Below are 144179 nucleotides of genomic sequence, written 5' to 3' on the forward strand. Positions count from 1 at the left end.
TTTCTTCCTTGCCCTCTTTTGGTCCACCTGGACAGTTTCTCCATAACACCTCTGGGAAGAAGGCTGATCTCCCCTGACTTCCCCGACTCGTCCTTGTACTGGAAATTTGATTTTTTGATGGTAAGTGGAGGTCACAGCTCGCATCTCATTCATAGCTGGCCTTCCAAGGATAATGTTGTATGAAGATGGGGCATCCACCACTGTAAAGACTGTCATGACCGTCTTTCGCAAATCTCCAGATCCCAGAGTTAATGGTAATGTTATTTCCCCTTCTGGATATACAGCGTGACCCGCGAAGCCAAACAAGGCAGTCTCAACTGCCTCCAAATGGTACTCATGTAAATCCATTTGCACCAAAGCTTATCTGAAGATGACATTAACAGAGCTGTAATTATCAACAAAAACTCTTAATACATCATAATTGGCAACTCGGGCTTGAATGACAAGAGCATCATTATGGGGTAGACTGACTTCCCTGAGGTCTACCGAGCCAAAACTTATGATCGGCTCATTCCTTCCCCTCCCATCAATTTCCAAACACTCTCTTCTACTTCTTGCCTTCCGAGCCCGGTTGGAGTCACCATCTGTGGACCCTCCCGAAATCTTTTTTATTATTCCTCGAATTGGGGATGAATCTTTCTTTTCTGGTTGTTTATTTCTCTTCTTCTGGGATCCTCCTTCATCTCTCCTGCTACCACTCGGGACATCTACCGATCTTCCAGAGTTGTTAGGCCCGGGACGCCGGGCTAACCAGGGTGGTTGCCTTGGTTCATTGTATGTATGAGGTACTGGCATAGAACGCCGATGAGACTATTTCTTCAAAGTTTGACACTCATTAGTGTCATGGGAACATTCTTTATGGAGGGTATAAAACCCTTCCTTTTCTGTCCTCGGCAATCGTGCCATTGAACTCGAGTGCTGAGCCAAGTCTGAGCTGCATTCTTGAACTTCCCGATCTCGGGCGATTTTCAAGGGGATATGAGAAAAATGTCCTGGACCACCCTTCTTAGGAGCTCTCTCCTCGGGCATATTAACCCGATCTCCCCGGGCTCTCTTCAAGGCTTCTCTTTTTTGGTTCTGGGCTTCTTCCCTATTGATATATTTTTCCGCCCGGGATAAGAGATCTTCAAAATCTCCAAGCAACTTCTTTGTTAAAGATCGAAAGAAATCTCCTTCCCACAACCCCTACATAAAGGCATTAGTTTTTGTCTCGGGGCATGGGCAGGGACATCCAGAGCTACTCGGTTGAACCTTTTGATGTACGCTCTTAAAGTTTCATCCTGGCCCTGTTTTACTTCAAACAGACTAAAAGCAGTCTTCTTATATTTTTTGCTGCTGCTAAACTGGTGCAAGAATATTTTTTGGAAATCTTCAAAAGATTGGATACTTTGAGGCGTCAATCCTTCGAACCATCTCCGGGCCGAGTCGATTAGGGTGGTTAGGAACACTTTACATTTAATATGGTCCCCATAACAATGTAGCATGACCATGTTCTCAAATATGACGAGATGTTCTTCAGGGTCAGAACTCTCGTCGTAGTCTTTAATCCTGGCTGATTTGAAGTGCCCGAGAAGTGGTTCCCGGACGATGACATCAGAGAATGGGCAACCCTTGACGGCAACTCGAGCACTGCTCCTAGAGCCGACTTGCCCCTCCAACAATTTCACCTTCTTCCTCAATTCTTCTAGTTCTTCTGCCATAGTAGGAGATTTAGAACCAGCACTCGACTCCTTCTCTTCTTCCTTTACCTCTTCCTCTTGATCATCCGCAACTGCTCGCGCTCCTGCTCTGGATGGGTAGAATGATGAGTATGGGTTTTCTTTGCCATGGCTGCCTTCACAGCATCAGTTACAATCTTGGTCAACTCTTCAGGTGTTAAATTGATAGTAGGCTGGGGATCATTAGGTGGCGGACCACCTGCACCAGAGAAATGTGTGTTATTATCTCCCTGGATCCGAGAGGTTTCTTGATTCGTTCTCATAGTAGGAGCCATATCGACGCCTTATAACTCTACTTTCCCACAGACGACGCCAATGATGCAATCCGGGTGAAAAGGGTGAGCCGGGTCGGGTGCTCCACCGGATCTACTATCGATATGATGAGAGAAATAAGAGCAAGATGTCTGAATAAAGAGCTTATATCCTTGGACAGCCGGAAAGATCTGCAAATAAGAAGATAACCACGTGAATGGACGCCGGAGGGGTGTCCGGCGTGACCACTCCGATGCTTAAGTAAGTGAAGGGCTCAAGCAAGAAACCAATGTAACCAGATGATGGTTGTGAAATTGATGTTAATGTGGGCAGTAAATGAGCAATAAATATGTGTATTCAATATCTGAATAGAGAGTAAATGCAAAGAGAAAACTTGGTATTTATAGTAGGGTATGTAATGATGACCTCGTTCTTTGTGTTGTTCATTAATTATAGTAGAGTGACTGATTATACCTTATTATTTTGACATGTCAAATCTTCATATTAGTCACATCCAGCCTACCTGATTTTGTCAACCACTTGGATTGGTGTCAGAGATAGGTCGGTCACCCACACCTTACTTTGCTGGTATACTTGAGTGCGGCACTCATATCGAAGTGGCCTGTGAAGAAAACTTCTTGGGAATTTGTACGAGAGTCCGGGCATCAATAGCTCGGGGAGAAGATGTCCCGGGTGTTCAATGACCCGGCTTTCTGATGAACTTTTTCCATGTATTCTTCCTGGCGAGCTATCCACCCAGCGTCCCGGGCCATCCGGGATCCGAGGTTCTTTGCAGACATTCCTTCTTGCTCCGGATCATCCATGACCCGGGAACAATCCATATCCCTGACCTGGGCATTATCATGGGCCGGGACATCCCGGGTATCAATCGGATTCAAACTCAAATCAATAACTTAATTTTCCTCTTGTTATACGATACAAATTGATTGAAAAATATGTAAAACAATCTTTAAAAAAAATTCAAACTAATTTTTTTTATATATTAAATCAAGCGACGACTTCTAAAAATCGGGACAGTGATCGACTGTTCAACACCTAAACGCCACATAGGCAGTCCTAGACGATATAGTTTAGAACACTATTTAATATGATAAAATAATAGATCTGTTCTTTGTGTTTTAATTGTGGTGATGACATTATTATACATCTACTTTGTCAACCAAAGACAGATTATATAAGGTCTTAGACATTATTAAATTAAATAATATAAAAGTATATAAGATATTAAAGATAAAATTTGAACAATTTATATATCTTTTTTGTATAATTACTACTATATGATTATTGTGATGCATTTGCATTTGAAAATAAAACATTTGCTCCAAATTTTGAAAGCATTGATAAAAACATTGAAGGGAAGAAAATGTTACTCACTCGGAGCAAAATATATTTAGTAATAAAATACATATTTTCCGTAACAAGCGCACAATGGAAAAGGCAGCTATACATCGCTATAATGCGCCGCTTCTGCGTGACAAAAATATCGCAACATCGAGTTCCCATTCCCAGAATCCCCGTAACCACCCATCATCCAACAAGGTAACAGAAATGGGAAGCACTGGAATCCTCATATCCAATCCACACCTGACCAACAAATTCATTTGTTTCCAATGCTTAAATTCCAGCACCCCATCAAAAAATATATTGCCCATAAAAAAAAGAAGACCCAGAGTTCTGGGCTTTTCATGTAAGAATCATTTCAAGAAATTCGAAAAAATAGTTTGCTCTGCTGTTGAAGATGTTGCTGAGCAGCAGCGAGAAAGTGGCAGTGACAGTGTTAATGGAGCTGGCTCAGCCGTTGAAGATAGACCTGGTATATTGAATCCTCTTGTTAATGTTTATGTTCGATAAAACAAAAAGGTTTCATTTTTTTAGTTTTTTTTTGGTGAATTTCTTGATTTGGGTATTTTATGATTGCCTTTTTTATATATGTGGATTGGTTTTTAATTGCGGATAGCTAAATAGTTCACTGGTGAAATTGCTAGTGTGCTGCTAGTTTTGAATATGCCGTATTCCTTACTGCCTGTGGTTTAAAGTTAAAGCTAGTGACCGTCTCTAAGAAATGGAACTTGTGTTCAATTCAAATTTAGTAAACTATACACCTGTGGTTTTTAGGAACTGCCATCTTTATCTGATTGCTAGATTGATTCAATTTCCTGCTTTACATGGCATGATTTTATGAGCGTGATGTGTATTCTGTTGCTCCAACTCAGTGGATTTAATATCTCAGAACTTTAAAAGTCCTCGATGGTCATACTCCCTTAATTCTGAGAAAGATTTCGTCCTCATGATTGTTGAGCATAGAATTTAGTCACTGTCTCATGGGGAATAAATAGAAAGACTATGGGCCACTTTGTTTTGGAATCATCTAAACTGGTCTGAAGTTAATGTCGATTATCTTAATAACATGTATGTTGAACTTATTGTTTTTTCACTTTTATGAGTAGGGCTCACCGTTACCTTTTGTGTGCACTGGGGAGGGGTTGGGTGTTTTAATTTGAATGCCCGTCTGTATACATCTTAAATGTACTGTATTTGAAAGCATTTGCTGCTATACAAATGTAGTGTTTTATTTGCTGATTGGAATAATAAGTTTTATTCTTTCCTTTGTTTTTTGTTGTTGTCTTATTGTTGTTGATGATGTAGCTTTATTAAACACTTGTTATTGGAATTTGTATATCTGTGCTCTTCCCATCATGTGATTAATTGCTCATCTTTACCCTAATTATGTTTCTCATCCCTCTAGCATTATTATGATTATAATTTTTTTAATTAGATGTCATGTATGAAGTTGACGTGCAGGATGTTTTCACATTCTCTTTGATTCTGATTCGTAAATGTAATCTAAGTCAGGGTAAAAGAATATAAGTGAAGATTATATGAAATATCTTTTGCCACCATTGCAGATTCTATTGACGAAGCTAGTGATAATCCTTTTCTGAACAACAAGTCAGATGATGAAGGAAATTCTATTTACAATTTTCTTTATCCTAATAAAGAGCTACTCCCTGATGATAAAGAAATGAGCATATATGACCATTTAGACGAACTTAGACAGAGAGTCTTTACGTCAGTTTTGGCTGTTGGAGCTGCTATTGTCGGTTGTTTCACAGTTTCAAAGGATCTCATTATGTTTCTCGAAGCTCCAGTTAAATCACAAGGTGTTCGTTTTTTACAATTGGCACCGGGAGAATTTTTCTTCACATCTCTGAAGGTTATGGCCCATCTTTTTTTCCCCATTCCTTGTTTTAGTTCTTGGATCAGCACTTACTTCTTTTTACACCTCTAACGGATACTAGTTGACGTTTTTATTTATTTAGTGAAGTTCGTTTAAATTCCTATCAAATGAAACTTCTGCTAATGTGTGGGTGTGTATTTTCTATAATAGGAATCTCGTGTTCGTTGAATTTGTACTTAAAGCTCCATTTTATTTCACTGATTTTGTTAATCAAAATTTCTACACTTAAAGAAACCTTAGTTTCTAGCCATCCTCCGAAATAGGTTTATCTGTGGGTATTGCGATGTAGGACTAAATGTAATACTCTTAGATAATACTGACATGTAGGATTTTGTTTGCAAGTTTTTGATAACTGAATCTTGACTTGGGTGCAATTTAATTGTCCTCTGGCATGTTTTAATATCCAACACTGCTACCCGGCTAACCTCGGCCATAGTTGATAGTGATTAGATATTCATCCATTCCGAATTGTATTTTTTTGTTTTCCTTTTGTGACACACACTTCCTTATGGTCTGTTGGGTTATATTGCTGTTAAAGTGTGTATGATAGCCTGTAAAGTCAAAGTATTGATGACTGAATCACATACCATTTGGCCACACCTGCATGAGATTTTTAAGCTCCAAACTTTGAAATAACTGACCATTCTTGAAAGTGGAAAAGAAGTAGAGATTTTCTCGTGTAAAAGGAAGTTATATTATATCGCATTTTGACATTTATGTATGTTTATTTTAAGATGCTAAATGATGTCCAAAGTGGATGTTTAGGAACCAGCTATTTCTCTTAGAATGAGTTTTATTGTCTGGGTTTATTCCAGCGAAAACAATTTTCTAATCTAAAATTGTCCTTTCCTATCTGAGCCTGGTTTGGACAAAGTGTTCACCTTTCTAGTGCTAATCGGGGTGCAGTTGCCCATTGCTCATCCACTGCATTTGTTCATCTACATAATAGATATACAGTGATGGTCACGTGTAATATTTCGAGGACTAAAAGTGGTATAATCGTTTATGCAGGTATCCGGATATTGCGGCCTTTTGTTAGGAAGCCCAGTAATTATCTATGAGATCATAGCTTTTGTTGTTCCTGGTTTAACAAGGGCAGAAAGAAGATTTTTGGGGCCAATTGTTCTAGGGTCCTCAATACTTTTCTATTCGGGCATTGTCTTCTCTTACTATGTTCTTACCCCAGCAGCATTAACATTCTTTGTTAATTATGCCGAAGGAGTGGTTGAATCATTATGGTCCATTGATCAGTACTTCGAGTTTATCCTGGTGCTTATGTTTAGCACTGGATTGTCTTTCCAGGTAAATTCTTTTTTAATAGTAATCTTTTTTTTAATGGCCATGGAAACACTTGAATTTCTCATTTTTTCAATGTTTCTGTTAGTCGAGATGTCTCGCGAACACCTCACTTTTGTCAAGAAGCTCCAGTCTACGTATTATTATTCACTGTGCGTAATATGGTGTCTATCGGCTTACATTTAGGACATCTCCAAATGATTTTCCATTTTCTAAAATAAAATCTCTATCCAAAACACGGGCTTAAAATGTGACTCCCCTAATTGACAACTGATTTCAAAAGTAAAAGGATAAACACTAAACACTCATAAATATTTCACCTTTTTGACTTTCTTCAGTGAAGCAATAAATATAACAAGGGATGAAGAAATTATTACTTTTGGTTTCGCTAATCGATGATATTGTATGCTGATTCTAAAGACACCGAGATTGCCAGGTCGTTAAATTTTTTCAATTCTTTCAAGTCCTGAGGTTTCTTAATGGATCTGAGTTAACTTATGGAGGAAAAGAAAAGGATGGTCAGTTCGGTATTTGTTTTGCTGATATTGGCTTCTGAATTGACTGACGCCTGCCCTGTACTGGTGATTATGTAACATGGATGTTCTAAAAGTTATCACATGTGGAAACCATTGTCAATGCTGATTGTTGTATTTATGTTTTCCGCCAAAAGAATAAAATAAAATAGTGAAGGCTCCATAGGATTGGTTGCATAATGGATTTGAAGTTTAAGGAATCTTGCCTCTTAGCTGATGTTTCCAGAAGGAATTTGAGATGCCAAAGGTTTTGCACAGAGACCTAAAGATGTTTGTGCCTCTACCATTTTTTTTATTTTATTAATTTCATTCTAAATCTTATAGTTCTCAACTGTCGTGTTTTTATTTCAGTGATGGATTTCTTGGTTGATTGGTCGACATTTTCTTATATCAGGTTCCAGTTATACAACTGCTTCTTGGACAACTTGGCTTGGTTTCATCAGAACAAATGCTGTCGATTTGGAGATACGTGGTAGTAGGTTCAGTAATTGCAGCCGCTATACTCACACCATCCACTGATCCTCTGACACAAATGCTGTTGGCTGGACCACTTATGGGTCTTTATTTAGGTGGTGCATCTCTGGTTAAGCTTCTTGGCCGATGATTATATCTTACTGGTTATACAGCAGCAATTTACCCTGATCACACAGTATGCTGGTTGCTGGAGGCATGGTGTTAGATGCCTAATTACTCTTGTATGATCTTGTACACTTGCGAATCGCTAGAAAATTAGATGGTTTTCCTGGGCTGTTCTGTACGAGGAACTGTGTTGTTGTTCTTACTTCTTATGTGAGTGTTTTTGGTGCAAATGAGGCTATACTGATCTGTCAAAGAAATGTCTGAGCAATAAGTTATAGCGTCATGATCTTCTACTGAAGACCCTCATAAGCTGTCAAGTTTGAACTTCGGAAATTTTAGGAGTTCGACTGCCCACGTCTCTGTTATGGTGAAAGTATCATGTTGTATTTACTCCCAAGCGTAACTTTATGATGGATTACAATTATAAACTGAAAATATGTTCAACACGTTATACCAAATCCAAATATTTTGTTACACTTGTGTGTTTTTCTTACCTTATTTTCTCTCGGACACCAAAAATGGCACACAGCATGCGGCATCAAACAATATGAGATATTGTGTGACTGCATATTTTCGTTTTTCGTATATTCTTCTTAAATAATTACAATGACGTAGGAAATAGAAAAAATACTTGTCAGCCTTCTCAATAAATCAGCCACGAAAGATAAATGAAAGACTTGAGACCTCGAGCTAGGATTCATGTGCCACCACCCTGACTGCGTAGTGGAACAAATAAACCTCTTCTGATAGGGGGAGATGTGGGTGTCCGTAGTAAAAATGAAAAAATCCCAACGTAATAACAATTTTTTTGAAAAAAGAAGCTAAGTTTCATGTTAAAATTGTTCAAAATTTATTGAAGTGGAATACTTTAATACAAGTCGAGGATCAGAGGGTTGTGTATGGCACGATTACCTATAGCCGCATCAGTACAGATTCATGAATCAGAAACAAAACTTTCCACGCTATTAAAAGTAAAGTAGTTCTCTTATTACATACAACAAGATTCTCCATTTCTTGCACGATATTGTGTGTACCTACACAACCTAGTAAAATTTCCAATTCCCTCAATGGACCCCTCAAACCAGCGCAGGCTTTACCAAAATCTTCTGAAGAACCTTCAAGATTTCGAAGCTCAATCTCTATTTCATTAGTGATACTGGATATCTTTCCCAAAGCCGTTTTAACTGCCGAAATTTTTGTGGTGGTAAAGAAATGCTCCAAGATCATCAACTTGAACTCCAATTGCTTGGGAGAGTCTCAAAAGTTTCTCCAAAGAATCTACTGATATAGCACCACCATTCGAATTTTCTTTCTTAAGCATGCCAGTGATGGATCAAATTAGTTCTTTAATAACAAGAAGTGTTTCAGACACACAGTTTTTAACTGCACGATTTTCATCTCTTCCCGAGACAGATCATTGCCTAAATCTTCATCAGAATCATCGTCGTTGTTGGATTTGTCATCTGTGTATGCATGTTCAGGTATGGAAGACTCATCTGCTGTCTCAAGTTCTTTCATTTCGTGAAGGACGTCCATCATGGAAACTGCGACTAGTGTCAATGCTCGGCCAATAGTTGTTATGTTAGTGGCAGGAGTCTTCTTAAGGGCAGAACAGGCATCCCAAACTGTACCTGCCAGTTGTGGGATCGAGAGTTTTTCAACATTACTCGTTGATCATGCTACATAAATTTAAAAACAAACTCACCATCTCAATTGATAAATACTAGTCAATAGAGAGAATATGGGATGACCATGGATGTGTTACTGTTGGATCTCGGTTTTTTTGTGCCCAAACGCAGCAGAAGTTTTAAAATTTTTTAGATCTTGACATTCAAGATATATTTGTTTGAGCAATCGTATGATTCTAATAATTAAACATACATAGAATTACCTTTGCTGAAAAATTCACTAGGCTCCAACTATCTATTCCAGAATTAGCGGAGATAGTTTTTAATGTATTAAAAAGTAAAAGCGAATATAGAATAATTTTAATCTTAAAATATCTTATAAATTTAGACATTATAAAAATTACAAGTTAAATACTAGTGTATATAATAGGTATTTTGTATAAACATAATATAAATTAATTGAATATTATAATTATTAATCTCTAATTTTAATATATGTTTTGGATTGAGAAACAAAAGCTACTTTGATCTTGACGATAAAAAAACTTATTATTTTATTTTTAACGTAATTTTTCAAGTGTAAAATTGCTATATGAAGTTAGAAGTTGAAACTCAAAATCAACTAAACTGAAAATATGGCGAATAGCAGTGTTTCGATGATATCTCACAGAGAGAGGATTCAAATGACAAGACACCAAATCAAGTGAATAGAAAACTCAATTTTACACGGCATTCAAGAATTGTTGTTATACGAGGAGATGCGTCTAAAGTAGTGAGTTTAGCCGACAGCTCAACTTGTACTATCTTGGCAACAACTCATTTGGAATAGCTCATATCAAGCCACCGACTCCAGCTCATAATAGACTAGATCAGACCATCATATCAGCACAGTTTGATCAACTCGATCTGATAACAGCTTAATTTCAGAAAATGACCAGAAACGCAAATTTGACAGTTGCAATTTCAGATTTTGTACACAACATTCTCAAACGGTCATATCCTTGTGTTTAACGTATATATCACTCTTGAAGGCCATAAATAGAACATATTGAAGATCAAATACGAGCTTTAGAAGATGATTCAAAGCATGTGTAGCCTACATGAAGAAATTACCTAAAATGAGAGCAAACACAAGTATAATGATACATTTGATATATAGATACACCGTAAAAATACTCATCCATAATCTGTCACGTACAATCACTCATGCATATACATAAGAGTTGAACTTGAAAGTTTAGTTCAACGAGTCTTCACACGAAGACATTAAATATCGTGTTTGTAGTCTTGACATAAGAGACGTTAAACATTATACGGATTTTGAGGTTGCAGCCTACATCCGAGTGTGTTAGGATTTTCAATTAGACAATAGATAAGTAAATAAGTTTGTACAAGTAGTTGTATAAATCAAATCTTCCAATGGATACTTTATAGAAGAAGGAGTGACGTATGAGTTGTTAATATTTGAATATTTATAAACAAATTCGTGTCTATTTTTTTACTGTATTTAATTATTGTTACTGTTTTTAAGATTAATTTTTGAAGCATTTTATGCATTCTTAAAATACCCAAAATATTGCACATCGAGTGTTTGATATAATGCTTCAGCCAAAAACGTTTTTACACATTCAACTTGCACATTTAAATGCTTTCCAAAATGTTTAATACGATATATTATATTAATTGTTTTCGTTTGGTTTGAAAACCAAACTCGATTTAATTTTTCGGTGTTCAAAATTTCAAGAGCCTAGCTATTGTAACTCAATGCTAGTCACCCCAAACGATCATATCAATATGTTTTAACAAAATTTTGGTTAGATCAGAATTTTGTACAACCCGATTTGTTGGGTTTCGAAAATACTAGAAATCTTGATTTGATGATAACAAAAATTGTATTGTGTTTCTAATATATTACTCCAGTATGTAGTTGCTAGCTCAAGTTGAAAGCTAGAACTCAAATTTTGTCAAGCTTAAAATTTGGCAAGCTGAAGTGTTTCGATGATAAATTATAGCTCGGTGATAAAAATGACAAGCAACCAAAACCGCTGAACAAAAAATTCAAATTTATACAAGTCATATTTTTGTTCCGTTAGGCTAACTCGCATGTGATCTATGCAAACTGGATGTCTCAAGATCAAGATAAATATTATCCGAGTAGGAATCAACTTGAAATGAGCAGTTGCAGTATTTTGGTTATATTTCTCAACTCGATTATCGAAATGTAATGATTTATTATGCGTTACAAAGTTAAGAAGATGATATACAAATCACCTTCAAAAATCGAAGTCTAAACCTGAGCTTAACTAGTAGAACAACCATGACAAATTTGCTGGTTTTGCACATGATAAAATTATCAAAGCTGAATTCAGCAGACCTCAAATAAGCAAGACTCATATCAGTAGACCTCAAATCAGTAAACTTCATATCAGTAAACCTATTTCAGCAGAGCTCAAATCAACATACCTCATATCAGCAGACCTAATTCAGCGGAGGTCAAAATCAGCTTAAGTCAAGAAAAATGGTCAGCAAAGCGAATATGACCGTTTCAATGTCAGAAACCGTACAGAACATTAATCATATTCTTGTATCAAGTGATATAACTCTGAAGGTTATAAGTACAACATCTTGAAGATCAAATTAAAAAACTTTTGAAGGGGATTCAAAGCATTATCAACTTAACTGAAGAAAAATAGCAAAATGAGAGCAAACCCAAAGTGTGATATATTTGAGAGATAAATACATTGTAAAGAATTAAATCATCATACATAAATCACTCACACAAAAGTGAGTTGAGCTTCAATGAATAATTGAGTGATAATCTTTATACAAATATGTGAAATATTGTATTTGTAGTCTTGACATAAGAGGAGTTAAATATTTTGCGGATTATGAGGTTACAACCTACAATCGAGAGTGTGCTAAGAGTTTTGATTAAGAAATGTATAAGTCATAAGTCAAATGAGTTTGTACAATGTGTTGTATAAATCAAAGCCTTCTAGCAGATACTTTATTAATTGAAATAATGAATGACATGTGAGCTGTTAATATCTGAATGTTTATAAACAAATTTGTGCATATTTACTTTATTGAATTTAATTATTGTTGCGGTTTTTAAATCCATTGTTGAAGTATTTTATGTGTCTTTCAGATACCAAAATATTACATACAAAGTTTTTGATAAAATACTTCAATCAAATTCTTTTTTATACAAAATGTTTAAATCAATTTTAGATGAATTATTTTGAGTTATTCTCACTTGATTTGAAAACCAAACTAGATTTAATTTCTTGGTGTTTAATATTTTAATAACCGAGTTATTGTAGTTCAATGCTTGTTCCCCATCTATCCTAACACAATTTGTAAGGACCGTGTATCATATTATCGTAAATCCTATGTGATTATCGATAATTCATGAATTTGATATGTGATTATGTATTTGATGTATATCATGACAATGAAATTGAGAAAATGAATATTGGATATGAATTGACGTTGTAAGAGCTCGAATGGAGAAGTCGGACGCCAATATAGTGCAAAAATAAATATTTGTAGAGAATGTGTAGCGCCCGGGCGGTAGAAAATGACCGCCCGAGCGCCAGGGTATGTTAAATGAGTATGTGGGCAGAACATGCCGCGCTCGAGCGGTAGTTTGTGACCGCCCGAGCGCGGTACTAGTGAAAGCCGGGGGCAGAATGTCTCGCGCTCGGGCGCGAGAATTCTACCGCCCGAGCTCCGAAGCGGTGATGATAAGAATGAGTTTTCTTCTTCTTTTCTTACATTCTAACCGTAGGTTCGAGAGAGAGAAACGAGAGAACTCGATTTTCTTCCGTCTGAATCGACTTCGAGACGCTGTCTAAACGCGAAACAAATTATATATTTGTGATCTTCGCGTCGAGGGCTTCTGATTGAGGTAATTTTCTTCTAGTTCCAGCAGCTCTAAATATCAAAGTGCTGGAATAACATGTATTTGAAGTTGAATTTCTGATATGTAGTAGAATAACCGACAAGAAACTTGTATTCGAAGTCGGAATTGAATTATGATATGATTTGGATTTGATATGAATTTTTGAAGTTTCAAATAATATTTGAAACTCGTATTAATGATTTTGGAGTATGTTATTGATTGGAATGAGTATGTTATTGATGTAGATAAAGTGTAATATCAATATCTTCAGGCTACATCAACTGGAAACGAAGAACTGAGGTATGTTGCGACCGGGTAAAAGAAATACGACAGGTATCTGTATTATATGATATATGTCGGATTGAGTTGATTGATTGGAATGAGATTATGTGTCTATATGCCTTATTTGTTGATTGATGTGGCGTACATGACATTGAGATTGAAATATCGATGTATAAGATAAATGTTTTGTTAACACACATCATTTTATGCATACATCGATACATGACATGCATGTTGAGCTATGATCCTTGGATACCTTGATATGATTGGATTGGATTCCGGGGTTTGTGAACACAATCGCTATGCCGGTATTATATGACCCGTAAAGCATAGACAATTGTGGCCCCATATGATTGGATATGAGATTTGGGATTTGATGGCGCTTTGCCGACGCTATCATACGAGTATCCCATATTGGCCGGTGTGCCAGCTCGAGCATTGATTTGATAGCGATTCGATTGATTCTGACATGTGCTCAGTGGATGGGCATTTGACCCGATACCTCCACGACATACATGCATTGCATACCATATATCATTGTTTAGATATCTGTGGTATATATGATTGGTTGCTTCCATACAGAGCTTTGCTCACCCCCAAGGGGGGCTGTTGTTGTCTTTGTGTGTGGACAATGGCAGGTACTCCAGGATATCAGGAGACCGGAGAGGGTACTTCTGGAGGGAGCCACAGCTTGGGCTGAGGTTTTATGTTTTTGTCTTATTCCCAGTATATATGTATATGTATCTATATACCGGGACATGTCCCGAGGATACGAATTGTTTGTATATGATTGATTTTGATTTCGTGTGGGCATGTTTATGACGTGAGATTAAATACTATTTTTAGTATTCAAATAAAATGATTTGGGCTCATTGTAAAGAAAATTTAAACTTGTTTTCCGCTGTAATTAGTTAACCCTAATCAGATTGCATTGTAATAACGATTAGGAGCTAAGGACCCCACATAATTTTTCTAAAATCTTTGGATAAAATATAAAACCATAAGAATAAAATATCACTTGATTGGAAAATTATGAAATGAAAAAATTAACATGAGATAAATTAACAAGTATTTTAATTTGTATTTTTTATTTTATTTTATATATATGTTCATATTGAAGGATATTTATAAAATTAATTGTAACATTTTGAATATTTTTAATAACTAAAGTTCTTTATGACTTATTAGGAAGAAGACTGCTGATAAATTTACAAAAAAAGCAATTAAATATTGTTATATATACACTTGTATGCAAATTATACTTATACAGTTGAATAATTATAGAAACATAATTATTTTTTTTCCAAATTAATTTTTTTTCATTTTTAAATTAAGTTAATATAATAATGAAAAAAATTACAAATATAGATAATTATATGATTATTTTTGATAATATAGATAAAAATAAAATTGAAATATTTAAAAAGAAGAGCTATTTTAGGAAAATAAAACTTCAATCAATAAAGTTATATAACGAGTTTATAATTGTAATTTTAAATAAATTCATCAAATTAATTAAAAGCTAGTTAGTATATGACATCAACTTTAATTAATAACGTATAATAAATATTTAATTATATTAAAGACAAGGGTAACTATTTTAGTGTAATATGATGTTTTTTATAAACCAGCACTTTTTTCTCAAATTAAAAAATATTATATTTTTATTTAATAAAAAATTTCATTAAATATATTGTAGTATAGAGTATCTTTTATCTATATCTACATTTCCTAATAATTTTATTTATTTATTTGTATCTATATTTTTGAATTTTTAAATTAAATAATCATATCAATCCTGATATTAAAAAAAAAGTTATTTTGAAAAACACTTTTGAAGTTTTAAATTTTAGGCAAAAACTTATGTGAGACGGTCTCACGGGTCGTATTTTGTGAGACGCGTCTCTTATTTGGGTTATCCATGAAAAAATATTACTTTTTATGCTAAGAATATTATTTTTTATTGTGAATATCGGTAGGATTGACCCGCCTCACAAATAAATATTTGTGAGACATTCTCACAAGAGACATACTCTAAATTTTAATATAATATGTCGAATTTTAAAAAAAAAAATTATTTAACACCAAACAATTTTAATATGCATGGACGTATAGCATGAGAAGAGACACTATTATATATTGACAGCTTGTATATTATGTAGTGCAATCACGTGGAATAATCATCTAAAAACTTGACTAGATTTTTATTCTATCTTGTTTTTAGACAGTTTTGGATTTTAGTGTTCTTTCCACGGTTTTAAAAATCATATAATAAAGAAAAATATATAAATTTACAATAAAGCTTATTTAACTTTAAGAACAAGGGAAAATTCTGGCTATACACTTCAGTTTACATAAATTAGAAAGTAATCTTAAATCCAATTACATCTATTTTATTTATTTTTTGGCAAAAACTTGTGTGAGACGGTCTTACTGGTCGTATTTTGTGAGAAATATCTATTATTTGGGTTATCCTATGAAAAAATATTATTTTTTATGTTAATAGTATTATTTTTTATTGTGAATATCGGTAGGGTTGACCTATCTCAAAAATAAAGATTCGTGAGACCGCCTCACAAAATACCTACTATTATTTTTTTATCTGTTATTTTTGAAAAAAAAAATGGTCATCTTGAGCACGACTCTTAATTTTGGTCCATATGATTTATTTCACCTAGCTACATGCACTTCACAACACCATAGTAAAATGTGACTCGACAAATTGGTAAAAGAAATGTAATCATACAAAGTATTACTATTCAAAAGATGTTATTTTCTAAAAAAATTGTTACGATTAGACCGTTTGACATCCTATCTATCATTTTTTCGATTACTAAAAATATTTGTTACAATTAAATCTCGAATTTTTTTAACAAATTTGTCTCGAATTTGATAGAGACTTTGTCATTGTCATTATTATGACAAATTAAATCTCATTTTGACCCAATGAAAGTAATGGACAACCATAACTGAATTAATGTCGTGATCCACAATGACTAATGGAATGATATTTTGGGTTTTCTTTCATCTTTTTTTCTTCTTCCTTTGCAACAAATTTTGTAAAAAATTTGTATGAGACGGTCTCACAGGTCGTATTTTGTGAGACAGATCTTTATTTAGGTCATCCATGAAAATTATTATTTTTTATTCTGATAGTATTATTTTTTATTTTGAATATGACCCGTCTCACGCAGTCTTACGGATAAAGATTCGTGAGACTGTCTCACGAGAGACATACTCACAAATCTTATAAATTCATTCTAACATACAAAAGAATGAATAAATATTTTTTTAGATAAATTCATTCATATTTTATTTTTGCCATTTTGCTGACGTGTCATGCGCATTAAAATTAAATATCGACTACTATTCCAACGTAGCTATATAAAAGAACATATCTTTATCAACAATATACTTCAATTCAATAAGATTTAAGCTAATAAATGATCGAATCTCTCTATCCAAATCAATCAATCAATCTAAACATAATTTTGCTAAATTCAATAAAATTTTGAATGGAGCAAGTGTAACTGAAAAATTATTTATTTTATTATGATTATAGCTAAAATAAATTGATGAGAATAAATCAATGGCATGATACATTATCTAGAAGTAAAATTATATAATTTAATTAATAGTATAAAATGGTTTAGAAGTTATTTATTAATATATATATAAATAATATATATATAATAATAATAATAATAATAATAAATGGTGATTCAAAGAATCAATATGGTAAGTTAATAATTTCAGGGACTACACGGATATTTATCATAGTTGACGGCACCAACCGAATTAATTAAAGTATATATATAAACCGAAGCGCCAGAGTCTCACAGGTTTCTGTTTTTTTACTCGGTCAGTCAAGCTCTACAGCTGAATATTCTCGATCGCCTGACAAAGGAAATATTCAAAGAAAACCAGGAAAAAAAACAGACACACTGAGATTTCACAAACTTCAGTATCTGCAGAAATGGAGGAGGGTTTGTTGCTGTTAGATGGAAAAGAAGAGACGAGGGAAAGATCAAGAAGTGATGCAAGTTTTGGTGGGGTGCTAATAGAGGAGATGAAGAAGTTGGGTTATTTGGCGGGGCCAATGGTGGCGGTGACTCTGTCACAGTATTTGCTGCAAGTTGTATCGATTATGATGGCTGGCCATTTAGGGGAACTCTCTCTTTCCAGCACAGCTATGGCCTTCTCGCTTGCCGGTGTCACTGGTTTTAGTTTAATGGTATGCCTGTCTCTTTCAATCTAGCATTTTTTTTTCGTTTTCTTTTCTGGGTTCTTGTATCGTTATGGTATACTTCAAGTTTATAGATCAGGAGTAAAATTCGAAGAATTTTTTCTCTGTCCAATGGTTTTCTCTGATTTAATGATATTTATCACTCACTATGTTGTGGTTCCTGAAGTATTTTCTTGAAATGCTGAGTTACAGCAAGATGCTTGCCATGTTGGTGGTTTTTCTGTAGCCACTGCCCTTCGTATGTGGTGGACAGAAATTTAACAGCACGTGTTGAAATTGAAATTGAACTTACTTTGATACGAGTTGTTGGAAATCTTGGACACGAAAAAAAATCTTTAGGAAGAGGAGAGAATATCAAGAGAACACTTTATCCTTTAATTCTTGGTATTTCAAAGTCACCTTGTTTGGATGAAGAGTATGACTAGCCTTATACATGCATTACAAATTATGAATCCAATATATTCATGTAATAAGTATTAAACGCATACATGTTCCCTAACTTGATTCATTCATGAATTTACCTATGTTATTCATGTTCCTAATTAATTCACATGCTCATGTACCACTGAGGTAAGATACATACAATAAAAATACCAAGAGATATTCATGAATCATGTTTATATTCCAACATGATTTTGGCATTCAAAATGTATTCAGATTTATCTTTTACCTTTTCTTGCTTTTTAATGTCGGAATGTTGACCATGGTAAGACTGCAGCCGTGAGCTTCATTTGACAGCATGCCGACCCACCCACAAGCACGAATGCACGATCAGTCATTGTTTGTAGCCTAAGTAAGTGATCAAATCCGTTGGGTCTGTGCGAGTTTGCTTGTATGACACAACAATTTCCACTGCATCAATGTTAATTCTTGGCGATAGGATACTTGCTCGATTGTAGAGAATCATGGCAAAGGAACTGCTATGGTCATTTAGTCACCAGCTTATCCCATCCAGTCAATTCGGTAGTTTTAATATTTTGTAGAAATGTAGTTCTTGTTTGTTAGTCTACGGTTTTAGGTTGCTCTGTGGTTTGAGTATCTAAATTAGAAGAGGTAAAGCAAATATAATTTGATATCTATCTATGAGGAATCAGAAAATTATAGATAACTCTTTTCACCGTTGGACATTAAATTTTCTTGGTATCTCTAAGCAAGTATTTTGTTAGCTACATTGTCTGAGGAGAATCTTTTGTCACTTGTTATTCCTGTGCACTATCCACAGGCTTCAAATCAAAGTTTATTATGTCAGACAAAAAATTCCTGAAAAATGACGTACACGATGAAAATCATTTGATTTTTGATGATACAAAGTTTTCTACCCCCTCTTCCAATCAAGATAATATGGAAGGTTCTGAGAACTGACAAAGTCGTGAGTCCACTCAGTCTTTATTTTATGTAACACTCATTTACTAGTGTTACACCTCGTGATAAAATCGATTATTATTCATATGCATAGGAGTTGTGTTTATGTAGTGCAAGGATAGTCACGATTCAATAGTGGCTCAAAACATTGAAATGATATCTGGAAACTTATTCGAAAGATTGAAAATTTTTCTTAGAGACAGTAAGTTGCTTATTACTTTTGGCTGCGCTCAACTTTTTAAGTCAACTTAATGGCCAAGGAGAAAAAATGGTACAAATTATTTTGCTACAGAATTGTTGATTAGCATACCATTACAGTGATTTTGTTAATATTTCCTCTAACCAACTCTAAGATCTGTGAAACAGTTAGGCATGGCCTGCGCCCTGGAAACGCTAGGCGGGCAAGCTTTTGGTGCTCAGCAATACGAAAAACTTGGAACTCAAACTTACACCGCTATCTGTTCCCTCATTGTTGTTTGTATTCCCCTTTCTATTTTGTGGATATACATGGGAAATGTACTCATATTCTTTGGTCAAGATCCTCAAATTTCACATGAAGCTGGAAAATTTATTACGTGGCTTATTCCTGCTCTCTTTGGCTATGCAACTTTTCAACCGATGGTTCGGTATTATCTGATGCAAAGTTTGATATTTCCTATGCTAATAAGCTCATGCATTACTCTCTGTTTCCATATACCTCTATGTTGGGCTTTAGTTTATAAGTCTGGATTAGAGAATCTTGGTGCTGCAGTTGCTATGGATATTTCAGAGTGGTTGAACGTGAGTATCCTCGGTTTGTACATGAAGTACTCTTCTGTCTGTGCGAAAACTCGTGCACAGATTTCAATGAAGATATTTGATGGCGTGAAAGATTTTTTTCGCTTTGCTATTCCTTCTGCTGTAATGGTTTGGTAATTTCTTTCTCTATGGCACTTGAGGACATAACTTTTTTTCTTTTTCTTTTTTTTTTTCATTTTAAATGTTCTAATGTTTCAATTAATTGGAATTTTTGTATGATTGTAGTCTTGAATGGTGGTCGTTTGAGCTGCTGATCTTGCTCTCCGGGATTTTACCAAATCCTCAGCTTGAAACCTCAGTGCTGTCTGTATGGTAGGTTGTACACGAGCTTTTGGCGTATAAATTTTTCTAAAATATATTTTGCGAAATATACTAGATCATAACTATTATAAGTGCTAGACGTTCTAAGGTACACAGATATCATAAGGTCTGGGTGGAAGGCAAAAACCAAAGCACACATCTTATTGAATGGGGGCACCGTATGGGAAATTATGTTATATTTATTAAAGCGTGAACCACACATGTGCCTGGAGCCTAGGCTCAAGGCTCAAGTCAATTTTTGCACCTTATCAAAGTGAAGCATACCATTGAATATTGTTATTAAATTTATATTTGCCAAGGAAATTATATCACGTAGCATATAATATGTAATATTCAAATACACATTAGACTAGTAGTTAATATGCTATTGCTCGACTACAATCTTGTTAGTATTGATTCTGTAATGTCTTGTGAACAGCCTGAACACCATTGCCACACTTTACGCTATACCATATGGATTGGCTTCAGGTGCAAGGTGGTATACCCATAGCTTGGTTCTGTGTAGTATGATTGAGCTTAGATGTATGCGGTCTCTCTAACTAATTCAAATTTTCATATGAATTTGATTGTTCAGCACACGAATTTCAAATGAGTTAGGAGCTGGAAATCCTCAGGGGGCACGCTGTATCTGTTATTGCTCTAATGATTCTTGCAGTCACGGAGGCAATAATTGTAAGCGCAAGCCTCTTTGCTAGCAGGAACGTTTTTGGCTACGTTTTCAGTAACGAGAAAGAAGTCGTGGGTTATGTAACAAATATGGCTCCTCTTGTTTGTTTATCAGTTATAATCGACAGTATGCAAGGGACCCTTTCAGGTTATTCTTTCTTTCTCCTAAGTCGTCTCTGTTTAAAAAATGCAGAGCTTTATCATTACATATTTGTTGGGACTTTCTACTTGGCTTATGCTCTTGGTCTTACAATACTTAATTTTGACTCTTTTTTATATCGCCAGGAGTTGCTAGAGGCTGTGGATGGCAGCATATAGGAGCTTACGTCAATCTTGCAGCGTTTTACGCTTTTGGCATTCCGATAGCAGCTTCATTGGGGTTCTGGCTAAATTTGAGAGGAAAAGGTCTATGGATTGGTGTACTTTGTGGTGCTACATTGCAGACGATCTTGCTTGTCGTGATCACGAGTTTTACAAACTGGGAAAAACAGGTTTTCTTAATTTTTTTGTGTTTTTTCTTGTTCTAGGATTTAGATGATTAAGGGAGGTCATTCAATGCACTTGGTAAATTTGAAAATTTTTCCCTTTTAAGTTGTTTTCAGCATCCCTCGAGGAGCCAAATAGAGTTGCTTTCATTATTATTTTTCTCTAATTTCATGAAAGTGTATTAATTTCTAATGGATTTCACTGCAGGCAGCTATGGCCAGGGAGAGGTTGTTTGAGGAGAAGCATTCATCTGATGATAGGCTTGCTTGAAAATTCATTGGTTGTAGCTCAATAAGAATTGACGTTGTGTGACAGTGTCATACAACATCCAAAATCTCGATATCATTCCAATTTTTGACATCTCAGATTTTTATTTTATGCTAATTTTTGTGTATTGCAATCTAGAGATGCTTATTGTACCTTGGATCAATCCGGAACCGGTCTGATACACTCGACTTCATTCCGGAACCAGTCAACTCGATTTCGGATTGTTTAAATTCTACATATATCAATGTTAGATCTGTTTGGGTCGCTTGAAAACTCGGAACTATTTTAATTTGGTCTGGTTGGATGCGGTCCAAGAATATGCTTAACATTTAATATATTATATCATAAATAATTTTTTAGGTGCTCAAAGGTTAAAAGAAAGGATTTGATTTCAAGTCGTTCCTATCCGGACCAATTAGGACTTCGGTCTTGGATTGAGTTACAAAATTCAATCTGATATATTTATTTCTTTTGGAAAATGGAAATATGGTATCAAAAATTATTAAAACAAACTAAATAAATTTGAAGTAGAGATTTGAAAATCAGATCCATCGAATTTTATCATCCAAACACACCTTCGCATGATTTTAATATGCAATGTTTTATAATCTTATTGCAATGCATGAAACTCAGTGACAATCTTCCACAGAACAGAATATTTCAAATTGACAAGTACTTTTGCATTAGTGGGAGCCACTTTCTTGAATTACTTGATCCACTGTCGCTGGCAGACGCCTTCTACAAGCTAAGCTTGATAGATACTTTCTAATTGAATAATGCATATCATTGATGATCAAACAAATATAATATTTACTAAATTTTTTGGTAAGATGAATTTTGATCCCTTTTCACCTCACATTTTTCTTTATCAAGCAAAGGATTAAAACTAGCTAAAAACCAGACCAAGAAAAGTAAAATGATGGGTGAAGTAGAATCAAACCCTTTACTTGTTTCAAACGAAGAAATCACAAGTACCACTCATGGAGTCCAGAGAGAGCCCATTAATGTTAGTGAATTTGTTGATGAAGGAAAGAAGCAGCTGGGATTGGCTGCTCCTCTAATAGCAGCGAACATATTGCAGTACTGTTTGCAAGTGATTTCAGTGATGTTTGTGGGACACCTTGGTGAACTGCCACTGTCCAGTGCTTCAATGGCCACTTCTTTTGCCTCTGTCACTGGATACAGTGTGTTGGTACGTGTATTGTGTCTATCTTCTGGTAAATTTCTAAAATTATAATTTTGTTTTGTACAATATAAGTAGTATCTTATTGAAATTCTTGAGTTAACGAGCCAAAGTTGAAGAAAAAAATGTGGTACTATGCATTAATCCACTTCAAAGATGAGTTACATTGTTGCCATATGGTCTTCGGTACAGACACCTGTTATGATCACACTATTGAGAATGGTCCAATTATCTTTTCCTGCCAACAAAAATGCAGATATAATTTAGTGCTTTGGAAACCAATGTAGAAACATACCATATTTAGGGCCCTTCACGCTTAATATAACTAGTTAGCAATTTTGGCCGGTGGCTTTAACTATCACTCCTTGTTTATTTTTGGTTGGTTATCTGTCACTGGATTTGGCTTTCTATTTAGAATCCCTTGATGAGTCTGCTTTATATGTCAATTCAAGGTCATTGGGATTAGTTGGTATCAATTTATAGTTCTTTAACAAATGTCTCTATTCTTTTCTGACTCAAGATAAGTAACACATCCTCTTTCAAAGAACATATTTATGCAAAAAAAGGGGCACCAAGCGTTATTGGCTTGAGAAAAGTTTTATGCTGGATTGTTTGGAAAAAAAGAAAGCACTCATTTTGTAAGAGCTGCATAAAACTATATTTGTTCTAAAAGATACGACTTATCAGCATTACAACAATTCAAATTTGTGTATCATATAAAAGCCTAAGCGTCATATCTTCACCTGTGACTAGGCGATAGATGCTTTGTACTACATTCTATACTATACCACTCACACAATACACATTCACAAATTCCGAAGCTAGGAATGGCAAGTGCTTTGGAAACACTGTGTGGACAAGCCTATGGAGCCAAACAGTTTCACATGCTAGGCATTTACACGCAGAGAGCAATCTTGATCCTCTTAACCTTAAGTATTGTCCCTATCACTTATCTGGTTCAACACTGGCTTGATTCTTGCAACTCTTGGCCAAGATAAGGAAATTTCATCTGGGGCAGGAGAGTTCATTCGTTGGATGATCCCGGGACTCTTTGCCTATGGTGTCCTCCAATGTCTCATGCGTTTTCTGCAGACGCAAAACATTGTGGTTCCCATGATGATAAGCTCTGGACTAACGGCGTTGTTTCATATCTTAATGTGTTGGGTTCTCTTGTTCAAATTCGAGCTTGGAAGTAAAGGGGCTGCTTTAGCAAATGCCATATCGTATTGGGTAAATGTTCTTTTGTTGGCCTTGTATATCAAGTTCTCTAAATCTTTCTCGAAAAGTTTCACAGGTTTTTCTGCAGAAGCCATCCACGATCTTCTCGGTTTTTTAAGGCTTTCCATTCCTTCGGCTATAATGATATGGTATATAGCTGTTTTTTCCCTCTCACTAGTGCTATATAGTGCACACTGACTAAATATCTGCACCTGTATTTATTTGCTGATATTTTCTTTCTTTCTTCTCTAACTATATGTATGTTTCTAATCATTGTTTGAACTTGCAGCCTTGAGTATTGGTCATTTGAGATGGTTGTTCTTTTATCAGGTTTACTCCCAAATCCGAAATTAGAGACATCTGTATTATCTATAAGGTTTGCAATTTTCATTTGATTTTCTAGTTTATAACTGGAACAACAATTTATGTGCAATTACTGATTCATATCGTTGAGTTTATTTCCATAGCCTTAATACATGCTGGATGGTTTATACAATCTCGGTTGGCCTTGGTGGTGCCGTGAGGTCAGTTACACTGTACTGTACAACTTCTTAACTTCTCAAGATTTTAAGATCCAAAATGAACACGAAAATGTGATCAATTTATAAGTTTAGCTAATCAGGTATTTAGTTTTTATCCGTGATAAAGTTAGCTAAATTGCCATATGCACTTGATGTTTATTTTTTAAAAAAAATTCATTCCAACTCGCTCATTGGCTGGGGAGCATGAGAAGATATTAAGGCAAATCTTGGGAGTACCATTGACTCTAATGTGTAGCGAGGGCTTGCTGAAGAAAAGTTACAATTTGGCTTTTTGTTTCCCCATGTATATCTCTTAATGTGACTCTGTTTTTGCATGTGATGATTATGAATCTTAGCACAAGAGTTTCTAATGAATTTGGCGCCAAGCAGCCACAACGTGCACGACTTGCAGTTTGCGTCGCTGCATTGATTGCCACTTCAGAGGGTGTCATTGTTGGAATGATTACAATTTTGGTGAGAGATGTTTGGGGAAAACTATACAGCAATGAAACAGAAGTGATCACATATGTTTCAAGAATCATGCCAATTTTGGCTTTGTCAAATTTCATAGATGGTTTTCAATGTGTGCTATCAGGTAAAAATTCCAGTGATAGTTATGCAGATTTTCTTTGAAACTTTAAGCCTAGGCCTTTCAGTATTTTTCGAACAATTTCCATCTTCCCTCTTATCAAATCTTCTATGGTTGTGATACTATAGTCTTGAAAATCGATTAATTGATACATACAACTGAATTCAGGAGCTGCTAGAGGATGTGGATGGCAGAATTTATGCGCGTTCATAAATCTCGGAGCTTATTATGTTGTTGGGATACCTTGTGCTGTGCTCTTCGCGTTCATCTTTCACATTGGAGGCATAGTAAGTTTCAATCTCTATTTGTTGAGCTTCTGATGGGGTTGATACACAGCAAGAAACGTGCATTGTCTATACTTGAAAAAAATCTTCAACTACAATCTCTTAATTTTTCACCTAAGAGATGTATTTTCAAAATACTTTAAATCACGAGTGGCACCAAGATTTCTGCAATCTGCGTGTGTGGAAGTTCGAGTTTGCACGGGGACAGAGCCAAAGCCAAAGCCAGGGGTGTTCATACTTCGGATAAAACCGAAAAAACCGAAAATCCAAACCGAAAAAACCGAACACCGGACCGAACCGAAATCCGAATTTTGTTATTCGGATATAAATATTAAAACCGAAGTTTATTTGGTTCGATTTCGGATTATATATATCAAAACCGAAAAAACGAAAAAAACCGAAATTTCATTAAATTAATAATTTTTTATATTATATTTATATTATATATTTTGATACGATATTTAGTGAATAAAAAACCATTTTTAACAATTTTTAGTTGTTTATTATTTGTTTAATTAATTTAGACATTATGTTTAAATATTCTACTAAAGAAAAGTTAACTTATTATATTTTACAATATATTTATATTATTAATTTAAATAAGTATACCAAAACCGAATAACCGACCGAAATAACCGAACCGTTTTGGTAGAAAACCGAACCGAACCGAAGAAAAATGATTCGGATATCGGATTATATATTTTCAAAACCGAAAACCGAAAAAATTAACAAAAAACCGAACAGAACCGACCGATGAACACCCTAGCCAAAAGGGGGCAAGGCGCTGGATGCGGCCGTCTTATTTCAAAGAATAAAATGTTAGATATAATCATTTTACTTCACTTTCTTCCTCGTTTTTTTTTAATATAGTGTAAAATGTTAGATATAATTATTTTACTTCATTTTTTTTCTCTTAAAACTTGCACTTGCCCCCTAAAATTTTTAACATATTTTTTTGCCCCTTAAACCTCTTTTTTCCGGCTCCGTTCATGAGTTTGCATATGCACCAGTATATATCGTTTATAATGAAACATTGAACGGAAATTTATGAATATCAGGGACTTTGGATGGGGATTATCTGCGGACTTGCTGTTCAAGCTTTGATACTCGTTATTGTAAACCTTAGCACTGATTGGGAAAATGTGAGAAATTCCTGATTTGATCAGAATATATTCATATAATTTTAAAGCAAAAATTTATAAATTTGCTAAAGCTTCTGTACGAGTTATTGAAAGTAAAAAAGTGAGAATATCCTACTTCATTTCATGTTGTCACCAGAAGGTAAAGAAGTCCCTTCAAATACTCTACAATTTCTGATCCCCCCAGCTTCGAGCTTCCATATACTCTATCAACAAAAGTGATAGGAACCTGGAGAAACATCAAAAGAACATGACATAACCAAGATATTAAACATAAAAAACCTTGATATTTAAAGGTTTAGACGCTCGACAACTAGAATAATCGATGTAATTCAGTCAACATGGTGAATTCTTGTTTGCAATCATTCTAATTTCTGATATGGCAATTGGACATTTAAATCATTTAAGTTTTACTGTACAATCCATTGCCAACTCAAAAGTCCTTGCTGTTTTCATAGATTCAATAATTGCCAAGATTTAACATTGTGTTGTGAATCTTCTGATCCCTAGCTAGAGTTAATTCCCTCTCTTCTATGAAATCCTTACCAAGAATTGACACTGCTCTACGACTTTGACTAATCTTGCCAGGTTTAGGCACCCTCCTCTTCTTCTTTCCCCTCTTTTTTCTACTTCCAGATTTCAACTAGTGTGTTCAAACCAAGTTCGTTTCAGAAATCAGTGTGTTAGCCCTAAAATCATTGCATATCACCAATTCAAGGTCATGTGAAAAAAATTAAAGAAAAAAAGGCATGAATAAAATAATTTATATAAACCAGCTATGCGAATAAATTAATTAATTACATAAGATAATTACCTCTTCAATTTGGTAACCCTTTCTCGAAGCCCTAACAATCATCTCCATCTGGAAAACATACCCCTTACTCACAACAGAGCTTATAACATCTTCAAGCACAGATTTCCGGTAGAGTCTGCACAAGAAAGGGTAATATCAAATATGTGGTTGCATATGCAAGGAAGATACTGATTGTTATTCAGATAATTGTAAGGTACCGGAAAGAGCCAGTTAAGTCTGATACGCCCGGCCAAAGAAAAGTTTGTGCAAGGACGTTGGCTCCTCTGCTTGTTAATTTACGCATTAGATTCCATCCATGCACCCCTCCATCTTTAACATATCGAGTTCCAGTGACGATGCTTGCATCTGTCTCCATCTGTTTCCTGAACAAAAAGGTTCTGAGAAAGGATACTACCAGGAATTCAAGAATCTGTGAATTTGCTTAAATTTGCTTACTTAATGAAGCTTGGAAGGTATTTCGGCTGGTGAAGAGCGTCAAAAGAAAACACATCTCAGTAAGACACTAAGATTACATACATCAAAAAGTATTTGAAACAAAATGCATTGTTGTAAATCCATTCCAAAATAAAACTAAACAAAATCTGCCCTAAGTTGAATTAAAACAGGCAATATCCCAATGACATTTGCCTACTCATCTGACTACACCTCAGGTAGATTAACTTTCCTTTCTAAAAAACTTACTCTTTTCCCTTCTATGTTTATTCTTCACATTATCAGACAATATATCAAGGCTCTGAATCTGGAAGTATGAATATCTTGCCAAAAAAAATTTCTTCTCATGTCAATCAGCAGAACACGTCAATAAAATATGTTATCACTTTTGCTGTGTGTGTAGAAACATAGGTTTATGGCACACCAAATCATACTATTACCTCTGTCCCAATTATATAGCCTTTTTTCCCCACATATCAAGAAATTCATTGCAATTAACAAACAACTTTCCAATTTTACCCTTATTTAATGAGTGTTTATATTAATGGTTTTTTATCTTTCTAATAGTTGGTTAATTACAACACCCCAAATTAAACAAGGAAATATAAGGAGAAGAATAGAAAAATATCGCTAATCATAGAACATGCCTATATATTTAGGACAAACGAAAAAGGAAAGGTGATCTATAAAATTGCGACGGAGGAGCATATCATAAGGTCAAATGATATAAAAAATCCCACGCTATTCTTGTTACAATTATTGCTATTTTATAAGGGTAAACTTACATGGTGAGACAAATCAGCATCCATTATCACTACAAAATTTCCCGAGGCATACTTCAGCCCATGCACATAAGCAGTCCCTGGAAAAAATCGTCAAGGCCTAGGCCACAACTTCCAGAGGTAAACTTCATGGAAATTCTAAACATAGAAGAAGCCAAAACATACCCAAGCCAAGCTTCCTAGGTCTAGGTCTCAAAAACTGCAGCACCAGAGCTCCATGAGTGTAATATAAAGCTATTAAGCTACAATCATGATAAATCAATAACTGCAAAGATGGAGACCTGATTTCTCAAAACTTACAATGCGATCTTCCCCATACACTTGTTGCAACTGTTTGACAATCTCCTGAGTTCCATCCGGACTCCCATCATCCACTATGATTATTTCAAAATTAACATTCCTGATCGGGAAGCACAAAAGAGTCACAACACTGACAAAGTCAATTTGAGGAAGGAAGATTAAAAAAATGTTGAATATGAAATGAAAACTTCTAAGTAGATTAAGGACCTAGGATTCTTCTATTTCATGTTGAAGAAATGGGCAAGGGCATAGAAGGAATAGAGTGACAAATTTCAAGATCACAACTGCAAATTCTATTGATGAAACCCAATTATTAATTAAATATTAAAGCTACCAGATCAATGTCAAGTAACCATGAAAAACATATGAAGTGATAAGCAGTTGCCTATCATCACATATAGTGCATCTGCATAACAATAGAATAAGCTCCAATTTAATTAAAAGTGTTATGATACCACTTAATTTTTATCATCTTTACTGTATTCTATGAATTTTTAAATCATGTCTTGGCGGCAAGAGAATGAATTAGACTTGATGAAGAGCCACACAGTTATTGGTACTAACTTGCAGATTTCAGTCTTCATTTCTCATAGTTTATATTGCCTGTATAAAAGTGCTGTTGCTAATTAAATATTGCACGGCCAGTAAATTTAAATATTAGCTCATCAGAATCAACCTTTTTTTCTAGTCCAACAAAAGTCTACACTTGTTGGTAACTGTAGCAGATACCACAAAACTTCAAGAAAAAGAATACAGAGATAATCTATTTGGAACCATAAGAACAGAAAAGAGAGAAAGGGAAAACAAACAAAGGAGAATACTAAAAAATTTGAATAAAAATTTATGGGCTTATGTCCTTGACAACTAGCATTAATTGATTTTTAGGTGCTTTTAAACAATCAATATTTGCAATTTCCCTTGTATTGCTCATAAAATAAAAACACACACGACAGAATAACTTTGAATATGCACAAAGCAACATGATTACGCTGAATACCCTTTGTGATTGCCAATTAGTGGAGATCCAACTTACAGTAGGCACCACAGTTCCAGAAAATATTAAAAACTGATACTTGGAGCATCATTTGGATGTGTATATGTATCTAACATGCAATCATGCTGCATGTCAAGGTGGTGGCAATTAATTATTTTATCAACTTAATAATTTGATCATTAAAATTAAAAATAAAGGAGCCTTGTTGTATTCATTTCCTGCGCTTGAAAGTTTGAATATCAGATGTATATAACATCGGTAAATTAAAGGAAACCTACAACCATCTATATCCAAAGTGAGCTTAAAATTGAACCAAATACTGGTATCGAGTTCTGCTACAGCTTCCTTGATGCAAAAGTTTCCACAATCAATGCTTGAGATCCAAAAATTAGAGCTGCCAAATGTCAATCAGGCATATCGACATCAATTGTAGAGACGAAATTCACGTTTTTCCGAGCATTGATTACCACAGACATTAAAAATGAAAACCCGATTGCAACCTCAGCACTCCTAAAGACGAACATTAATAAATCAGCAAAAAAATTCCAAAAATACTAACCTTATGGACACCTTCCAATTGCCAAAATTAATGTGTAACGTAATTTTTTGTTTGCATTTTTGTAAGGAAAAAAACCCTTAGAAAAAAAAAACCCTCATCGAGCAGAGAAAAGAGAAGAATTCGACAGAAAGTACTTACGGAAGATGCTTGAAGATGAGGTAAACGATGAGTGCGATGTTGAGGCGTTCATTGTAAGTCGGAACAATTATACTGTACTTGTTCTTCTCCATTTCCTCCATTTTCACGACCTAATTTCTGATCAGTCCCATTAAAACCCTAGAAACGCATCAAAATCCTTAATTCAATTACAAAATTGAGAAGAAAGCAGAAAATTTAGGAATTTTATTAAAATTTATCGGATCCAAACCTAGATTTTTGGATACTGCGACAGTTTTGAAAGATCGTAAGTCCACTTATGCCCTAATTTATATTTAGCCGTTCCTCAATTACATGAAATATTATTTGATCAGTTATATTATTGACAATATTTAATCACTTCCTCCAATGTTGTACATAACAGATCCATAGTATATAATTTTTTTTGAAACATTACTATATAATATTTTTTAAAAATAAAGTTTCAAATACATGTGTTGTGGGACGATCTTTTGAATATGAAACAGATACTTGATCTATTTTATAATAAAAAATAATATTTTAAAATTATAATTTTTTTTATGTATCGGATCAGGTTAGAGATTAGTCTTGCAAAATTTGATCTGTGATACGATATCGAGAATTTTAAATTAGTGAATCAATCTAAGTGATCGTTTGATCAATGATCGATTTTCTCAGATAATATTTTTTTGAAAAATTTGTGTTGATATGATTTATTTAATATGATAGAGATACCGAAAAATATCGAATGGATGTTGAAAAATTAAGTGGAGGTGAAACATTAGAGCAAATGTATATCTCTATATAAAACTATTTCTTGTTTTGAGAGAACAAATCGTGATAGCATCACCACAATTGTTTGTTTGGAAGGAATCATACATCAATTTCTGTCCGAAAAGTGTAGGAAAAAATCCACCACCTTTCCTCTTGAATTGGCTCTCACGCCCAAAGAAACCCCCATTGAAGGGATGACGTCACTCTACTGCGGCGCCTCCATTTCCGCAGCTTCAGCACAACCGAGCAGGACCCTTTTTCCCTCATCCAGTGCGTCACATTTTCCGAGGCTCTTTCCCTCTCGGTTTGTGCTCGCTGGGCTCTTGTTTTCGTTTTTTTTTTGTTTGTTTGTTTTTTTTTTTTTTTTGGCGGAGTTGGGTATGGAGTAGCAGTGGAACCCATGGATTATGCTTTATCTTTTGTAGCTTTGATTTTGAATTTAAAGGAAAACGAGAAAAAAGAACAAATCACTCTCTTTTTTTAAGATGTTGCTGCTGGTGGTGGTCAGTGACTAACTTTTTTCTTGGCTGTTTATTTGTTTATCGCCGAGCTGGTCAATTATGTAGTGACCATACATTTGACATAACTCAAATGGGAAATTTTTATGCTATTTCATGTGCGAGTGCTTGAAAAAGTGACATTAAGCTCTAGCTTTAGGGGGTGCACCTTGTTAATGCGGAGAACTCTATTTATGGGGCCTTGTTTGATGGATGTCCGGGACACGAGGTTTATGACTTCTATTCTCTCTATGAGACTCATAGGCTCCTGCGGTACATCACAGCGTCTGCAACAATGTGAACCACGACCATCAAAACCATTTGGCATTTATGAAACATGCTGTCACATGTAGCACAACTCAATGTGGATATCACTCCTAACTATGGCTTTTTAACTCATTTCTGAGGCTTATTGCTCCTACAGCTGGCCTGCCATAACATATCTTTGGCGCAGAACAAAAACTGCAAATCTCATGTTTTCTTGTGCTAGCCCCTGTGTCTGTCGAATCACATGTCAACAGAACCAAATCCAAATTAAAACATTGAATTTCTTTGCTTTTGATTTTGCTTTTGCTTTTGCTTTTGTCCATGCAGAACGCCTAGGCTTATTTAAAACATAATTTCTCCTTGTCCACAATAGCAATATTTTTTCAGTGCCTATCACCCATTACACTATTCATTCAACACCTTATTTTACAAAATGGTTAGGAAAATCAACTCCAATATATCAATAGGTCGAAATATTAAATAAACAACAAATCAAATAACCAGGCAGTGCATTACGAGGGTTGCAAGTATTTCATTCATGAAGGTAGACTAATGAGTTTGTAACAACCTCACTGATGGGTATGTGATTGTATCATCATCTTTGATCTTGTTGTTTCCTTTTATAGAACATAACCTCAATTATTGGCATTGGATATGATAGGCGCTCTGATCGTTGTTCTCATTGTGGATTCTCTCTCTTTCAAAAAAATGAGTGATCTAGTTGACTGAGTATAGACAACACATGCAAGTTATAGTAACAAAACCGGAGACGGCTGTAGGTTTATCAAAAAGGACAGCAAGAACTGGCAAATGGGACATTAGCAGATATTCGCGAATAAATCTCATCCAACACCTACTTCACTCCTGGGTAACCAGTTGAAAATAGAACCGCAATAGGACGACCAGCTGTGGGTTGTAAACTTATTATTGCAATCCTGAACCAATATTTATTTGTCGATTTTTGGAATATGTATGGTCTTATCAAATTTTATCATGATAGCTGCTATTTACTTGTTTGACATTTTGGTGATAATGGTGATGACAGTGTTTTTTCTCTCTTTATAGTAGCCCTTTCAGTGTTGGTGTCAAATGCAGTTATGCAGAATCTAGTAGCATAAAGGATGCTACTGCTGATACGATTGATGTCTTGGCTGATATTAAGACTGAGAAAGTATGGCCTTGAGATTAATCTTATTGCTAATTAAAACTTGCTGTTCTGCTAATTATCTAAAAAAGCTGTCACTATCCATTTTATTACCAGATTGTAGTATTAGGAGGCAGCGGCTTTGTGGGTACAGCTATATGTAGGGCTGCTATATCAAAGGGGATCGAAGTTATTAGTGTTAGCAGGTACAAGGATGTCTCTTTATGAAGCTAATCACTGATTTATAACTTTTATGAAAAGTAAAGTCCTAAGCGGCAGTTTGTGCCAAATTATTCTTTAAATATGGGTGGTTTTACTAGATGATTGATTACATTATGCTGCTGTATTCATCCTTATCCCAGGTCAGGGCGTCCTTCTTACTCAGGCTCGTGGGTTGATCAAGTTAGTTGGGTGACAGGCAGGTGCTTTTTTGCTTTGTATGATATGCACATATGTTTGCTATATCAAAAAGTGTGATACTTATTTGCGAGTAATATTAGCATTAAAGAAGAGTAGTTGGGCGACAGGCAGGCAAATAAACAGAAGATTGGTTACATCTCTTTTCATATTTTATGGTATCAAAGAAAACCCTTCTTGTTGGATTATTATGATTCTATGAAGAGCATTAGTTGAGTGTCAGGCAGGCAAATAAATCGAAGATTGATAACATCCCTTTTCATATTTTAATTCTCAGAACTAGAATTTAATGACAGTTTTGGAATCTTCTGTGTGAAACACCACCTTCAATTTTCTTTGTATTTAAAAATTGGAATCCTTTAGAAAAAAAGTTGGAATATATGGCTGCTACATTTGTCAGCACTGTCTAAACCCATTGAATACAAGCAATACCTCATTAGAGCTGTTTAAGAATTGAATTGGTTCTTCAATCAAACAGGGGATGTTTTCTATGTAAATTGGGATGAAGTGCTGGCTGGGGCTACTGCAGTTGTTTCTACACTCGGAGGTTTTGGCAGCGAGGAACAAATGCTAAGGATCAACGGCGAAGCTAATATCTTGGCTGTAAATGCTGCTAAAAATTTTGGTGAGGAATTATTCGTTTCTCTTGCTGCGGCATTCCGAGTGAATAATTTTTTGATCTGGTTCTGATTTGATATTCTGAAGCTATGGACTGTTTTTTGGATGATTCATTTTCTTTCGAATCTTGTTTTCCGGATGATTCTTGAGAAGCAATGAGCTTGTTTTCCTTGTACATATGCTAGTTGCTAAATGTTTTGCTTGCTATGTCTAGCTGTAACTAATCTATACAAATGTGCTCAATATTTTATGCACCTACTTATCATCTATAATATCATGTATGACATAGTTTGTATAGTACCCGTGATCTAATTACCAAATGTTGGATTATTGTAGCAATCAATTTGTCGTAAGTTTTTTTGTTTGCTGGTGCGAGTGTTATTTTACCTGTTTCTCAATGTTTTAAATCCGAGGGCTGTTAAAATAAATTTATTAGAAGTGCATCTGCACCAGCTGACCTTTGAAATACATTCTGGTTTTCTTTGCATTATCTAGTTATGATTTAGTGCTAGATAGTCTGTTCATAGTCTCTATTCATCGTGATAAAAAATGCATGTTTTCATTTTATGCCGAGTGTTTTTCAAGTGTATTCTCAAGAAATTATTCCTACACATTTTCATTGCATATTTAAAAAAAATTGTAAAGAGCAACAAATTTTAGTACTAAAACCGGAGTAAGCTCAACTCTGTATGTCATGTAAACCAAGAATCTTTTCATTTTACTCAAAATTAATAGTTTATTCTCATTCCTGTGCAGGTATCCCTAAGTTCATATTGATATCAGTTCATGATTATAATCTACCGTCATTTCTACTTACATCCGGTTACTTCACTGGAAAGAGGAAAGCAGAATCTGAGGTTCTTTCCAAATATCCATCATCGGGTAACATCTGAGACACTTGAATTTTTATCAATTTTGCACAAACCCAAACCCCACCATTATCATCTGTGAGTACAAAAATTTTGTTTGTATGCCGCTGGAAATTAAAGCCAAAATAAGACGAGTTTACCGCAATATACTGAATACTGTGACACCTTTGAATTTTTTTCCTCTCTCTCTTTACGAAGGATGCCAAATACACTGCTGAATCTGCAATACTTTGAAGTTCTTTAAATAAATGAACCGCTAATTGGGAGGGCATGGCATTCTTTTCTTGATGTTGCACTTATTCTTTGTTATATACGGTCAAATGTTTTATTGTCGACTTCGGCAGGTGTTGTCTTCAGACCGGGTTTTATATATGGGAAGAGAATGGTTGATGGATTTGAGATTCCCCTGGACTTGATAGGCGAGCCACTGGAGAAATTTCTATCGGCTATTGGAAACTTCACCAAACCTTTGAACTCTTTGCCTGCCTCTGATCTACTTTTGGCACCGCCAGTCAGCGTAGACAATCTTGCCTTAGCTGTGGTAAATGCTATCAGAGACGACTATTTCTTTGGCGTTTTCACCATAGAGCAAATCAAGGAAGCAGCAGCAGCAGCCAAGGTTTGAAATTTGCTGGCTGTTTGAAAGGCCATTGCTGGTTTGAAAGGCCATATTCTCTTCTCTAGTTAGGACTTCATGCAATTGAGGTTTATAATACCGCAAGTTATACCATTTTAAACCAAAAGTCATTCACGCTGGTTCCGAAGTAACATTCTTTTTGTTCAAGGACCTCGGAAATACTACTTTATCAGACTCAAAAGGTCAATAGGGTGGAAGTTTTAACCAAGTCCAGTCCAGACATCATCAAATTCAGGAGAAAATGGTCCCTGGAGACTGAGCTGGCAAGACGTGGGCCTTATCAAAGTATAGGAAAACATAATCGTCTGCTAGACATCAGATGTACAACATAAATTATTGAACATTAGCGAGATTAATACTTTATTGCACGATCATATCCTAAAAATATTTCCCATGGCAGCTCGATGAGACTTACGTACTGAAGCTACTGGAAAATAAACTTGGTCAAATGATTCATAACAAACGATACAGATAATTGACATTCTCCCCGCTGAGTATGTACTACTAGCAAAACATAAACGAAGGAAAAGTTGCTCAGTTCAAAGGGCACTGCTCAATGACACACTTTCGAGAACACAAACATAGACGTGCCTTCTTTGTAAAAGATTTACATGTCACAATTTATATTTCTGTGGAGGACACGTAAAATAGTTGAAACAATTGCAAAAACTATTCTCGATATTGACTGACAAGATACGAGGCGGATGCCAAAATTCCTTTCTGGAGAAATTCTACAATCATGAATAAGCGAACAATACATGAAAAAATCAATCCAAGCTCACATCTCAAATGGAAGAAAATGAATGTTGCTTTTAGTTTAAATTAGTGGTATCTAATATTTTCCTTATGTAAACAATGAATTACTCTAACCTGAGCCTCTGAAGAGAGAATTAAGGCAATTATCAGCTAAGGTAGCGCCGGAACCATGTTCAAAGCCTTGAGAATAAAGGCGTGTGTAAATGCTTCTTCTTGGAGCCTCTCAAATCTGCATCACAAAAATAAATCAAATTTTCATTTAAATAGAAAAGATAAAAATAAATCAGGTTTCGGGTATTAATATGATCGATGACTATGCAATTGAAACCTTAAACCTTCAATTATTGATCAAAAAACAGCATTTGAGTACAATCTCCGTATTCCAAATAATTATATTCTGCACAAGTAAATTGATAAGTGCGATTTTAGCACTTATATTATGTTAGTAGTCGACTTGAATTATGTTAGTTTTCGAGCAGTGTTTTGGGGTATGTTTTGTCATTTGTAGGAATTCAGGCAATGACCGATGGTTTGTGACATAAATAGGCATGGAAAGAGACAAGAGCACGGAAAAGAAGAAAACAGATGTCCAAACAGGGGAAGAAATTCGAAGGGCAGGCTCACCCGGGTAGCGCGGGTGCTCTATGGAAGGGGCACGGGTATTGTGATTGGGTGAAGGTGTTTGATTGTCACTTGTGTTAATTTGGAGCGTCCAGTCTGAGGGAGTATAGTTTGGTGGTGCCGATGGTCAAGTGGATCAATTGCCTGCACGGAGTTTGATAGAAGGCTCCACAGAAAAAAACAAAAGCAAGACCACCTCATCATCTTCGGCAAACTATAACACCACAAAATTCTGGAATGAGGAGGCCGTAAATCATTACACGGCCATGTTAACAAATAATTTAGTTAACAAACGTGGGTTAGATATATCCCACCATACCACGGGATGATTGTAGAGGCCGAAAGAAGACAATGAATGGATTTTGCACGCCCTCCGGCGGATGTCAGTGATCTGTCTAGTCCGTGAATTTTATGCCAACTTGAAAGTCAAACACAAAGGGCGAGGAAAGATGGTGGCCTTTGACAGCCACACCATAAACACAGTCTACAAAATCCCAATGATCATGCATGATGAATACATTGAGTATCTGCAGGAGCATTTAGATTACGGTGAGGCTATCAGAAAATTTTGCGGAGAAGAAGCTGAATGGAGAATGAATCAAATGAGCCCGTGTCATTTGCCAAATCTGATTTGCTAGACGTTGAAATGAGCTGGTAATCGTTTGTGGCGGCTAGACTGATGCCCACGAGCCACACAATCACGGTTACACGAGATAGGACAGCCTTTGTCTACGCCATCATTACCAGCTAGGCCACAGATTTGGGCCGAATCATACAGGCATCCATCTTTCATGCAGTGAGAGGAAGCACCACCGGAGGACTGCCACACCCGTCGCTTATCACCGATCTATGTCAGTATGCAGGTGTCACTTGGGATGACCGTGAAGAGTTGTTGAAGGTCCAAACCCCTATTGTTGAAGCGTATCGAGCAGCGGCCATCACATTTGAGCAAAGGCGAGCACGAGAAGAAAATAGGGCATTTAATTGTCGCACAGTAGAGCGCAGGCTGCCACCACTCACATCTACCTTACGACAATGAATGAGAGGTTATCATTGTTGGAGCAATATGTTCATCAGCAATGTCAGGAGATGACTACATATCGCCACCTGTCGGACACTTTTATGTCCTTCATGATGGACTTTACCTCAGTGCTGGCCCAGAGATTCCCAACGACCTCGCCAGAGGATGTGCCATTCCCTCCCACCCAACTTGGCCACCCCATGATGATGATGAGGATGATGACCACTGACGGTCGTCGCCGTAGCTATGTGTGTTCCTCTGATCTTTTTATCGTCTTACTGTACATTGAGGACAATGCACGTATCTAAGTTTGGGGGCATATGTTTTGAATTATCAGTTGTTTGCTTGTAACCTTGCTTTATGTGTTTACTTTAATTTTAAAAACAAAACTATGTTCATCTTTGATTCAAGTGTCTAGTCGTGGGAGAATTAATGGTTTGTCCAATGATGAAAATTGTGATTGAATGCAAGAAAATTACATTTTTAAACCAACCCAAGGAATTGAGTCTGATGTTTGTTCACAACAGCTTCTAAATTTTCACAAACCTCACACACGTAATGCCATGACCATTGATATTCCTGACACTTACAGAACATTTATGTAAACTTTGTGATGCGGAATAGATTATTGGATTCTAAAACTTTTGTGATTTTCACTAGATACTGAGATAAATTTTTGCACACAGAGATGATTTATGAATTTATTGAAGTTGTTTGGGCTTGTTTTTATTGACTATTAAATCTTCTGCATGCCTTTTGAGCTTTGTTTACAATGAGAATGAGATGTGTTCAATCGATAAATTTCGTTTTCTAGAAAGTCATTCACTTGTTTCAGCTGGTTGATTGTGAATTGAGAGTTGTCTAGAACTTATTGTAATACCTTCGAGGTGAAATATATATAATATGTGACTTAGGAATGATATAGGCAAATTTTTTATTTGTTTGAGCCTTTCGAGCCACCAGATGACATTGTTTAATCCCTAGTCACCTCATTTGAGCTTATGGAAAATGAATGACACGTGTGAAAGCATGTGAGTAGCCCTCATTCAGCATCATTTCAAAATCTCACATCAACCACCTAATAAATAGCCTACACATTGTTTCATACCTTTGATGGAGTATGCACAAATGCACTAAAAAAATTTAGTGTCCCAGAAGAAAAAAGAAGAAGAAAGAAACAGGGTTGAAAAGATAGAAAAATGATCGGGATGAGGTGAATTCAAAAGGAAAAGAAAAACGATGAAGTGCAAAGTAAACAGGAGTGGAATTTGATGGGCGAGCGTGCAAAAAGATGATCTTCGATTTACTCATTTCCTTGCATTCCTATATTTTATTTGTAGTCAAGAGCCGAAGCTTCACATTATAAGCTTGAAAAGGCATATTGACTAAGTCACATTTATCCAATATACTAGCGGAGAAGGTTGTGAGAGTTAAGCCTATGGACACTCGATAAACACTGTTAATGAGTATGGATTCTAATCAAATCACACATACACTTCTCATCGCATTGAATTACACTTGGGTACACTTTTCTTGAATATTTGTTGAACCAAATGTTTACCCAAAAAGTCATTTTGATATGTGTGAGCGAATGTTTATTTTAGAAGATTGTGGTTTGAAACCTGAGCCACGGAGTCTGAATATGTGAAGTTAACAAGTTGCATGAATCTATCTAAGTGTTAGGTCAATTAGATAAGATTGACAAATCACTCACACACGTGAACTTTTGAGCATGTTGTGACAAACACTTGATTTGAGAACTTGGATACTTTATCTCCGAGGTCAGTTATGATTAAAAAATTACACGACTTGAGTTTGTTTGTTAGTATCGCTTTTATTTGTTTCTAGGTCATTATCTGTTATTATCTTTCTTTCTTTTTCTGCTCGGGACTAGCAAAAGTTTAAGCTTTGGGAGAGTTGATAAATGCGATTTCAGCACATATATTATGTTAGTAATTGACTTGAATTATTAATTTTCAAGCAGTATTATGTGTTTTGATGTATGTTTTGTCGTTTGTAGGAATTCAGGCAACGTTCAATTGTTTGTAGCATAAATAGGTGTGGAAAGATAAGAGCACGGAAAGAAGAACACAGATGTCAAAGCAGGGAAGAAAATTCAAAGAGCAGGCACACACAACTGGCAGTTTTCCGAGACAGAAATAAGTGTGAAAGTCGAACCATCAGCGCACCTACGCTTATCCAGGGGCGCAGCCCGTACAGAGTTGGGAAACTTCGTATACTAGGTTTTAAATGATGACTAGGACAAATTTAAAAGAGGACTTCTCCAGATTTTTGAGGAGAGAACGACTGAGAGACCCAAAATGACATTGAAGAGCGAGAGATCTTGGTACGAAGACAGAGAGGGTGGCATTCAAGGACGGAGAAGTATCATCTATCTTTGTTTTGATTTCTTCTCTTTCTTCTGATTTTTAGATTGATGTTCAAGAACATGTTCTGCCATATTTTACTTTCTTTATAATTAATTTATTTGTCTAGAGGTACGACATAGCTTGTTTTGAAAAACTATGTTTTTGACTAGTTGATTTACATATTTGAATTCTTCGTTCAATTTATATGTGTTTTCCTCTGTTTAATTCTTTCAATTTACTGGTCATATATTAAATGATATAATATTTAGATTCTATCCGTCAGAAAATGAGATTTTGAATAAGATCATAGAAAAATACGTAGTTGGTGTTTGACTGTTTGTAGAGTTCGGAAGGTATGTAACTCCATAAAAACCATCAGAAGAATTATTGTACGAATTATATTATTTGATTTAGATTTTTGATTGGGATGTTGTATTAGATAATAAATTTTATTCGGCACTTAGAAAGAAGAGTATAAAAGATTAAAAACTCTTGGTTAATAAATTAGAAGAAATATCACTAAAGATGTCAATAGGAATTGAACATAATGGATGGTCAAGTGAAATCGAACCTCTAGAATTTGTCTCTCATTGATTTTCTAATTGTTTATTCTCGATTAATTTTTGCAATCTTTATTATTTGTTATCAAACTCATTTAATTTTATAAATAAAGTTAAGATTATTGTTAATTATTCATTCTCTATGGGACAATATTCCTACTCTACCCCTTACTAAAACTTGACACTATACACTTGTAGTAAGAAATCACACAACATAAATTCCACAAGAATTTTAACCTCTCCTTCTATAATTTTCAAATTTGCAATGCGTGATTTTCAACAAATTCTCTCAACGTATCTATTAATTATTTTCCTATCGTGAATCCTAAATCTAATGATAGTACTGATTCAGTGCTACATATATTCATGGATTATATAATTGAGGTTTCAAACAAAAGCCCACATTTTTAGAAGGCCAGTTTATCCAAACCGCAGATATTAACATAAATGAATGGTTACACAAAAGTAGAATTACAAGCCTTAAAAATGCAAAATAATTTATCATCTCAAAATTATAAACTATATGAGGTCCCACAACAGTTAACTTGAATTTTCCTCAGGAATTGGTCTTTTGTGCTAAATACCATATGCATATTTGCAGTAAACATATGATGGGCAGTGCTAGAAATCCTAAACAAAATGCCATGGACACTCAATTGCAAAAGTGAAGTTGCCTACTTCTACTTGAGATGTGAATAATGTTACTTTCACATATACTCTCCAAGTGCCCAGATTCTGATTTAGCGATTTAAAAAAGTTGTGAGAGTTCTAATAACTGAGATGAAAATCCGATGTTGGTTCAAAACTCATATTCATGCACCAACGAAATGAAAAATGAAAAATAAAAAAGTTTATCACCTTCCAGACTTTGAAAAATGTCCTGCACCAAGTTCACATTTAAACAGCAGAACATTATCATCAGTTTTCATCTCTCTCAACTTAGCAACAAATTTAGCTGGTTCTGAGTACATAACCCTTGGATCTGTCATGGAAAAATGCTCAGATGTTACCTCAGAAGATTAAGAATCTTTGTTTGACAGGAAACAGAATCCATCATACACGTCTTCATTGTACGAGCGACTTAGATAGCATGAACAACATACAGAACATACCAAATCAAGCAAACCATGACAGACAATGAACTGTATAGGTTAGATACAGCTAGACAGACATTAGCTAAATAAATATCATGGTTATGAAAATCATCCATATAAATGTGTTCTAACAGGGAATCATAAGAGACACAAAAGTTAAGAGAGTGATTAAGATGAAAACATTTGAACCACCCCTCTACCTGCTTTTAACTTATCATGGAAGCTAAAATAAGTAATTGATTCCATTCCACGGCAGAAATAGAAAGGTAAGCATTTTCTCAACATACCATTTTTTTTTTTGATAGGAAACTGAATATATTATAAAGACTTAGATTACAACATAGTGCGGATAAGAAATCCACAACACAATGCAATGGTACTAAATAACCCATCACTATATGATAGCATCATACTACCCTCATTACTTAAAGAAATTTTCTCAACTTACCATTTAGTCCAGCAGTTACAAGAATAGCCGGATAATTTTGTGCTTTGACCTATAAAAGTAAGTCACCTTTAAGCCTACAACCAACATCTTTTTATCTTTGACAAATTAAAGATAAATCATATGATACCTATTTCCTTTATCAACACAGAAACATAAAAACAGAATGATAAGGTACTCACATTGTCTACTGGGGAATAAGACTTCATATAGAAGTAAAACTCTTCTTTGCGAGGATCTCCCCATTCCTGTGGTAACAAAAGAAACAAGCAAGAGCAAACACACTTTATTTGCAGTGCATAGCTGTACTTATTGAACCATAATATCTTGCTAAATTCTAGAATGTTCTAACATTCTAGTAGCAAGTTGTAGACGAACTTACAACTTTGCCTCAAGAAATTATAACTTAAGAATTATGAGGCATAAGTAATTATTGTTTGGAGATAGAGAAGAAATGCTTAGACAAGAAAATTATGTCATAGTCCAACAACATGGCTTTCCCAAATGAAATGTAAATTCAATCAATTCCTAGTCCAAAAAAGTTCATGAATTATCAAAATGTTAACTTATTTTTCGGGAAGGTTGGGCTTATTTTCTATCGTCACCCCTAAATAAAAATCTTCAAGAGGAAAGTCCAAAAGGGAGTCCTAGAAAAACAGTCACGCAAACACAAGTGAGATATAAAAATAAGGAGGTAAAATGTAATGGGGGCATTGTGAGGAATTTGATTAAATGCTTTTGATAGAGCTTTTTGAGAGGGGTGTACAAATTTTATTTTTTTTTCTGTTTTGCTCATGGATTTAATCCTTCGCGATATTAACTTCAGAGAACTTGTAGAGGTACCAATGAAGAATGGACAAGAAGGATTATTCATGAACATGGTTTTGGATGAAATTTCCAGGTAAGGACTATACCTAAAATTCCAACTATTCCATTTTTTAGAGGAATTAAAGAACCATTAATGGACACCATTACTCAAACTATAGTCAAGAATAGGAAATCACGAAAACTAAACTGACCTCCCACTCAGAAGTCGTAAGGGGAATAGTTGGATCAAGCATCGTGGTCAAAGCATCAACAAAAGGTACTCCAGCAACAGCAGCCTTAAACAGGTTAGGTCTCATGTTAAGAACAGCACCAACTAGCAAACCCCCGGCACTTCTTCCCTCAATGCAAATCTTTTCCACAGAAGAATACTTCTTTGCTATCAAATATTCAGCACTAGCAATAAAATCTGTGAAGGTATTTTTTTTCCTGAGCAGTTTACCATTTTCATACCATGGTCTGCCCATTTCACCACCTCCACGGATGTGGGCAACAGCAAAAATGAAACCCCTATCTAACAAAGACAGCCTTGATGCCTTGAAATATGGATCAATACATACCTATTCAAACTAGTAGCTGTAAGAAGAAAACCATGAAATGCAACCAGAGGTTTCATGAAAAGACTAAAGTCATTGCTACTCACCGGCACAACATGAACTTTTTACAGTTTTATCCATGGACGGAAAACCACAAAGCATTAAATACAAAGGTAATGTCAAAATTGTGAAAGAACCTTTGTCAAGCAGCAATTTATTTCATTTCACATAAAACATTTTCTCAATAGAATAATATATTACCTCATAGGAACCATAACCATAAAGAAGTAATGGATCTGAGCCGTCAAGCTTAACTAGATCCTTTCGATAAACCATAGATATGGGTATTTGAGTACCATCTAGAGCAGTGGCCCACTGTCTTTCGGTTATGTAATTTGCAGAATCAAAGCCTCCTAAGACCTGAATCAGAACACGATTATTTATAACATTCATGGTTTACCTTTTTAGCTTCAAAAGTATTTATTAAAAGATCAAAAGTTATATCATTGAGCAATAAAATGAAAATAAAAATGAGCCGAAACCAAGAAATGGATGTAAAGTATTAGTGATGTACATAGATCCATCAATAATCCATGAACTAATAAAAGAAGATACAACCTTCACTTTGAAAGAATATAAAAACCTTGGGTATTCTTTTCTTCAAATAATGCCAGTCTGTCTCAAGCTAATGATGTCCATGTTAAGTTAGAGAAGTCAGATTATCCAGAATAGATCTCATAATGATCACATTCAAGAAAAGCATCCTGGAACAGAATGCTATACGCATAATTCAACAGTAATCGCCTCAGAATTCTCTTTAAAAAGCCTGAGCATAGACTTAGCAGTACAAACTACCAACAGAAAATCGGGTTGTGCCTGCAAAATTAATTCTATGATAATATAATATAAGAGATCTGCTATTACATCCCAAACAAGAACTCAATTAATTGAAATAGCACTTCATAGAACAGCTTATTAGAGCATTGTAATATTCGGATACTGTAGACTAGCATATATAATAGCAGGCAAGAGAAATTTCCAAGTAAAGGTATACTTGGCTGAACTAGCTGAACAGAAAATGCTAAGTAGTGTGAAATAGCTGCATATTGGGTGGTGGAGTGTTGAAGGAGTGGTACGGGCCAAAGATCATCTAGGCCTCCAATAGACAAACTGACAAAGTGATGCAAACATGAATGAAGAGATTCATTTTTATCTTAAATTATTAGACGACTTTATAAATATTTGTAAGCTTGTTTTGTTTGTCTTTTATTTTATTTGGTTTATGATTAGTGTAATGCCCGAGATTTTAATCAATACTTGTGAATTATCATGTATTATGAATAAGGGAATAGAAGAACAGACATAGAGAAGCGACATTGCAATTTGAGTTTTGTGACAACGAGACACCGCACCCGCGCCAGGAACCTTACCGCACCCGCGGTTGTCATTCTGAAATTTTGGGTGTTGGTACAGTAGAGGCAGCGCACCAGCGGTAAGAACAGGACTGCACCTGCGGTGAATGTACCGAGACAGGACCGCAGCCGCGGAACAGAGCATAGCGCACCTGCGGTCGTGCTTCTGAAATTTTGAATGTGGATCAGTATAGATAGCGCACCCGCGGTCCAAAAGCTAGCTCACCCGCGGTGCGACGTGCTGAATGAAAAATAAGACACGTGTTCCTCACCATGCAAGATATCTATAGATATAATTGTCTTCATTTCCTGCATTCTTCAGAGAGAGACCACCGAAACCCCATGGATGAAACCTCCTCAAACTCCAAGAGATATTAGAAAGTTGGTTATGCAACAACTAGCCATTCAAAGTTCAATCCGAGCTTAGATTCTCGTTCATCTTGTTACAAGCTACACAAGGATGTAAGTTTCTTGAGTTTTCAACATGATTCAGAATTTAAGTGTTGGAGAAATTATGATATGATTATTATTAAATGTTCTTGAGATTATAAGCAACGTTTATTCATAACCGGATCGAAGAACGAACATCGTATGCTATTATTATTATGTTCAGCATGTCTTGAGTTGGGTATATGCAGATTTCAGCATGGTAGATGTGTTATGATGAGGAGTATGAGATCTTGTATTGATTATTGATGTTTGAGTTGATCGATATCGCGAGATTACGCCATTATACCGTCGAATCAGTAGATTGATATTAATCAGATGCAGGATTGATTGAGATTTGATATTAGATTTGTATTATCATTGATTATGAGATGTTGGGATTAATATCTGATAGATATGATATTTCTGGGTATATCGTTCTTGTGCAGTTATGCCGTTGAAATAGAATTTGATTTCGTTCTGATTATATCCAGTATTGATTTGAGAATGTCTATTGATATTATGGCTATCCGATATTGTCATTGCCAGATTGGGTATGGACAGATTTGAATTCGAGACTGAGACTTCGACTTTGTCAGATCGAGAAGAGAAAGGTATAAATCGATGTTAACTGGGAGATCGACTTGAGTTAGATTTAACTCGAGTTTCCCTAAACCACATACTTGTATGGTATTGCTTCTTTTATACCTTTGTGTTTTTAAATGATTTCGTTATTCTATTGAATTAGATGGTAGAGAGCAGATAACTATTAAGTGAGAGTCACTGACAGAAGGGTTAGATTATGACAGAATAGTCACTGACCCATTGCACATTGTCAGAATAGGCTTAGTCTTTGGCAGATATGCCAAGACACTGGACGTTTGGTGTGTCGATATGCTTATGAGACAGAGCTGTCCTTATTGCAGATAATTCGATATAGAGTAGACCAAAGTTCAGAAATAAGAACGTACCACCACCGCGAACGGTAGTAGTAGGTGGGAGACTTGTTACATTCTTATTCATCGGGATCCCTAGATTAGACGAGAGATGAGTAGAGTCTGAGATGACGAGTCAGGAGTTGAATTACAGAATTTATAGATTGTGTTTCGTAGATTACGATCCATGTTTTTAGTTACTGTTTGATATTAAATCAAGTTTCAGATTATGATACATGCAGTGATATATGTTCCATGCTTTATGTTAGTTCAGTAATTGCATGTATACATTGTTTATACTGGGATTTATTCTCACCGGGGTTATCCGGCTGTTGTCTTGTTTGTATGTGTGCATGACAACAGGTGGGACAGGATCAGGGTCAAGAAGACGATGAGAGAGGACAAGTTAGCGTAGTGATTCCGGACTTGTTGTAGATATGGTTTTGACACTTGACATCTAGTAGTTGAACCTTAGTCTAGTTTAAATGCTTGGTGTACATGATTGTACTTTTATACTGATATGTATATTAGTTAAATTTCATTACGTTCCGCACTTGCATTTTAAAAAAAAAAAGAAGAAAGAAAAATTTTTAGACCCTGTTTATTTTAATTAATAATTAAATCCCAAAGATAGAAGATGATTAGCGTCCGGGTCCCCACAATTAGATTGTTTGATTTCTAAGTAAAAAATTTGAACTCTTGATTAAATTAATTTTTTTTTATTTAAAGGTTATCGTTAGCCTTGGTATAAACAGTTTCAAGTTTAATAAAATTCGATACCTGAGAGTTTTCTTAATGCTTGGTGTCCTTCTGTGTTTGCATTGTATCAGTTGGTACCAGAGTCATCGACCCACTGCTTCTACCATGCCTCCTCGATGTCGTGTAGCTAATGACCATGACCTGCTCACCACACTTGTGGAAGAAGTGACCCTTCTATGTTAATAGGTTGCATAGTTGCATGAACAACTATACAATCACATACCTACAAATGATGCAGGTGATGATAATAATCTGTTTGCACACCCTAACAGGCAGAGAATGCAAACCAAGTCTTGGTGGCACTTGCCACAAATGATGATCACTGTTGGGAAGCATTTTTCAAGGAGGAGATTCCCGAGTATTTTGGCAAATTACAACCAGACAAATTGTTGGATTGGGTCGCAGATGTGGATGAAATCCTCTCTTAAAGAAGTGCACATGCACAAACAACCTGCCCTCTTGGCCACTCATTTTCAAGGCCACACCACTGCTTATTGGCAAAAACTTAAAGCGTCTCAATCTCGAGATGGAAAGACACCGATTGAATCATGGGCGAAGTTCAAGAATCACATGCGGCGGATGTTTTGCCTTAAAATTATTCTCGTGTCCTTGTCAACTTTTGCAGACTTTGAGGAAGACCCTGATTGTTCGCCGCACTTGTCTCGCTCTGTGCCAGCACTTGGATGGTTGATATCACACAATTTTGTTCCAGGCCACATGTCCTATTGGGGAGCTTGAAGACCTCCAGATTCAATGACAAATTCTTCTGAGCCCAAGGAGAATGATGCAAATGAATTAAGAGATTCATCTTTATGTTAAACTATTAGGTAGCTTTATCAATATTTTTAACTTTGTTTTGTTTATCTATCTTCCGTTTATTTAGGAATGATTTAGGATAAGATTGTTTGGTTTTCTAGAACTCTTGGTGGAAATTCTTGAGTATTTTGGCAAATTATAACCGGACGAATTGTTGGATTGGCTTGCAGTCGTGGATGAAATTCTCTCTTTCAAAGAAGTACACATGCACAAACAACCTGCACTCGTGGCCACTCGTTTTCAGGGCCCCACCACTGCTTGGTGGCAACAGCTTAAAGCTTCTCAATCTGGAGATGGAAAGACATATTGAATCATGGGTGAAGTTAAAGAATCACATGTGGCGGATGCTTTTGCCTTCAAATTATTCTCGTGTCCTTATCAATGTTTGCAAAATTTGAGGAAGACCTTGATTGTTCGCCGCACCTGTCTTGCTCCATGCCAGCGCTTGGATGATTGATGTCACACCAATTTTGTTCCAGGTCACATGTCCTATTAGGGAGCTTGACGACCCTCCAGATTCGATGACTTCCGACCCCGGAAGAATGACTGCAAACATGAATTAAGAGCCATCTTTATCTTAACTATTAGATAGTTTTATCAATATTTTTAACTTTGTTTTGTTTATCTATCTTTCAATTATTTAGGAACGGTTTAGGATTAGATTTTTTGGTTTCCTAGTTCAATTCGAACTCTTGGTTATACTAGATTTTATTTTTCTATTTAAAGGCTATCATTAGCCTTGGTATAGACAGTTTTGAGTTTAATAAAATTTAATAGTTGAAAGTTTTCTTAATTCCTAACGTCCTGTGTTTACATTACATCACAAGTCTACATGAGGAAGGCCCATAAGAAAGTTTAAAAAGCAGTCACATCAACACACATAAGAGGGTATGGGTAAAGGGAATAACACATTAAGGGGGAAATCATTATGGAGTATTAAAGTAGCAGACTATTATCTATTTCTATCTGGAATGGTTAAGGTGAAACATGGTGAAATATTTCTCTCTTCTTTGCTCAGGGATTCAATTCCTTTATTATAAGATTAGCATTGGGTACTTGTTCCTCACCATTTCCGGCAGGAATATACAACAACGATCAAAGCCTGATTCAATTCCTTTATTATAAGATTAGCATTGGGTACTTGTTCCTCACCATTTCCGGCAGGAATATACAACAACGATCAAAGCCTTTATCCTACTAATTAGGGTCGGCTATATGAATCCTCTTGTACCATTGTGATTTATCCCCTGTTACATCCCCATCTATATTTAAAATAATATTATCCTGTTTTATCGTAGTTAACCAAGCCTGCCTTAGTCTTCCTCTTCCTCGGTTAATATACATATTTGTCATGGTTTCATGTTGCACAAATGGGGCATTTATTGGTCACCTAAGTACCCATCCATCCATCTTAATTGTCTCTTGAAGTTTTTACTCAAAAGACAAAACCCCAATTTTCTCTTTGGTGCCTTATTTCTTATTTTGGCCATTCTCGTATGTTCCCACATTCACCTTAACATCCTCACATTTGTGACTCCCATTTCCAGCATTAATATAAAATACAAAAAACAAACTTACCTTCATTATCATGTTCACCCCCTCTATTTATTTATTTTAATTTCAGGCTGTTGTTCTAGGGAATACTCGAGGGTGAGACTGGCTAAAGTCAATTTAGTAGACAGACAATTGTAACTGGGTGGCTACGTGTCCAGGTACATGACAACAAAGTACAAGATCAACTGAATTCCCAGCAGCTTCTCAGGTCAGATACATTAAGCACAACTTAGATATCTCTTGACTTCAAAACCCCAACTTTCTACGAGGAGACGACCAATGTCAAAAAAAATTCCTTTCATTACATTGTTTGCATTCATAAATACAAAGACAAAAACCTAAAAGAATAGTACTGCATTTTGTTGATAGGAGAAACAAATGAAAATGAAATTTCAAATAAAGGAAAAAAAGTAAAAGAAATTGTGTGAATGGAAATGAAAACGAGAAGCCAAAAATTATGTGTCAAAACTCAAAAGAAACTTAGAGTTGTAGCTTTTGTAACAGTCATATGTGCGCTAACTCACCACTTCTATCTTCTTGAGAACTGAAATATGAGAATTCATATCATACTCATAAACAGAAGGAGGAGTCCTCATTGAGCTGTAATGAAACCTTAAAATACTGGAAGAGAATTGAGACTCCAAGGAATCCAATGAGTATATAGGATCAACATAATCCACAGTCTGACCACCTTGAAGTCTATCAAGTGGCTCTCCAACAGCTGGAAGGTGATGAATAATTATCTTGGGCAGACCATCTTCACGCTCATAAACCACAAGATGATTGCTAAAGAGTTGGATCTCCTGAATATTTATACTGGTCAAAGCATAAAATTATTAATTAAGCTCATCAGCAGAAGGAAACTGAATTGAACAGCATTGGCATGGGAGTAATTCATTATCTACTCAATAAACATGAAAACAGAATGGATAAAAACTTAACGCATTCGTTTAATATAATTCCCAGGGAGAAATCAAAACTATAACTAGAGATGAACTTAGTATTGAAGGAATTTCCATTATCTTGGTGTATTGAAACCGACCTCGTGTGTATAATAAAAAGAATTTTGTCACAACAGGACATTGTCCATGTACCTTATAACATACATAACCATATTAAAATCAAATTCAACTGTCATCCTGTAACAATTTCTCAAAGTAAATAAATTACCTTCTTCGCTTTCATAATTTGTTTAGATGAAACAAGTCTTAGAGAAAAAATCTAGTACTTAATGCAAGTAGTCATCAGGGGTATAATAATGTAAGCATCACTAATACTTCCTGAACAATTAGTGCACTTACTGAAAAAGCTCAATAATTGTGTACATTATCTAGTTCATTAAAATCATTTATCAAGTAGGAGACTTCAAATTAGAGTGTTCCTAGTCATGATCATCATAATGATACGCATCTAAAAATCTATAGCAAGATGCAGCCTCCTTCATGAGAAAACACGCCATAGTGATCGATCCAATGTTGGCGACAATTTGTGGCGAAGTGTTATTTGTTTAAGGAGCGTGATTTGAATGTGTTGTGTCTAAGCATGTGAAATTAAGTGCCTAAGAATATAAAAGGAAATAACAGACAAATTTCCAACATGCCATGCACCAAAGAATGAAAAGAGATCCAAGGCTTCTGCTTCGAGCACAAAAAGTAAGACATGGCATCACGTCATTAATGACAGTCAATGCCCAGTCACTCATTACAGAACTTTATGCCACAACTGAAGTTTAGTGGACGCTTGGCTTTGCATCACCTTACGCCTCCGTTGACTCACCAATTGCTTCTCACCTTTTGGGGTAAGACTTCCAAGGCTCTACCCCTGCAGCTGCTCAAACTCAACTTTCGAAGAATTTTTGATGACAATGAAGAAAATACAGACACTTGCTGGGAAAAAATTAAGATCAACACTGCAATGTGGATCGCCACTCATGAAGACTTTGAGAATGTCTCCATATTAGATTTATTAAGAGATTGGGATTATGTGTATCATTAAGATAGCATCGATATTGTCTTTCTCATTATGACGGTGGACTACTAGTCCACTTATGTACTCTTTCTTATACTATTATTAATAAAATATTGTTTCTTATAAAAAATAAATAAATTGCATGCTTGCTTTTGGGTTTATTGTGAAGTGACCAACATTACCACCCCACGGGCATTTTTACTCTATCCTGCTGATGCTGCTAAGCAGTAGGTAAAAAGAAATAATCAACGAGAACAACAACCCTTTTCCCTACTTTATCATAAAATATCACACTGAACACAACTTACCATGTACAGGATACTGGTTATGTCATTACAACAGAAATTCTAATTTTTTTCGTCATCCAATTGACAACTTTTGGTGTTTCACTTTTTTTTCTTCTCAACTAGATTTTAGATTTTAGTGTACACGGTCTAAAACTCAACTAGAGAACCATACTGCACCATGCAATCAGCTAGCAATTATTTCAATAGTTATTTTGTTACGAAACTTAGAAATTAACAAAGTTCAGGGGTATGGTTCAGTTGAATAAAGAGTTGTGACTATCTGTATTATTACCTTGACCGGTGAGGAAGGATTACTGTAGTATCTGATGTATTATCCAGTGGGCAAACAAGTAACTCAGAATTATAACATTTTTCACTTCTCCTCTTAATGAAGAAATGATTCCCCCGATGACTTACGGATGTCTCTATGCCATCCAGACGCTGTGTCAAAATGATTAGCCCATTTTCAGGTTTTGAAATGTCGAGGTAAAAGACGAATCTTGTCATTTTGCTTTCAGATGCAACAAAGAGAAAATTTTTGCTCTCAGAAGCAGTAAGATCTAGAGAAAATCTGTCATCCTTTTCATGATAAAGGCAAGAATCTGAAGATTGTTCTGTCCCCAGGTTATGTAACCAAACCTGCCAAAATTAATACAGTGTCACAGTGATTAGATGTCAATTACTGAAAACAAACAGATGAGCTGTTACTTTGGTTTTAGGTAAAGCAGTCAGGAAAAATCTATGTTTTGCATTAAGGAAGCGAGGCTCCTTCGCCATGCTCATGTTTTGTAAGGCTAAACAAATTGCGATTCCTGAATACAAGCAACACGTCCCCTTTTTTTTCAGTTTTGGTTTCTCATTTAAATCTAGGAATCCCCGATTCCGTCACTAGGTCACAAGGCTCAGTTTCAGAAATTCGAAAACAAATCAAAGTCCTACAAACCTCACCGCCGTATTATCCTAAAGACCTGTCCAATACATATCCGCCGCCAACTTATGACCACAGCTCTCCACCCCTGGTCCATTCCCACTTGAAGTTTTCAGCTCTCTTATACCCTCAAACAAAATCTTTTGTCACCACCAACATCCCTGCTAGCATCCAATCATCAAAACTCAGCCTTTCTTTTCCTGTTCATCTACATCCACCAATGCCTACCACTCTCCAGATCAAATAGAAGTGCCCTTTTTTCTTTATTTTCTTTTATGATTTATTCTTTTCAAAGTCCTATGAAAAGGGACCTGCTTTGTTGGCATTTGGTTGAGCTTTCAATGTGACTAAACTAAAAAAAATTACTATTTTTTTAAATAATGATTGGATAAAATTTTGAATGATGATTTGATGTGTAAAAGAGGAAATAGTATAATGCTTGGCATCAAAAGTAGAGAGAAAAAACAATTAATTTGCAATTTTATATTTTGACATAGTTAATTGGAAATATGCAGTAAGAGTCATTAAAAGTATGGGAAAAAAGGTGGATAAAGATATTTAAATTTTGTAGGCCATAAGATGATTAAGCTTTGAGATGAACTCCTGAGCCCAACCAAACAGGGCCTATCATGCTTCCATTGAGAGAAACAAACGTCAACTTCAGGCATTTGATATGCGCCCCAGTAAGTATTTGATGTAAAAATAGATAAAAGCATTTGATACTGCACAATAATTATTATTTCAATATAACATTGTCTCATTGGACATTCCAATAATTTGAACCAATTAATATCAAGCTCCAACAAGTGAAGAGTGCACTCAGATTGAGAATATGCCAAGTTTTTAACTGCTAACTGAATTTTGACGCATCAAAATGATTAGCCAATAAGAATTGTCTTACTTTTTTGGTAATGGATTTTTTTTTCAGATGGATGACTTTATCCTCAAGAGTATTTGGCTTCACTTAATTTTCCTTACTCATAACTATTTCAGAGCATCTGCACTGGAATTATCCTTCATAGTTGTTCACGCCTGTCTAAGGATCAATCAACTAGAAGAATCAGTACATTAGGTGGAAGATTATCTGCAGAATGGGAACTCGTAAAGGATAACTTCTCAGTAATAGAAGGCTCGACAAACCCAAATACGACCTATCATGAATCAGAGCAAGAATAAGTAGATAGGCCAATAACATCTCCATGTCTTCTAAAACATTTTCATTTTCTAAACATGTAATGACAACTATCAATACCAAAATCTCCATAGTCTGGTTCCCCACAAACACGTGAAAAGGAGCATAATCTACCAAAAAGACAAACTATTTTATTATCGAACGCTAGAAATGTCAAAATGGCCTAAGCCCCCTGGGCCTGCCATATAAAATAGGTGGCTCAGGTTGGCAATTTCCCAACCCACCAAAATGACAGGACGGCCACCTAAAATAGGAGGGTTGGTTGGTAATTTCTCGACCCGCCAAAAAGGATAGCTTGTTTTGACATGTCTATTGAACAGTGAGCTGGTGGACTCTTTAGGATTGCAATATTGTCCTACGGTAAAATGGAGGTAGCGCCTATGCATTTCATTGTCACAACTCAATTGGCTGATAATTTTTACATGGATGTTTAAAAAATAGGAGATGCGAGAACAACATACACCAATTCAGACCGCATGCAATAAGAAAAAAAGAGAAACCTTGGGATCCGCCTTGCCACTGTAAAACTGAGATCCGTTGATTACGGCACGCATATTGATATACTTATTCAAAAGATGAGCACTTGGCCACACAAGACTCTTATGCTGGGAAAATCGAGCTCATCCAATATGTTCTTCAGGGCGTGGAATGCTTCTGGGTGTCTATTTTGCCCATCCTTAATGGTATCACCGATAAATTTTATGCAATCCGTGGCGGATTTGTTAGGAACTCTAAGCTCCCTCCTATCTCTTGGCAATCTTTGTGTTCACCTAAGAGCGTAAGGGAAATGGGTCTTCGGGATCTTCGCATTTGAAATTAGGTGATGTGTGTTGTTCTTTGGGATATTTACTCAAAAAATGACTCTCTTTGAGTCAAGTGGACACATTGCACATACACTGTTAATATGGATCTTAGGCACTGGGAACCGAGGCGTGTGGATTCACCGTTAATCAAGAAAATACTTGCCATCAAAAAAGAAATGGTTATATTGTTGTCTGTTGATGCTACCTCATTAACAGCTGAATGGTTCTCAGGCTCTTCTGGCCAGTCTCATATCTTCTTCAGTTCTCCCGCCTTGCCTATGTCTCGATTGCTCGGGCCAGCAGTTGTTTGGAGTTCTAGAGTGCTGCCAAAACATGCATTCATTTTGTGCCTTTGTGCCAAAAGAAAGCTTCTCACTAAGGACAAACTTCTTTTTGTTAAGGACAAAAGTTGTGTTATTTGTTCTAGTTGCGATGAATCTATTGATCCCCTTTATTTTTAATGCAACTTTAGTTGACAGTTTTGGAGCAAGGATCAGATTTTGGTTCATATTCATTACTCAATGTCTAGCATTAGAGCTTCCCTCGAATGGTTCAAAATGTGCATATATCGTCCCTCTGTCATCAACAAGCTCATATGTTTGCTTTCACTGCGATGGTTTATGCTATTTGGACAGCCAGGAATAACTTGACCTTTGAAGATATTGTACCAGATGTGGACCGTGCTTTGTTCAGGATTAAAGTTTTTGTACTTAGATGCATATATTTATATTTCTCAGCGACTACTACTAGTTTTCTATATTAATTGTGTCACATGTTTTGATGGTGCTAGGTTCATACAATACTTGTTTTTTTCTTCATTTGCCCTTTCACGCAGTATGCTGTAACTAACATTTATAAATTTGCATATAAGGATAAAAAAAAAGAGAGAGAAAAAAACTTTAATGTTTGTGGTGGAGTAAGTTTGTTGGGGTCATTAAGAGTGCTGAGTGACATAACTCGCCAATAATTCCACATAACAAAATCAGCCTTTAAATGCCTACCTTGTCAGGACGGAGGATCTCATCCATAGTAATATAAAGTAAAGCATTGTCACCAGCCCATTCAATTTGTGATGTAACTCCAACTAAAGGCTTCCCAACAGGCGTTTGAGACTCGGCGTCAATGATATTAATAGAGTAGATTTCATCTCCTTTAGTGTCTTCTGCATAAGCTACCAATTTATTGTTTGGGCTAACCTGAAGACAATGTTTCAGAAAAATGAGAAAAAAGGAAGGACAGCCAGAAGAAAAACTGCAACCAAGGACAAAGCTGAAAATCAAAGAAAAGAATAGATGAAAAAATAAGGAGATCTTGCTTTGAAAGCACCAATGACATAAAATCCATGTTCTTGAGCTTTGACATTTTCATCAAGAATGACATGCTCTGGAGGTGTATCTGGTCCAGTTGGCATCGTGTCATGAACAGAAGCAGGTATACCAATATCAGCAACCGGACGGCGGCAATGTTGTGCATATTCTTTACCCTGCAAGGTCCTTTTGTAATAATAGTAAGATCCCCTGCGCAAGGGAGCAGATATATCGTCTTCTTTTACCCGACCTCGTATCTCACGGTATAGTTGATCTTCTAATTGTTTGATTCCTGAGCAAGATGAAATCAAACAGATATAAACCTAGATATGAAAAGGCCAACACAAAAACAGGTTAATGGAACTGAATTAATCCCAAATATCAAAAATACCTAAGCAATATATCCAAAAAAGTTTCGATTCAGAATCAAATTGACCTTCTTCGGAAGCAGCTTTCATAGTATTAATTCTCTCTTATATGCGGACAAAGCAATACAAAGGCATCCCGATGATTAGGGATATTCAGTTATTTTATTTATGTTTCTCCATGGATCAAAAACCCCATCTAAACAAACAGTCAGACACACTGGAATAATCAGCCTATCGCTCCAAAGCATTATTAGAAGAACACCAAGAATTAATTTTTTTAAAAAAAAACATCCGACCATAAGAACGAATAGCAAATTTTTGTTTAGAGAACATAAACAATGGATCGCACGAACCAGACATGACATGATCGACATAAGCATTTTCCAACTTGAGATAAGCAAGAACCTCTGCATCGGAGCGAGAGTCGTCGCGAAGCCAGTAGTAATTATCAACCCTGAGGTCCCCAAACATCTCCATCTCATGCTTCACTTTCTTCGCCGATGGAGGTTCCATTGTCAATGAAGATAATACACTGAAACTTCTTCTGCGAGGTGAAGAAAACGAGGATCGAAAGTGGTGGCGGGGGAGTGAAGTGCAGTTGGTCATTAGCGATAGTGCCATAGCTAAATAATATAATGGCTATGCTCGGGGGATGAATTTTTTGTAATTTATTTTTTTTTTCGATAAATTTATTTATTATTATCATATCCTATAATATCACATATTATAGTTTCTTGAAAATAGGAATAAGCTGTCAAATTTTAAAAAATAGGTACAAACTTGTATGAGACGGTATCATGAGTTGTATTTTGTGAGACGGATCTCTTATTTGGGTCATCCATGAAAAAATTATTATTTTTTATGCTAAGAGTTACTTTTTATTATGAATATCGGTAGAGTTGACCCGTCTCATAAAGATTCGTGAGATCGTCTCACAAAAAATGTTATCACTGTTCAACCTTTTTTGAATGATTGATGGGCTTTCATGCATCGACTAAAATTCTTTCTTTGTCCTTGGGTTTTCCAAATATTGAGCCTAATTTTAAGTTTGGTGTAAACAAATGTCCCCATGCATCGGCTTCTTCGATCCTCCCCTGCGCAATTAGCTAAATTGAGCCATGTAAGCCTCCCTTCATCGCTGATTGTGCCTTCTGTATCGCATCAACCCATGCAGCCCATTGCCTTAATTGGCTTTGGCTGTGGCTATCAACGTTCGCCATCATCTCTCGTTCTTCTTCTCTGAGGGCTTCCACATGTTCCACCGATAGTTAAACAAGAAAATCATAAGGCCAATGCACCATTCGCGTCGGGTGCACAGCCTGTTGCGCTTGGGGTTGCCACTCTTATAGCCCAACTTGTCAGCATTGAATCCCAAGCGACCCCCCATATATTTTCTTCATCTTCTGCCGCCTTGAGTGCGCCTCTCTTGACAACTTTTTGTGTTTTTTGCTAATCTTGATTTCTTTATTTGCACCGTTTATGTTTAAATTTGTGGGGAGTGACATGGTTACCTAATTGGAGTGGAATATTTTCTATCTTGGCTTTTTGTGCTTTGAATCTTCTTAAGGCTGGCTTATGCCAGGGCAAGAGGTTAATCTCTTGTAAAGGAATAATTCCTTGGCTGAGTCTTGACTCAGCATATCAAATCGACTTGTTCTAATATTAAATTTGGTAATTGTTATTATTATGTTGTTTGGAGAATTAGTTCTTGATAATTTCAAAGACATTTAAGTCAGATGTTTGTCATTTAAAATTCTTTTCACAACTCCCTCCTCAAATCAAATACGTCTCTCCAAATCAAATCCATCAACCAAGCTCAACCTAAATGATTATCAATTAAATAGCCTCGTTTGTGTCATGATCCCAGCGAACTGCCTTAACGGGATCAACAAATATGGAAATGGGAAATAATTGAGCCAAGTACATGTTTACATATATTATATTAAATAATCAATGGCAACGGGAAGGCTACCCCAATTATGTAGTCCAAAATAAGAAAATATGAATATAATAATAATAATAATTATTATTATTATTATTATATCAAATAGAACCTTCCTAATTATTATATCAAATGTCGGTGTTCTTTTTTCAGAAGTTCTTGGAAGTGATTGGGGAGGAGGTCACGATGGAGTGTTTAAATATTTTGAATGGAGAGGCCCCTCTTGAGGACTGGAATGCCACTACTGTTATTTTGATACCTAAGGTAGCGTCTCCAATGACTATGAAGGCCTATCGGCCTATTAGTTTGTGCAACGTCTGCTATAAAATTGTTAATCGCTCTCTCACGAATATATTGCGTCCCATTCTCAAACATACTGTGAATGAGTTTCAGAGTGCTTTTATCCCAGGCAGACTGATCTCTGACAATATTATACTGAGTTTTGAAACTCTGCACTGGATTAGAAGCAGAAAACAGGGACAAAAAGGCTATGCTGCTTTAAAACTTGATATGAATAAGACTTATGACAGAGTTGAGTGGTCTTTTCTTGAAGACATTATGATCAGACTTGGCTTCTCACGATGTTGGATGGAGAAAGTTATGTGATGTGTCAGAACAGTTAAGTACTTTTTCTCTCTGAATGGTGATCTGGTTGGGAACGTCGTTCCGAGAAGAAGACTGAAGACATTATGATCAGACTTGGCTTCTCACGATGTTGGGTGGAGAAAGTTATGCGATGTGTCAGAACAGTTAAGTACTTTATCTGGATGCATATCAAATAGAGCCTTCCTAACTTCGTCTCCCGTAAAAGGGGTACAAATAACAGAGTTTAACCGATCATCAATCATAGGGCAAACTTGATTCAATATACTATTTATTAATAATCTAGATAAAATTAATTTTATTTATTTTCGGCTGAAGGATTTATCGACATCTGACAATATGATAGATTTACTATGCAAATTTTTGTTAACTTGAAAAATGGTTTCGCCAAATCTTGCCGAAAAACATACAATCCTCATTATAGATTTGGTGTGCTTTGGAAAGAAATTGGTCTCAACCATCAGATTTAATCATAAAATTTGTGTACTTTTTATTATTTTACATTGCATTAAAGTTTCAAATTTCATGTTGTTTTCTTTGTCTGATGGGAGATTGGTATAGAAAACTAACCCGAATTTTTTGTTTCCAGTACATATCACTACTTATCTTAATTGATTTATTCTCTACAATTTATATTTCAAGTAGAAGATACTGAAAGACATGTATGTCTAATTTTTCAATTCAGTTCTTTCAAAAACATCAAATTGATGTTATTCATTCCCTGAAGTGAATGAACATAGTTGATACATTGTGTCGTGTGTAGATCAATTTTTCAATGAAGAATCTTTTATTTTACTTAAAGTCGAATAAAGATTAAAAAATCGACATAATGTGTGAAAATTATATGTTTCAAGTGTCATAAACAAATCTTCGTACATGTATTACGATAAAATATTATATATCTTAATTGAATATTGTAACAAATATACATTGATCTCCCGAATCATTATGTCATTCCCGAAGTACATTAAATGATTTCTACCGAGCATGATACATGATTTGCGGAGGAAATAGATTTCTACCAAAATTATATTTTCATTTTAACTTAACATATGTGTATTGTAGGACCGAGCGCTTGTCGCTTTACCAAAATCTATAGCTAGTGGTAATGATGCAACTCAAATCTTTTAAACTGCACAGCAGCTCAAGCACCACGGTTCGATCGCTCTTCAAGCAGGGACAATTATTGCTCCCAACAATCTCCCTCATAATAATTGCACTTCTCAATGGGAATCGAACCCGTGACCTTGGCTCTGATACCATTGTAGGACCGAGCGCTTGCCGCTTTACTTTGAGCTAGTGGTAATGATACAACTCAAATCTTTTAAACTGCACAGCAGCTCAAGCACCGCGGTTCAATCGCTCTTCAAGCAGAGACAATTATTGCTCCGAACATGTATCAATGATTCAAAATATCACTAATTGCCGATGAAAAATGACGTGTTTGATAATATTTGGATTTTTGAATCCAATGACAATATTTATTTAATCTAGTATGTTATTACAAATAAATTGCGTTATAAGAGCTCTAGTACTACGAAGATTTAATAAGCATATTTCTGAAGAAAAAAACAACAAATTTATTGTTTAGAATGAATGTTCTTTTTATGTCTCTAGACAAACATAATATCGAGACAACATGTCCAACGGATTTTTAAATAAAATTGGGTGATACAGAAACTCAGTTTCTCAAAAATGGTATGATATCAATGTCAATATGGTTAAATAAATATCACAATAAACCAGGAGTTTTTTGATATTGAAACTTTCTAACATAGTAAACATGAAGTCTAATGATATCGTAAACAAAAGTTTAAGGATGTTATAGAGTTAACTATTTTTGTATTACAAAGCAGAAATTTTTATACCAATAAAAAGTTCATTGGTACAAATATTTCTATAGTTTGACATGATTGATTGATTTGAGCATCTCAATTCTATCTATATAACAAATTATTGATAGATAAATATATTGATCAATAAACTAGAAGTTCTTAAATATATCGATGAGAAAATTCTTAAATCAATTAACCAGAAGATTATGAGATTTTAAGAATATATTGAATTGTTAAACGTGGTATCACTATCAGTTGTTCAAATTGGGACTGAATTTTTCTGGAATGTAAAAGTAAATACAAATATGGGTGGTGTCCACTACTCGCTCTTGAGGTGATATTTAATGGGAATAATAATTTTTAGAAGATACAATCAATAAAAATGTTTTAGTTGATTAATTATCAAATGTCTCCAATCAACTATTGAACCAGTAATTCTGAAAATAATGCGCCATATTTTGGGGACGTGATATATTGTAAGCAACAAATATTGTAGACATTATGCCAATTAATGATATTGTCTTGAGCCAATGTTTACTATTAAAATTATTGACCATGTGAAAAAATGCACTACATAATTGAGTCTCAACGAGAGATCGAATCGAGACAACAACGCTTGATAAAAAAAGTCAAATCATTAATATTTGACACGATCACATGTCTAGCAAGCCCACAATTTTTCGTGATAAACACATAGAGATCTTGAACTCGAGACATATTCCATAGTGAGACGAATTTGGCATTCTCACATTTATGAGAAATAAGATAGCTGAGTCAAACGACTATTGGTATGTCAAAATTTGATTATATGCATACACACACATCGCTATAAAAATATATAGATACATGTAGATCCAATTTTGATTGGATCATCTAACTCACCAACTAGATTTATCATTTTAGATTTGGATTCGATTATCTACCAATCATTGATTTCCACGTGAAAATCTGTATAATTGTAACTGTACGTAAACCTCCATATTTAATTCAAGGATCGATTGAATTAATTAATATTAAATTAATTAAATAAAATAAGTTCATCAAATAGAAATATTCGTAATAGAAATTAAATTGATTATTAATTATCGATGAGATTACCTCGTGTCACGCCAGATGACAATTGACACCTAGTCGGTCATGCTATGATAAATCCAAACAGGTGGTGCAACCACAACCCTAATTTAGTTGTATTTTATTAACAGTTTGACTAATCTAATTATTTGAAGATATTTTAAATATATAAAATTAATTCAAATATTCCCGTATTATCTCAATAAATTACATATTTAATATAATTTTATCGATGATTTAAAATTTAGATCTCGCAATCAATTGGAGTGTCTCAAACTCACGAATTTGGAAGTCAATGATGGTGGGTTGACTTTCATTTCTCTATAAGTTAAATAATCAAAAATTATATCACGATAATGGAAAAATATTGATTTGAACAAATCAACCTCAAAACGCTTCTCAGCTTTGAACGAGTCCCTTCTGGGAATCGAACTACATCAACAAAACTATCACGTGCGGGAAAAAATTCAAAATTGAATTAGTCTAACCCCGTTTAATTTTTATTTACGCACTAGGTTAACCGTCGTACTAACGCAATAACATGCAAGTATTGTATGACAAGCTCGCCCAATAATATGTTGGTAGAAGAAATCGAACTCCTGATAATTTGTTAAATACTCACTTACTACAACCACTCGAATATCACATTGATATCAACTAATATGTTATATACATGAACTAACTTTAATATATATTATAAGATATACACGTGGGTGTGTACATAATTGTGACTATAATATCATTTTAGATTGCGTAAAATTATTTTCTAAAAATATTTAAATCTTAAAATTAATTATTTTCATTTCATTTAGACCTTTTGCCTACGCAATCCGTCCCCACTTTTACAGATTAAGGAATGATTAATAGATCACGTAACTGGTTACGTGGCGGATGCTTAGGGTTTTCCATTTGGTATTTGCATGAATTGTAAGTAAAAACAAAACATATTATTAAGGTTTGGTGTTCTGATGGCTCCACGTATTACCCTAGTTTTGAAAATTTGTGCGGAATTATTAAATTTAAATCAAATTTTGCGAGAAATTTTATTAAAATTATATTACCCTACCGGGAAAGAGTCAAGTGACAAATTATTTCATACTTCGATTCGTGTTTTCGGTAATTAGAAAAAAAAAATTAATAAAATAAATAAAACGAAGGTTATTGATTTTAAAAATTGAAATGATAAAAGAAAAATTAAGATATAAAAAAATATTTTCATAATGCAATATAACAACGTAGTTATTTTGATAAGAAGAATCGCGTTTTAGGCATATCTAAAATTAGACAGATAGTATAATATATTCCTGAATTATGTATCTAAAATATAAATCGTTCATACAACGGAATACACGTACTTAAATTCGAAAGAATTATTCAAAGTCCATGGTATTTATCGCGAGCCATACTTTAGTGAATGAGTCAGGTCGAGTAGAAGATCATTCATCACAAAATTGACAAGTGAAACTGATCTCATATGATTTTTTGTGTTATTATTAGTAAATAAATTATAATATACACTTTTATATAATAATGTTATTTTTGTTAAAAGAGTAAACTTAACCAAATAATAACTAACATATAATCTATACTTCTATGTTATAATAAATGAGAGATGTCTTCATGATGTAATTTTTTGTAACTAAAAAACAAAAGTGCCCCGATAAGATTACAAAAGTTTTAATCTTAGTTTAATTAAAAAATTAAAAATATGATAAAAATATATTTAATAAATTTATACTTTATCTATAATTAAATAACATATCTCAATATACACTTATTCATAAAAAATAAAAACATGTATAATATATTTCACACAAATTTTATTTTACATAAAAGAAATATAATATATGTATGTATGTATCTATCGCGTGCGAAAGGACGCTAACATAAATAATTATTTTACAAACTTACAAATTAATTAATGTACCTAAGCTTTTTGTTAACCTTTGCAGTATACAAATATATTTTACAAGCTTTGAAATTGCATGAATAAAAAATGGGAGAGCTCTACGCCAGAGCTCTTTATTTTTTTAATTTTTTTTATTTTTTATAAATATTTATATTAAATATTATTTAAATAATAATATAATATTATTATATTATTTTAATAATTAGATATTTAAACATAAAAATTAAAATAAATAAAATAGATGGGTTGGAAAATGTCCACGTTCGTTTCAAAAAATAAAATAAATTTAATAAATCAAATAAAAAATATTCCGATAATAGTTTTTTAGAGTAAGATTTGAAATAGATATATCGGAGATAAATATTGTATTCGATATAAAAATTACACTATTTTAAAATAAATTTGTTTTTGAAATGAATGTTGATCATAATCGTACATGAAATAAATATAATGAGTATATCAGAATTTGGTGTTGTGCTCTGGTGTTGTCAACACGAGCACACAACATGCAGCGAAAATTGATTATTTAACACACAAGTAAATTTTTAAAAAATAAATACTAGATTTAAATTATGCACAAGTACGAATACTTATGCAATGGCTCATGACAAAAATTCACTACTAGAAAAATTATGTAAATCGTTTACACCAAAACAATACTAGTGAGTATAACAAAACTAAATTCATTGACACTCCAATGAATTAACATGCATTAAACACACTCAAAGTAAATACTAGATGCATGAAACAAAGAGGCGTGTTGCTTAAAACCAAACGAAACCAATCTGCACCCAACACTTCACGCAGTTGTTCTTGGGTGTTGTCAACATCAGTCAGCAACCGATAAATATGTGAGTCAATCACACAAATTTTTCACACGAAAATCTTCAACTATGAACTATGAGTGTGTTCAGAGACAAACTTCAGCAGCTGTGTCCTTGCAAAAGTGATCACCCGAGCACATGAAAACGTCTCATCAAAATATGCTCGGCTCTCGTATTTTTTTTCTAAGCAAGAACTCTTGTGCCGACCTTTACATGCACTCCCAAAGACCTCCAACAGCTCTCCTACGCTGCAAAGTGATCAACCGATCACACGAAAACTTCTCATAAAAAGGGCTCGGCTCTCCTATATTCTTTTATGAAAGAACTCTTCTGTCGACCTCTACGTGCACTCCGAAAACCTCCAGCTGATTCTCTCCACAACAAAGTGATTACACGATCACACAAAAATTCAGCAGCTGCACAATAAAGTGACAACCCGATCACATAAAAACTGCAAAGCAAATATATGTTGGACTCTTATAATTTATTCTCTGTGAAAAACTCTCTAGTCCAACTATCTCCTCAAGATGTCTACTGCGACCGTGAAGTTTTTCATATATATAAACATTGTTTGACCTAAAAACTATTCCATAAAAGAATTATAGAAAATATGGGAAAACAATAGTTTATTAAGAATAAAATTTTATTAAACAAGGATAAAATAACATAGAGATAAAAACTATATTAAAAATAAATCTTATAATATATAGAGATGAATCAACCAAGAGCTTATCATTTAACAAATCAAGAAAAATTTTATAATCTAAAAAAGTAAAATTCAATTTAGCAAAATAATAAAAAGATAAAATATTTATTTCAGTTTAAAATAGAGTTTTGGAGATGACATTATTTTTTCCTTCCAACATTAAAAAGGCATAAATAAATTACTTCGAAGACTCATCGTGCAAATGTCGCGTGCATTCATGGTGGGACATGCTTGAAAGACTCGAGACATACTATATTTTAACTTTTGAAAAGATTTTGATTTTCGTGCATATATATACATGTATTTGCAAAATGTGTGTATGATTGTGTATCGTCTGAGAATTTGAATTGAGGTTCTGCCGATAAAAACATCCGATTTCTTGCTTTGCTTCTTCACCAATTTCTGGTTTTGCTAAACAGATATATTTCTTTGCTTCCAGGCATCCGATCCCCTTCTTGTAAGACTCTTTTGCCTCATGTTCGTGACTTTTTCTAAGCATATTTCCTTTAATTTCCTCGTTTTGTGCGTGATTTTGCTTTCTTTATCTGCTTCTATCTCTATACTGTGAAAAAGATCCCTTTTTTTTCCTACCCGGGTATGTTCAACTTTCCCTCTTCTGGCGTTATGAAACGTGTTCCTCTCTTTTCCTTGGTTTTGGAATCTTGGGTTTGTTTCTTTGAGTGATTTTGTGAAATGGCTTCGTGCTATTTTTGGCAGTTTTCGGAATCCTTGAGAAAGACCTTCGATTTTATTTTTTTATTTTTTTTATCGAGGAAAAGCATCCTGATGTTTTTGAAAAAAAAAAATAGCAGTCGTTTTCAATTCTTTATTTTTCCCTTCTTAATTAATATTCGAACATTTGTTTGTATTTTCATTCTGTTTCTTGTAGCCTGTGGTTGTCTTTAGATGACTTAAACAATATATTTGAATACTAAAAAGAATCATCATTCGGCCTTGTTCGTTCAACTCCTCTCTTCTTCTTTTTTAAGCATTGGGTATTAAAATTGATCATTTGAGAACTTTTTTTCTGTCCTCAAGGTTGTTTTCTGTTAATCAGCAGGCTTTTTCTCTGCTTCCTTTATTACTAGGCTTTAGTTTAACATGCATAACCCCCTGTAGCATTTAATTGTATTATTGGACAGAACACGCGTGACAATTAATAAACACGGATTGTGCAATAAGTTGTAATTTTAATGTGTAATAATTATTTCTGCTGTATTTGTTGTGAGTTTCTTATAGTCATCATATATCTTGTTATGCTATAATCAGGTGCTCCACGAGAACTGATCGAATAGAGCTTTCTTTAAAATAAGAGGATTGCCCTTGTTTTCTAAAACGATGGGAGATCACTTTGTTTTGCTTGTTGATCGTTTGCTCACCGAATCAACTTTGGAGGCTGCTATTGAAAGTAGAATTTTTTTGAATCACGTGGCACCTGTGACAATCAATGGTACAGCGACTAGTTGTTCGTCCCATGAGGATTTTGAATGTAGTCTGTCTCCAAGAAAAGTGGTGGAGTGCAGGATATGCCAGGATGAAGATTTCGATTCAAATATGGAGGCACCTTGCTCTTGCTGTGGAAGTTTAAAGGTGGATTTTTTTAAGTTTTTGTTTTGCTTCTGCCATGGAGATTTTGTGTTTATTGATGTTGCAGTTAATCTTTCCATGAGCCCCTTCAATTGAAACGACCTACATTAACGGTCTTGTGCCCCTATTTGGTTTACTTTCAGTATGCTCATCGCAAATGCGTACAGAGGTGGTGCAACGAGAAAGGCGACACCATGTGTGAAATATGCCATCAGGTGAGCTTCTAATTTCTAGCATTTCTTAAAGGTGAATTCAGTTTCCATGACTCTTTTGAAATCTTTTTTAACCCTTGTCTAAATTGTGTTTTTGTGTGAAATTCAGCAATTCAAGCCTGGATATACGGCACCACCCCCCATTTTTCGTTTGGGAGGACTGCCAATGAACTTGAGGTAATTTTACTTTCTTAATATCGAGCCTTGATCTCAATACCATGTATTGCAGAAGGAATTTACAGAACTTTATGAGGTTTCTCATCACTAAATCAGCCTGTTGTTATCAGGGGACATTGGCAAATTGCTAGAAGCAACTCAAACGATCCTCATATTATTACAATGGTATCAACTGACAGAAGTTTACTTGATCCGGACAATGACGAGTATGCAGTTTCTACCACTCGAAGCATAGCTTGCTGTCGCTCAGTTGCCATGCTGGTAATTCTTTTTTGCCTTTCTTTATTTAAATTTATTTGGACTGTCAAACGATCATTTCACCTTGCTCCAAATTGTCATATGCATCAAGTGCTTTCGAGTGCAACTCACTGACTTACCTACGAGTTATTTACATGGGTGATATGGCTCCCTGTACACAACACATTCTAAAAATGGTACAAGACTTGGTCAAGGAAAATAATGATTTACATTACTGTAGGAAGATTGTAAATGTTCAAATCATTGGAAAAGATTTCACACGAGCTTGATTTTTCTAGAGCAGAGCTTGGTTTAAAGTGTGTAGCAACTGTAAAATGTACAACTTGGCTACATAATTGGTGGCACAGTAATGCTTCTGTTTGTGCAGTTCATGGTTCTCTTGATCCTGCGACATACTCTTCCGGTCGTTAGTCGAGCTGGGAACTATTCTTTCCCACTGATCATGGTAAGTTCCTACGTTATACACCAAGAATGAATTTTTTTTGGGATAATTAACCTATTAGTGGGCATATATTGCAGTTGTTGATGCTGCGAGTTACCGGGATTATTCTGCCAACTTGTATAATACTAAAAGCAGCGACTTCCATCCTACGACGCCGACACCAACAGGTAAATCAAATAGCCATGCACAATTGTATTATTCTAACTCCCCTACTATCTATTTTTGCTGCTTCCTTCGATCTTTCTTACGTGAATCTTATTTCGCCGAATCCTGAGCTAGGAAACCTTGTAATTTTTAAACTCTCTCAGAAGATAGGAAATTGTAATTAGAAATATAGCAGCACTTTGCAATATAATATGGAAAAGAAAACACTAAAAAAAATTTCAATGTATGCCCCCATGAAATGCTAAGAACCCTGCTCATTCAGTTTTCCATGTGGTGGTCATTAACAGGCTAATCGGTCATTTTCTCCATCTGATGAGGAAGGTGGTCCATTGACATTACATCGCCCACATTTTATAGATGAACGATAACTGGTCACGACTCACGTTTATCGATCCTTTGTTCGTACTTCGTGGTTCGTATATTTACATTTTGCTGATGAAAAGCATGGCTGCCGCTAACAGAGGAAATTGCAAGTGCAGATTTTTAGTTTGGGTTTTAGTTGAGAAGCTTCAGACATACATTTGTAAATAAATATATACATCCTGTAAATAAAAATTTACGTAGAATTAAAATTAAGGATTATGTTTTTCATAGATGCAGATAACGTTTGTCTGAAATCCAAAATTTATAACTCAAACAACGCTGGACGGAGCCAGAAAAAAATAGAGAGAAGGTATGATATACACAAAATTTCTATGTCACGAACAAGGTCTCTGTCTTTTCCCAATGAAAAAATCTTTTGTGAGACGGTCTCACGAATTTTTATCTGTGAGACAGATCAATTCTATCGATATTCACAATAAAAAATAATACTCTTAGCATAAAAAGTAATATTTATTCATGGATGACTCAAATAAGATATTTGTCTCACAAAATACGATCCGTGAGACGGTCTCACACAAGTTTTTGCTTTTTCCAATTACTTTTTTTATGCATCTAGGGTTTATTCTTAATCCATTTTTGGATGTCAATTTTAAGTTATTTTTTTTTGGCGGGATGACGTGATATTTTTAAAATTTTCATTTGTCCTTTTAAAAACCTTCAAGTACCGTTGTCGTCTTGGTAGCAACCCCAAAACCAATGTAATAAGGATGAGGTCTTTTTCGTTGATTAGCATTAGCATTTTTAGGTTCTTTGATGGATTTTCTTGTCTTTCTGTCTTCTTGATCAACCGAACAACATTGATCTTGCTGTCATTTCTCTTAACGTCTTCACTCCTCTAATTAAACAATCTAAAGCTCAATGATCTACGGATGAAAATAGTAAAATATCTGATTGATTTCATAGCCAGAATATCGATGGAGTGTCAAGCGACCACTCTCCTCCCATGTAAGGATCTCAATTCTCATCGGAAAGTCCGAGGATTGACATTCCATTGTTATCATTTTACATGTATATGGTTACAATTATCTACGAATATGACTATTTAACGGGAATATTCACTGCCAATACTAACTTGGCTAATTATTACCAAGAAGATAATGGTCTATTTCTTCACATTATCTCAAATTATAATCCTCTTCCCCAAAATAATAATAATAATAATAATAATACCAATTTAATCAAATTAACAGTGGGTCAAATTCCCAACAAAAAAATAATCCAGTTGGTCAATAAATGGTTCGTATACGTTGCGTTCTAATTGACTCAATTTATTTATATATATATAATTTTAATATTTTAAAATAAACGTAAATTAAAATCATATAAATAATAAAGAATTTGAAATAATTACTCGTGTAATTTTACTTTCAAGAATAAAAATTAATAAAAAAACATGTTGAAAGAGTATATATATAAAAAAATTTCCATTTAATAACGCATAAATAATCTATGGCGAAAAAAAAAACACTCATTTAGCTTCGAAGGTTCTTGGGATCTAATTTAATGAATTGGACTTTTTGAGATTTCGGATTTGTATTGAATTGTGGACTAACGAAATTTGTATCAAGTTGTCTTAAAAATTTTCTGCCTAATTGCGTCAACACCCCTAAACGAACTAATTGCATCAATACCCCTTGTGCAAAATTTAAGATATAATAAAACAAAAAATACTCTGTAAAATCAATAATATTTTAGACCACAAATTTTAAAAATCAGGCACAAAACTCTTATCAGAAAAGGTAAATGTTCTTGAATTTTTATAACATGTGAGTTAAATATATTTTATTTTAAAAAAAATAAAGGATGTATTATCCTATGTTCATACCTTAAAACATTTTTTCACAAGGAATTGGTGTAATTAGCCCATAATTGAGCTGATATTCAGAAGAAAAAAAAATAGTAAATAAGAATCATAGTTGAGATTGGTTGGTTTGGAGATAAAATTATACAACTAAAGAATAATCATAATGATAATTTGACCATACATGTATAGCTGAAAGTATAATGCATTTATGCAAAATGACTCAGCCAAAATTTCATTCCCACCAAACTCTAGTCTAAACTCCAATGCCTGGAATATATGAACTTGATGCTACATTATTCTTACTACATCTGCGTTTGTTGCCACTGAAGCTGTCTCTTATTCTTGATGAGATCTTAGCAAACACTTCCTCCCTTCGGGGGCGGTTCGCGTACAGCATCCATAGGGCAAGACTCAGCATGATTCCTACTGATATAAGTGCTAGTCCGACATTTACAAGGCGAAGATTGTGCTCCAATGGAGGACAATATTTTGTGGTGATGTTTCTGAAAGTATCTCTTACGAAATTACAGTTTTGAAAGTTTAAGAGAGGCGGCGTGTAGTGTTTGAGGGCATAGCTGACGTTTACTGCTGCCACCAGTTCTGTGTACATGCCCGGAGTGAGTCTACCGCTACTGCTGCAAAGGCCAGTTGCTGATACCGTGCAAGTATAGTTCTGCCAAACCTGAAGCCATGAAAATGAAGTATGTTAATCATTACTCAAGTTATTGGCCATACTTGAAAGGTTCAAGTAAATCAAGCTGCTTGCGAGTACAAGCTTGGCTTGAAGTCACTTTGAGCTAAGCTCGAACCGGATTTAAGTAGTAAATTGAGGCAAACTCGCCCATGTTTTACTTGGGTTGGAGTACCCAAGATGCTTGAACTCGATATTTATTTTACAAACAATTTTGATCTAATTTAAAGTGATCGTACTATTTCATAAACTATCTGGTTTTGCCTATAATTTTTATGAAGGAAACTTTAACCGCCACAACCTTCTTCAAGCTAGAGCTTGATTGGTGCTCGAGCTTCTTGAGCTAGCATTAAAGTGGCTCGATAAGCATTTGCGTTGGCTCAAGGCCAATTCACTGGTAGATTAAGCTCAAGTGCTCAAGCAGTGAAAATTTTCAATTTAAGTTTAGGTAGTGACCACAGAACACCTTGCCCCACTCATTGAATAATTTTCTTCAGAGAGATGCGAAAAAGTATCAGCAGAGATGCAAAATAGTATCAACTGCATTAGAGCTGCTTACCAGAGAAGCATTGTCAACTGAAATTTCTTGAGCTGAACATGAAAGATCTTGCAGCTGGGCGTCGTAAGGATAGCACAGTGGAGGTATCAGAGGACCTGATTGGTTGTAATAATGTGAAGCAGGGTGTGGGCGTGGATTTGAGTTGGCAATAGAGCCTACAAATCCATTGGCGATGTTAACAATATCGTCGATCACTTGTTTGCTCTTGAACAGAGTTTGGTTCGTTGTTCTCTGGTCAACACAAGGAAGGATGTTGCTTAGTGCAGTTTCGGCATGAGGATTTTCGACCCACTCGCTCATGGCCACGCATGTGTCAGTTATTGCGCTGAAACACATAATACAAAGCTTTTCAAATGCACAAAGAGCATTGATCTTAAAGATCACTTTGGGCACACCAAGATTGCCCCCAGAATTCAGAATTTCCATTTTTACCATTTAGGGCATGACCCAGAAGTAATAAAGTACCAAAATCAAGTACGCAGAGGCTCAATATTTGCATATGAGTTGAGCCAAACATACAAATTATATTGTTGAAACCTACACCGACTTTCAATATCCTTGAAACAACCATAACTCCATAAGTGTACACTCCTTATTAATGTCACACTTACAGGAAAAAACGCATATCATGTACAAAACTAATGAATATAAGTAACAACTCGATCGCTGTGACACACAGGACAAGAGGGGTAATTGTAACCATTTAACAATAATAATGAATTTATCATTCTTGAGTTGTAGCAATAATGAGGTGTGGTTGTAGGGTTATGCAAAAGGGTACGAATAAGTCATAATTTTTAAAACTGTGAGAAGTATTCATCTGTTAAAGCCTAAACTAAATTCATAGTTGAATAATATAACACTAAAAGGTAGCCTCTAGTTCATGCCGAACCTTGTATCAAACCGTCAAAAACCCTAAAAGAAAGTAAAGAAAAGTCCATCTGCAACAAAAGTGTCTTACTTGTTCAGAATAACAAAAACTCCACAAAGAATGAACGTAACTGAGACGAGTAACCATCCGCTGGTGATGAATCTGTAGCAATATAATGGAACATCAGAAATTTTACAAACAAGATACTCTAAAATACTTTTCCTTGAATTCAAGGAATCCTTAATAATGTAATCATCAACTATATAACCTGGAAAAGCATAAAAGGGTTGAAAAAGAAAAGGAAAGGAAAGCAACTCACATGTAAATTGCATGTTGATGGCCGATGATAGATAGCACTACAATTAGAAAATACACACTCATTAGCTAACATATAAATATAAAGTACTAAATACGAGAATTTCTTTTTCTAGACCAGAGTTAGGCCACTTATAACAAGAGCTAGGACGATAAAAAAAATTTCAAGATATGAAAGGACCAGTAAAGCTGTAACAGATAAATGGCTGAGATAAATAATAAAAAATTCAACCTTTCGTTTTTATGAAAGCAGTAGACATTTCACTCCTCTCAAAACTATTTTTGTAAAAGTTACGGTAATGCTATTCTGTAATCAACCAAACTTCGTAAACAAACATTTGATTTTACTGGTAAAAGATGAAATTCGTCCAACAGCGTTTTAGGCGTTGTAGCAGAACGTACCAAGACCTAGAATGGATATGAGAAGCATCACCACTGCGACAACTATCAGTACTGCTCTCCTACAATAAGGTGACTGGTTAAAAATATTACATGAGTCGAAAATTCAGTCACAAAAATACCATGGGTGGTATATAAACAACATACTCTGTATTGAAGACTTTGCGTACTTTTCCCGAGTTTTCGTCGGTCTTCTGCTCCAAAGTATCTGCTGCACTGTTTAACTCCACATTTAACCGGTCGATATCATCCTTGACATCTGAAGGAAGGAAAATCTGGGCTACACTGACAGTTTTTGCCAGTGACAAATATTCCGTGACATTTTTTAGTGTCTGCACTGTGTACTCTGACTGGTTTACAACATAGTTCAAAGTATGAAATGCTTCTCCATGAAATTTATCCTGTCCTACAGAAAGTAAAATACATCCAATCCTGTTGACAAAGAGGTACATCACAGAAAAAATCAATATACTCGGCACATGATATCCAGAGACAAAAAATAATAATAGTAAATGGACATAAACTATATAATGGGAGGATTGCATTTTAGTTATAGAGATTTGTCTGAAATAAAGTTGTGTACTCGACTCTAAAGATGCAAAAACATCAACCATGAGTTAGTTTGCAAAAAGTTTTCAGGAGAGTTCCCTTAAACAGAAACGTATTCGACCCCTTTATATAGTAACACATTTATATCCTCATCAAGAGTTGGGTGTCAAAGGGAAGAAAGACCTTAAATAATGCATCAAATGTTGCAGCGGAAGTGGAATAAAAATGTAAGAGAAGCTATACTTAGTATGGAACATATATGTCATCATAAGATCCCAATAATCTAGCACGTCCTTGCTCATTAGATAAATGCTTGAAATGTGACCTTTTTTTCCCTAATGATATAGAGTTCAGTACAGTCACATTGAATGTAGATCGCAGGGAACCATATTAATTATCTCAAGAATTGTCAAATAAGTACAACGGGACAAGTAATTGGGTGACACAAAAATAAGATGCTGGCATAAAACAGACTTCAGACAAAGACTTGAAACCATGCAAATTAAATTACCAACAAACTCTGAATAAAACGATTCAAGCATTTGATAGTTACTTTTAATTATTGCAAAATGGTGCGAGTTTAGATTATTACGCTGCAGCACTGGTGAAGATGATAAGTAGGACAAGACATATCCTGAGTGACCAGCTTGATTCTTTGCCATTGATAGATATTTTCCATCCACAGAAATGATGGATAATAAGAGCCAAGGCAAATGAAATAAACCAAAAAACCGCGACAATGAAAGCTGCAGCACCCATAAATCCAACAGACTGATACAAAAATAAATAAGCACGGGATTACAATATCCATAATCACTAGCATATTAACATTTACCACTGCAATATTAATTGACAAGGCAAAAATAAATACATGTTATGAAACTACATCTGTCACAAGCTAACACCGGTGCTTGATTACCAAATATTGAACAATTATTGATATAAACTACTTTCGTCATCTCGTAAAACAATCATTGTTTACTTCAGTTTGTAGGATGAATTACGAGTAGGATACTAATTAACATCATGTCTTAAACAATATTTAACACAGGAACAGCATTCATCCATAGGATAAGCTTTCTATGTCAAGTTTCTCTGTTAGCAATATACATTTTCAACTAAATCAACAAAATTAAAAAAAAATTAAAACTCTTGTACTTCACAAACTATTGCACAAGAATGCAACAAATCTGTAGAAAATAAGAAAAAAAATATTGTATTTTTTTGTCTTAATATTAGATCGATATAGGAGTGAAACAGCCTGAATGATCCCGTCATATGATCCGTAGCACCTGAATCTATTATCCAAGGGCAGACGGATAGCAACGACACATTGAGAACAACAGATTGTAAGTAATTACCTATCTGCGCTAGAGAACAAGATGCTGGGACACTACTAGAATTTGAAAAATGTGTAGACTGAAAGAGCTTATACAGTTGGTCTAGCTGTTCCTTAATGAAAGAGACTCCCCTGAAGATTTTTCTGCATTATCTTGGTTTTCAGTACCAGATTGATAAGCCCTTAAATCACCATTGCCACCACTGCCTTTTTGTTTAAAAGATTTTGGCTTCCTGTTAGGTGGTTTGCCATGCAAGTCCCAACAAGTTTCTGCAGTGTGTCTGGGTATGTGACAAAGGGCCCCAAATCCTTAATCTCAGTATTTGAAGCATGTAGTTCCAATGTTATACAAAAATAAGAATCCGTTTGATTTTGTATGTGATGTTTGCCAGTTTGCCAAACATCATCGTGCATCTTTCCCTATACATCCATATAAAGCATAAAAACCTTTTTTGCTCATTCACAGTGATTTGTGGGGATTTTTCAAGACACCAACTATTTCTGGCAAAAAATAGTTTATCACGTTTATTGATGATCACACACGTTTAACTTTGGTCTATCTACTTACTGATAAATCATAATCGGAGTAAATTTTTAAAAATTTCTACACAATGATTGAAACACTATTTCAAAAGAAAATCTAAGTGTTCAAAAGTGACAATGGGAAATAATATTTTAATAAGTTTTTGGGATTTTTTTCTGCACAAAGGCATAATCCATCACAATTCTTGCACTCAAACACCTCGACAAAATGGAGTTGCAGAAAGAAATAATAGACATTTCTTTGAAGTAGTTAGGTCATTCATGTTCCCTACCAGAGTACCTAAAAATACTTATGGGGCAAAGCTATTCTGACTGCTACATATTTGATTAATAGAATGCCTTCAAGATTGTTGAATTTTGCCTCACCATTGAGTCTTTTTAAGAAAACCTTTCCCATGTCTCACTTTTCTTCCGATTTAACTCTGAAAGTATTTCGTTGTGTGGCTTTTGTTCATGTGCATCGTCACACTCGTGATAAATTAGACCCTCATGCCATTAAATGTGTTTTCTTAGGTTATTCTCCTACTCATAAGGGTTATAAATGCTTTGATCCTCAAAATATATATATGTTTATGGATGTAACATTTTTTGAATCTCAAACCTTTTTTAGCACTCCTCTTCAAAGAGGAGTCAGATAGAAGACTCTATATTTGAGCTTGAATTTGACACCATAGAGAATGTGGATAGGGCCCTATTTTTTATGGCATGATTAATATGGACATTAATACACCTGAGTTAGCACTTGTTCAAAATCTTAATGCTAGAGCACGAGTTGATCATGAAAGATTGTTTGGCCAAGTTTACAGGAGAACAAAACGACCTCAGAGCAAACAAGACTCCATGACTCCACACGACCAAATGTCGGAACCAAGTACAGATCCTGTCCAAAACTATTTGAATCTAGGTATTGTACTCGAACTCACTATTAATGAACCAAAATCTCCCGCTTTACTAAATCTTACAATGGCGCTTAGAAAAGGTGCTAGAACTTGTACTCAAAACCCTTCTCAAACCATGTGTCTTATGGCAAAATCTCTGAACCCTATGCTAGTTTCATCTCTCAGTGAAACAGTGTAGATATTCCTAAAAACTATACAGGAAGCTCTAAATGTTCCAGAATGGAAGAAAGCTGTCCTTGAAGAGATGAATGCTCTTGCTAAAAATGAAACATGGGAGATAATGTACCTTCCTGAAGGAAAACAAACTATGGGTTGTAAATGGGTGTTCACAGTGAAACTTAATTCAGATGGATCTTTGGACGTTATGAAGCAAGACTTGTTGCAAAAAGTTTCACACACACGTTTGGTATTGACTACCAAGAGACCTTTGCACCTGTTGTAAAATTGAATACAATCAGAATATTACTTTTCCTGGCTGCAAACCTTAATTGGCCATTGTATCAGTTGGATATAAAGCATGAATTTCTAAATGGCAAATTGGAGGAAGAAGTGTTTATGGATGCTCCACCGGGCTTCGAGAAACAATTTGGGGGAAAGATATGCAAATTAAATAAGTTTTTGTATGGATTGAAGCAATCTCCGAGAGCTTGGCTGGAAAAATTCTCGAGATCAGTAAAGAAACATGGTTATGTTCAAAGGCAATCAGACCATACGATGTTTGTGGCGCATACCAGTAAAGACAAAAATACAATGTTTTTATTCTTATTTTCTACAAAATCTTTGAGAGCATAAAAATGCCAAACAAGCACTAACATCAAGGACAATTATGGCTACACATCAGATTAGTCACAGTATCATTTGCTTAATAAAAAATTCTCCAGAAGCATCCACGACATTTCTATATCAAACACACTACTTCATTTTTTTCAAGGACTCGTGTTAATGATGATATGTATGTCAACAGATATCGGCCTAATTTTTATCAAACAGTTAAGAAGGCACGACGTGATCCCTGACTTTTCCATTGAGCGAATACATGTTTAATGTATTGAATAGGCTGTGAAAATATTTTTTCATCTTAGTGCAGGTGAGGGCTAAAACATGAACTCGATTGTCAAGTGATTATTATAAGAGAAGGTGTCATTGTAAAGCAAGGAGGACAGGGCTTACAGCCCAGTAATGTCTGTTGGCAATGTCCCATCCACCTCTGTATTTATGAAATCCGGCAAGAATGTCAGGCCTCTTTGTCCTGTTCCCTGCCAATATAAGAGTTTTCACATCGTTAGCCGGTCCTGGAGCTTCTGCAGCAGCACTCAATAGTTCATCCTTCCATGACCCCAAATTTTCTTCTCCTGCATATGCGTCATAATTGAAATTAAATTAATGAGAAGAAATGAAACCTCATTGACAAAAATGAATTAAGCATCCATAAAGACAGAAAATTTAACGTCCGTTGTCTGAAATAAACAGGATAGAGTGTACTATAGGCAATCCCAATAGTGAGATAAACTGTTGTACACAAATCAAATTTCAATTTCAATATTCTACAGCATACTGTAAGACAATAAAAAAACTAGAATTGAATTGCACATCTACTTAATTCCAATGCAAGAAATTTTATTAATGACATCAAAAAAGAAAAGAAAGAAGCTTTATAAGCCTCCAACCAGCATTAGAATCAAAGAAACAAAGGAAATGTAAGAGGCAGTATATGATCATTAATAAAAAGCTTACCATTAAGCCAAGAACTACTCTACCGCATTAAAGACACGAAAAATGACAAAAGAATCCAATCCCAGTTTCCAAATCACCCAAGAAAACGTATACGAAATGCCAGCAATAGAATATGAACATTAATAACACCAATATTAAAATAAAAGTAAACACAACTCAGTTGCCAAAATCTCAAAGAGATGCATGAACCAACCAAAGAAAGCCTTGAAAGGTTCCCTTGGGTGGGAAAGTGCAAAGCTTGAGCGCAATAAAATGGAGAGAGCAATGAAAATAACAGCCAAGAACGAAAGGCCCCTCGGTTCCATATTCTCGAAGCAGCAAATCCCACATCAACAATTCATATGAGACCTCATATCATTCGTTTATTATTTTCCTTGTCACGAATAGAGGGGTCATTCAATTCACATTTTCTTTCTGTTACGATTAATTTATTTCTTCAGAAAAATAAATAGTTGGGCTTGTAAACAGAGGAAAATCTTGGAGAAACCATGTTAAACAAAGATCTCCTCAGAGGAGAGAAGATGTATATGAGAGGGAGTAGGGTGGTGGGGTGGCGGCTAAAAGGACCGCGTGTAAATGGAGTAAGTGAATGAATAAAGAAAGCAGCGGTGATGTTCTGAAAGTCTAGTGCTTTGCTTTTTTGGCCCTTGTCCTTGTTCGTTTTTATCAGTTTAACTAATTTACTATTTTTGAATTTTATTTTAAATTAATTAATTAATTTGAAAAATTGGGCAATTTATTCTGTTTTTCCCCTCAATTTCTTTAAATTAAATAGGATTCTGTCACATCCGATAGGGGTTAATCGACACCAGCGTTATTCAACAATTACATAATTTTTAAACAACAAGTCTTTTAATATAGTATAAACCAAAATCAGTTTATATCATAAATACCATAAAAATGACATCGTCTCTATAATATTAACTCTGAAAATGATAAAATCTGCGGAAGCGTTTATAACTTGAATTAAAAACTCAAGAACATACTTTTAAATAAAAATTTTCATGCGTCCACTATCAACACTAAAACTGGTGTCTGATTCTTTTTTATCTATTTTTTCTTCTGATTTATCTGGGAGGATAGAGTAAGAGGTAAGTGATATACTCGTCACTCAGTAAATGGAGACCGTTCGAGCACAACATAACAAAATACATAAAAAAATTCGAAACACATATCATGCCTAACATGACTCATACCGTATGCATATCATTGACCAGGCATTGAGACTCCTCTACTTTATATAATTTACCGATATTGATCCCTAATTTTTAATCCTCTAAGAGGGCGATGCCATATAACGATTACATCCCCACCGCGTAAGATTCATATCATAGTTGGGATTTTCCACTCATATCAAGTTGAATCCTCATAGTGCCAACATGTAACTCATGCAACAATCGTAACCAGAAGGGGTTAAAAAAGGAATTTGCGGTCGACCAAAAAAAAAACAAACGAAATGCATGAACCGAAAATTAAATATTTAAACAAGCCTACTTACCTTAATTCTCGGTGGAGAAAAAAAACGTGAAAAAAGGGTTCTGCACTGGAATTTTCGAATTCCTAATCCGGATCTGGACTGCAGTAGCGCTTCGATACTCGGCGTAACTAAGAGAGCAAAGTCTCGAAAATTTCCTAGGGAAACTAGAGAGAGAACTCGAAATTTTTTGATGAATCATGAGGTGTGATTTTCGAGTGGTATGACTCTCCTATTTATAGGAGTTGGCTGCTATCGTGATCGTGCATTATCCTCGCGTTTGAATTTTTGAATCAAACTTTAAATTTATGATAATTATCATTCTTTTATCCGTGATCTTGGATAATATTTCGAAATTCATATATCCTTAATTTTGAAATTTAGGGATTGCGTTATCATTTGCTTGATCTTTATCCAGATATATCAATATCATCTCAAATATTATATCTTTATCTGGTAAAAATTTTTCCAACTTTGAATTTATATCTCAACTTTAACTGCTCATATCCAATTATTCTTCATTAAATTTCTTAGATCATGATCTATTTATTTATCTCAAGTTCAAAATATATGCACAATATTATCTTAAATCTTGAGCTCAAAAATATTGTACACGATATAATTATTCACGCAACTTTAGATAATCTTGCAAATCTTACATCTTAAATAATGAGATAGATACCCGAAGATTGCATAAACCTAACACACTTAAGGGTTTTACATCCCTCTCTCTTTATGGGAAGTTTCGTACTCGAAACTTGGGTTGGATTGGTCTAAGAAGAGGTACAGGTATTACTCGTGCATTTTCCATTTTAGTTCCAAGTGACTTATCTTTCAGTGTGATTAGAAAATAGTCTAAAATTCCTAAATCATATCCCAATTATTTTTGTTAGACATCTTAATTACTAAAGTATTGACTTAGTCATACTTTGAATTATACTTATACCACCATATTTTCTTATTATTATTTATATTACTACATCCAATGATATCACTTCTATTGAACCAAAATATTAGAATCGTTGAATATACAACAACTTACTGTAACCCAATATTTATATATCTCATTATCATAATTTGATAAACTATTTCTCTTATTAGAAAGCAAAACCCTAATAAAAATCTTTTGAATCCAAATATAGCCCAATAATGTCACTCTAACTGAAATCCAAAAATCAATATCAGCTTTTCCATCGAACATTTAAGATCAAAACTAGTCTCTTATTCAATCCAATATAAATCCCAAAAATCATGTTTTAAATTTTATATCGACCGTGTAATGCAAACACTACTTCTCAATTATCTTTATTGTTTCATATCCAAACGCTTGTAGTAATGTAAAATTCCCAAAGTCAAACTATAACTCAATACGGTCAACCTAAAGTAAAACCTCAAAAATATCATCCTAAAATATAAAAATTAAAAATTTCAATTGATTATTTCACATAAACAATAATCTCAAATTTTCTTCTTTTTTTCTCATACTAAATCTTAATTTCTCATCAAGACCATGAAACTAATTTTGCCTAACGATTTCTCGAAGCACAATTGTGTTAATTATTATGAAAACTAAATAAATAAATTTTATTTTACATTTATGCTATTACTATTTCTTATAAATGTTAAAATATTTACAATTTTTCTAGTAATTGTGTTCTTGGAAGTTGGACAGGAGAGACATTTTAGTCCTAAATTGAACTGTTTTTTGTTTTAGTAACTTGTCAAATTTTGATGTTTATACGGTAATTTGGATTTTTTGTTTATTTTTTTTGTCTCAAATCACTAAATCCATCGAATATGGTATTATTTGACAATAATACTACATGTGACAAAAATAAAGCATATATCACACTAATATATTCATAAACAAATTAAAGAGAAACAATAAATTTTTTTCTCTCATTTTGAAGTATTAAGGTCATACTCTTTTATTTTTCCATGTTTTTCATCAATTTTGAGAAACGTGATCTTTATTCTCCTACATATGTATTGTATGATAAAATCGATGTCAAATGAATCATATTTGATAGATTTAATAGTTTCGGACAAAAGAAGACAAAAAAAAGTATAAGTTATTATTTGAAAATTAAATTTTGACAAATTACAAGACAAAAACAAAAAACAGATATAATTTACTGGGCTAAAGTTATAAATTTTCTTTTATTTAGTTATATTATCACAATAGATTTTTTCGTACGAGGCATATGCATACCACGATATCAAATCATATATTTAAAATTGAAAATTATTATATTTTGATTATAATATAATTGAAATTAGTTATTATTTTCAAGAATGTGAAAATAAGATAAAATATAATTGTCGGGAAGAAACCAGAAAAGCCAAATGGAAAAAGCATCTTTTTTAAGCATAGCCAAGGTGTTACGTGACATAATTTCGGCATGAATTTATCGCAACTTTTAGGATTAAAAATACAATTTCCTTTGTACCCATTATTCAAAAGGAAATTTGGTTCACTCGAGTACTTTAGATTAATTTATTATTCACCTAATTAATTTTAAAAAACTTTTTTATGATAATGGGTTATAAATTATGAGGATTTGGAAGAGTGGAGAAATTGCGTGGTGAAATGATAGCCGAACACCTGCGAGTTCAATCAAATAAATTATTATAATTATTAAATTTACAAAAAACTATCATTTCACGAGTCCATTTAATAAAATATATATATATAAAAGCAGAGTTTTTGTCAAAAATAGTAAGTTCCCGCCAAAATGAAAATTCTAAAAAACGAAAGATATAAATTTAATGAATCTCGAAATAGGTGTACTGCAATAAATGATAACTTCAATTATTGTTTGCATTGATTAAATCAATTCTTTTATTAATTCAAATTTGAATTTTATTATTTTTATATCAATTTAAATGTAATTTATAAATTATATGTTTTTTTCTTTATTTATATATATATATATATATATATATATATATATTAAAGCAGAGTTTTTGCCAAAAATATTAAGTTTCCGTCAAAATGACAATTCTAAAAAAAGAAAGATATAAATATAATGAATCTTGAAATAGGTGTACTGCAATAAATGATAATTTCAATTATTGTTTGCATTGATTAAATCAATTCTTTTATTAATTCAAATTTGAATTTTATTATTTTTGTATCAATTTAAATGTAATTTATAAATTATATGTTTTTTTCTTTATTTAAATATAGATATATATATAAAAGCAGAGTTGTCTGCTATATTTAGTAAGTTCCCGTCAAATTTTTTACTAAATATGGAAATAAAAAAATTTATTTCCTAATATATTGAATAATATTACAATTTTCAATTGAAAATAACAAAAAAATGAGTTGTCTTTTCAAAATTTCTTTTCGAAGTTCCTACGCCTATTTGATAACACTATTTGAAATATTTGATAATTGATCAAAGTATGAAAATTAATAAAATTGTAGTAATACATATCAAATTCTTTTTAAAATCTAAGTTTTAAAATTTAATTTCTTGAAAATATAAATTTCACTTATAATTTCAAATTTAAATCTAAATATCTTGAAAAAATAAATAGCATTCAAAAATTTGAAATCGGTTTCATCACATTATTTAATATCTTGGTTCTATCATACGATCCATACCAACGAGGTTGTGCTGAATATAATTTGAATTCAAAAATATATATAAGGTGAGTTTTTGACTAAAGTACTAAGTTCCCGTCAAAATGATAATTCTAAAAAAAGAAAGATATATCGTTAATCTCGAAATAGGTGAACTGCAATAAATGATTGAAATTTTTTAATTTTATGCGATTTTTATTAATATGTTTGCAATAAAGAATTATACATTTTCTTTTAAAAAAATTCAAATATGAATATTGAAGAAATTTGAAAATATAAACTTCAATTATTACTTTAATTGATTATATCATTTCTTTTATTTGTTTAAATTTGAATTTCATTCATTTTTATATCAATTTAAATGTAATATATGAATTATGTGTTTTTAATATTCTTTATTCAAATTGAAACTGAACTCAATTGAAAACATAAACAGTTTTAAATAATTCAAAAATACATTTAGCGCTTAAACTCTGATTAGTTCGTTGATACGATCTATCAGCATATAGAAACAACAGAAATTCAAGTGTAAAATGTTTTTTTTATTATCAAAATTTTATTATTATTTTTTCTATGCATTTTATTTTTTGATTTAAGGATATTATTTATATTTATTTTATTTTATATGATTCACACGCACACACACATATATATACACAAAATTTTTTGTCAAAAATAATATGTTATAAAAAAATTATCATTATTAATGTATTCACATATCACATTAATATTTGAAATAAATAGGAAATAAGTACGTGATTAAATGTTAATTGTTTTCAACTCATTTTTTACAATTCAAATTTAAATTTGATGTTTTTTGAAATTATAAAATATATTTAAGTATATGTATTGATTATATTATTCTATTTAATTTCACTTATGATTTTAAGTTGTGTGTTACTTTTATAGAATTTATGTTTATTATTCTCTATCATACTAAATAAAATATAAAAGCTTTTATATAATATTATGTTTTTCATTTTTTTTAAAAGAATGTCTGTAAATTGTTGTTATTATTGTTATGTATCTTAATAGAATTTTAAAAAAGGTATTTTAAAAGAAATTTAATATAAATATTGTTAACATGTCCAAAAAATAAATATTTTTTAATCAAAATTTATTAATATAATAAATGACAAAAATTTGAATTTATAAAAAATGTTTATTTATTCGTTAAAATTTTGATAAACAAAATAATATAAGATTTTTTAAATTTTTTTCTATTCTTTTTATTTATAGTCCATTTAACCAAGATAATAAGTCAATTTAACGACAAAATATTGTTATCATCATTTGAACGTTATTTCAAATGATATTAATATTTTGATATAATAATTTTTGATAATTATATTAAAAATTTAAATATATTCATTATATTATATCAATAATTTTAAATAATTATTCAAATACTGATACTTACTAATTTTTATCATTAATTACATAAAATAACATTCCGTGCATCGCACGGGTGAAATACTAGTTTATCTTATATTCGACTTGAATCATAAATATTATTTTATATCAAAAATATTATTTTTTTACTTTAGATTCGACCAATCACCGTCTCATATTAAACTTATTCATGTATGTATTAATTTATTGGCGTGCATGAATCAATCCTAATAAATAAACTTTGCCATGTAAATCAGAAATCGAGCTTTGGTTGATTTCTAGTAATTAATGTCTATCTGTGTCAAAGTTTTGGTTGATCTTCACTTGGAGAAAATGTTTTATTGCTCGAAATTTGGTAAATCGCGATGTAAATCAGAAATCAAACTTTAATTTATTTATTTATTTATTAGCGATAAATTAACCTCATTACTAATAGTAAAACTTGTGCACAGGAAAAGGATTAAATCAAAACCTCCTTGGCGATGAGAAATAATGTGCACATGTTGACAATGATTTTAGATATTTATTTACATGATTTTGAGAAAAACTAATTAAAATTGAATGTCTAAATATTGTTACAAAATCATAATTGATTCAAATAAAAATAAATAAGTAAAAATGTCAAATTCCAGAAAATTACGTCCGAAAACTTGACTTGTTTGCCCACAGCCCACGACTCTTTTTTTTTTTGTCGTACTTTCCTGACTTCAACGGCCAACTAATGAATTTATCTCATGTTTCCTCAGTTCAACTACGAACAATTAATGAATCTGGAATATCAATTTTTATTTTTATTTAAAAAAAAATACATTTTGTGGATAATATTTTTTTCACGATTGCCTTTTTATTAAAAAAATAAAAAATAGAGACATAGTATGTTTTTTGTGAGACGGTCTCACGAATCTTTATCTGTGAGACGAGTCAACTCTACCGATATTCAAAATAAAAAATAATATTCTTAGTATAAAAAATAATAATTTTTAATGGATGACCCAAATAAGAGATCTGTCTCACAAAATACGACCCGTGAAAACTGTCTCACATAAGTTTTTGCCTTGATCGAGTGGGTCTCATGTAAGACCGTCTCACGGATCTTAATCTGTAAGACGGGTCAACTCTACCGATATTCACAATAAAAAGCAATATTCTTAGCATAAAAAGCAATATTTTTTCATTGATGATCCAAATAAAAATTCATCTCACAAAATACGACCCGTTAGACCGTTTCACAAAAGTTTGTGCATATAAAAAAATATATACTAAGAATAACTGTTTTCACGTATACTTTTATGTATGCTTAAAGACCTTGGCATTTCTTGATCACATGAAAATAACTGCCACGTGAAAAAGGCGTTTCGATAATTCTCATAGACGTAAATGTGTTTGTTTTATTCTACTATAAATTACAAAACTATCGATATTCTACTAATTAATTATATAAATTATTGTTTTTCCATTTATATATCATATTGTTAAGTCTTGAAAAACGTGCAAATATTTTTTTAATGAATTAAATAAAGAAAAAAATAAGATTTTGTTTTTAAACGTGAAATTTTCAATTATTTTCTTAACGCGTATGCAAAAAAAAAAAAAAAAAAAAAACGAATTAAATATATTTGAGAGAGAGGAGATATAAGTTACAAAAAATGAATATACTATTCAATCGGGTCATCCCTAATTACGCATGCTTCTCAAAAAATCGGCCAAAGTTTTGCATTAATTTTTGCTATTATAAAAATATTATAAGATATATAAACTGTCATTTTGTTGAGAAATAACATCGGCAGGGAAAATTACAGTCTTCTCATTTATGTTTTTTTTTTTTTTGGCAATTTTGATAATCTTTTTCATCAAAATTGACTTCATTTCTTTAATATATTAAATTCGAGTTTTAATAATCTATCATTTGTTGTGAAAAAGTAAAAATTTATGGTAAAAAGTAAAAATCTCAAACTCTCAAAATTTACCAAACTACACACTTTATAATATTTTTCTCTCTACTCAATTGTGATTTTCTTCACAAATGAGAGATCTATTTATATGAAATCTTTACAAATAATCCAAAAATAAAATACATCATTACCTACATCATCACACACTAATTTTCAATATTTACAACTCTTATTTTCAACATTCAAATATTCAATACACACATTTTAAATATATTTTTGAACACTCCCCCTTGTGATGATGATCATAATGATTGTCTTCATTACGTGTTTTTATATTGCCTCGTTAAAAACCTTACTAGGAAAAACCCATTGGGATAAAAACCATAGCAAGGGAAAAAGAGTGCAGTCACGTAAACTCCCCCTCATGTTGACACGACAATTCTTCACAAATTTCGTAGATTGCGCATCCCAATATTATATATATGCTTTCTGAATATTGACGTAGGAAGCGCCTTTGTGAAGAGATCTGATGAATTTTCACTTGATTGAATGTGACGAACATCAATACATTTATTCTTCTCAAGCTTCTTGGTGAATGCGAAGAACTTAGGAGGAATATTTTTAGTTCTATCGCTTTTTATGTATCCTTCTTTCATTTGAGCAACACATGCAGCATTATCTTCATATAGTATCACAGGCTTCTCGTCGAATGATAATCCGCATAAGATTTGGATATGTTGGGTCATTGATTTTAACCACACACATTCACGACTTGCTTCATGTAGTGCAATAATCTCGGCATGATTTGATGAAGTTGTTACGAGCGTTTGTTTCTGTGAACGCCAAGAAATTGCAGTGCCTCCACGAGTAAATACATATCCAGTTTGGGAACGTGCCTTGTGTGGATCAGATAAGTATCCAGCATCAGCATAACCAATTATACTTGGATTAGTATCTTTTGAATATAAAAGTCCCAAGTCTGTCGTTCCTCGTAGATAACGGAATATATGTTTAATTCCGTTCCAGTGTCTCTTTGTTGGATATGTGCTAAATCTTGCCAACAAATTTACGGCAAAAGATATATCGGGCCTCGTACAATTTGTAAGATACATAAGGGCACCGATAGCACTTAGATATGGTACTTCTGGACCAAGAATAGCTTCATCATCTTCACATGGTCGGAATGGATCCTTTTCTATGTTTAATGATCTAACAATCATTGGAGTACTTAAAGGATTTGCTTTATCCATATTAAAACGTTTAAGGATCTTTTCTGTATAATTTGTCTGGTGAACAAACATTCCACATTCTTTTTGTTCAATTTGTAAACCCAGACAATACTTGGTTTTTCCAAGATCCTTCATTTCAAATTCTTCCTTCAAGTATGACACAACTTCTTGAATTTCCTTATTCGTTCCAATGATGTTTAAATCATCAACATATACAGCAATAACTACGCATCCGGATGTTGTTTTCTTAATGAAAACACAAGGGCATATTGAATTATTTACATATCCCTTTTTCATCAAGTGATCACTTAGTCGATTATACCACATTTGACCTGATTGCTTTAACCCATATAATGATCTTTGTAATTTCACAGAATAACATTCCCTGGGTTTTGAACTTTGTGCTTGAGGCACCTTAAATCCTTCAGAGATTTTCATATATATATTACTATCAAGTGATCTATATAAGTAAGCTGTAACAACATCCATAAGACGCATTTCTAAATTTTCAGATACCGCCAAGCTAATCAAATACTGAAACGTAATTGCATCCATCACAGGAGAATACGTTTCTTCATAATCAATTCCAGGCCTTTGAGAAAAACCTTGTGCAACAAGTCGAGCTTTATATCTCACTATTTCATTTTTCTCATTTCGCTTTCGAATAAAAACCCATTTGTATCCAACAGGTTTTACACCTTCAGGTGTAAGGACTATAGGTCCAAAAACATTACGTTTATTTAGCGAATCCAATTCAACCTGGATGGCTTCTTTCCATTTTATCCAATCCTGCCGATTTTTACATTCACCAAAAGATTTTGGTTCATGATCTTCATTATCATTTATGATGTCGATTGCCACATTATAAGAAAATATATCATCAATTTCTTCTATATCTTTTCGGTTCCATATTTTTCCAGTATTAATGTAATTGATAGAGATTTCATGATTCTCGTCAGTTGTGGTTCTGACAGAACATTTTCATCATCATGTGTTTCTTCAGGAACACCATTCTCTATTTTGTGATCATCATGTGTTTCTTCAGAAACGTCATTCTTTATTTTGTGATCATCGTGTTTCTCTATGAATTTTCTTTTTCGAGGATTTTTATCCTTGGAACCGACTGGCCTTCCACGCTTCAGGCGTTTAATGACATCATGAGTATCTTCCATTTGTTTCTTTGGAATTTCAATTCGAGCAGGGGCATTTGCAGCATGTATATATGATTTAGTTACCCCTTTTGTGTCTGCAAATGCATCTGGTATTTGATTTGCTATTCTTTGCAAGTGTGCAATTTGTTGTACATCTTTTTCACATTATTTTGTTCTTGGATCCAGATGTAACAATGATGATACATACCATGTAATTTCCTTTTCGGTATGTTTCTGTTCTCCCCCTAACATTGGGAAGATTTCCTCATTAAAATGACAATCAGCAAAACGTGCTGTGAACACGTCGCCTGTCTGAGGTTCAAGATATCGAATGATTGATGGACTATCATAACCGATATAAATTCCAACCTTTCTTTGAGGTCCCATTTTCTTTCGTTGCGGTGGTGCAATATGCACATACACCATACATCCAAAAATTCTCAGATGAGAAATGTCTGGTTCTTTACCAAATGCAAGCTGCAATGGGGAGTATTTATGATATGCACTTGGTCTGATGCGAATTAATGAAGCAGCGTGTAAAATTGCATGTCCCCATATAGAAATAGGGAGCTTTGTTTTCATAATCATTGGTCTAGCAATCATTTGTAGACGTTTAATCAATGATTCAGCAAATCCATTCTGTGTATGTACATGAGCAACAGGATGCTCAACAATGATTCCCATAGACATACAATAATCATTGAAAGTTTGGGAAGTAAATTCACCAGCATTATCAAGTCTAATTTCTTGATTGTATAATCGGGAAATTGATTCCTCAATTTTATTATTTGAGCAAGTAATCTTGCAAATGCAACATTTCGAGTTGACAATAAACATACATGTGACCATCTGCTGGAGGCATCAATCAATACCATAAAGTATCTGAATGGTCCACATGGTGGATGGATTGGTCCACAAATATCACCCTGAATACGTTCAAGAAACATTTGTGATTCAGTTTGGATTTTGGCTGGTGATGGTCTTATAATAAGTTTTTCAAGAGAACATGCTTTACATTGAAACTTATTATTCTGAAAGATCTTCTGGTCTTTCAGCGGATGACCATGTGTATTTTCTATAATTCTTCGCATCATTTTTGGACCATGATGTCTCAATCGGTAATGCCAATTGGTTAATATTGAAGAATTATCAACTACTATGTTTGATTCAATGTGACTTATGTGTGTATAATGCAATCCAGTAGGGAGCATTGGTAGTTTTTCAATCACATATTTCTTTCCTGATTTATATGTGATAAGACACATATATTTCTCATTCCCTTCATTCATTGTTTGAGTATCATACCCATGGGAATATATATCATTAAAACTCAACAAATTTCTTTTCGATTGTGGTGAATATAAAACATCATTGATAAAAAATTTTGTACCATTAGGTAACAAAAATTGTGCTTTACCACATTCTTTAATCAAGTCTACAGGACCTGATATTGTATTCACCCTTGTTTTTGTTGGTTTTAGTTCCAAGAAATATCTTTTATCTCGGAGGATAGTGTGCGTTGTACCACTATCGGGTATGCAAACTTCAGCTTTGCTCATAGTATTTTTCATATTTCAACTTCAAAAAATATATGCAATAAAATAAAATTACTGACAATAAAATGCAAAAATATAGCACACAATAAAACATTATCATATGGGTACATAAAATATTTTACATATTTATTCCACCAGCAAATTGATCATTGTCTGATAAATCAATCAGAAAATCTCCAGCATCAAAATGAGTTGAATCACTCAAAGATTCACTTTGTTCAGTGAAGTTGGTCTCCTTTTCTTTCCCCTTTAATGATTCTTTATAAAGTTTACAAAGATGCTCAGGGGCTCGACAAATACGGGACCAATGTTCTGGAGTACCACATCTGAAACAAGAACTTTCATATCTTTTTGAGTGATTCTCATTAACAATCATATTTTCATGATGCCTTTTCTGTGGATGGTTTGGGACGTTCTTTTGAAATGAGTTATAAAAGTAACTATCTCGATTATTTTCAAAACCACGGCCGCGTCCACGACCACGACCACTTCCACGTCCACATCCACGACCACGACCTCGATTTCGTCCTCGACCAAAATCTTGTTTATAACTTTGATTTTGGTTTCCAGATTTAAATTCATTTTTGCTTACGACATTTACTTCAGGAAATGCCGTTGAACCAGTGGGTCGTGCCTGATGATTTCTCACTAAATTCATTTGTTCGAATCTTTCTTTTAATCCCTTCCACAAAGCCATGGGATGCCAACACAAAAATATCATGGCTTTTGTCTTTTCTTGGGATGTCGATATGCCATTTTCTTTTATGGTCTCATTTAGACCCAATGACTCAAGATGCATTTATACATCGAGAGTCCATGGCATATAATTTTTTTCCGTGATATCAAGAGCAATGAATTCGAGTTTTGCCAAGTTTGACATGGTGGTACTAAAAAAATTACGATGCATTTTATTAGTTAATGAATATTGCAATACAAAGTAATGGATAAACAACAAGTACAAGTATTTGTAAAAATAAAGAACACACGAGGAGGATATTCTCCGATAAATAAAAGACTCGTGAGTATGATAACCAAAATAATTAAAAATAACTTTGAGAAAGTCATCTTCTTTTTTCTTCGAAAAATTTGATGAAGAATAATTTTTAGAGAAGAAGAGAAAGTTGGAGTGATTGAATGTGTTTGTGAGATGATATTTATAGGGTAAAAAATAGTCGTTTCGTTACCGTTTATGACCGTTGGTGTACAAAAAATAAATGTATGTATTTGTATAATTTTATGGTAATAATATGGTGAATATAATATTAATCATGTTTAAATAATTATGTATATCATATCACATTATTATAATGAGGTATCGTAAGTTATTTTGATTAAAAACCTTATAGGCTTTTATACTTGTCGTATCCCTTACCGGGAGTGTGGGATGTCGTCTTAACATCCTCCCAGGATTTATAACAAGTTTTTGAAAAATTTATTTTTATTATTTCTAATAATAATATTATATTATATATTAAATATATACACAATAAATAAATAACAGTAAAATAAATATTATTACTTTTGTTACCTTTTTCTTCTGTTTGGAGCTTGGAAAAATATGAAGGACTTTTAGAGCTTCGTGCTGATAACGTGTTGTGAAAAAGTAAAAATTTATGGTAAAAAGTAAAAATCTCAAACTCTCAAAATTTACCAAACTACACACTTTATAATATTTTTCTCTCTACTCAATTGTGATTTTCTTCACAAATGAGAGATCTATTTATATGAAATCTTTACAAATAATCCAAAAATAAAATACATCATTACCTACATCATCACACACTAATTTTCAATATTTACAACTCTTATTTTCAACATTCAAATATTCAATACACACATTTTAAATATATTTTTGAACATCATTCAATTTTTTGTCATTTTTAATAAAAAATGTTGATATTAGATAGTAAAATAAATTTAGTCAAATTAATTTTTTTTTTTCAAAACTAAACCGCTAAAATCAAAAACTTAATTTGACTAAGATTTTTTCTCAAAGTTTTCCCATTAGGCGTAGGTTCAATTAATTTATTTGAGGACAGATTTATTTTGAAGAGTAAAGCCTTTTAATTATATGGGCCAACTTGAAGAATAGCAGGGACTGTAGCTCGTCAAGCTAAATCCATTAATACTCGAAGACTTGATTATGAAATTTGATTTCCTTATTAATTTAATGAATTGACACTAATTGTTTATTGTTTTTCCATAACATCGTTGTTTATGCATTCTTTTTTTTTTAAAAAAATTTATTTTTATAGATTGGTAAAATATCATGTTGAATGCAATAATTATATCTGCTTGGTAGAGCGATCGACTCGTGGTGTTTGAGCTGCTTTGAGGTTTAAAAGATTTGAGTTGCACCATTACTACTATCTATAACTTTTTGTAAAGTGGCAAGCGTTCGGTCCTACGTATCATAATATATATATACACACACTTTACACTATGTCTTATATTTAAATTTCGTATGTCTTTACCATTACATAATACTTGAGTATCTTATAATAATAACTTTGTGTGTCAACGTGAGCAAATTATAGCTTGACTGCGTTCATAATTGTCGATATTATTTGTAGTCCCATTCAAATTTACAATCTTTAATATGTTGAAGATGCTGGTCTCTCTAAAAATCTAAAACTCGATAATCATTTAGTTTATGATTGTCATATAATCGTCGAGTTACACTTGAACACTTACGAGTGAGAGGTCATGAATCTTACAAGAACACCACTTATCGTCTTTGATTGACTGAATGGATCCTGAAAGATGGGCTGTCAAGAACGTAGAGGAGATAGGATGGATCCTACGAAGGACTTTAAGTTCATTCCCTTCCCTTATTAACAATAACAAAGTAGACCAACATACTTCTTCGAACACCTGTAAGGTAAGTAGCTCCCAAGTATGAACTTATATACGGATTAGAGGTATTGTTATAATTGATGGTTTTCCTTGAAGATCCTCGAGTTTTCATAATTTGAAAGCTTCACAAGTTCTCACATTACATAGATAATAGCATCGTGTCGTAATTAAACTTACCATACTAGCTTAATTTGTTTGGACAATAACTTTTAAAATGTTTTTAGTATTTTACGGGCGAAAAAAATTAAAGTATATATTTGAACAAGATTTTTGTAAAAGGTTTGTGAAGAAAATTTGATCTCCAATTATAATTTAAAGAATAATTCACGAGAGGTATTTTCAATTTTTTTAAAACAAAAAAATTTGGGTCCAACGGGTAAGAAAATCACATACAAGGAAAAAATGAAAAAAAAGAAACTTGCAATTAAAAGGTTTTATAAAATAATTATCCAAAAAAGTTGTTATTATTTTTATCTATAAAAACGTTTCTACAAAATATTTGTTCAAGACCATATTTATTCTGAAAACAACTTTAAAAATTATTTATGTTTTTTTATTATTATAAAAAACACTTTTATAAATATATTTCAAAAGTATTTGTCCAAATTAACGTAACGTGTATCTTTGTCTATTAGTATTTTCTCGGCTCGAATATATTGTAATGCGTACTTATTTTTATTTTTTTTTTTCTGTTTTGGAAATTTTGAATTTACATGATACTTCAATATTCAGCCTGGGCAACCCGAAGATTATATCATATAATTTATATTGAGTTTGTCTCTATCTTTGAGACGCAACTCTACCGATATTCATAATAAAAAATAATACTCTCAGCATAAAAATTAATAATTTTTCATAGATGACCCAAATAAGATATCTGTATCACAAAATACGACCATTGAGACCGTCTCACACAAGTTTTTGTCATTTAGAGTATGTCTTTTGTGAGAAGGTCTCACGAATCTTTATCTGTGAGACGAGTCAACCCTACCGATATTCACAATAAAAATTAATACTCTTAGCATAAAAAATAATATTTTTTTATGGATGACCAAATAAGATATCCGTCTCACAAAATACTGTCGGCAAAAAAAAAATTGAAATAAGGTGGGGACATCATGTTTTGCATGTTTTGAACGTGATGGTCGGCAATAATTTAATAGGGTACGAAAATTACGTAGGAAATAAAAACGCGTATTCACACGGTCAAGAGGCTCTATAAACAGAGCTCCCCCCTTTCATTTCAAATCATCTCTTCTTCGAGTTTTCTCTCATCTTATAAGCATTTGAGTGCTTAGTTCTATAATATTTGTGAGGTGTTTTGTTCTCCTGTATTAAGAGAGTGCGTGTTCTCTTTGGAAACACAGTGAGTGAGTTGTACACCACAAAATATTATAGTGGAAATTCTTTTCATCTTGCCCGTTATTCTTACCCTAATAATTTTTAGGGGTTTTCCACGTAAATCTCGGTGTCCATTGTATTCTTTATTTTCGGTTTTTATTATCTCAAATTCCGCACGTGGGACCAACAAGTGGTATCAGAGCCTTGGTTTAAAATTTCTTAAAATTCTGAGTATGCTCTGTGGTTGCAGCCTAGACTAATCTTCCACATCAGAAAAGATTTATTGAGATTTTTTATTTAAAGCGGGATTATTTTGTCCGGTCTACTAAAATTGTTGTAGGCATAATGGCGGGAAGGTACGAGATAGCAAAGTTCAACGGAAGCAATTTTATGATGTGGAAAATAAAGATACAAGCAGTTTTAAGAAAGGAGAATTGCTTGGCGGCTATTGGAGATAGACCGGTGGAGATTATAGATGATGGAAAGTGGAATGAGATGAATAATAATGATGTTGCCAATTTACACTTGGCTATAGCTGACGAAGTTTTGTCAAGTATCTCTGAGATAAAAACAGCTAAAGTTATCTGGGATACTCTGACAAAGATGTACGAGGTCAAGTAGCTACACAACATGATTTTCCTAAAGAGAAGGCTTTATACTCTTCGGATGGCGGAATCCTCATCGATGACCGACCATATCAACACACTAAATACTCTATTTGCCCAACTCACTTCCATGGGACATAAAATAGGGGAAAATGAACGTGCGGAGCTTCTACTTCAAAGTCTACCAGATTCATATGATCAAATTATCATCAACATTACCAACAATATTCTTATGGGCTTTCTAATATTCGACGATGTCTTAACTGCGGTTCTCGGAGAAGAAAGCCGGCACAAGAATAAGGAAAACAGGTTGGTAACTTCGAAGCATGTAGAGACTTTGCCGATGATAAGAGGAAGATTCATGGACCGTGATTTCAGTGAGAGCCAAAGGTGAGGTAGATCAAAGTCAAGAAGTAAGAAGAAAAATCTTTACTGCTTTAAATGTGGCGGTAAAGGGCACTTCAAGAAAGAGTGTACGAGTATCGATAAAAGCTCTCAAGGAAATGTGGCCAGTACTTCAGGCAGTGGTGAAATATTATTCAGCGAAGCAGCAACAGTTGCAGAAGGCAGGTACAAATTTTGTGACACATGGATTATGGATTCAGGAGCGACGTGGCACATGACGTTTCGGAGAGAATGGTTTGATCTTTATGAACCAGTCTCAGGAGGATCTGTATTTATGAGAAATGATCATGCCTTGGAAATTGCTGGGGTCGGTACTATCAAAATTAAAATGTTTGATGGCACCATTCGCACCATTCAGGAGGTACGACATGTGAAAGGACTGACGAAAAATCTTTTGTCCTTGGGGCAATTGGATGACATCGGGTGCAAAACTCGTATCGAGAACGGGATCATGAAAATTGTTAAAGGCGCGCTTGTGGTTATGAAGGCGGAAAAAGTTGCTGCAAATCTGTATATACTTTTGGGAGAAACACACAAAGAGGCGAAACTTGTTGTTGCATCAATTGGTTCAGGAGAAGAATTAACAGTGTTATGGCATAGAAAGCTCGGGCATATGTCAGAACGGGGGTTGAAAATTCTCTCAGAACGGAAGCTGCTGCCGGGACTTACAAAAGTGTCACTACCTTTTTGTGAGCATTGTGTTACCAGTAAACAACACAGATTAAAGTTTGGCACTTCTACTGACAGGAGCAAAAGCATATTGGAGCTGATTCATTCGGATATTTGTCAAGCACCGGTTGTATCCCTAGGAGGAGCGAGATACTTTGTCTCGTTCATTGACGATTTCTCTAGGAGATGTTGGGTGTATCCAATCAAGAAGAAGTCAGATGTTTTCCAGATTTTCAAAGATTTCAAAGCGCAGGTTGAACTTGATTCTGAAAAGAAAATCAAGTGTTTGAGGACTGTCAATGGAGGAGAATATACCAGTGATGAATTTGATGCATATTGTCAACATGAGGGCATCAAGAGATAATTCACGACGGCTTACACACCTTAACAGAATGGAGTGGCGGAGCGGATGAATAGAACCTTGTTGGACAGAAAAAGAGCTATGTTGAGGACTGCGGGTCTAGACAAGTCATTTTGGGCGGAGGCAGTCAAAACCGCTTGTTATATTATCAATCGTTCTCCTTCAGTGGCGATTGATCTGAAGACTCCGATGGAGATGTGGACCGGGAAGCCGACAGATTATTCTCATTTGCATACATTTGGAAGTCCGATGTACGCTCTGCACAATGAGCAAGAAAGATCGAAGTTGGATTCGAAATCCAGAAAATGTATCAACTTGGGTAATGCTGATGGAGTAAAGGGGTTTCGCTTGTGGGATCCTATTGTTCACAAGCTTGTCATCAGCATGGATGTTATCTTCGAGGAAGATAAAGTAAAGGGAGAAAAAGGCACACCGAATTCAGAAACTACTATTTTTCAGGTGGAAAATAAGACGGACGAAGGTCAAGTTTCTTGTGAAGCAGTACCAGAGCACGAAGAACAAGAACATGTTGAGTCTGAGGTTTCTAATGTGAGGCAGTCAACTCGAGACAGAAGACCACCAGGTTGGCTATCAGATTATGTCACTGAAAGTAACATTGCATATTGTCTATTATCAGAGGATGGTGAGACATCGAGTTTCCACGAGGCTACTCAAAGCTCGAATGTATCTTTGTGGATGATAGCAATGCAAGAAGAGTTGGAGGCATTAAAAATGAATAAAACTTGGGATCTTGTTACACTACCACGAGAGAGGAAAGTCATCGGTAACAGATGTGTCTATAAGATCAAGCGAGATGACAATAACCAAGTGGAGCGGTATCTTGCTAGATTGGTGGTAAAAGGGTATGCTCAGAAAGAAGGCATTGACTTCCATGAGATATTTTCTCCTGTGGTTCGACTTACAACAGTCAGAGTAGTGTTGGCATTGTGTGCGGTGTTTGACCTACATCTAGAACAGCTAGATGTGAAAACAACATTTCTTCATGGGGATCTTGAAGAAGAAATCTATATGCTCCAGCCAGAAAGTTTTGCGGAAAAAGGCAAAGAGAACTTGGTTTGCAGGTTGAACAAATCTCTGTACGGTCTCAAACAGGCGCCGAGGTGTTGGTACAAGAGATTTGATTCCTATATCATGAGCCTTAGATACAACAGACTGAGTGCAGAGCCTTGTACGTATTTCAAGAGGTCTGGAGATGATTATATCATTTTGCTGTTGTATGTGGACGACATGTTGGTAGCATGTCCCAACAAAGATCAGGTCCAAGGATTGAAGGCACAGTTGGCTAGAGAATTTGATATGAAGGACTTGGGACCAGCAAACAAGATTCTAGGGATGCAAGTTTACCGAGACAGAAGTAACAGAAAGATTTGGCTTTCCCAGAAAAATTATTTGAAGAAAGTCTTGCAACGCTTCAACATGCAAGATAGTAAGCCAATATCGACCCCTCTTCCTGTTAACTTCAAGTTATCCTCCGAGATGTGTCCTAGCAGTGAAGCAGAGAGGATGGAGACGTCTCGAGTACCATATGCATCAGCAGTGGGAAGTTTGATGTTCGCCATGATCTGAACAAGACCAGACATTGCTCAAGCAGTGGGATCAGTTAGTCGGTATATGGCGAATCCTGGACGAGAGCATTGGAGCACTGTTAAGAGGATCCTTAGATACATTAAGAGTACCTCAAATGCTGGATTATGTTATGGATGATCAGATTTTACACTCAAGGACTATGTCGATTCAGATTATGCAGGTGATCCTGATAAGAGAAAATCTACTACTGGTTATGTGTTTACACTTGCAGAGGGAGCAGTAAGCTGGGTTTCAAAACTGCAGACAGTTGTGGCATTATCTACAACAGAGGCAGAATACATGGCAGCTACTCAAGGTTGCAAGGAGGCAATATGGATTAAAAGGTTATTGGAGGAGATCGGGCACAAACAAGAGAAAATATCTTTGTTTTGTGACAATCAGAGTGCCTTGCATATCGCAAGAAATTCAGTTTTTCATTCCAGGACGAAACACATTGAAGTACAATTTCACTTTGTACGGGAAGTAGTAGAAGAAGGAAGTGTGGATATGCAGAAGATCCATACAAATGATAACATAGCTGATTTTTTGACCAGGCCAGTGAACACTGAAAAGTTTGAGTGGTGTAGATCCTCAAGTGGCCTAGCAGAAACGTAAGCAGCAGGGAATGACAAGATTGAAAGGATGTGTGGAGATGTGTTTGATTCTCAATCAAATCTCCAAGTGGGAGAAATGTCGGCAAAAAAAAAATTTAAATAAGGTGGGGACATCATGTTTTGCATGTTTTGAACATGATGGTCGGCAATAATTTAATAGGGTACGGAAATTACGTAGGAAATATGAATACGCGTTTTTAACGCGTATTCACACGGTCAAGATGCTCTATAAATAGACCTCCCCCTTTCATTTCAAATCATCTTATAAGCATTTGAGTGCTTAGTTCTATGATATTTGTGAGGTGTTTTGTTCTCCTGTATTAAGAGAATGCGTGTTCTCTTTGGAAACACAGTGAGTGAGTTGTACACCACAAAATATTATAGTGGAAATTTTTTTTATCTTGCCCGTGATTTTTTCCCTAATAATTTTTAGGGGTTTTTCACGTAAATCTCGGTGTCCATTTTATTCTTTATTTTCGGGTTTTATTATCTCAAATTTCGCACGTGGGACCAACAAATACGACCCGTGAGATCGTCACACACAAGTTTTTGCCTTATTATAAATAGGAGGTTTTGAGCATTTAAAAAAATATAAGGTATCAAACGTCTATTTAATTTTTGACATGAAATTATTAATATATGCAGATTCGTACATTTCTTAAACTCCTACAATATCAATTGCCCATAAAAAACGCATACTCTACCAAAAACATGCAACTAGTGAAATTTTACCCTCTCCAAATGATTCAAAAGAGGCGGTCAACAAATTACAAATGTTGGTGGAGAATATAATTTCCCAGTCAACTCAAATATTATTATTTTTTTTAAAAAAATAATTTCCTATAAAGAAAATAGAGGAAAACGATATTCAGAGTAAAGATTGACAGAGAATATGGAAGGAAGAGTTAAAAGAATTGACAAATGAAATGACTACTCGAAGATGTGATGAGTCGCCCAAAACATCAATGAGTACTCAAGCAAGAAACCAAACAGGGAATATTGCTGCCCTTTAATTTCCTGTGCTCTGAAGGACTATGTTAATAGGGTTTTCATTTCTTCACAATTTCTGTCTTTTTGCAATCTTCAATCTCGACCAACTTGTTTGTGTCTCTCGACTAATATAATAACCATATAAATCTAATATTTTAAATTGTATTACAACATAACAATTATTACACCAGACATTCTATTTGAACAAGCTAAGTATAGATAGACTTTACCAAAATTTGTGTGAACTCATATGAAACCGGAATCAAAACCATGGATTTTTTGTTAGTTTCTGACTCCTGGAGAAAAAAAAGGGAATCGAAATCATAAAATCAATTTTAAATTTGAAATTTTATAATTCAGCATAAAAGGTTGAACTTCTCTATTATATAGTGTGCAAAATATATATCCCTCGAATATTTTCTTTCTTTCTTTCTTTTTTTTAAAAAAATTAATGTTAAAAAATTATCTTTAATTTTCCCTACAAGGGATGTGGTTGGATTTGGATACTCATGCTGTGTCGTGCTGTGCATTTTTTACACAGAATGATCACATGATCATCTCGTTTAATTTGACAACTTTTTAAATATATCTTATATGATTTGATGTACACAAGATGATCACATGATCATCGCGTGTAAAAAATGCATATCATCAAATGTTATCTTTTTAACACAGTAGAAGATCCAAATTCGTTGAGAAACCAAAACCTAGCTGCTCCATTTTAGGCTGTTGCTTACTTATCCCAGTGAATAAATGCTTAAAATTAATTGTGTTGACTGCAGGCTGGCTGACGAAGAAACAGTGGCTTAGGTTTCACAAGAATTTGACCCAACTTTATTTCTAGCCAATATTGTGAAAGATTAATATATAAAATCTTCACAAAAATTCAGTAATATTTATTACTAATAATATATATAGAGTTAAAAATGAAATGATTTCAAAGACGAAAAGTTTTTTTCTTTTTGCATGCTAATTAAGAAGAATTGTGTTATGAGGTTTTGGCACTTGATCAGATCAAATGCAATGTCATAACAAAGTCGAAGGTGCTCAATGATCTGTTCACCTTGCCAACTAAATGAGCTATAAACACGAAGATGGGTTTCGAATTCAAATCAAAATTTTGCCTGATGATCAAATCGGTGTAATACCTGTTTTTCACAGAAAGCAATTCGAAACAACGTGTTGGTCCCACGTGCGGAATTTGAGATAATAAAACCCGAAAATAAAGAATAAACTGGACACCGAGATTTACGTGGAAAACCCTTAAAAATTATTAGGGTAAAACCACGGGCAAGATGAAAAGAATTTCACTATAATATTTTGTGGTGTACAACTCACTCACTGTGTTTTCAAAGAGAACACACACTCTCTTAATACAGGAGAACAAACACCTCATAAATATTATAGAACTAAGCACTCAAATGCTTATAAGACGAGAGAAAACTCGTAGAAGGGATGATTTCAGAATGAATGAGTTAGCTCTATTTATAGATCCCCTGTCAGCGTGAATACGCGTAGAAAGCATGTATTCAGTCTTCAGTCTTCAAATCCTGCTGCAACTTGTGACAAATAATTCATTAATTCATTAAAAAAAACACGTTTATTTGCCTCATTAAATGTACATCTGCCAATCTGCCGACACAACGGACATGAGGAATCATATATACATGCGTGAAAGAACCGTGGGATTTTGGACTTATTAATAAATTGGGAATTTTCATCTGTGAATTGAAATTAGATTTATCATGTGAATGGATTGGGTTGTGGAAGCATGTGGGAATGTGCCCGTAGAGAAAAGAAAAAATGGGGTTACTACACTTTATAAGAATATTAAAATGTTTGATTAAAATACTCTCTATTATGTACAGTTACACTGACCTGTTCGTGTCAAATTTTGGATCGGTCCTAGCCAAAGTTGGTCTTTTGTTTGGATCATGATCCTATAGATGTTGTCCCGAGTCCTCAACACAGAACAACCACAACTTTCTCCTCTCATTTCTGCAAGCGTTTTTTGCGAGATAAAGTTCACGTACTATTCAATTCTCTTGCTTGAAAACTTTGTGTTAAAGCTGTTGTAGGTTTTCCAATTATATACTGAGAAGCAGGAGTCTACTACCGACCTCAAAACATCATCAAAAAGACGAATTTGTTTTAAAGATATTACAGGCCTCGAGTTATTTCTATTTTACGCATGTTTTTCTTGCAGGATCAGTTTTTCTTGTTTACCAACCCGCTGGAATCATACTACAACACAACATCTATTTCCCGATTCAATTTTATGTTTGGTTTGCTTTACTGTTGTAACTGGTTTATCATTTCATGCTCTTCATTGTATATTGCTTTTTTTCTTCTAACAATAACCTTTTCTTGGATTAATTAGTTTACTCTAACTAGGTTTTTTTTTTCTACGAAAAAAAATTACTGGATTAAAAAGATGTTAGGATTTAAAGTTTGTAACTATTTACAATCTCAATAAAATTTCATTCTTGAACAAAAACTCATTTTTTTTAATATTTTATTTCATCTATTCCATGACCGGAACAATCAGAAGAAGGATTTCAAGAAATAACAGATTTATTCACTCTATCAATAATTTAGTCGACGGATCTGTGTATTATAAGAGATTTCCATTTTTTATTGATTCTTATATGGATGGGATAAAAATCAATTCTGGAACGAGGTGCATGAACGATGGAACGTCAAACACCTTCTTAATCACGTGATGGAAATATGTTTGCTTATCAATCATACAAATTAATTAGAAAAAATTGCAAATTTAGTCTTGTAAGTTGGTAGATTTTGGATTTTATTAATGCAACTTGACAAAGTTTGGTTTTCATACAGTCAATTGAATTTTTGTTAGTTTTAATCATTTTTTGTTAGAAAGCACTAAATCTATCAAATATTGTTTATTTGACACCGAAGATCTCCTACGTGACTGATGCAACAAGAATAAAGTTTATATTACACATATTAAAATATATATAAACAAAAATAAATAAAACAACATACTTTTTTCCACAAATTTTGAAATATTGATAGTCGTTTTACTCTATTTTTTTCTTTATTTTTTCTCAGATTAATTTTAATTTGAATAATATGATATTAATTCTCATCACATGTGCTACATATGAGAAAATAAGTACCAAAGAAATCATATGGATTTAGTAATTACAGGTATAAAAAAAGACACACACAAACAAAATTCAAACTATAATATGAAAATCAAAATTTGATAAATTATTAAATTAATCAAAAAGCCAGTTTGTAGGATTGAAATTACAATTTTTTATAACTAATTATTATGTATAAAAGTACTATTTCTTAGAAGTCTTTTACCACTCAACAAAAACAAAGAAATTAAACCAAAAGTACTAGCGTTATTTATATCCCACTCTTGCACTTGCAAAACCCTTCACGTGAACTAGGGTTTAGACCAATGGATGAACAGTCCCCAAACCTACCCTCATTGGTATTAGCCTCTGTACCAATTATGGAATACTATGATTTCAGCCTAAACATCATAGAACCTTTTCTCTTTATGGTGAGCCCTCACAGCTGTTTGATTGGATGGATAATAAGCTGAGCGTACGACGTTTTCAAAGACCTGTCCAATTTTTTTTCAGAGCAGAAACCAATACCAATTACTCACTCCACAGATATTACAAGTACTATGAAACGACATGATTTCAAATTTGAGTGTGTTTTGATGCCTATGCAGTCTTTTCTAAATCCATCTCCCAGCCCACATTAGATTTTCATGTCTCCTGATATATCTCTCCACCACCCATTTATATAAACCCACCATATTCGGCCTTGTTCTTCATTCACTCCTCTACTTCAACCTTGTAAAAAAGCTTGTTTTGTTGAATCCTATGCGGGTTTCTTTTCTGGATGTTTTTTTAATCTGTATTATAATATATATATATATATATATATATATATCTCTGTGTGTGTGTTCTGTTAAGAGTTTTAGGGTTTGCGGGGGAATTATGGAGCTTCCTTCAGTCCAGTCTGAGGCATTTTAGAGCTGAAAACTCAGCTGTTGACTCGTTGGTTCACGAATTCATTGGAAATAGTGAGATCTGGTGTGTTCTTGATCCAACTATGTGAGAGCTGGGTTCAGTTTTTGTTATCGCAGCTTGGACTGAAGGGAGCTCCCTGTTAGTCCAATATTCCATATAAGTTTCTTTCCAATACTAATTATTTTGATACCCTTTTCCTTGAGTAAGGAGCTAGCTAGGTTACATATCGAAAACAAGTCTGTTTCAATATTTGCATTATTATAAATGTTTTACGTCACATAACAATTGGAAGTACTCACACATATTAAACACTTTCTAGTGATTCTCTTACATTACTTTTGTTTTGATTAGCTGCAGGTTGTGGCCGATGATTTTAAAGAGATTAATCCCACTGCATGGATTCTAGAGTAGGACTCAACGACGCTAGTACATATTCCTCCAGTTGTGTATAGCTTAAATGGATCAGATTCAAGTCCTGGTTCAAAGCTTCTTCCAACAATTTGAATGATTAATTTGTATCTCAAAATTCTTGTAAAGAACCCTTTCCCGTAACCTGCAGTAATTTAATTAGGAATGATCTTTTTTTTAAACCTGTTTGTATTTGGTTGATCTGTTAGTAATTTTTGCATCTTTGCTTTAATTTATCAGGTTTTGTGTAAATTTTGTCAATCAACACTGTAGTGACTTTACGTATTTTGTTTTCGGCCATATTTACACTATGTAATTTTTTCGAAGAATGAATAACTTCGCATACGAACAGCATAAGTTGAAACCGCCCCCGGCCCGGTTCCTGTTCCGGCAATAGTATAACCTGCTATTAAAGCTTAGATATATATATAGTCACATGCTTAATTCATATCATTCTGGTGAATACAACATTTTTTAAAGTTGATACAAAATGTATCGTTCAGACTCGCAGTAGTGCTGCTATATATGTATAATCAAAATATGCGTAAACAATTATTTAGTTTATAACAAATTTTGGCATTTAAAATATCACAGTTAGGGGTGAGCATTCGATCGAACCGAACCGAGTCATAACCAAACCGAAATATTTATCCATAACCGAATTAATTTTCATAACCGATGAAAATCGAACCGAATTAAAATCGGTTAACCGATTAGCTTTAAAAAAAATTTATGATTTAACTTTAATTATATGTGTATTTTTTCTTGAACACTACAGTCTACACAGATGCATAAACATATAAAATCACACACATCACAAATGTATAAGTTTTGTTTGAATACAATTAATACATGTTTTTTTTATAAAATAACATAACATGGATGGATATCGTCTCGACCGGTGACGAAAGATGGGTGGGCGACGGATGAAGTCAAGAGTGGAGAATAGAGAAGTGAGAACGAGAAAGCCAAGCTGTTTAGAATTAGATTAGAATTATGGTTGATTTTAAAATTTAAAATTAAAAAATATATAAAAAGTGATAAATAATAAAAATTTATTAAATAATAGTATTTATTATATCGGTAAATTCGGTTAATCGATTTCAAAATTTTGAAAACCGTAACCGAAACGATTAACCAAATTTTTTTAATTTGAAAATCGAGGTTTACCCGAATTCTTGCTCATTCTTAATCACAGTTGTCAAAATATTAACTTTATTTTAATGTAAGGACAAAACTTTAATATTCAAACACCGTTTTAAACGAATGATAAGACATTACAGCGACTCGTTGATAAAAACGTAACAAGAGTATGAAATAATATACCAACTAATTTAAACGTTCAACCCTCTAAGAAATTACAACAAACCACAAATATTTTATTTTACAAAATATAAGAAAGCTATATTCTTCGTACTTAGCAAAGATGAACAGCAGACAGAACTCCTCTACTTAATTCCAGCAGATTCAATACAACAACAGCAGTCGAAATCGGCACACTCAATGCTATTAGTCCAATAATGCCTAATGCAAAGCATGGCCTCGTCTCCATCAAATACCATTGCAAGAATCTCATCGCATCACAAATGATCATGTCATAGCTCGGGTAGATGTCTTTCTCCCAATCCATCCACCCCGCGGGAGGCTCGTCGTCCCTCTCAACCATCCCCATCTCGCGGATTCTCTTGCGTAGAACGATCATATTCTCGTCCACGATATTCCTTCCTCCGAAGTTCTGATCATGGATCTCTCTCCTCTTCGCGGATGTAATCGTGAGATTAGTACGTCTCCTTCTTCGATTGGTTTCGACCATTCTCGGCATCAACGAGGGTAATAGGGCGGAAGTGGATGCCATTTCTTGCACGAGCAGGAAGAATTATATATAATCTTAGGATATTTGAAGTAAGGTATGTATGTATATGAAGTTGCAAAAGCGTAGTAGGGAGGTGTCGCGTATTTATAGCATTTTGATGGTGGAGGCAACCTTAGGGGCCTTAATTGACTTAGGCAATAAGATGTGTAAATGAGACCGTGTTTTTTCATTATCCCTACAGCGGAGCCGCCCGCGCAATGGATTTAAAAACTTCCTTAAATTTACAGATTCCATAGGCAAGTGGCACGTGGCACATCAGTTTTCTTTACTTCAAATTTCGGCCACGTTTATAAATTTCAAATAATACCCTTATCTTGCCTTTGGTTTGTTTTTTTTATTAATTTACATGCCTTTGATTATGATTGAAAGCCCACACTATTCATGTTATTTGTGTGATTAAATATCCCTCCTCAAAGGGTGTGATAATTAATATTTTTTGAATAGTGATCATGATAAGATTGTATATTGACCATAATACCCTTGAAATGCTTTCTTCAATATAATATGAAAATTAAAATTAGTGAATATTTAATAATTAATATAATATTTAAATTTTTATTATATTTTTTTATAAATTAATTTCATATATTTTTATTATTTTCAATCATTTTAAAAAAAATAAATTGTAATGCAAATCTATCTTAAATTAAATTTCAATAAATTTGTAATCTTGTTTATTAATTTTTTTATAAAAATAAATATTTTTTCAATTATAATTTATTTTTTAATGATTTAAATTAATTTTAGTAAATGTAAATTATAATTATAAATAATTAATTATCTATCAAATTATTTTAAGAATATTTATAATTATTTTAAAAAAACAATAATATTGTAATTATCACTAAAACTTTATTTAACTATTAACATTCAAAATATTATTGCTATTTTAATTATTAAAATAGATACATATTTACAAATTTATTTCTAATAAATATATTTAAATTAATTTTAATAAATGTAAATTATAATTATAAATATTTAATTATCTATTCAATTATTTTAAGAATATATATTTAATTAGCATTTGGGGCATTTTGATCATTACAATAAAATTTACAAAATTAATTCATTATTTTAAAATCATACCAAACACCTATGTTATTTATCCCACCATACTATTAATCCATATATCTCATTTTTTAATCACTCTAATATTAATCATTTACTTATCCTATCACATGTACCAAACGGAGCCCTAGATTCCTTCGGAATACTCCACAACTATTATTGAAATTAGTTACTCTGTAAATACGTGTGTGTACAGTCTTTTTCATCATTATCAATAGACTAAGGTGAAATTTGACAAATTATGGAAAGACTAAATTGATATTTTAATTGTTAAAATAAAAAAATAAAAATAAAAATAAAAGTGTGTGTTGATTTTTTTAAAAAAAATTGTAATATTAGTATCGTATAAAAGTAAAGTTGGATGAAAAAATTGGTTTCCTTCCTAGTTAGCTACTATCATATCCTCAACTTTAATAGAATAAAACAGATTATATGACTTGTATAAAATTGATTTGAAATTCACTCTTATTTTATACTTTAAACAAATCAAAGAAATTTAAAATCAATAAATTTAAACTCCGATCATCTATATTATACATATTAAATATCATACGCATATTAAATAATTATTTATTAGTATAAAAAGGAAATACGGTGGCAAACCCAAGATTTAAGGCGAAAGCAGATAAATGGACGGATCAATTGATAGAATGGCAAAATTTGAAGAAGTCGTATACAAAAATATATATTAAAAGAAAAAAAAAAGAGATAAGTGTAGTAAATAGGCCTAAATCGAGAACATGGTATGATTATTTAAATATTCCGGCGAACTAATTTCTCGGTGTACAAAAAACAAGTAATTTAACACTTCTGTCACGCCCCGAGCCCAGGCCCGCGGGTGCGTGACTGCACAATGGGCCTCTATAGCAACTAATTCGTATTCGTCCTCGCTTTACAAAAATGATTAATCCAAGTTGCTATAGAAGTCCATTGTAAGCCATTATAAACTCATTTTAAATCTTTCATTTTTCAGATGTGGGACAAAGGTTTCACATAGTAGAGGACAAATTCAAATGCAAACAATCAAACGTACTACAGGGATAACATGTAAACATTGTCATTATCGAAAACGAAAAAAAAAAAGAAAAAAAAAGAGTACGCCGGGAAAAAGTTCAAGAATTCAAACTAAATGTGTCGACAAATTACCAAGACACCGCCGCTACTAGGCCAAAATTGAAGACTTGGGGAGTCGAAAAATTGAGGTGATTAGAGGAATAATTTTTCCGATTCATTGCATTTGCATCTTGCCTCACTTTAAATATTCGATTCTAAGATAATTTTCCAATTCGTACTCAAGTATGACATGCATTTGAAATTAAAGCAATCCACAATGGTCTTGATAGGAATAACCAAACAGTTACATTTTTTAAACACGCTGCACTAGAGCAATGCTACAAGAAAAAAACCTACAGTGTAGCTTTGTGTTTAAACTTGAAGTCAACAAGAGGTGCGCAACGTCTCTCCAATCAGACACAATTATATGCAAGAAAGTGAGATTCACTGAGGCCAAACGACGCATAATCTAATCTGCCTGACGCCAGGATTCCTAAAACAATCGGAAGTAGTAAGTCGCAGTAAAGCATACAAGTGGTGTGTCCGTGAAGTAAATAAACAGCTCGGGAAAAAAAGAAAAAAGAAAAAAGAAAAGTATGCAATTTACTAGGGATTTAATGCTTTCAAGTTCATGGAAAGCAATCCAAGATGGAAGAATATTCAGAGTACAAAATCATCAGTTCCACCATTTTCAAGTTCTCTAATTATTGTTCATTACCTCTGTAAAATGGAAGATACCTCCTTTATTGCACAGTCATCTTGATAAGAACGAATCATATATCTCTTTTAAAACTTTATTTTGTCGTATTCGTACTTATCTGACATTTTTATTCCGAGTTTTACGGTTAAATCGTCATATTTTTTATTGTTTGTAGCTTGACCAAAAGGTGTAAAAAGTTCAATTTTGGAGATAAAGGTCAAAGAGTTCAATGTCAAGTAGGAAAGATTTACGAGAATGAAGGAAATAATTAATGAAGAACTTTTCCAATCATTCAAGAATTCTTATGATAAGATCGAGGAAGTTTTGTGATCTTGGAATAAATTGAGCTAGAAATGTGATTTCTATAACATTTGAAGTTGCTAAGATGAAGTTATGGAAGGAGAAAAACAGAAAAAATCCTGGAACAAGTCGTGATCACGCCTTGTGTCTACTTAACTCCTGCCTTGACAAAACAGAAGAGGTCTTGGAATAAGGCGTGATCACGCCTTATGTCTGATTCACTTCTTCTTTGTGACAACATGGAGCTCGAATTTAAGGCTTCAAATACCATAATTAAAAATTTTAATTGTGGTATTTGATTTGTTGAATATTTTGAGGAAAAAAAAGCTTTTAAAATTAAGATAATAAAAGATTTGATAGTGTTTTTTATGCTTTAAAAACTCAATCTTCCTTATGGATAGAATATTTTATAAAAGAATGAAGAGATTTTATTTGGAAGAGGATTATTCTATATCCTCCATCTCCCATATACACAAGAAAAAGACTAGAATCTCAAAGGAGACTTTTGGGGATCATCAAGAAGTGAAGAACAAGGAGAAGAAGACGCACTGGACGAGAAGATTCACACGCTATCGCTGAGATTTCTTATTTTTATTTATTTTATTTCATGAATTCGAACATTAGATTTTTGTCTAGTTTTGATTTTATGGAGTAGTTACCTTATGATTGTGACCACGATATGGCCAAACTTGTGATTGTTGTTTGCATATTGGCATCGATCAGAGTTTTGATTTATTTTATGTTATTCATTGATATTCGCGTAGATCTCTTACGTTTAACCTGTCCAATTAATTGCATGTTTGTTGTTGATCTTGACTAGAAAGAGAATAGATTGAAAATAACTTCAAAAATATTGATCAACACATGGTTAAACCGACTAAAAATAGTATTCAGTTTCAGTGTGCGATTTTAGGCAAAAAGCTGGAATTTCATAGTTGTTGAATGCATTTTTATTTAATTAAATTCAATTAGAAATAATTGAACTGTTAAATAAAAATATGATTATTAATTCTAGAAATAGAGTAATAATTAAGATAGGGAATTTCATCGGGACTTTAAAATTAATTATTATTTGATCAAATTCAATATGTGTCAATAATTGATGTTTGGTACCGTTGTGTGTTCTCAGTCATTTATTTGAATTTCTCTTAAATTTAATCCGTTATTTAATTGAATTGTGTTATTTTCTTCAGAATAATTTAATTTATTTTAACTACTTAACAAAAATCACTTCTTCTATTTATCCTAGATTAAATTAAGTAATTTGTATACTAGTAATTCGACAATAGTCTCTGTGGGAACGACTTGGACTCTATCCAATTATATTATAACTTGATCTAGTGCACTTGCTAGCTTTCCAAACCGAAATCGTCGATCACATCTCCTTCAAGTTGGAACCCGTATGAGATCAATAATAGCAAGTGGACCGTCTCACATTAAGATAATCATCTTCCCAAGTAATTACCATCTGTCTAGCTCAAACATATCAAGTGCTTCATAGGGAAGAGATTCAAGTGGCTGGCTCCATTTAACTTGGTTCAAAAACGGGAGATTCGGGTGGTCGGGAAGAGTCCTCGGAGTCACTTTCTGGATGCCCGAGTTTTGTTGGTGGTTGCATTTGATTCAGAGTTGGAGGCTCGAGTCTTAGGTACTTCAGCTTGTTTTTCTCCAGGAGAAGGTAAGTTGTGTAGTGCCAAAATAACAGTATTCTACTTTGAGCTATCACTGTATCTTTGATCCGACTGCCTCCAAAGGAGAGCCGTTCAAGTGCCTGCACACATAGACAGTGAAAATATCAAATATTTACTCAACCAAGAACATATATTGATAGAGATAACAGTACAGAAACTTTAGAAGAAATGTGTAATTGTGTCACGGCCCAGCCCACTTGTGATATTGTCCGCTTTGGCCCAAAGGCCTCACGGCTTTAAAACGCGTCACAAGGAGTTGCTACATGCTCATTTAAATGCCCAGCATCTCTCCCGTTGTTTAGCGATGCTGGGATTTCGCCTAAGAGCCCTCTCACCCCCCTTTTCGGGACTCAGCGTCCTCGCTGAGGTTTGCCCCACCATCCCAAACTCACGTGAAGTCGCTCTAATACCAAATGTCACGGCCCAGCCCACTTGTGATATTGTCCGCTTTGGCCCAAGGTGACGAAATCCCACATCGCTGAACAACGGGAGAGATGCTGGGCATTTAAATGAGCGTGTAGCAACCCCTTGTGACGCGTTTTACAGCCGTGAGGCCCTTGGGCCAAAGCGTACAATATCACAAGTGGGCTGGGCCGTGACATTTGGTATCAGAGCGACTTCGCGTGAGTTTGGGATGGTGGGACAAACCTCAGCGAGGACGTGAGTCCCGAAAGGGGGGATAAGAGGGCTCCTTAGGCGAAATCCCACATCGCTGAACAACGGGAGAGATGCTGTGCATTTAAATGAGCGCGTAGCAACCCCTTGTGACGCGTTTTAAAGCCGTGAGGCCCTTGGGCCAAAGCGTACAATATCACAAGTGGGCTGGGCCGTGACATTTGGTATCAGAGCGACTTCGCGTGAGTTTGGGATGGTGGGACAAACCTCAGCGAGGACGTTGAGTCCCGAAAGGGGGGATAAGAGGGCTCTTAGGCGAAATCCCACATCGCTGAACAACGGGAGAGATGCTGGACATTTAAATGAGCGTGTAGCAACCTCTTGTGACGCGTTTTAAAGCCGTGAGACCCTTGGCCAAAGCGGACAATATCACAAGTGGGCTGGGCCGTGACAAATTGTTATTCAATTGCTTGCACTAGAAACACCAGAAGACATATCTAATCTGGTTTTACATGAGCTGATAGCAGAATAGGATTCATCAAGATATCAAATTCGACATTTAGTACGAATAAAAAATGGAAGTTACAATCTGGAACACCCCTTTCCATCAAGTAGTTTACATGCTGAAAATTTTCGGTTACATTGTATGGGCTTGAGGGGTGTAGTAGGCTCGAGGCATGACGGACAATATAAATGCAGTTGATCATGGTCTAATTTTGTGCTCAACCTTAAGGTGATTGTAAAAGCTTGAATATAAGAATGATATTGACCCACGGTGATAGACTACTAGTAGAAAGTATGCAAACAAATGAATGCGAAGCAACACGAGGAAATCAGGTCCACTCAGCACACTTTTGTTAAAAGTACCAATGAAAGGACCGCCTCAAGAATGACACACTGGTTCAAATGGAAATATTGATGGGCAATTACATACACAAACAATATAGATAGTAATCAAATCGACAGTGGAAATCAACAATTTCTAAGAGATTAATAATATATTAATATATAGCATTGTTCACCGAATTAAGCCAAGACTAAAATTTTCTTGATCTCAACTCACTTGTCCACCAGACTGAACGTCAAATGAGTGCCGATGAACAAACTGAAAACAACTAAATTCATCAATGCAAACCCCTTGAAATGCACTGGATGCGTATAAAAGTACAATAACCACCGCTGTATTCAGTTTGGGGGAACCTTCCCTCATAAGCTAAAAATAAAATGAAGACTAAATAACCACCACTATTATCAATTTTAGACACGGCACAAAAAGAAAAATATAAGTAAAGGAAAACTATGCTCTGATAACTCCTAAACTAGATAGGCCTAAACATGGGTGGAGAGTCATGTCGCGCAGAGAAACCTTTTTATAGAGCAGCACCAGGAATCAGACTTCTTCCCGCCAAATTTTTCGTCAATCTCCAGCTGGAATCCTTCAAGTTGAAACATTAAGAGCAATACCAGATGTACCGGGGCTCCTAAAAGTTCATACAATGCAGAGCCCTCGGGAAATAAGGACAACTTGATACATAGCAAATTCTCCAACTCCGCTATCTGATAAACATTTATTTTTCCCTCTCCTGACCAGTTGGGACCCCTATAATTCTCAAGTTGCTAATTCCACATCCTGGGTACTACACAGCAAAGATAAATATTCTTTTTCTGCAAGAGAAAATAATTAAAAGCTTGATAGAGAATTAGCCATCTTCTTGGTGATATCAAAGAGAATTAGCCAAATTAGTTACCCAACAGAACTCCTAAGTTATCAAGAAATTTTGAAACCGGATACAATCGTGCCTGTAGTTGGTTCATCAGCAAAAATGACAGATGGACTACCAATTAGCTCACATGCCAGTGACGATCTTTTCTTCTCACCACCACTAATTCCGCGCACTTTTGCATCCCCAACACGTGAATCAGCACAGTTTACCTTTTTAGAAACAGCACAAAATGCACCACGGGGATATGAAATCAGATTTTACATACATCAGAAATATTACAATTGAACTGACTTGAAATTAATTTAACTTACATAAAAATCACCATGGCCATAATATGTAAAGTTATAAACATAAAAATAAGCAAGCATTTATGTATGTATATACTAATCACTGTAAACGACAAGATTATTCAACCAGTGTCCAGAAAATTTGCACGTCAGATCAATAAACTGAAGGAAAAAATAGAGCAGGTTCAGCCACAAACAATGGTCCTGTCAAGTCTGTTCGATTCCGAAATTTAAACTCAAGTATCCCATAATATATATTATGTTTGTCATTTTTTTCAGTTGTTGGATAATAGAATGGTAAATAAAATGATCAATACCCAAAAAGCCCTTTGCTCTTTATTAAATTTATTATATTCGATGATTTTGTTCACCTTAAATCATATTTCTCTCCACACCAGTAGCGTACATTCTTCTTCATCTTTATGCAGAACGCTTTTCTGTACGAACGCAAGCATTTTGTTGGGTGAAAACGATGAATGAACACATTTATTTTGAACAGATTTTTGTATTATTCTATTTTTTTAACCATATAACAATTTATATCGCAATAAGTATATAATCTGTACAACAAAAAAAATCCATAAAAATAAAGTAAATATACTATGAAAATGTAACGAAACCAACACAAATACAGAGAAGCGAACAAAGTAGGTTCTTCCTCCTTCGCCTCGGAAAAAACACAAACAAAAATAATCGGATCTTCTGTAAAAATGATGGATACGAAAATATCTAACCCTTGTAAGAAGATAGTAGACGATGGCTTCCAGTGTTATTCTTACAAGAATTTCATGGATGCTGCATTCTCATTTACGGCTGCGGAAAGAAGATAAATTAGATTTCTCTGTGAATGTTAAAATAAATGCTAGGGCTTCGAGGTTATTTCGGTAAAATGTGTGTGTACTACATATCTCTGTAGATATTGCATATAATTGTCTTGGGCTGCATTTAGTATTACTAATATCTGCCATCAGTTAATTGTAACGGGCCCATACACAAGCACACATACATTGTCAGCGTACCAATCACGGTACTAAATCAGAATTTAACACAAAATATCCACTTATACAGGTTATCAAACGATGCCATAGTGTACATATATGTATATAATATAAATATATAAATGCATATATATATATATATATATACGAGGCAGGTTAACCCAAACTCGAGACCTAACTCGCCCCGACCCGAATCTTGTGTGACCGAGTTTTAACCCGTCCAGAACAGGGTGAGTTTCATACAGCTCATTGTTATATCTGATTATCCACAAATAAAATTCACTTAATATATCTTAAATTATCAAAATTATATTTATAGAGGCCCATCGTTTGACAATATAGATATAGTAAAATGGAAAAAAAAAATCGACCTTAACATTATCGTTTTTTATTTCTAAAATCCAAAATTTGGAGAGTAGGTTTCTTGTGAGACGATCTCACGAATTTTTATCTGTGAAACGAATCAACCCTAACGATATTCACAATAAAAAGTAGTACTCTTAATATAAAAATTAATAAATTTTCATGGATGACCTAAATAGGAGATCTATCTTACAAAATACGATCCATGAGATCGTATCATACAAATTTTTTTCAAAATTGGAACCAAGACTCGACTCTCACACACAAGTGCCATTTTTTCTCGTTTTCGAGAAAACACAAGGCGAAGGCAAAGTTTGCCAGAACAGCACACACACAAGGTTTATGTGGCGCGTGGGTATACAAACCCCAACGACCGACAGAGTAGCAACAGTCAACTCTTCAAGTCTTATTATATATCAAAGAACATAATGGATGCCGACACTTGTTGGAGTTATGAAACATACGAAATTTTTTTTATCTGTAATAATTTTGTTACCTCTCTCACCGATAACGAAAATTGTTCAATATAATTTATTTGATTAACTTGATTTTTGGATTATTGTGTTATATTAAAGATTATGTAATATGCATTGGATAATAATGATGAGATTCTCACATCAAAAAAATATAATGAAACAAATTTTTGAAAATAATCTGATACAAAAATGAAATGCAAACTTGTACAATTTTAGCAATGTAAGATAATCGTGGTATTAGATTTTGCAACATCAGACTTAGAAGGAGAGGTAATTCTATTCGGAGTAATAATATTTTTTTAACAGATTATTTAAAAAAAAATTAACTGATATACATTCCTTCTACCAAAGTTCAAGAAATGACAACGAATCGCTAATCGTTCCTTCAATCGAAATCACTGCTCTCTTCCAACGGTTCCACCTAAATCTAACAATCTCCTTCCATCAAACCCTAATTCCGAAGAGTTTTCCCAGAAGGGATTTTTAAACGGGAATCAAACCCACGAAGAAATCAGGAAAAAGAAAAGAATTGTTTACTCTCTGATCCAATCGAGTGATTGTGGATACTGTGTTGAAAATTTCTGAAATCCCATTTGGTTTTTTTTTTTGCAAAATCTTGGACTCATCGAAGCAATAATTGTTATTGTGGTGTGATTTTAGCTCATGTTATTTGAGTGAGTTGCTGTTTTTTTGTTGTTGATAAAATTGCTTCGACATTTGTAAATCAATATTCATTCCATGCTACAAGAGCCATATCGAGATTCCAGATGGGAGCTGAAAGGAAATGGCTATTCTCCCTGTTTTCTGCTGCTTTCATCTCATTTCTCATATTCTTATCGTTTATTTCGGGATTCAGCTCCTCATACAATAATACCTTCTCATCTCACAAGCCGTTTGATTCGACGGTTCTTCACGGGCCAGGCCACCCCCCGGCTTTTGCCTATTACATTTTCGGTGGACGAGGGGACGGTGAGAGGATTTTCCGTTTGTTGTTAGCGGTTTACCATCCTAGGAATAGGTATTTATTACATATTTCGGCGGATGGCGGCGATGAGGAGAGAGCAAGGCTGGCGGCATTGGTGAAGTCAGTGCCAGCAGTTCGGGCCTTTGAGAACGTGGATGTATTCGGGAAGCCCGATCCAAATACTTATATGGGTTCCACTAATATTGCTGCTATTTTGAGGGCTGCAGCTGTTTTGTTGAAGGTGGGCGGAGGGTGGGATTGGTTTTTAACTCTCAGTGCTATGGATTATCCGTTGGTTACGCAAGATGGTATGCTAATTCTATCTAGCTTCATGTTTAGAACCGGTGTTTTGCTTGTTTATTTTCATTGTAGTTTGTGGTTTGATAAGAATTCCTGTTTTGTTTTCATCTTGGTGCAACGGTGAGGGGCCGCATTTGGTGTTTCAATCTCACATGCTTCTTTTTTTATAATGTAGTTATGGGATGGTTGAATCTTGATATTGGTTGCTATTCACAGAATAATTACTTTGATTGTAATGGAATGTGTTAATCTTTTGGTGCCATGAGCTTAGGCTGATACTCCGTTTGCAATTACTAGTGTTTATATATGATGTTTCAGATAATTAAATTCTGCATGATGTGTTGATACAATTGAGTTTTGAAGTTTTACCTTTGGTTTGTATGTTGTTTCGAAGTTTGTGGATTGGAATGTCTTACCGTTAGCCAATTTTGACTGCTCATTAACCAAAGGGAAGAGTCTTTCCCGTATCTTGATGGAATTAAATAATACTTTGATGAAATTTATCTGAAGACATTCATAATTATGTTAAGGTGAATGCTCTCCAACATGCATGCTAGTAGAACCAGCTGCATTTGTAATTTTTGTATGTTTTAGTTAAATCCTGTATCTACAAATGCTTTTTGTAAATCAGTACTCTAGATCAGGACTGAGGAGCAACTTACTATAGAGACGCTATTTTTTCACCAAATTTTTGTCATCTGAGAAAATGTTGCACATGTCAAAATTTTTGATCGAACTTGTACATTAAATATATATTTCAGTCCTGTTTATGCTACCGAAGGTCCCTATAGAAACTGATTACTTTATACTGGTTGTTTCTCAAATTGATTATTTGTTAGAAATCCTGACCCCATCATATTCTCTTAAGAAATGGAATTGCCTCGAGTTACTGAATGCATTTACATCGAACTTTTTCATGATTACTGCCGTTGGGTAGAACTTCCCTTTAGGTCGTAACGCTTTGGGTTCTGGTTTGATGCTGCACTTTATTGAAATGGAAGTGCTGATGAATTTTTAGTCACACATTCACTTGGCTCTTCGCTGAAGGGGAAATTGGAACTTAAGAGTTGTGATATCGCATATGATGCATTTGTTCAAAAATTACTTGAAGAACTATCACGCCATCAAAATTATTGTCATTTGAATTTCTCTCACTGATCAGTCTCGCTAACTCTGCCAAGTTTCCCGTTTTTGCTTTCAGACTTGTCCCATGTGTTCTCATCAGTTAAGAGAGACCTGAACTTTATCGATCACACTAGTGATTTGGGTTGGAAAGAGTATGCAAATTCTTACTGCTTAGCTGTCATCATTATGCATTGTAATTCTCCTATTACTCATTCTCAATCTACTTCTCGTCATTTCAGGGGTCAAAGATTTGAACCAATTGTAGTTGACCCAGGAATTTACTTGGCCAGAGGGACTAAAATTTTTCACGCGACTGAAAAGCGGCCAATGCCTGAGGCTTTCAAAGTTTTCACGGGTAAGTGTATGTATACTTCAGTCATGGTCAGGTTTCTAACATCAACCGAATCTATCTGGTCAATTGCTCGCATCAAACCACTTTAATACTTTCCAGGTTCTCCATGGGTTGTCTTGAGTCGATCCTTCCTCGAATTTTGTGTTTGCGGTTGGGATAATCTTCCACGAACCATTCTAATGTATGTTAATAATGTTGTCTTGTCCCAAGAGGTCTATTTCCACTCGGTTGTCTGCAATTCACCCGAGTTCAAAAACACAACTGTGAATTCCGACTTGAGGTATTTTGTTTGGGATGATCCTCCTAAAATGGAACCCCATTACCTCAACACTTCGGATTATGATGAAATGGCTAAAAGTGGTGCTGCTTTTGCAAGACAGTTTGAAAAAGATCAGCCAGTGCTAGACATGATTGATGGAAAGATCCTCATGCGTGGACGTAACAGAGCGACGCCCGGTGCTTGGTGCAAAGGCAGACAGAGCTTGTTGATGGATCCATGTTCACAATGGGGTAATGTGAATGTCGTGAAGCCAGGACCCCGGGTCAAGATTTTTGATGAGTCCATAAACAAACTTATCAGTGATTGGAACTCAGAGTTAGATACCTGCTCCTGATACTTGATATGTGGAGAGAACATGTGACGTTCGAAAAGTTTTACCGTTCGCATTGAAAATCATTGCACGCTAATCTTTCGGGGGATTCTTCTTATTCGAGTTTCTTGATTGTTAATATGGACCCCTGGAGTTATACGTCTGGCGACGAAGTTATTCAAGATTCTTGGAGTAGAAGTATTGGAGAGTCCCTCGGTCATCTTTACACTTGAGAATCCTACCACATTGTCATTTTCTTGTCGTATGGCAATATTTAATAGTTTCCGAGGATTCATTTGCACGCTTACAAGGGTACGGGACCGGTTGGAGGTTCTCCACATAGAGAGCAAATGTATCCGTAAGCCACATTGTTGTAAACTTCGAACAATTTTTGTCTGATAGATGCTTTGATTTACTCCATCAGTATATTTCGGTCTCTTTCTATTCATTCACAGAACTGTGGTGGTTTGATGCAGACTTTCAGGCATTTCAACCAGCCAATAATTTTAGATTCGAGTCCATTACTAGATCAACAGGGAAACTGAACTTTTTTATTTTTTTTATAGCACAATTGGCTAGGGGAATGTCCTAATGTTGAACTATGGACCCCAATTAGTTTTCATTATAAAGAAAAAAAGACACACACTAACATAACTCAAAACTCACGCACGTAAATTAAATATTTTGGCATTGACCACATCAACGAAAAAAATTTTAGCCCAATTTCAAGCTAATAAAGATGCTATTATATTTCTAAGAATTCACGATCTTTCGATTTCATGATATCACAATTTCACGATTTCAAGAATTACAGTCAACTTACATTCAAGCTAATATCTCTATCAATGAATTCACGCTACTTCGATTTCACGTGCAAATAAAAAAATTGTTACCAGGAGCAATTGCGTACATATCTTGCGTACATATTTTGATGACAGAGAAAGATAGAGGAGGTTGGGGATTTCTGGGGATTTTTAGAGCATAAAGAGGCTAGGAGTTTTTTGGGGATTTTTCATATTACAAAGTGATTTGCGAATCATTATCTTCTGTTTAGTTTTAGTTTAACCGAAAACTAACGGAGAAATTGTATATGGAAAAATTTTGAAACGTCTGGGGCTAAATCGGCTCATTATATCCATTTAGGACTAAATCGAGAACTATCTCAACGATTGTGACTGAACCGAGAATTTAACAACAAAACACAATTTTAGTTTCTTATACTTGTGAACTCCATACTAAGCGACGAGTAGAATATAAATTTTATATGATTGTGACAATTACTTTGTTTTGGATTACTGGATGAAAAACTTTTTATTATAATTGATCTGCATGTTATTATATTACATGAATTTTGCTTAAAAGTACAATATCACGATAAAAAAACTCGGGTGCATCCAAACTTTTCATGGAGAAATATGGGGTTGTCTTATAATTTTCGACAGTAGATACTTGAAATTTCTATATTATTTTTTTAAAAAAATAAAATTTAGGGTGGTTTAGTTAAAGTTTTGATGAAGAAAAATATGAGAGATTATATTTAATTTATAGTTTAAAGAAAAAACTAGACGGCCATACCAGATACCAAAATCAACTGAGAAGCTGAATCTGCATCCATTCTCTTGCTATGGCATCCCTCTTTCAGAAATTTCAAGAGGTAATTTCTCGCTGCTGCTTCAGTATAACCCTAATCTTGATTTAGAGCTGTTGTTATAATCAGCATTCAGAATGTTTATATGTATTGCTTAATTAGGCAGTGAAGGTGCTTGAGAGAAGTCCAACGTTTGCTATGAAGGGACGACATCTGCAGTTTGAAGCCGATATCTATCGCCCCATTCAAAGATCAAATCTTTATCATTCTCCTTTCAGAAATGCCAGCAGCACGCCAAACCCAGAAACCAAAATCAATCGAGAAGCTGAAAGGATATGTAAAATCGTATCGGAGATGGGTAATTTTAGAAATATTGGATCTTCTCTGGACGATGCTAATTTTAGCGATTTGTCGCCAAGTCTAGTGCTACAAGTGTTGAATAAACTCAACAATTCCGGAACTATGGCGCTATCATTTTTCCGGTGGGCTGAGAAGCAGAGAAGTTTCCAGCACACGCTAGAGTGCTACAATGCTCTCATTGAATCGTTAGGGAGAATCAAGCAGTTCACAGTGGTGTGGATTTTGGTGGATGAGATGAAAAATAATGGTTTTTTATCAAAAGAGACTTTTGCTCTTGTTTCAAGGAGGCTCGCTAGGGCGAGAAGGGTGAATGAGGCTATAGAGGCATTTGAGAGAATGGAGAAGAGGTATGGATTGAAGCCTGATTTACAAGACTATAATAGGTTGCTTGATACTTTGAGCAAATCTAGGCATGTGGAGAAGGCTCAAGAATTGTTTGATACATGGAAAAATCGGAAGTTTGTGCCGGATATTAAGTCGTATGCCGTGTTGTTGGAAGGGTGGGGTGAGAGATGTAATTTTCTAAGGCTTAATGAGGTTTATCTTGAGATGCAAGGGGAAGGATTCGAGCCTGATGTTGTGACATATGGGATCTTGATCAATGCCCATTGTAAAGCTAAACGCCACGATAAAGCAGTTGCCTTATTTCACGAAATGAGTGGCAAAAATTTAAAGGCAACACCTCATATATATTGTACTTTGATCAATGGCTTGGGGGTCGAGAAGAGATTGGACGAAGCTATCGAGTTTTTCAACTTGTACAAAAGTGATTGTGTTATGGAAGCCCCTACTTATAATGCGATGGTTGGTGCTTATTGTTGGTCAATGCGGATTCACGATGCTTATGCGATAGTTGATGAGATGAAAAAAAGTGGGATTGGACCGAATCCACGAACATATGATATTATCTTACATCATCTTGTAAAGGCCGGTAGAACGAGTGAGGCATGTAGCGTTTTTGAGAGAATGAGAGATGAGTTGGGAGTTGAACCGACTTTAAGTACGTACGAGATCATGGTCAGGATGTTTTGCAACCGGGGGCAAATGGATATGGCATTGAAAATTTGGGATCAGATGAGGTCTCGTGGGGTGATTCCGGGGATGCATATGTTTTTGGCTTTGATTAATGGTTTGTGCGACCAAAAAAGCTTGGGCGAGGCGTGTGAATACCTTCAAGAAATGTTAGACATGGGTATTAGGCCTCCAGAGTTTGTGTTCAAAAGATTGAAACAGGGTTTGCTTGATGAGGGTAACCCAGATATTGTCATTGTATTGGATGGTAAAATCAAGAAATTAAGAGATTCTCCATTGTTTGGTTAACTTTTTTGGCAATTTTTCTCAGCTATGGTTTGCTCCTATGATTTTCCGCTAACTGAGAAGAACATGAGGACCTACATACCAAATGTGTCATTTGGAAATGGAGGTGAAGTGAGAATGAAGAAATTTGGCACCTTTTGGTGCAAATCCTGGAAATCAAACACCACCACATCGAATATTCCTATTCTCAAATGTCTCGTTCTTGTGGCGACAAGGACAATTTCAAATGAAGAAGTTCTACTGAATTATCGGTTGAGCAACTTGAAGAATCGACCTTCATGGTATACTCCAGTTGATGAGGATGAGGATAGGAGAAGATGGAGCTAAAGCTTTACTTTGAAAATGCTGCCATTTAGATCTCATAATTAATTTTGAGCTGTATATTGTGGTTTGATATAGATGGAACGAATGAGAAATCTCACTTTTTTTGTTGCCAGATCTGACTTGATCCGAATCGATTCGACCGAGTCATTGATAATAATATTGCCTTGACTTGCAACTAGACAATAGTTTTGATCTTCGGATGTAAGTCTACTCGCAAACTCTCTTGGGCGATTGTCGAATTACTTTTTTGTGGAACTAGAAAGCCAAATTGAATTTTCTTGGGATTTTAGAGCTTGCAATGTTAATAATGTTTGACATGAGATTATTGTAAGGTTTTAACGAATAAAATTTCAGACAAAATGGTGGGTTGTAGGTTGTTTCTCGATCTGAAGTGTTGTATACAACCAATCGTTTGTCATGATATATTTTTATTTGCAGAATTAAATAAACGTGTAGGTGATTTTTTACAATTCACAAATTGGGGAATGAGCCACAATTCCAGCAAAGGAAACAATCAAGAACCAAAACGAGGCCCCTTTCTTTGTAGCTCATGTGTATTAATAATGTACGTATGCTTTTGAAATCTTGAATCTTAGGGTGCTTTCAATTTACGTAGGCAGCGGCCTTCAATCTCATTAATGATATACTTTAACTTATATTCAATTTAAAATCAATAATGAGCTAATTTTAGTTAGTGGGTAAACTTAGCTTTTGATGGTCGATTTCTTATATGAAAATGTGAGATTTAAAATCTAAGTAATATATTTACCAAATAATAGCATAAATGAAGCAAGGGAGATTGTAGTTTTTCAAAAACTTTATCAAAATAAAGAACTGTGAAATCTGACAGCCGTCTTTTTTTTTAAAATTATACTTTGCTACCCCGTCTTCGAGGAAAAATAGTATATTTTTTATGGTTTCGTAATGCAAATATGCTTCCCCTTCAAAAGTTAAATGGTAAGGTTTTCACGACATCGGGATATCAATTGCAACTTTCGGGGCTAATTGAATTAGACCTATTTCAGAAGTCTTAAAAGCTTAAAAAATATTAAAAGTTAATGCATCTTTTCATGATGTCTGAAAAACTTAGGAGAGTATGTGTCTCTTTTCCGAGCTATCATTCGTCTGAGGTGGCCGAAGTCCGATGCCGAGCTCCTGTACATGCTCAACAAACACTTTAAAAGGGTGTCAGAAAAGTTTTTAAACGTGGTCTCTCCGACGCTCAATTTTCAATAAGCTCATGAAAAAGAGAGCACTCAAAAGTGCATAAGAACTTGAAGTGTCAATTAGGATGTCTGGTTGAAGGAATGATATTAAAAGAAATTTTTAAACTCGATCCAAAAAACTATAAACTTGAACTCCAACTCCAACAAACTTGGTACTATACCACATTATTTTTTAACAAAATAATTAAATAAAAATTCAAAACACATAATAATAATAATATTTTAATTAAACGCATAATAATAAAACTTTGCATAAATATAATAATTATGTTTCATGGATTTAAATAATTAAATTTAAGAGTCTAATGATCTTCAATATTTATTATTAAAAAACAATTGTTTAGACAATACAAATATTTCACAAAATAAATATCGCACGATGAAAATTTATTATATTAAACGTCTACTATCAAAATACTACTAATAATTTTTTTTAAAAGCTCATTTCGAAAATACATTCAAACACATGCATGTAATAAAAGCTGTCGATCACACATTTTAAAATAACAGTAATCGATTGCTGATAAAAATACCCTAGCATGTTGTTTAAAATAATTCAAATAGGCGACATGCAAAGTCATGTCATCCACCAACATATAAAAACGAAAGTATATAAAAATATCCATGTTTACTCCTAACTCAAAAACATAATGTGCGAAAAATACGGTCCTCAGGTTATCGTGCGCACATCCAGCCCGCTTACTCAATCTTTGGCGCCTGCAATCTCCATATTAGTTTATATGTTTTTAAATAAAAATATTAGTGTACAATGGGCCCTTAATTAAAATAATGAAGTCTAGAAGAATTTTGGATCCATTATGCATTAAATAAACCCATTAAACCCAAAAAAAATCTCCCGAGAAATATTTTATTTATGTACGTTTTTTGAAAATATTGCCCGAACCCTCAAAAAGTTCCCCGATTTTCTAAAATTTGCGTACCAATTTAAAATATGACCCGACGAGTAAAAATACTTTATCTGGCCGATTTCGAAAATATCTCACTTACTTACACCATATATTAAATAATTAAAAATAATTATTTAATAAAATATTTTTCCTTAATTGTCCCGGTCTTCGTTCCTCGTTCGAGTGCGAAATACTACTAAAAGCCCTAATACATGAAATCTTAATAAACCATGAAATTAAACACATATTCATGCAACAATCATGCATTTAAAGATTTAAAATAATTAAACACATATTTTAGTAAAACCCTATATTGCATGCAGTCAAGTTACGTAGCTCAAATTTCCTAGACCTTACAAATCAAACATCACAAATTAAATTTTAAGTTTCAAGCTCCACTTCTCCATCGTTTTTCTTTTACACTTTTTTGTACAAGTCAGACTTTGGAAAAAGATAATAAACGAGTTAGGTGGTTCAGATTGATGGGTGACTCGATTTTCAATTCATGTCAATCTGCATCGAACCAAATCTAAATTTTTTTAGACTCAGTTTTTGGGTCCAACCCGATTTATCCTGAACCTGCAGATTGATGGGTGACTCGATTCTCAATTCATGTCAATCCGAGTCGAACCAACCTAATTTTTTTAACCCGATCTAACCCGAACATAAAAATACACAACCTTGACCCAATATTTTTCTTGTCAACCATCAGTCAGGTGGGAGGATCAAGTTCATTTTTTACCCCCATGATAAGAATGTATGTTGAATGTATCAAAGTATGATGCAAACCTCATATTATAAGCAAACCTAAATAGATGATCAATGATCATGAGAAGATTTGTTTTCCGTTTTAATTACTATCTATCCTTATCAGAATTCGAGTAGATCCAGAGGAAGATTTGATACGATATCTGATCATACTTTCTTCCAAATCCTTCAAAGATATTTCCCCTATCTCCACTTACTACTGACGCCGATTCTCGAGTCCCCCCGTCCAGGTCGGGAATTCTGGACATCCTTCAATTGATACCTTACGCTGCATACGGACAATATCTCTTCGTGTTCGGACCAGGAGCTCGACCTATTCCCACGAACCGTGGTAAAACATCATACCATCACTTCGGCACACCACCTCGGGTCGATCAACTCCGTTCCTCACTCGTCCCAAAAGTCCGCTCATACCTTCCAGGAGACTCGTCCTTCCTCGGTCTTCGTCAGTCCACCTCACCTCGGCCCACAACAACGATAACACAATCCTCCCACGGGGAGGTCGACCCATCTTGCAGCTTAGCTCGGTCCGTTTCCTCTAAGGTTGGGATGTCGGGCAACTTGAACTCGGTCCACGCCCATCCCAAGCTCTATTATATTTTAAAAATCAAGTATGTTTTTTTAAAAAACTCAAACACATTACCACATTTTACGCTTTTGTAAAGATGTGCAATTTAACGAAAGAGTTTCAGCCAACCAAATCTGTATGTGAAGAAGATCAAGATGTCTAAACATGCGTAAATTGTTCTTACTTTAGGATCCCAATGCAAGTGAATCAAATATTTTGAAACCCCCAGCATATGCATCAAGTTATGAATAGAAGTCGATTGTTAAGTTTTATTTTGAAAAATCATAATTTCACATGACAAAGAATTAGTGTAGTGTAAATACGTGGAAAATATTGTTTAATCGCTACATAAAAAAACATACTTCTTGCATGGGATCTTACTCTCGAAAATCTGGTGACACGACGAAAATTAGGGATGTAATCGAGTCGAGCCGAGCCGAACTCTTGAATGTTTGAACTTGGTTCGTTTATAATCGAGCCGAGCTCGAGCTTTATTTAACGAATATATGCATGGCTCACGAGCTTATTCAAGCCTTTATCGAACCTAAACAAGCTTAATAAATATGAATTATACATTTAAATGTTCATTAAATTAATTAAAAAGTAAATTATATATATAAAGAAAAATATATTATTCTTATTAAAATTTGTAAATTTATTATAATAAATAAATTTAATAGATTTTTCTATATATTTCATAAATAATATGCAAAATAATAAATCAAATATCAAAACTATTATTTTTTCATCTAAAAGATTACTCACGAACTTACCAACGAACATGTTCACGAGCTAACGAGTCGAATACTGTAAAGCTTGAGTTTGGTTTGTTTACCTTAACGAGCCTCATTAAACGAGCTCAAACGAGCTTTTATCGAATCGAGCTTCGAATATCTCACAAACGGTTTGGTTTGTTTACATCCCTAACGAAAATCATATCAAATCTCTAATTATATTTAAAAGAAATTACATAATATGATCAGCGGATGAAGTACTTAGAAATCGAAAATATTTCACAATAACATGATAGATTGGGGTCGTACCCTCGCCAAACTTAAAACATATTATATTTTACTATATGCATCTTGCGGGGCTTAGCTCATGTCAGTTTTATTACAAAGCACCTTATCTTGGAAACTCATGGCAACCTATTACGGCTCTACTTGACGGCTCGAGAAATAAAGATAATTCTTTTGTATACTTTTTTTTTTTGGTAGCAAAACATAGCTTGAATTTTCATCTTACAAAATTATTGTCTCGTTTCAATAAATCCGAAGGTTTCCGAGTTTGTTAAAAAAAACATATGTTATGAATCATTTTCATTTACACTAGGTATCATAATTGAGCCCATACTTTTTTCTTTTTCTCAATTTTTTAAATAAATAAATAATCTTCAATTTTATACAAGATTCAGAATTGTTCGATCGAGCACATACTTTTTCTATTAAAAAAAAGTTCATCTCAATTTTATGCAAGATTCAAAATTTGAGTCCACGTGATTTTCAGAATTTCTTCAGCAATAATGTGTAAAATATTACTTTATTTTTATGAAATTACAAGACATGAATCCTAAACGATAAAAAAATAAAAATAAACTTTTTAACTTGAGGAAAAGTCAATAAGCCCTCAACAATCAATATAAGTTTGACCAGCTCGGGATTCATACTCTGCTTGAAAAATACAAAAGCCCGATCAGCTTGGCACTCAGTAAGCCTAACTATGCTTGGCAAGTACATAAGCTCTACTAGATCATTACTCATTAAGTCCAACTCTGTTTAGTAAATACATAAGCTCGACCTCGCGCTCGGAAATATTAATTGGATTTTTAATCTACCGCTTTTTATTTGAGATTGGTCTTCAATGGTTGTTTCAATAGCTCTTTATTCGAGCTCGGTTCTCAATAGAATTTTATCTATATCACTTTATTTTTGCTTATTTTTTAGCAAATTATTCTGTATAGATCTTTATTTGAGCTCGATTTTAAGAGGATATTATTTATAGCTTTTTATTCAAGTTCGATTTTAAACATATTATTTTCTATGGCCCTTTATTCGAGCTTGTTTTTTAGCAGATTTTTCTCTATTGCTCTTTATTTGAGCTTGGTCTCCGGTGATTCTTTCAATTGCTCTTTATTTGAGCTCAGCACTCAGTAAGCACAACTCTTCTTGTCAAAGACATAAGCTCGACCAGCTCGGCACTCACTAAGCCCAAATCTGCTTGGAAATACACAAGCCCATCCAGCTCCGCACTCAGTAAGCCCAACTTTGCTTGGCGAAGACATAAGCTCGACTAGCTTGGTACTCACTAAGTCCAACTATGCTTGGAAAATACATAAACCCGACCAGCTCAACTCTCAGTAATCCCAACTCTGCTTAGAAAATACATAAGCCTGACCTGCTTGGCACTCAGTAAGCCAACTTTACTGGGCAAATACATAAGCCCGACCTCTCGCTCGACAACATTAATTGATTTCTTAATCTATTGCTTTCTTTTTGAGCTTGGTCTTCAGTGGTTGTTTCTATAGTTCTTTATTCGAGATCGGTTCTCAACAAGATTTTCTCTATAGCTCTTTATTCGAGCTCAGTTTTTAATAGATTATGCTCTATAGATCTTTATTTGAGCTCGATTTTTTGCCATTTATTCTCTACCGCTCTTCATTTGAGCTCGACTTTCAATGGGTCTTCATCTGCAACTTTATTCGAGTTTTGACTTTCAAGCAACTCTGATCATCATTATATCAAACAATTTTTCTGTCCAGACTGTTAATCATATATGGTATTCTCGGACACGTATTATAACACTAGATCTCTAAGGGACTTGTTACAATAATTAATGTTGTCTTGGACTTTGTATTATACTTAGTCTTATGTTGGTCTCGATATCTTGCCCCGACTTATCGAGTAGTACATCAACTTTTGACTTTCGATCGACTCGGAATGAAAGATCACTTGATGACTATATGGGCCACTTTATCTGGCACACCTCAAAACGCCCACTCCACAATAAATGCTCAGAGAAAATTACCACAGACAACCAAAAACAAATTCTCAAAGGAAATTATTTTGGAAAGCCGGAATATTGTCTTACACACTCTAAAATATCACTTAAACGTGCTTCCATCATTATACTCGTGGTCATTTTTTTGTAGGGGTTATTATTGATGATATGTTAAAATTTTTATCAAATCTCTAAAAGCATCTGCATTGGTTTGTTTTTTGAATGTTATAACGATGAATATTAATTTCCAACCAATGTGATTCTCAGTTATAACTGTCACATAAGCAGCAGCGTTCATATGTTTTAACATCATTTGAAAGAATTTTATTTTTTTTTAAGTCTCATACTGATACGTATGTACACGCGCCATGCTTAAATTTATGTACTGGACAAGCACGCTCTCTTGAAGGGCATTTGTGGAAGGTGGCCAACTAAACACGTTGGATTGTGCTCCCAATTTCAATGTTGGATTTAATTTGTTTGTTTTTTATTTTATTTTTTAAAAATAATTCTAAATTAAAAAATAAAACTAAAATGAACCGTTTACTCCAACTTTTGTTCTGGAGACTCAACTTTCTGACCGTGAATCCCCAATCGAACTCGCAAATTTGGATAAGACGGATTCTGGCGCTGCTGGTAGGAGAAAGCGGTCAACATGGAGTAAATTTGAAGATGAGGTTTTAGCGAGATCATTTGTCACTATCAGCGATGATCCAATTGTCGGCAACGATAAGAAGGCGGATGCTTTTTGGGGACGTGTTGCAAGCTACTACAATGAAAATTGTACTCCAGGTACACCCGACAGAATTGCAAGTGTCATACAATCGCACTGGCACAATACCATACAAAAAAAGGTATATCGCTTCAATATAAATTACAATAGTGTATATAGTGCGTATCGTAGCGGCCACAGTGATGAGGATATATTGCGGCTTGCGTATGAAAAATATCGTGAGGAAAATAACGGCATTGCATTTAATCTCGAGCATGTGTGGAGAATCGTAAAAGAGCGTCCAATGTTTACTCCACAGTCCGTCGATCACCTTGTTAGCACAAAGAAGGCGAGGACCTCGGAGTCAGGGGCAAGCAACACCTCATCTAACCAAGATGCAAGTCTACATATAGACTTAAATGAAGAAGAAACTCGTCCAATGGGTCATAAGGCAGCAAAGAGAAAGGGAAAAGGGAAAATGAAATCTGACATTGAAGGTATGACAATAAATTTGGACAATATGTTTGCAAAATTTACTGAGTATACAAGCGTAAAAAAAGTTGAAATTGAAATGAAACAAAAACAACTCGAAGTTGAGGAGATGAAAGCGAAAGCTGCCTTAGCCAAAGTTCAACTAAAGAAATACGCAATCTTTCGAAAGACACTTCACAAATGACAGAGGAGCAACTTATCATCCACGAACATCTATGTCAAGAGATTAGGAGGAGATGTAATATGTAATTTTTATTTATTGTAATTTTCGATTATTGTACTTTTCAATTATTGTACTTTTCAATTAATGTTATTTTCGGTTATTGTACTTTTCAATTAATGATTTTCGGTTATCATCTTTTTCAATTAATATAGTCATTTCAAAGTTGACGTTGGAATATAGACGTTGGAATATAGCTGCAGTGAAGCAGTAGTTGGAATATAACCGTTGCAAAGTAGCCGTTGGAATATAGCCGTTGTAAGTTGCAAAGTAGCCATTGGAATATAGCCGTTACAAAGTAGCCGTTGGAATATAGCCGTTGATAAGAAAAATAAATAAATAGACACCTTGTGCTCTACATTTATTCATTCTAAGTATATACTATTTGGCAAACACTTAAACTTGAATTTGTTTTCTCCAAAATGTCCCAATATTCAAGTAGCATCAGCTCTGACTCGACAAGTGAAAACGAAGTCCAAGTTGAATTTGCTGACGAAGGTTATGATCCAGGGAATGAGATAATGTCATTGTTACTTCAACAAAGCTGACAAATAGTTGAAACATATCGAAGTAATAACGAGATGCGGCAAAGAAGAAGGTTCATCCAAAGAAATAGCGAAGCCGGGCATGCAAGACTCTTCAATGATTATTTTTCCACAAACCCGGTGTATCCAGATCAAATATTTCGAAGAAGATTTCGCATGCGAAGAGATTTATTCTGTCGCATAGTGAATGCACTTGAGAGTCATTCATCGTACTTTCAGCAGAGGGACGATGCTGCGAGAAGAAAATGCTTGTCACCACTACAAAAATGCACGGCTGCGATTCGTCAATTGGCTTATGGAGTCCCGGCCGACCATCTGGACGAGTACCTACGCATGGGTGAATCTACCGCCATGAAGTGTCTTTTCAAGTTCTGTGGTTATGTGGTTGAACTATTTGGTGATCGATTGAGAAGGCCAAATGCTGATGATGTTCAACGTCTTCTTCAAATGCATGATGAGAGGCACAACTTCCCTGGAATGCTGGGCAGTCTTGATTGCATGCATTGGGAATGGAAAAATTGTCTAGTTGCTTGGAAAGGCCAGTTTACAAGAGTCATGGATCACCAACAATTGTGCTAGAAGCGGTCGCGTCTCAAGACTTGTGGATATGGCATGCATTCTTTGGTGTCGCAGGTTCGCGTAATGATATTAATGTGTTGTACGAATCTCCCATATTCAATAACGTCTTGCAGGGAAATGCCCCAGAGATTAATTTCACGGTCAGCGGGACTAAATATACGAAGGGATATTATCTAACAGATGGAATATATTCGGAATGGGCTACTTTCGTGAAGGCTTTTTCTTGCCCAGAAGATCCCAAGAAGAGGTTGTTTAAGGAAAGACAAGAGGCCGCAAGAAAAGATGTTGAACGAGCATTTGGGGTTCTTCAAGCTCGATGGGCAATTGTCAGAGGTCCAGCTCGTTATTGGTACAGAAAAAAGTTAAAACATATTATGTTAGCATGTATTATTTTGCACAACATGATTGTTGAAGATGAGGGGGGTCACGTGACAAATTGGTACAACGATGAAGGTGACGAACCCGCACAACCCATCCAGGGCTCAAACCGAGGATTTCATGATTATCTCCGGACAAATTCTGAACTACGTGACAGTCATGTGCATCACCAACTTCGTGCTGACTTAGTTGAACATATTTGGTCACAATACAACAGCAATCCTTAAATTAGTATTTTACAATTTCTCTTTACGTTTAATTTCTGTGTTGTTTTTTAATTTTATGCAAGTGTGTTGTTTTTATATGTTGTACTCCTTCATTTCAAATTTATAATAATATTTTAATTTTAAATAAATGAAGTTCGTAATATAAGATAAAATTATTTTACGCAATAAATATATTTAAAATTAATAATATTATTTATTTTAAATAATAATCATTTAAATTGTGTAAATAAATTGAAATTATATTTAATTAATGTAAAAAAAAATAATGATAAATGAGTGGACAACGGGACCCATAAATAATAAGTATTAATGTTAAAATGAATGTGAGAGAATGAAGATGTTAATGTAATGTGTATGTGATATGTAGACCCCATACTTTTTAATGAGGTGGTGCGGATACTCTAATTATACGTTAGAGAATTACAAAAAATTACGTGAATATGGACAAATATAGTTTTCATATATTACAAAATTTCATATTAACGTCTATGAGTCTGCACCTATAAATAAAGGGCTACTAACACTTATCAAGATACACATTCCATATGTCTTTTCTATGCATTGATTTAATTTAGTCATGTATTTTTTCTCTCAAAGACCATACTAATTTGAACATCAAAGTGGTTTTACTAGATGGAGTCATCTTTCCATTTTTCTTTATTACACAATTATATTTTGGGACGGTCGATTCATTTTCATTGAAAAATTGGGTTCATGATTATATGTTGATATATTAAACTGCCAATCAATCAAAATATATTAAAAATAAGAGATATTTACTTAAATAATGAATTTCTTCAATTATTTTACCTTAAATTAGAAATATATACTTTCGTGTCTCAAACATATCCGACACCCTGCGCAGACCATATTTTTGTCGTGTCCAATCACCCTATATTTATTGTTGCCTGCCATGCCACATGGCAATTTATACGTCAAACTATAATACTGGAAATTGGCTTTCAGTCCTCAGCCGTCGATTTTTTTTTTGTATTCAGTCCCTGGGTACTTTTTTAGTACCATATTTTCACATGAAGTGTACCACATTTCCACATGAAGTGTACCACATTTTGTATGACATAGTAGCACAATTTTGTGGGTAGGGAGGGAGTGAACCCAAAGAAATGTTTTGATTGAGGATTTTTCACCAACTTCCCCACTATAATATATGATTATTATATAAAATTAATTTTTATATATTTTAATCAACGTGTTATTCTTTTATATATATATATATATATATATATATATATATTAGTTTTGATATGCTGCACACCTACTGTGCACACCTATGTGAGCAAAAAGGTTGTTCGTGATAACCCAGAAACTCTAACAATTGTTCCTGTTATTTTTATATTTTTCTTTACTGTTTAGTTACATATGTGTCTGGTCGATGTATATAGTGTTGATTATTATTTTAATGTTCAATCATTAGATATTATTTAAAATTTTCAAATGGTGAAGTGTACCTCACGGTACAACGTGTAAGGTTAAAATTCACGGGAGGAAAATTAAAAAGGATTATTTATCTGCCATTTGTATTTTGTCTTGCTGTTTATCTGCCATTTGTATTTTGTCTTGCTGTCCAAAACATTATAAGATTTAATTAATTACTTTATTATATTTAAACACGTTACGTGTATGATTTTGGAATTTGATCAAGTATAATAAAATTAATTATTTTCCTTATTATATCTTATTGCATGCTTGTACATATTATTGAATAGAAAATTTCATTTGCAGATATTTTGAGAATAACATTTCATTACTTGTAAATTATATATCATGAAATCGTGACAAGTTTTTTTTATGTAGAAACTTCGAAAAAAATGACGACTCGAGGACCCAACTTCTGTTTTACGTTGTAATTCGAACCATTAATATGAAATTTTTGTGTAATTTATTTTAAAAAATAATTGTATTTTACAAAAACAAAATGAAAACTTTATATTTAACAACCCAACACACAACAAAATACACATTCTTTTTTTTTTGTTCGGAGCTTTTTTGTTGATTATATACGATTTTGATGTAATATTGACGTATATACTGTCATCAATATTCTCGATGAAAAAACTAAAATTGTCAAAAATTAAAATATACATAACTAAAACTGAAATTTGATGATACAAAGAACTAAAATAGCAAAATATATAAAACAAAAAATATAGCTTTTCATATATATAGGTAGTTAATATATATTTTAAAATATTATAAATTGATTCATAGGGAAGTCTCAATCAATTAAAAATTATGATTTGATGGTTAGAAATTGTCGGACAGAAATTTATTAGCAATTGCAACCATTATTCCTTACACAAATAATAGAACCAAATGGTTTCACATTTCCATATTTTTGAAATTTTCAAATTACTTGGCCACAAAAATTCTTACTTACTCTCGATCATCACGTCACGATATATATAAATTATCGTGACATAATTATTAATTCAAATAAAAATAGGTCTATTCGACGTGGAAACTGTGGCAACAAGACCTATTAAACTTTTTAGACTATTATTTAACTTAATTTAAAATATTATTTAGGTATGAATGAAGAAAAAAAGTAAACAAAAAAGCGAGAAAGTATAATGTACACAGTAAAATAATAATCTGCTTACATTATAAGGAGCTATTATGGTGACGAAGCTGTATGTGTAAGCATGCAACTTACCATAAATTAATTCAAATTATCGAATATAGTATTAATTAAAATTTGAATAAACAAAAGATTAATTAACGATCTTATTTAAAAAGTCATTAATTAGACGGCAAGTAAAGTAATTCATTTATTAGTTTTGAAATCTGTGAAAAAAACAATTAGGTGTCTGAATACACACACGTACACATGTTATATATACAAGAAAGCTCATGTGAGACATTTAACGGATGAATTTTGCGATACAGATTTTTTACTCGTGAAAAAATATTATTTTTTATGTCAAAAATAATATTTTTAACTTCATGTATAGATCAGATCGACTCACTGTGGACAACCCGCTATGAGCACCGTTGATGCGACATCCACTTATTGGATGTGATGAAATTGTAAATCCAATAGCTGAACGTCATCTCAGGAGTGCTTACATGATGCATACTATGTGATGAAACTATACAATAATATACAATCACGCTATTCAGGCAAACCGCTGTATGATAAGCTCGTCTGAGAATATGTTGATAGAAAAAATCGAACTCATTATCATTGTTCAAATACTCACATATCCTACCAATTCGGACAGATATGTGGACGATGGAAAACTTCATATTAACATTAGATGGGGTAGTAATTAATAATTTTAGGGAATAAAAAAATAAAAGAAATATACGGAATGAAATAAATAAATAAAATCACATAAAAAGGTAAACGTGTGTGCGTCTAAAAATAGAGGGTTACACGACTAAGTACCAAAACAAATCTCCTTACATTCACGTACATACCTTCCCTCCCCCCCAAGTCCCAACGCCTTCAGACCACCAAAAAACACAACCAAATACAGAGGAAAACCCAACAAAATACACAGAAAAGAATGGGTTTTCTCGATCATATCTCGGACGTGTTTGAAGTTACAAGCATGAGAAAGAGCAAACGCAAGCCATTCAGGGTAAATCTATATATATGTATATGTGCGTGCGTGCGTGTGTGTGTGCATACAATACATATATATTCATGCTAATTCCCCGCTAATCCCACCAACATACAAGAGTACTTCAATTCTTCTTTCGGAGTTAATTCTATATATATACATGTTCATAAATCATGGGCCTTGGTCAAATAATTTTGTAGAAGTATAGTCTTGTTTTGGAACTTTACTTGATCACTTGAATATATATATATATATATATATATATATATATATATATATATAATAGAAAATGTATGGATATATATATACTGTACGTCTTTCTGATGTTATGAGTTGATTAATCGAGTTTGAAAATGTTAACTTTGGGATTATGCAGACGGTCGAAATAAAGGTGAAGATGGACTGTGAAGGATGCGAAAGGCGGGTCAGAAATGCAGTTTCCTCCATGAAAGGTTAGTAAGACCTAGCTTCCCAGAACACACACACAATATAATATTCTACGTACTGTAAAACATTTTATTTTATAAGTTCATTAATAAAAATGGCATTACAATTAAAAATTTATAATCGAAAACTTTTCGTTTATAGTTCGATATTAAATGATATTTATGGCATGGGTTTTTATCGTTCAATATTTGGAAATTATGTGTCCCCACCACTTTTTTTTTTTTTTTTGCTTTTGATAGAATATATTAAATTAAAATCTATAAGAATATGTTATCTGTCAACTTCCACGCGTTCATAGTTTTTTTTATATATATATATTTTAGACAGTTTCTAAAATATCAAACAAAAGAACATTGATTATAAATAAATAAATAAATTATCTTCCATAAATACAGATTATACATCTCATAAATCTTTGCATTTTATATTACATATTCCCTCAGCAAATTTCGAAGTCTTTAATGTGGAATTATACTCCCCGACTCGCAAATTAACCAATCGATCCATCAGCATATTTGGTTCAATTTAGACCACTGATTCCTATTTTTTTAGTGATCCAGCCCTTCACATGGCCACAGTCGATTAAGTTACATATCCCGAACGAGACTATCATTTCATCAAAAGTTATAAACAATGATAATATATAAAAGGAATATTTTGAGTTGTACGTATAATCATCTCAGCATCCATCATATTTTAAACATCGATCGCTGTACGAGCAAGGGCGACTAAATTTGTTTGTGTTATATATCTGCAGGTGCAAAAGCAGTGAATGTAAATAGGAAAGAAAGTAAAGTGACAGTGAACGGGCACGTGGATCCGAAGAAGGTGTTGAGCAAAGTGAGGAGCACCGGGAAGGCGGCAGAGATGTGGCCGTACGTGAGATACGATCTGGCATATTACCCTTACGCCCCTGGAGCCTACGACAAGAAGGCCCCCCCTGGCTATGTGAGAAACGTGGTTCAAGCTTTTCCCAGCCCGAATGCCCACGAAGAGAAGTATTCTACCCTTTTCAGTGACGAAAATGTCGATGCCTGCTCCATCATGTGACACGCACTGACGCACATATACATATACGTTTAATATGTATAATTTTATTTGATGTGTTTGGCTTGTGTTTGCTATCAATTGACCTTTACAACTTGTTTGCATCATGGAAAGATAAAAACTGGTGGTGTTTAGCAGATTCCCAGAGTAGTAGAAATAAAAATACTGCGTTTAACGAAGGCATCGGGGGTGGAGACGGACGTTTAGGCTGTGTTTGCAAATGTTTCAAAAAAGTTATCATGAACTTTTAAGTATTTACAAACACTATCTTAGAATAATGAAACAGTGAAATATTTGACGAAAGTACTTATGATAATCTTCGCTAGGATGGTATAATACGAGAGTAAGTCTCTTGTGAGACGGTATCACGAATCTTTATTTTTGAGACGGGTCAACCCTACCGATATTCACAGTAAAAAGTAATACTCTTAGTATAAAAAGTAAATTTTTTCATGGATGATCCAAATAAGAGATCTGTCTCATAAAATACAATCCGTGAAACAGTCTCACACAAGTTTTTGTCGTACTTTGAGGGTTGATATGATCTATCCAAGTAGAATAAAAGGAACCATCTCGTGGATTAATGGAGCTAGAAAGATCCTTAGAGCTAAAAGTGTGATGATCGATGAATGCAGTGCGTGAAAATCTCACAGCATGATTTAAAAAAAAAAAAAGTGGACGTAGAAATGTGATCGTTCGATAAAAACTTCTTTATAAAAATGATCATCGTACGTTCCAAGAACTCATGTTAAATCGATCGTTTAAAAAAGTAAAATAAATATGTTAAAGTATAATTGTTGAATCTATAATTTTCAACAGTATCTATGTGGTTGACCTTCAAAATCAACATGACTTTTTGAATTAAAATCCCTTGATTATTTATTACCAAATAACCTAAAAATTTTGAACTGTACAGATACTGCTCTGTGATATCTATTAAGAATATGTTTTTTATGAGACGGTCTCACGAATCTTTATCTGTGAGACGGGTCTACTCTATCGATATTCACAATAAAAAATAATAATTTAGCATAAAAAATAATACTTTTTTCATGGATGACCCAAATAAGAGATCTGTCTCATAAAATATGAACCGTGAGACCGTCTCACACATGTTTTTGCATCTATATTAAAACCTTGAACTTTTTCTCCCAAAAAAAGAAGAAAATTTTTATCTTCATCTTTCTCAGCTCCTAGTATTTACGATTCGAGTGAGTTTGGATACAAAATTTGTAGTTTAAATAAATCACTTAAATAAGTTCAGTTTTTTTAAGTATATTTATTATTAAAAAAATAGAAACAATTTTGATAAACGTTAAAAATGATTTTGTTTTTAATTTTTTTTTAAAAATCAGAAGTAAAAATAAAAAAAATCATAAATCAGCTTGAAAAAGACACATTTCAGTGTTTTTAAATGATTTTTGTAACCAAACACTGCAAATTTTTTTTTAAAAAATCACTTTTTTAACCCACAAACTTCAACTTTAACCAAACGAGTTTAATGTATTTCTATGTTTGATTTCGTTTCCTAGGCTTGATATTGTTTTTCAGCTATCCGTTTAATTCAAAATTTGATTTGCCTGAAAAAGTTTCAGTTTCTGCTATTACATGGCTCGATTGGAATGAGTGTTGGGTTCAGGCGGAAAATTCTGTCGCTTATTTCTGATACCAAATTCTATGTAACCCACCCCGGGTTGCTCAAACAGAGGGTGCTTTTTCTTGTTAAGGAGTTTTCTGTTAGGCTCATATGATCAGCTTCAAGTTCTCTCAATTGGCTTTTTGGAAAAAAAAAACCCAAGTTTCCACCTTTATTCACGCAAGAAACACGAAGAGAATCGTCTGCGGTATAAGGAATGGGCCACGGAAACCCTGTGGAGGAAACGGCGCTCTCCACCGAGGCCATTCAAGCATTTCAGTCCTTAAAATTGGCCCAGAATTCTTCTAAATTGGATCATGTTTTCAGTACTAAAGTCAGCAGGCTTTTGAAAGATGATATGTTGGATACATTGGCTGAATTGCAGAAGCAAAATGAATTAGATTTAGCCCTCAAGGTATATTTCATCAATTTAAAGTTTTTCTGCTTCTCTTGAATTCTTGATAGTCTCGTTTGTTAATAAAAATGTTAATTCACTTGCTCTATATCTTGAAAACGATTGTTTTTGGTCGGCCATTCTATATTTTCCTTGGAACATTACCACCAATGTATCCGCGCTAACATGCAACTTTTTATTTCACGATCAAGCCCTGTAGAGATTTGTTTATATTAGCTGTTTGATTTGTCTTGTAAAAGCATTTGTGTCCTTGTTTACAGTTCGGTCTATCACTTAACATTTGATCTGATGGCTACGAGGGAAGCCACGCCATTTTTCATTTGACCCAATGCATGAAAATCACATGTGATCCTTTCACGATCATTGGATGAATATTACTTAAGGTAGTGTGGAATAAATCCTTGTGAACATGGTGCTGTCATTTAGACCAACTTTCTCTGTTATTGTACTGTATCATTTGTGATCTTCCATAGTTAATGATTCAAAAAGGTTAATTGTTCTGTATTAGGACGTGTGATGTCAAGTGTTTCTCCAGGTTTTGGGATTTGATTAACATTTTGCCTTTTTTTTAGAATAATTTAATATTTTGTCTTGATCAATCTTAATATTGTATTCTAACTGGTGAATCTTAGTAAGATCAAATTGATTTGAGATGACTGAACGACTCTTTGTGGAGCTGGGGAGTGAAGGCTTAGAACCTGACACGAGGACCTTCACTGAGATGATTGTAGCTTATTTCAAAGTAGAACAGGTAAACAAAGCAATGGATACATATGAGCTGATGAAGGCTTCAGGTTGCAATCCAGATAAGTTGGCCCTGACCATTTGAATAAGGAATCTTGAAAAGGCCGGTCAGGGAACTCTTTCGGCGGTAATGAACAAAGAATGTGCTAAGTATTTCGATTACCCTGAGAAACTCATTGAAGAAGTTGAAAGGACATATGTAAGTATTACAGTCTCCTACTCATCAATTACAACTTTAATAGGCTTCTTTGTTTTTTGAGACCTACTTGATGTCATAAAATGAAATGGATTCGGGGGCCCATTATTTGCTAAAAATGAGGGTAATTATCAATCAAAGGATTGACCAATGCATGCTCCTTGTGCTCTCGATACTAATACTGAATCAAATGGGTGTAGAAGAGATCTCATGTAGGTCTTTACATAAGCCAGGACTGATCAATGAGTTTGGTGTTACATTACCTGCAACAGTCGGTTTCTAAATATAAGTATAAATATAAATGTAGGCGTATGTAAAGCTTGAAATATGTTGTGAATGATTAATAGTTCTAATGCCTTATCTTTCTTCTTTCTATCATAGCCAAGGCGAAAGTCACTTGTCCTTCCGTGAAGATTTCACAAATTTTCAAGGTTGCATGCTGTACATGGAGCTTTAATCACACAAGCATGCTACACCTATTGCCAACTTGATATACTATACATATAGCTGCCTCACGGCCTTACAAGCCCAGAAGCCGTACGAGTAAAAATATGGCAGGGATGCTCTTTTACAAGTTCTTGTACCGATCATCTTTTTCCGTCTTTAAACTTGTAACGTAGCTCAATGCAAGTTTTCTGGTTTTGTGTCATGGATTGAGTGGAAATGAGAACAAACCATCTATCATTGAAGTATTACTATTGATGATGCCGTGTAAATTTGGTGAACTGAGCGGGCAATCTACCGAGCTAAGATGTGTAGTTTCTCTGTGAAGATTTTGATATGATGGATAAGTCTGGCTTGGTCTGATGAGATGTGCCTGTGTGGTCTGGTCTGGCCTGATGGATGAGCCCAGGTGGTCTGGCCTGTCTTGGTGGGATGACTCCTGGTGGTCTGGCCTGGCCTGGCATGGTCTGCTCGGTTGGTCTGGCTTGGATGGTGGGATGACCCCGGGTGGTCTGGCTTGTGAGTAACCCTTGAAAAGGTAAGATGAGCTTGTGTCAGATGATCCGCGTACAATTAACAAGAAAATGTCAATGGGACGCCAGAAAGGTTTTCAGCGTAGTCATTCCGATGCTTAAATCAGTACAAGGTTCACTAAGTAGATAGAGAATTTATTTAATACAGTAGAATGCAATATCTCTTTCCCAAATGAGCAAACTTGAGTGTTTATAGAGGGAAAGATGATCTCGATTATAGTGCGTGTACATTGTTCCTGATTAGACATGCGCCCAAGCTTTGTCCTCTGACGGCTGCACATGCCATGTCCTTTGACAACTACCCATGCCCTGTCTTTTGTCAGTAGACATGGTGACTCATACTGTTTTGATCTTGTCATGGGCACTGATTGTCATGCTAATAATGCATGGTGACCATAATAGTCGGATAACCTGAACCCTGGTTGGATGAAAGTATCTTGGTCGAGCTAGATGAACCCTGGTCGAGCGAGATGGACCTTGGCCAGGCGAGAGGACTTTGGTCGGGCTAGAAGACTATGTCGAGGCGAGATGGACCCTAGTTAGGCGAGATGGACCATGTCCCGACGAGAGGACCCTGGTCGGGCTAGAAGATCATGTCCAAGCGAGAGGACCCTGGCCGGACAAGAGAACCTGGCTGGGTTACCTTAACCCTGACTAAATTTTACCCATGCTATACTCTCGAGAGCAAATTGGAATCTGATTTAGTTAAGTTTTCTCTTTTCATCCGAATCTAAGAATAACCCGAGTCTTTTTCAAAGCAACGACTATGTTTCTTTTAGCTACGTCATAAGTGTTTACGTTTTGCTTGAAGCTAAAAACTTTTGAGGAAAAAAATCAAATTACTTGGAAGATTTCAAGAACTTTTTATATGTACCAATTAAAGTATTACATATGTACCAATTAAAGTATGTGTTATTATAGAATTGAGCATATTGTGTATTGGCTTTTCATGGGCTTTACTTCTTTTTTGCAATTCGCTGAGATTGCAGACACTTAATAATTGCTCCATTTTAACTTTGCAGAATGACAAGACCCTCCCACGGGTCATATTCTCGGTGAACCCCATTGCAATTTATTTTTTTAAAAAAATAAATTATTGAAAACGTAGAAGATCCTTAAAAATATTTATAAATTTTGACTCAATTTTTTTTGAAAATTTTGAAAAGACAATGTTATTTTCAATTTAATTATTGTTACTACTGCCAGGCATTGAAAAATACAATTCTTACCTTTAACGTCTCGATTTTTACACAAAAAAAATAAAAAAAAATCTAAACTTAAAAAAATAGATATGCTTTTGAATTTTGAAAAAAAGATGGAAATGGTCTGAAGTTGTCATTAAAAATAGGGCCGGCTAACATGGCTCAATTTAAAAAGAGGTGTGTCTTCAATTTACGATTTTGATGTTGATTTTGATGTAAGATGAACTAATCGATCCAGTTTCTTTAATGATTTTTAATTTATTGGCTTAGTTGTTATCTCTATTTAATTTGTTGACTTATCTGATTCAAGTGTAAAATATTAATATCTAAGTTTATTTATGATTTTCAAGAATATTTTCATTTTCGATATAGATAAACAAACATGTTAATGTTGAAAAATATATTTAAAATGTGAGTATTGAATATTTGAATGTTGAAAATAAGAGTTGTAAATATTGAAAATTAGTGTGTGATGATGTAGGTAATGATGTATTTTATTTTTGGATTATTTGTAAAGATTTCCTATAAATAGATCTCTCATTTGTGAAGAAAATCACAATTGAGTAGAGAGAAAAATATTATAAAGTGTGTAGTTTGGTAAATTTTGAGAGTTTGAGATTTTTACTTTTTACCATAAATTTTTACTTTTTCACAACACGTTATCAGCACGAAGCTCTAAAAGTCCTACATACTTTTCCAAGCTCCAAACAGAAGAAAAAGGTAACAAAAATAATTATATTTATTTTACTGTTATTTATTTATTGTGTATTTATTTAATATACAATATAATGTTATTATTAGAAATAATAAAAATAAATTTTTCATAAACTTGTTATAAATCCTGGGAGGATGTTAAGACGACATCCCACACTCCCGGTAAGGGATACGACAAGTATAAAAGCCTATAAGGTTTTTAAACAAAATAAATTATGACACTCATTATAATATTATGATATGATATACATAATTATTTAAACATGTCTAATATTATATATATCATATTATTACCATAAAATTATACAAATACATACCTTTATTTTTTTGTACCCCAACGGTCATAAATGGTAAAAAACGGCTAGTTTTTGCCCTATAAATATGATCTCACAAACACATTCCATCACTCCAACTTTCTCTTCTTCTCTAAAAATTATTCATCATCAAATTTTTCGAAGAAAAAAGAAGATGGCTTTCTCAAGGATATTTTTAATTATTTTGGTTATCATACTCACGAGTCTTTTATTTATCGGAGAATATCCTCCTCGTGCGTTTTCTTTATTTTTACAAATACTTGTACTTGTTGTTTATCCGTTACTTTGTATTGCAATAATTATTAACTAATAAAATGTATCGTAATTTTTTTTAGTACCACCATGTCAAATTTAACAAAGCTCGAATTTGTTGCGCTCGACATCACGGGAAAGAATTATATGCCATGGACTCTAGATGTAGAAATGCATCTTGAGTCATTGGGTCTAAGCGAGACCATTAAAGAAAATGGCATATGCACGTCACAAGAAAAGGCAAGAGCCATGATATTT

General features: G+C 34.2%; 11 protein-coding genes and 3 pseudogenes across 19 annotated transcripts; 10 read left to right on the plus strand and 4 right to left on the minus strand.

Annotated features, from left to right (window-relative positions):
• The first annotated feature begins 3404 nt into the window (after window positions 1–3404).
• Window positions 3405–8113, plus strand: LOC142555366 (sec-independent protein translocase protein TATC, chloroplastic-like). Its single transcript, XM_075666200.1, has 4 exons — window positions 3405–3804; window positions 4898–5205; window positions 6241–6531; window positions 7453–8113. The coding sequence occupies exons 1-4, from the start codon at window positions 3420–3422 to the stop codon at window positions 7660–7662; spliced, it is 1194 nt and encodes a 397-aa protein (XP_075522315.1). The 5' UTR covers window positions 3405–3419; the 3' UTR covers window positions 7663–8113.
• A 9166-nt stretch (window positions 8114–17279) lies between these two features.
• LOC142555368 (protein DETOXIFICATION 14-like) lies at window positions 17280–21870 on the plus strand. The gene is given in 8 exon segments (XM_075666204.1): window positions 17280–17685; window positions 19426–19970; window positions 20083–20169; window positions 20597–20653; window positions 20753–20801; window positions 20803–20992; window positions 21130–21335; window positions 21538–21870. Coding segments are annotated over 8 exon segments (1455 nt in total). The 5' UTR covers window positions 17280–17427; the 3' UTR covers window positions 21601–21870.
• A 468-nt stretch (window positions 21871–22338) lies between these two features.
• On the plus strand, window positions 22339–26651 carry LOC142555369 (protein DETOXIFICATION 16-like; annotated as a pseudogene).
• Window positions 26503–30908, minus strand: LOC142555370 (dolichol-phosphate mannosyltransferase subunit 1). Of its 3 annotated transcripts, none has more exons than XM_075666205.1 (9): window positions 30780–30908; window positions 30551–30688; window positions 28860–28959; window positions 28725–28758; window positions 28563–28639; window positions 27781–27806; window positions 27543–27707; window positions 27346–27460; window positions 26503–26760 (listed from the first exon to the last, which is right to left on the minus strand). In XM_075666205.1, exons 2-9 carry the CDS (start codon window positions 30649–30651, stop codon window positions 26656–26658), a joined length of 723 nt encoding a protein of 240 aa, XP_075522320.1. In that variant the 5' UTR covers window positions 30652–30688; window positions 30780–30908; the 3' UTR covers window positions 26503–26655. The 3 variants fall into 3 exon arrangements, with proteins under 3 accessions (XP_075522320.1, XP_075522321.1, XP_075522322.1); XM_075666206.1 differs by having other exon boundaries at window positions 30551–30667; window positions 30780–30866; XM_075666207.1 differs by having other exon boundaries at window positions 30551–30660; window positions 30780–30841.
• A 391-nt stretch (window positions 30909–31299) lies between these two features.
• On the plus strand, window positions 31300–36151 carry LOC142555372 (uncharacterized protein At1g32220, chloroplastic-like). 2 transcript variants are annotated; one of them, XM_075666210.1, is made up of 7 exons: window positions 31300–31607; window positions 33136–33238; window positions 33329–33417; window positions 33574–33629; window positions 34107–34253; window positions 35003–35128; window positions 35460–36151. In XM_075666210.1, exons 1-7 carry the CDS (start codon window positions 31498–31500, stop codon window positions 35738–35740), a joined length of 912 nt encoding a protein of 303 aa, XP_075522325.1. In that variant the 5' UTR covers window positions 31300–31497; the 3' UTR covers window positions 35741–36151. The 2 variants fall into 2 exon arrangements, with proteins under 2 accessions (XP_075522325.1, XP_075522324.1); XM_075666209.1 differs by having other exon boundaries at window positions 31301–31607; window positions 33133–33238.
• Window positions 36152–36457: 306 nt separating this feature from the next.
• Window positions 36458–57360, minus strand: LOC142555371 (uncharacterized). Its single transcript, XM_075666208.1, has 11 exons — window positions 57088–57360; window positions 56375–56658; window positions 56061–56255; window positions 52429–52775; window positions 50406–50697; window positions 44241–44399; window positions 43638–44003; window positions 42801–42866; window positions 42622–42670; window positions 41938–42061; window positions 36458–36737 (listed from the first exon to the last, which is right to left on the minus strand). Exons 1-11 carry the CDS (start codon window positions 57353–57355, stop codon window positions 36659–36661), a joined length of 2229 nt encoding a protein of 742 aa, XP_075522323.1. The 5' UTR covers window positions 57356–57360; the 3' UTR covers window positions 36458–36658.
• Window positions 57361–65838: 8478 nt separating this feature from the next.
• On the plus strand, window positions 65839–69058 carry LOC142556596 (uncharacterized). The gene is made up of 8 exons (XM_075668062.1): window positions 65839–66081; window positions 66894–67214; window positions 67355–67426; window positions 67533–67600; window positions 67711–67861; window positions 68226–68303; window positions 68378–68467; window positions 68753–69058. Exons 2-8 carry the CDS (start codon window positions 66963–66965, stop codon window positions 68831–68833), a joined length of 792 nt encoding a protein of 263 aa, XP_075524177.1. The 5' UTR covers window positions 65839–66081; window positions 66894–66962; the 3' UTR covers window positions 68834–69058.
• Window positions 69059–70749: 1691 nt separating this feature from the next.
• Window positions 70750–79096, minus strand: LOC142555374 (uncharacterized). 4 transcript variants are annotated; one of them, XM_075666211.1, is made up of 9 exons: window positions 78746–79096; window positions 77989–78170; window positions 74630–74808; window positions 73636–73920; window positions 73492–73550; window positions 73094–73130; window positions 72865–72936; window positions 71904–72228; window positions 70750–71335 (listed from the first exon to the last, which is right to left on the minus strand). In XM_075666211.1, exons 1-9 carry the CDS (start codon window positions 78855–78857, stop codon window positions 70907–70909), a joined length of 1680 nt encoding a protein of 559 aa, XP_075522326.1. In that variant the 5' UTR covers window positions 78858–79096; the 3' UTR covers window positions 70750–70906. The 4 variants fall into 4 exon arrangements, with proteins under 4 accessions (XP_075522326.1, XP_075522328.1, XP_075522330.1 ...); XM_075666213.1 differs by lacking the exon at window positions 78746–79096 and adding an exon at window positions 75399–76901 and having other exon boundaries at window positions 77016–78158; XM_075666215.1 differs by lacking the exon at window positions 78746–79096 and adding an exon at window positions 75399–77251 and having other exon boundaries at window positions 77989–78114.
• A 26916-nt stretch (window positions 79097–106012) lies between these two features.
• LOC142556597 (uncharacterized) lies at window positions 106013–106615 on the minus strand. The gene has a single exon (XM_075668063.1). It carries the CDS (start codon window positions 106552–106554, stop codon window positions 106117–106119), a length of 438 nt encoding a protein of 145 aa, XP_075524178.1. The 5' UTR covers window positions 106555–106615; the 3' UTR covers window positions 106013–106116.
• A 9558-nt stretch (window positions 106616–116173) lies between these two features.
• LOC142555375 (beta-glucuronosyltransferase GlcAT14A-like) lies at window positions 116174–119615 on the plus strand. Its single transcript, XM_075666216.1, has 4 exons — window positions 116174–117122; window positions 118316–118391; window positions 118479–118594; window positions 118691–119615. Exons 1-4 carry the CDS (start codon window positions 116618–116620, stop codon window positions 119203–119205), a joined length of 1212 nt encoding a protein of 403 aa, XP_075522331.1. The 5' UTR covers window positions 116174–116617; the 3' UTR covers window positions 119206–119615.
• A 1010-nt stretch (window positions 119616–120625) lies between these two features.
• Window positions 120626–123325, plus strand: LOC142555376 (uncharacterized). 3 transcript variants are annotated; one of them, XR_012822390.1, is made up of 3 exons: window positions 120627–120835; window positions 120932–122971; window positions 123227–123325. XR_012822390.1 is itself a non-coding variant. In XM_075666218.1 (2 exons), the coding sequence occupies exon 2, from the start codon at window positions 120968–120970 to the stop codon at window positions 122447–122449; it is 1482 nt and encodes a 493-aa protein (XP_075522333.1). In that variant the 5' UTR covers window positions 120626–120835; window positions 120936–120967; the 3' UTR covers window positions 122450–123105. The 3 variants fall into 3 exon arrangements, 2 of the variants coding, with proteins under 2 accessions (XP_075522333.1, XP_075522332.1); XM_075666218.1 differs by lacking the exon at window positions 123227–123325 and having other exon boundaries at window positions 120626–120835; window positions 120936–123105; XM_075666217.1 differs by lacking the exon at window positions 123227–123325 and having other exon boundaries at window positions 120932–123104.
• A 7917-nt stretch (window positions 123326–131242) lies between these two features.
• On the plus strand, window positions 131243–132390 carry LOC142504441 (protein ANTAGONIST OF LIKE HETEROCHROMATIN PROTEIN 1-like; annotated as a pseudogene).
• Window positions 132391–135806: 3416 nt separating this feature from the next.
• Window positions 135807–137650, plus strand: LOC142556598 (heavy metal-associated isoprenylated plant protein 21-like). The gene is made up of 3 exons (XM_075668064.1): window positions 135807–135995; window positions 136354–136429; window positions 137182–137650. Exons 1-3 carry the CDS (start codon window positions 135921–135923, stop codon window positions 137472–137474), a joined length of 444 nt encoding a protein of 147 aa, XP_075524179.1. The 5' UTR covers window positions 135807–135920; the 3' UTR covers window positions 137475–137650.
• Window positions 137651–138973: 1323 nt separating this feature from the next.
• LOC142556599 (pentatricopeptide repeat-containing protein At1g62350-like) lies at window positions 138974–141373 on the plus strand (annotated as a pseudogene).
• Window positions 141374–144179: the final 2806 nt, after the last annotated feature.

This window comes from Primulina tabacum, chromosome 9, assembly GCF_025594145.1.
Source record: "Primulina tabacum isolate GXHZ01 chromosome 9, ASM2559414v2, whole genome shotgun sequence".
Lineage (NCBI taxonomy): Eukaryota > Viridiplantae > Streptophyta > Magnoliopsida > Lamiales > Gesneriaceae > Primulina > Primulina tabacum.

Excerpts from the sequence above, each read along its gene's own strand:
- LOC142555366 (XM_075666200.1), top strand. The coding sequence starts at position 3,420 with ATGGAAAAGGCAGCTATACATCGCTATAATGCGCCGCTTCTGCGTGAC. Across the intron at positions 5,206-6,240 it reads TTTTCTTCACATCTCTGAAG|GTATCCGGATATTGCGGCCT; the intron begins GTTATGGCCCAT and ends TCGTTTATGCAG. Across the intron at positions 6,532-7,452 it reads GCACTGGATTGTCTTTCCAG|GTTCCAGTTATACAACTGCT; the intron begins GTAAATTCTTTT and ends TTCTTATATCAG.
- LOC142555370 (XM_075666205.1), bottom strand. The coding sequence starts at position 30,651 with ATGGAGGAAATGGAGAAGAACAAGTACAGTATAATTGTTCCGACTTAC. Across the intron at positions 28,759-28,859 it reads TGTATGGGGAAGATCGCATT|TTTTTGAGACCTAGACCTAG; the intron begins GTAAGTTTTGAG and ends CTGGTGCTGCAG. Across the intron at positions 26,761-27,345 it reads AGGGTTACCAAATTGAAGAG|GTTCCTATCACTTTTGTTGA; the intron begins GTAATTATCTTA and ends ATGTTTCTCCAG.
- LOC142555372 (XM_075666209.1), top strand. The coding sequence starts at position 31,498 with ATGACGTCACTCTACTGCGGCGCCTCCATTTCCGCAGCTTCAGCACAA. Across the intron at positions 31,608-33,132 it reads CCGAGGCTCTTTCCCTCTCG|TAGCCCTTTCAGTGTTGGTG; the intron begins GTTTGTGCTCGC and ends CTCTCTTTATAG. Across the intron at positions 33,418-33,573 it reads GAAGTTATTAGTGTTAGCAG|GTCAGGGCGTCCTTCTTACT; the intron begins GTACAAGGATGT and ends TCCTTATCCCAG.
- LOC142555371 (XM_075666208.1), bottom strand. The coding sequence starts at position 57,355 with ATGGCACTATCGCTAATGACCAACTGCACTTCACTCCCCCGCCACCAC. Across the intron at positions 56,659-57,087 it reads TGTCGATCATGTCATGTCTG|GAATCAAACAATTAGAAGAT; the intron begins GTTCGTGCGATC and ends CATCTTGCTCAG. Across the intron at positions 56,256-56,374 it reads ATGTCATTGGTGCTTTCAAA|GTTAGCCCAAACAATAAATT; the intron begins GCAAGATCTCCT and ends CATTGTCTTCAG.
- LOC142556596 (XM_075668062.1), top strand. The coding sequence starts at position 66,963 with ATGGGAGATCACTTTGTTTTGCTTGTTGATCGTTTGCTCACCGAATCA. Across the intron at positions 67,215-67,354 it reads CTTGCTGTGGAAGTTTAAAG|TATGCTCATCGCAAATGCGT; the intron begins GTGGATTTTTTT and ends GTTTACTTTCAG. Across the intron at positions 67,862-68,225 it reads GTCGCTCAGTTGCCATGCTG|TTCATGGTTCTCTTGATCCT; the intron begins GTAATTCTTTTT and ends CTGTTTGTGCAG.
- LOC142555374 (XM_075666211.1), bottom strand. The coding sequence starts at position 78,857 with ATGGAACCGAGGGGCCTTTCGTTCTTGGCTGTTATTTTCATTGCTCTC. Across the intron at positions 72,937-73,093 it reads CATCAACATGCAATTTACAT|ATTCATCACCAGCGGATGGT; the intron begins GTGAGTTGCTTT and ends ATATTGCTACAG. Across the intron at positions 72,229-72,864 it reads GTTTTTGTTATTCTGAACAA|CGCAATAACTGACACATGCG; the intron begins GTAAGACACTTT and ends TATGTGTTTCAG.
- LOC142556597 (XM_075668063.1), bottom strand. The coding sequence starts at position 106,554 with ATGGCATCCACTTCCGCCCTATTACCCTCGTTGATGCCGAGAATGGTC.
- LOC142555375 (XM_075666216.1), top strand. The coding sequence starts at position 116,618 with ATGGGAGCTGAAAGGAAATGGCTATTCTCCCTGTTTTCTGCTGCTTTC. Across the intron at positions 118,392-118,478 it reads AGTGATTTGGGTTGGAAAGA|GGGTCAAAGATTTGAACCAA; the intron begins GTATGCAAATTC and ends TCGTCATTTCAG. Across the intron at positions 118,595-118,690 it reads GGCTTTCAAAGTTTTCACGG|GTTCTCCATGGGTTGTCTTG; the intron begins GTAAGTGTATGT and ends AATACTTTCCAG.
- LOC142555376 (XM_075666217.1), top strand. The coding sequence starts at position 120,806 with ATGGCATCCCTCTTTCAGAAATTTCAAGAG. Across the intron at positions 120,836-120,931 it reads TCTTTCAGAAATTTCAAGAG|GCAGTGAAGGTGCTTGAGAG; the intron begins GTAATTTCTCGC and ends TTGCTTAATTAG.
- LOC142556598 (XM_075668064.1), top strand. The coding sequence starts at position 135,921 with ATGGGTTTTCTCGATCATATCTCGGACGTGTTTGAAGTTACAAGCATG. Across the intron at positions 135,996-136,353 it reads GCAAACGCAAGCCATTCAGG|ACGGTCGAAATAAAGGTGAA; the intron begins GTAAATCTATAT and ends GGGATTATGCAG. Across the intron at positions 136,430-137,181 it reads TGCAGTTTCCTCCATGAAAG|GTGCAAAAGCAGTGAATGTA; the intron begins GTTAGTAAGACC and ends ATATATCTGCAG.